Source organism: Corvus moneduloides, chromosome 6 (assembly GCF_009650955.1).
Source record: "Corvus moneduloides isolate bCorMon1 chromosome 6, bCorMon1.pri, whole genome shotgun sequence".
Classification (NCBI taxonomy): Eukaryota; Metazoa; Chordata; class Aves; order Passeriformes; family Corvidae; genus Corvus; species Corvus moneduloides.
Window position 1 is genome coordinate 32,814,912 of NC_045481.1, and position 121,896 is coordinate 32,936,807.

At 37.3% G+C, this 121,896-nt stretch overlaps 2 protein-coding genes across 2 annotated transcripts; one reads left to right on the forward strand and one right to left on the reverse strand.

Annotated features, from left to right (window-relative positions):
- The first annotated feature begins 28,921 nt into the window (after positions 1-28,921).
- On the forward strand, positions 28,922-44,790 carry THBS1 (thrombospondin 1). Its single transcript, XM_032110889.1, has 22 exons — positions 28,922-29,062; positions 29,226-29,320; positions 30,060-30,637; positions 31,119-31,194; positions 31,442-31,638; positions 31,813-31,938; positions 33,462-33,555; positions 33,906-34,079; positions 34,458-34,634; positions 34,956-35,129; positions 35,303-35,430; positions 35,548-35,700; positions 36,170-36,388; positions 36,893-37,000; positions 37,386-37,545; positions 37,930-38,048; positions 39,689-39,923; positions 40,306-40,533; positions 40,735-41,006; positions 41,467-41,564; positions 41,674-41,813; positions 42,452-44,790. Exons 2-22 carry the CDS (start codon positions 29,251-29,253, stop codon positions 42,457-42,459), a joined length of 3,534 nt encoding a protein of 1,177 aa, XP_031966780.1. The 5' UTR covers positions 28,922-29,062; positions 29,226-29,250; the 3' UTR covers positions 42,460-44,790.
- A 6,830-nt stretch (positions 44,791-51,620) lies between these two features.
- Positions 51,621-121,000, reverse strand: FSIP1 (fibrous sheath interacting protein 1). Its single transcript, XM_032110890.1, has 11 exons — positions 120,875-121,000; positions 119,362-119,551; positions 118,453-118,536; positions 116,919-117,091; positions 115,955-116,039; positions 114,391-114,489; positions 111,487-111,578; positions 110,661-110,768; positions 107,105-107,269; positions 103,145-103,282; positions 51,621-55,351 (listed from the first exon to the last, which is right to left on the reverse strand). Exons 1-11 carry the CDS (start codon positions 120,908-120,910, stop codon positions 54,776-54,778), a joined length of 1,746 nt encoding a protein of 581 aa, XP_031966781.1. The 5' UTR covers positions 120,911-121,000; the 3' UTR covers positions 51,621-54,775.
- Positions 121,001-121,896: the final 896 nt, after the last annotated feature.

Consider the following 121,896-nt stretch of genomic DNA (forward strand, 5'->3'; position numbering starts at 1 on the left):
CTAAAGGAATGTCTCTTTGCTCAAAGTTATATTAAAAAATTAGTCCTGAGTTTTTAGAAAATATCTATTACATGTGCAGCAATATGCTGCATGCTGCTTCAAAAGACTAAAAATACAGAAAATTTGAGTAAAAACTTTGAAAGCAAAATATCTGTGCAACACTAAGATTCTGAAGTGGAACGATGACCATTTTCATCATCAGAAGTCCCTTCTCATGAAACAAATAAGGAATCTCTTTTTAGCTTTTGCCACTGGCAATGAAAAAACAGCATTTTTCAAATAAATATGCACAAAATGGCCACACTGTGGTTTTACCCAAAATCTGAGGCAGATTCAAATCTACATTTTTGAAAAACTTCCGGCTACATCTGAATTGATGCTCCTAAAATATCCAGTTTGTTAAAAAAACTGGATATTTCCAGTTTCCAAGGACGTGTTGTGTAACTTGACAAATCATATTTCTGAAGTTATTTCTTTTGCATATAGGTACTACAATGTTTTACAGAAATAGTGGGCTTCCGACACTCTACAAAAGCTTGAAGACAGCCAATATATTAGGCGCCTTCATAACTATAAAAAGTTACCTAATATTTTAAAGCAGCTAAACAGTTCCAGGGAATCAGCCATAAGGCCCTGCCCCTATGACATTAGGTCAAAGTTTCTGAATTAAGTAGACAGAAACCTCAGCTGGAAAGATTAAATGAACTTTAACTAACCTCTCACGTTATACAAATTTTTACTACTTCTAATATTATTATTATTATTATTGCAATATTAAACCTATATTTAGCTCCCATAGGTGAGGCTAAAACATATCTATAGAGGTACTTAGCATTTGTTGAGCTAAGAAACAGGAGAGAAAAAGAGGAAAAGGGAGAGAGAATCTGAGAGAGGGAAAAATAAAAAGCAGGAATAGAAAATAGGAAGGGAAGAGAGAGAGAAAGACTGAAAGAGACCACATGAATTCTGCAAGAGAGCAAAGCACTTCAGAAAGGGAAAGAGTGAGATGTTATTTACAACAAGAAATTTTCATAGATAAGAAAAAATACATGAGTCAGAGTGATGCAATATGATGGAATTTAATCCAGCTGTTTGTGTCCTATGGCAACCCCAGATAAGCAGTATCAGAAAAACAGATGGCAATAAATATTATCTTGATCAATAAAGAACAGATGCCAAGAGAACTTTTGACACATAAATAGTATTTTAATGTGTTCCTATCCTTTGGCTATTCTCTTTCAAGGTTGGACAAGAAAATACTGATCTCTTTTTTAAATTACTTCAGATGCTACTTGGTGTTAATCTCCTCCTGCAGATTAAGTAACATATGTAGATATATTCTTAATATATAATAAAGCCCCAAATCTAGTGGCTTGAAAACACTACACAGGAGTAATTTTCAACAAATATCTTTTTGTGAAGTGGCAATAGCATAGTAATTGTGTAGCACCATTCTGGAATCCAAACACTTTAATGGACACTTTGGTCATATTTTGATCTCTTTGGAGCCCTCAAAATATAAGTCTGGAAAAGATAATTTTCCTGAAAATTAAGTAAGAAACTAAAGAAATATTTTCTACTGTGAAAGCTAAAAAGTGTGAACTAAATTAAGAAAAAAATGGCTACCATTTAATCAAAATCAGAATTTGTTGTTTTATAAAATTATATTTAATAATCTTTTTAATACAAAAATAAAAAATAGCTCTGACTAAATTCAGGACTAATAATGATGTTTTCCATTACAGAAAGGACGAAAATTCCTTTCTTTATCAGCTACTGAAAAAGTATACCCTATTCACATTTGTTTCAGAAACAGCATTGGATATTTTCTCCTCTGCAATGTTATTCAAGAACATTTTATTTATTATTTTCTTAGCAGTAAAATTAAAGGATAATTATCAATTAAGTAAAGCTTTGGAAGTGCATATGCTGAAAAAAAGCAGATATGAAGACTAAAGAGCCGCCTAAGCTATGGGGTTCCCTAACAGGTACTCCATTTTATAAATCTAACAGTGTCAATATATGGGCAAAAGGGAGTTATACATAAAAATCAGCTAACCTGTGGATGAGTCATGTTCTTACAGACATGAAAATAAATCACTTACATCCTTCCCTCACTTTTCCGTCATTTAAATCTTTATCATAAGCCCTCTTTCGAAAGTCAAATAGGCATGAAGAGACACTTTGTTTCAGCACCAAATGTAAACATTCAGTGTAGAGAGAAATAGCTGCCTGTAACATCTATGCCACTAAAGGGAAAAGAACTGCTTTTTCTAAATTCCAGCTCCTAGAGGAGACATAGGTGTGTCTCTCTGGTAGGTATGGCAAAATATTACTGCAGAAAGCCAAAAGATTTTCAGTGGAAGCTACCAAAGCTAGCATGTTGTACAAGTTAAAATGAAACAAAGCACCTCACTGCGCACAGTGGCAATGTGCTGGCATTCTTATTTAAAGGCAAGTGAAATAATAAATTGTAGACTGAGAAATTACATCTGCATCAGAAACACTTGTGTAAATAGTAAAACATAACAGAAATAATTGTAGGCTTGTTTTTGCTTTCCTACTGGAAATTCTCTAAAGGGAAATAGCTACCTCTGAAATAGGTATGTCAGACTGAGAACTCTCCAGTGACAGCAAGCAGAGCATTACTGTCTTTCCTCAGACATTGGCATGTAATTCTTTCTGCCTTGAAATTCTGCCTACCCACCACATAGCTAAGATATAACATTTGAGACATGTACAGAGATGTACTGCTGAGGAGGCAGTCCAGACCCAGCTACAGAACATGCAACATGCTAGTATTTACCAAGTCCTAGTCTCTGCAGGAGAAACATTAAGAAATTATATGAGGGGGAAGTGCACAAAACTCATACTAGTCTATAGTAAAGTGCTGAGTGATAAACATAAAGTTCTGTATGGTTCCTGAAATGCAAGAGCTCTTTAGATAACCTACAACATTTTGATCCAGCATTTAGGCTTCTGGATAAAAGCAAGTGGAACTAATGGACATTCTAGAGAATAGGCCACATCTGCTGTTGTTATGACGTCCGATGAGGACAGCTATAGCGTGCTGAATATATTAACAGAGGAAAATTTGGTTAGATCCAGTCTGAGGAGTCTGCCATATCAGTATTTTCTTCATACACACAAAACTGGTGTACAAAAGCAATCTCCTTGGTGAAGGCCAAGATATTGGCCTCCTAACAACTTGATAGGGGGAAATGCAAAATATTTTCTAGGATTAAAAATGGTAATATGACAATGTATCACTGTCATTTCATACCTTTCCCAGCAGGATATTTTATATCTGGAAACTTTCCCTTGACACTGGTGAGTTATCTAATTGCACTTAGACTAATCTACTCCTTTTAAATCAGGACATATTTACCTCTCAGTTTTAATATTGGCCATCTGGATATAACAAGCTCTGTATGTGTGGTACCTCCTGCAGTGCTTGCAAAGGAACTTTAAAGCATTCACCACAGTTGTTCCTAGTTTTAACTGAGAAATTTTAATTTCTATCTCAAATTCCTGCCTTTGCCGGCAGGAAACTTTACCTGCCTAAACAGAGCACAGAGTATTCAATTCCTATATGCCAGTGGCAGCAGGATGTGTGGCCAGAATTCTGTACACACAGAAATCTAAATGCCAAATTATCAGTGCATATTTATCCACTGCCTTTCAAACCCTGTCCTAAAAATAGACACAATCAATATGACCAAAAAAATGGTTTCCTTGGCTTAAACATAGCATAAAATTTGAAACCAGAAACATATAAGAGACCTATACACACACCATAGCACTCCTTTGCTGAATTTAGAGGGTTATCTAGAATATTTGGCAGCAAAGGAAGTATCAATTAGAGCCAGGTCACTGTAGCATGAGTAAAGTTGGCTCTGGCCAAAAAGGAACTGTTCCAATATCTCTTCTTTTTAATTGCTTCTGACATGTCATGAAGGAAATAGAACAACAAAGAAAAGCATTCTGAAAAGAATATTAAAAAAAGAAAAAAAGTAGAATCTGTTTATATTTCAAATTCTCTGGGGAGAAAAGAAGGGATGAATTCTCACCTGTTACTTATTACCAAGAAACACAAAACAGTTAAGAAAATCAGTCTCTTCAGTAGCCATCTTTTCTTGTTGCTTACAGTCCAAAGCTGCAGAAAGGCCCAGCACAAAGGCCTGAGCTCTACATCAATGCCCTGTTTATTGAGACAGCATTGTGTATAGGCCCTAAAGTTTTGACTTATGACAGTGTCCACCAAGGGGACATGGGTGAAAATATTACAAGTTTAACAAAAAAAAAACCCAAACATCAAAAGCATAATACACAAGTATTGTAGGTAGGTTTAGAAATTAAGATATATAAACCTGTTTGTTAGTCTTCAATTGCATGACTTTTAATCACTACACTTGTAACGGCTGTACAGCTCTGAGGAATTTTAGCTGTCAGATAAAGTTCCTGTTGCTCAGACAGGTGTGTGTTTCATACTAGGGCACTGTTTGCTTACCTATTGTGACTTTTTAAGTGGAATATACAAGGTTACAGACTTTGTTGCACAAACACTTAACTACCACTCTTGACCAACTTGGGTCAACTTAATACCTTCCACAGCACTGTTATTGAGGCACTGCCTCTTCACACCACAATGGGAAGAAATACAGGCAGGGATTCAGGTCATCTGAAACCTAGGTGTCTAGCCCATATTAGTTTCCCATGTTACTTCCATTACCACTGGAAAGTGACAGAACCACCCAGAAAGTGTATTCCTCCAGCTCTTTTAGGCACCATACTTGCAGAGATGAAACACTTGTTGGAGAAGTGTCCATTTCTCTCTACTCAATAGATTTAGATGTTCAGGCAGCTAGATTAGATTCCAAGTAACTATCAGAAAGAACTTGTCTGAACTGAAGTCTGATCTTTCATATTACTGTACTAAGAATCTTTAATAAGACTGCATTTTTGTCCTAGTAATGCTATCCCTTCAGAAATTCCTGAGATATAGAAAAGGACTTCATAGTTTGGTAGCATTCGCTGGGGAAAATTATGTTTGTGTCTCTGCTCTTCCTCAAAAGAGACTTTTTCATGATCCACAAATGTCTATACATCTAACATGTCCTTAACCTTTAGGAGGTTCCAAATAATTGCCGTTCTCCAGACATGGAGATTTCTGCACAGAATACCATTATTATTCAGACTTCTTCTGCTTTTTTCTGCCTTACACTACAGCAGGAACTCTCATGCCTCTAAAAACTCCAAGAGAAGAAAAAAGGAGAGCAAATGTCACATATTTGCTATATCAACTCATAAAACCACAACAGAGACATGAAATGGGCTTAAGCCAGAGAGACTGGAACCACATCCCAATCTGCACCCTCCCACAGAATGAGCAGACTGAGATCTTCTGTTCTGGTCTGGATTAAATTCTGCTGTAGATGGAAATCGTTTAGACTGTTGAAAAAAAGACTTGCCAGGAAAACACAACAATGCAGTGAGTTCAAATTCACTATCTTAATGTCTCTTCAAGTTCCTAATGTGTCTAAGAACATGCAGAGCTGCCCATATGCCTTGCAAGTAAATCTCTGGGGCAGAAGGCAGGAACAGGCAGATTTCCCTGTAGAACTCCTTAGCGATCCATTGAGTTGACAAATAAACTCATTGACACCACCCAACACACTCCTGCCCTAAGCTTTTCCTTCTTGACCTTGTGCTACATCTGGTTCACAAACTGGAATTCTGACTGTTGATGTTTTGATGGTGCTGATATTACTGAGGGGTCTGAAGGCTCCTTCTTGGGTGAAATCCAATACTTTAGAAAACACCTAAGTTAAAAGTTTTGGTTTTCTCCAGATGCTTTCCCTTCTGGCATCAACTGCTTGCCTTAGGGCAAGAAAAAGAGATGGGTCAGGATTCCTGAGGGAGCCCAGAATGTGTACCCTGAATACTCTCACACCATCAGGTAAAATTCCACCTCTGACAGGGAGGTACATTCCCATGGCATCAAGGAATTAGTAATGCTAAGGTCTGTGATACAGCAAACATCAAAACTCCTGGACTCCAAGTCTTTGGCTTAAAACAGGCAAAATAAATCAATGAGAACAAATGCAGTGGAATTTTCCTTCATCAAGTGCTTAATCACATGCTAAAACCAATGTTGTTTCTACCATTGTCTAGGTTGTCACTCTTTTATTTTCTAAATTATTTGTACAGCTTTTTTACAGTTTTTAGTTTGTGAGTGGAAGTATTTAATTAATATAGAGCCAGACCATCAGATCTCATTGGACCCCTTAAAACATCTAGCATCATTATGAGCAACATTCACAGCAGATGAAGAGAAAACTAAGAGCCTCCAGCATAAGCTAATATTAATTTTTAAACTACTTTAATGTTTAAAAATTTGAGAATCACAGTGTGCTTGGTTTAGTCCTACAATTACTACTGCAAGGAATACAAAAGGTAGCTCCTGCTTTAATTAAGTTACCAATTCAGAAAAGACTGAACAGTCACATCACTCATCTTCTATATTAAGCCAAAAAATTAAATCCATATGCAAAATTGTAGTATTGCCAGTGAATGTTTTACTCTAAACTGACTCAAGGGGTGTCTCAGTGAAAACTGCAGTAGCCTAGATCCACTGCAAGGAAAAGAGTGTTTTGGCTTATTGGCTTATATGAATGTCTTCTGATTAAAATAGTGAGGAAAATATTGACTCACCCGATGCCATAGCCTGATTTAATGGAGGAAATGGTGACAAGTATAGAAAAATATATCTGCACTTTTTTTTTCTATGCACCAATGAAAAAATTACAACATGGTTACTGCAGCTATAAGTGGATCTAAAGGTCTTACATCTCGGCTGGAATCATGTGGCTTTCTGGTGTTAATATACTCTGTGAAAGGCACTGGGATACCATCAGCCATCCTTCTGCTTTAGACATGGGATGTATATGGGGAGGCCATAAAGCAACAAACAAGTTCTTTACAGAAAATGGGCACTGGTGCAAGCAGAAATAGTTCATTGATAACTTTTCCAGAAATATGAGGCCTTACAAAAAATTGGGTTGACTCAAGAGCAAGTAGGTATTTACTGGGCTAGAAAAGTGTCGGGTTTTCCTGAAATTCCTGTCTGAACTTTAAATGAGCTTCTTGACGTTGAACGTCTTCAAGGAGATCTGTAACTTTACCTACTTTTTCATGATAGTATAGATATTCATGTCTTGGAAGTGTAAGCTGACACAGGGCTGAGGTTGAACTGCAAATGTCAAAGCATTACATGGAAAGATTTACATACCCTATTAGTACTTATTTTTTATTTCAAACAATGTATTATTTTAAAAATATTCTTCCAAAGAAAGGACACAACTAACCCAAACCTTTTACCATTAAAAAAAGCAGGTACTATGGCAATTGGATTGCACCAAAATTTGGATTGGGGTTGTTTGTTCTTATCTTCTGGCCTCCAACAAAAACAGCCTTGCAACCTCTTAACACTGTAAAGGCTGGAAGTAAAATGCAAAATGGGAAGTTCATCAACATGCTGGCTACAGTTTTGCACTGCCACATCAGGATTCAAACACAGTTTGACCAGACAGAGCTCCAATAGTCAGTCTGCTGCTACATTTTGCTTCCCTAAGGACTCTGAATCATCCTATTCTTTTGTGTACTCCTCCCACATGCAAGATCCCATATGAGGCAGCTTATCCTTCCCAGCAAGAAAGACTGCACAGAGGTTCCCTCATGAGTATGTGTAATGTTGCTGCTGAATTGGCCAAAGATGTAATGCAGAGCACCAAGAGACTGAGCACAAAGCCAGCCTAGGAGCAAAGAGCAGAGCCTTGGACTGCAGTTCCACCAAGCTCTATAGCGTACCATGGGACAAGGTCAGCTGCTTAACAGATTACTGACAGGCTCTGCAGATGATGGGATGCTAAGCAGGCAAAAAGCATGACTGTCTTGCATTAGGTTTTCTCTGTCCTTTAGATGGAAAAAGTTCTCCATTATCACTTACCATGCTGATTTTAGTGATTCTTCCTTTGTTCAGGATTATTCTGGATCACTTTTAAAAATTACATGTGACCTGAGTAGTAAGAAAAATCCAAAACTGGTGTTTTATTTCAATTTTCTAAAAGTAAGTTTGAGCATATATCAACCAATTAACACAAAATAACTTTTGATATTATCAACTTACATTTTTTCTAAGATGGCTCAGACTTTTCTATAAAGTATCTTTGAACCATTCAGGAATTGGTTCATTAGGCTGGGGGAAGCAGACAGATGGTATGGAAGATGGTACCACTGTCTATCATTGCACAATAAGGACATTTGCCATGATACAATCGCATTAAATAATGCATTCTACTGAGCTAACTTAACATTTCATGCAGAGATTGTGCTCATGAGTTAGTCATGGTAAACTGTTGAAAAAAAACAACAAAAATCCACCAGAATCATTACTCTCTTCTTCTTAAGTGCAGAATAACATCTTTAAGGACTTGCCAAATAATTGAGATCATGCTTTTGTTTAAAATCAGAGGAAAAATTATTTTAACACTGAGGGAAAAACATGTGTTAGCCCTACAAAAAGCACTGTTTTAAGACAGTGTGGAAGGATAGGGAAGCACCCACTGGATTCCTACTCCATTTTAGTTTCATACCTGTGGTCTCCAAAGTTATTAAGTGAATCAGTCATCTCAGAGGTCATAACTGATTTTCAGAGTGCAAAGCAAATTCTTTTTAGAACATTTGCTTTAAACCATGCTGCATTAAAATGTGAAGTGATACCTATGCATTTTCAGTCCCAGGCATATAATAAAAATTTGACTTGAATTTTCATGTTTTAGAGGATTAAGAAGTTTAAAAGTAAAACCAGAAGTAAGTAAGGCTTTGCATCATGCTGGGAAGCAGGCCCAACAATCCATTTAGTGTGGATCTTAATAGAAAATATTTTTACATGTCCCTTCATTTGTATTGGAAGAGTATTTGGTTCTGCAACATTTAAGTAAATCAGTAAAGTTTCTTACAGATAACAAATATTTAATCATTTTCTACTTTAAGTTTGTGGCAATCTAAGGTAGGAGGATTTTTGGCAGGCAGAAGGATTTTTGGGGGTTAAAGGAAAGTTCTTGTACTCATCAGACTTGTTGAAAAATTCCTGATTTAAGAAAGCTCAAGTTTTGTGGTGTTCATTTGGTTTCACAAAGACTTGTCCCTACTTAAGGGAGTACCTGAATTCAGGGACACCTGTTGAGCTTTAGGGAATTCATTGCCTGACTTTTCATAAATATATATGAAATATATATATATATGTCTTAGTATCCTAAGACAGAGCAAATTAATAATCTTAGCATTATGGTGATGTTGAAAGATGACCTTGTGCCATGAAATTCAAATGTTGCTGTCATACAGAGAGAATGTAATCCAGAAACAGGTTTATTAGTTCTTTGAGGAGCAAGGATTCATGAATACATATTGAAGACTTATATTAATCCATTCTAAAGATTTGCATTAATGCATTCTAGGAGCCCTTTTTTATGACACCAAAAGAAAAACCTTCTTTCCTCCAGGATATTAAAAATATAAGTTAAATTTTATATATCAGAATGGGATAGCATTAATTAATCTTTTATAATATTTTATAAATTTCTTCTACCTTTTATAATTGCAGGGATTCTGCAATGAGTTTATCATTTCCCAATAATCCTTTCTGCTACAGCAGAGGCATACGATCGCTTCAGTTCTGGATATGACAATCCCATTTCCTATATATCAATGTATACACATTTAACCTTAACAAGCCAAGGAACCAATTAACTTCAAAACAGCTTCCATCTAAAACCCTGTCAGGACACCATTTCTTCTGAGCCTCACTCAACACAGCTGAATGCATTTAGGCTTTTAAAGTTTCACTGAGAAACAGCAGTAACAAACTATAGACTTCCTCAGTCCACTTACAGTGACAATAGACAGAGAAGAAGAAATTAACATTTCAGGACTTGAACTTTTGCACTGGTGTCTGACTGATCATTAACAGCTTTAGCATTTGTTTAAAAGTAAGCAGACACATACCATAGATTGGGAAACAGAAAAAATATCCTGAGTGAGTAATCTAACCTGAAAGTTACCACAAAACTGCAAAAGAAAGAAAACTATGATAAGCAACATTTCAGAGCAATGTGCTTATTTATTTAAACCTTCGGCCTGTGTAGACACTGAGTTACTGATGATTTGCAAAGGATTTGTCCTGTATATATCTGGCATTGCATAAATGAAAGAAAATGAAAAAATAAATTTTATCACATGCTATTTTCAATTGCAACATTTCTTCTCCCTATACCACCTCAGCAACTAAATTACCAATGGACTATTTTCATGGTTTAGAAATGGTACCCTCCAATTTAATGCTACCACTGAGCCTCTCCAAACCATGCTGCTGCTTGCTCACTTCCTCTTCCCCTCTGCCCTGTGGTGGGATGGAGAGGAGAGTTAGAAGCACAGAAGGTAAAGATCATGGGTTGAGATAATAATAACTTACTGGAAGCAGCAATGGGATAAGAAAATGAATGGTAAGAGCAGCAATATTAATAATAAAATCGTACAAAAGTGCTAGAGTGATTCACATACAAAATGCTCACTGTGGAGCCCGACCTGACCACAGCCACACCACCTCGACCTCTCCCTCCAGCTCAGAACCAGCACCACATAACTGCTCCCTCTGCTATGCTTTCTTGACTGGAAGAAACCCCTTCTCCTCATAAGACACTCCCCACCCCTGGCAGTGATGTGAGGTGGTACAGAATCACCTTTGGCTCCTGACCATGCCCCTCTTGGCTACAGCAAAAATTAACACTGTCCTGGATGGAACCAGGACAACCAGACTGTGCAAATGCTTTCTCCCAGCCCCACTTTCAAGGAGTGTGCAAGTTTGACTTTTTGAAGGATCAGTGGAGTCTGATGAGTTGATAAGCAAGGAAAAAGAGAAATGCCTGAAGTGAGAAGCACTGGTTCCCTTCGGAGTCTGACTGAAGTGCCTTAGAGATGCCAGGGCCTCACTAGAGGTTAATGAGATGCTGTCTGTAGAAAGTTTTCTTCAGTTTTTTTGGAAATCAAGCTCTTGCTTTGACTTTGGTACATGCACGCAAAATTGGCACAGGAGATGTGTTGGTGCAAATGGGCCAGATTATATTTCTGCCACTGGTAGGTAGACTTGGCTAAAAGGGACAATGTGCCCTGATCCTGTCACACAAATATTTTATCTCTTCCAGCTCTTCACAAATTCTAAGGCAAATTTTCTGTTACTTTGGCAAGAAGCAGAATTAGCAGATTCACTGAAATAAAATACATGATCCAGTTACTAGCATGAAATCACAAATGAACAAGAAATGAATCAAGCCAGCTATATGTAAGGTCAGAAAAGTGCAAGAAGAGACAGGTCTGTCAAACCTTTTGTAAAAGTTTAATACCAATCTAAGGTTTGTTCATGTATCTAAGGTTTTTTCGTGCCATATACTATAGCAGTTGCTTAACAAAGGACAATACTGGAAGCATGCTATTTATTACTATACACTTGGTAACTTTTTCTTCTCCTTCTTTCATAAACACATTGGCTGAGAATCATTGTTTTGCAGCTGCCAGATGCAATAAATTTCCAGCACACTCACATTCCTAGTTTTAGCTTGTTCTCAAAGAAAAGACAAAGACTGTAAAATTTAGTAAACAACTAGCATACAAACTGAAAACGCCCCAAAGTCCTGCCTGATAATGTCCTTCATAAAGGATTGAAATCAATTTGAGACAGCAATTCATTATTAGATTTTTTGGCCAGGGAAGGAAGGGGTAAAGTGTGGTTTACATTTTCTTGGGAAAAAATGAAGACTTTTTAAAATGAGTTTTGAATTTGTTAGCTTTCTCTTTGATAGGCACAATGGCAGTGCTAGTCAAGAGCATCACTTTTCCAGAGACAGAGAGGGACAGGTACTGGTTATGGCATAAAGGAAGTGGTTTGGTGCATCGATCAGAGAGGAACACCACTGAACTTTAGGAAAGGCTGAATTTGAATGTGGCATTTAGTGTTTAGGCTCATTTCTGGAACAAACAGTTTTGCTGTGCATGCTGCAAAAAATGGAAGAGTGATTCACTACAATGTGCTTGCCTAAAACAAAGCCTCCTATTCTGTTCAGAAGTGGACATTCACTCAGAAGCCTGCAGTAGGGCTGGATCCTGATTAAAACCTCATAAAAATGAGTGGGAGATTTCAAGTGGCTGGGAGTGGCTTTGAATCCAGATGAATTCCACTCTGTGCTTTAAATATTCCTCATCCTTCCTCCACACCTGCATATCAGCAAAGAGTCATCTTGAAGAAATCCAGAGGAGCAGGCTGGGACTGGAAGGGCTCAGCAAAAGCTCTCTAAGAGTCCAGTCCTCTTCCTCATCTTGATAACAGTTTTCCTTCCCTCCTCAGTGTTGGTTTTCCCCCTTGTTTTCCAGACTTTTCTTTGTTAATGTAATTTGGATTTAAAACATTCTGGAATTGTAATCCTTCCACATTCTTGCCTTGAAGACAATTATAAACAAAGATATGTTAATAAGATTCATACTCAAATGGACTAAATGGGGAAATCATGGGAGAAAATATGACAGTGATGCAAGACCCACTGTGTGAAAATCTACTGGGTTAGATGACTTTCAGAATTTCCTATGAATACCCTGAAACTATTCTTTAAACTAATGCTTTCATCCAACAGCCGCTCACAACTGGAGAGTTTATAGGTCTGTTATAAGCTTGCCAAGAGTACTGTGGTCAAAGGCAAGTCCAAATAGCCTCTCTGAAAAAATCCACATTGGGACAAAATGAAATAAGTTTGGTTTGTTTGACATTTGGACAGAAAAAAGCAAAAGAAAATTCAGCGCATAACTAACAATTGCCATCTGCCATGCTAGAAATCGGTATTTTCACTTCCCAAGATAAAAAACAATGGCTGATATGAGTTTCTTACTCATGACTGCAAGTCATTTTGAGGGGAAAGTTGGTTCTGAGTTTAAACATTACAATCTAACTTCAAATAAGCTGACAAATCACAACACTCAGAGTAGGCATTCAAAGACAGGAATGAGGAAAGATGAAAGATCATGACTGAGCAGCAGGCCTTTTGCACATTTCCCAGCAAAGAAGAAAAAAGATAAAAGGAAAAAAGATCCACACTATGAATACAGGCAATGATTCAGCCCAAAAATTTAAACAGCAGCCCAGAAAAGAAATGGGATAAATGTGCCAAATAAACACATATATTTCTGCAGTAACTGTCGAAACTTAAAATACACCTCTCTCCATATTGAGGTCTCCACATTGAAAACTGTCCATGATATAAATTTTCAGTGAGGTCCTCCAGGCCCAGGAGCAAGGATCTGGCAGATCAGGAGGGGATTTGCCTAAGAGTTTTACATTGATCTCAGTTGTGCTGAAGACCATATCTCCCACCATCCAGGTTCAACAACTGGACAGTGCATCTTGGAAAGCAATTTTCTTGTGCTTTTCAAAACCACTTGGAGTAGACTTCGGGATTACTCCCAGTATCTAGCACAGGAGAGATGGATACAGCAGTTTCCTCAGGAAGGCCATTCTGATTTTTTTCAGAAATCGGTCTCTGCAGGGTTTTTGGCAGCAGCTCTCAATCTCTTGCCAGCTCAAATAACCTGCCTTTGACCATTGCCATTCCCTATGCCAGGCTAATAGTCCTGAGTTTTTGTGCCCACTGCTCATTCCAGGCCATTGTGCTCTGTGACATTGTTATGGGACTCAGATCAGGCTCAATGATTCTTGCAAGGTAAACAAGGCCATAGACAATATGCTAAAGAGCTCAACTAATCCAGAAATAATCCCACTATTAAAGCTGTCTCTTCACAATGAATATTAAAGGAGAGGAGGTGGGTAAACGTCAGGAGCAAAAATGAACATCTAATGAACGTAATCCTGCCAGACTGACGTGACATGCTGTGTTGATTCTTCTAGAGGGTGAGTAGGCAGTTGTGCATATGTGCGTGTTTGAGAACACACACATCCTGAAAAATTCTGGAATACAGAAACTTTATGGCTCCAGAAATGTCACCATAAATTATATATACACTGACAACAGAAAAAAAAATGCCACAGGACTGAATTTCACCTTTTTCTGGAAATCTCAGCCATGACATCTTCGGCACCTCACCAAGAAAACCTTTACTTCAACACGGCATTTTGTGATCCTAATTATTTAAATTTAATTTTGACCAGAGTAAGGTCCTGCGTCAGTCTTCCCTCCCTGTCTAAATACCTAGTTGAAGTTGTTTTACTTCTGAGTCTATCACCATAATATATCAGTTCATTTAATAGGGATAAAAGCCAAGTTTCCTTGCTATCCAACGTCAAAAGCTACATGTAATATTCACACACTTAATGCACAAATGCTCAGCTGGTTCAGACTGTCACATTGGGCCTCTCCTCTAAAATCCAGTCTAGGAAAGACATCAAGACATCTTGTCTTAATCCACATACAGAAGATACTTATAAGAAGCATTTGCTGGTGTTAACACATTACTTCTAAGTGAGCAGCAGTTAGGAAGGGCTTTTACTGCAAGGAGGTTTTCCAGTGGCAATATGATGACTTAACTGAAGGATGGCATGTTGTCCATTGATTATCCCATCAAAAGGTTATCAAAAACAACACACTAGAGAAAAAAAATAAAAGACCATTTCTCTTGACATATGGAGTGATAAATCAAATTATTTGAAATAATTACGAGTGTCAGTGTGTATTTGTCAGTTTGCTTCTAGCTAACCAAGGTCAATGACCTTGTAAGACACAGCGAAGGCTTCCCTTTATTATCCAGGACATACAGATAACATGTAGATAAGTGTGGCACTCTAGACCACAGAGAATATTTGCCAAAACTACATAGAAGAACTTCAGAGCCAAAATTTTCATCTCCAGAAAATATGTTGACCTTCAGCTTCTTATGCTTTTGAAAGTCATTGGATTACAGCTGTAAATCACATTAGACCATCAATGCTACAGCAAAATGCCACCAAAAAAGCCAAGGTCGACCAATGTTTGAAGTCTTCTTTTACTAAAAGATACAGATGAAAAAATCAGAGAAAGTTTCTCTTAGACAAACCCCTTGTCAACCTAAGATGCTTCAAGCATTTTAGAGATTTTTACTCTTACAATCTTTGCTCATTTTATGTGTTCCCATCTCCTTTGAATGGTTACCAACTTCTGACCCAAATAGAACTTCAAAACAGACTTTTATTTGGAACAATAACCCTGCCTCAAAAAGCATAATACTATCTTGCTCAATTTACTAACGACAACAAAACCCAATTAATGATTGAATTTGTGCCAAAATGAAAATCTGGGTTGGTTGAAGGTTTTTGTAGAAAAACCTGTTAATAATTTCATTTGACTGCAGAGTCTTGATCTTTGCAGATACATTTACCCCTCAAACAAATTATCAGCGATAGTGTCATATTCTAAACCAGATGGCGGGGGGGGGGGGGGGGGGGGGCGAAGAATTTAAAAAGACCACCATCAGAGGAAAAATTACCAGTATTGTTCTCCAGCAACATAGCAACTGTTCGTTTTTCTGGCCATTGCAACACACAAGTAACCACTACTCTTCATATGATATGACACACTCATACTAACAGTGATTCTCCTCCCATCTCAAGAGGATTATTTAGTATTTCTTTCTGAGGTCTTTTACAAACCAAATATTTGTTCCCATTCTGCACATCCTGAGTGCTGATCCCAAACTCTTTTGCTAGAAAAGTTTGTTGTAGTGTATGTTCTTTTGTATGAATAATTTGTACTGTAATCTACTTTCCTTTCCCCACATGACTGGATTAAAGTTTTATGGGGCACAGGGTAAAACCAAACAAGAATAATCTTACTGTCATCGTCACCAAGTTTCACAGCAATTCTGTTTTCATGTTTTCCTCATTCCATCCTTTTCCTCCTCCCTTTTTAGACAATTAATTTCTCAACTTGCTGTCCCTCCGTCTGAAGTCTTCCCTGCTGCTCACATGAAACAGTGTAAGTTACTGACTGTTGAAAACTTCAGCTGAAATGCAGCCAGGTCAAGATGAGGTTATATAAAAGTTTAAAGGCAACATTTTTAGGTCACATTCTCAGCAGCACAGATTCCAAATGTTTCAGTAAGCAGACTGCACTTAACACTCTAGTTGACAGTACTCATTAAATTAATACTGTGCCTATACACAGTTCATAAAGTGCATTTTTACCATGCACACCCTATAAGCACATGCTGCACTTGTATCATTCCCAGACTACTCATACAGCCAAGCACTTATTTGTACTCCAGCACAGAAAGGAAGAAAGTTTAAAGTAGTTGTTTTTCCCCAGATAATTTAATAAAAAAACTATGGCTTTTCTTTTCTTTTCCTCTCTGTGTGAAGATTAGCTAATCTTGGAAATTACAAACAAAATTAAAAGCCTAGTCATTCTAAATACTTTATACTTTGCATGCTTATTTTCCTTTCCTAATACCATTGCCAACTCTCACCACTGTGAAGAATCTCCACTACATAAAACTTCAGTTTTGATTTTTTCCCTTAGTAAAATGGCCTTTACAGTATTTTGGTTATGCATTCTTATGACTGGAGATTTATTTGAACATTTCAGATGTGAAACCTCCTTGTAACTCTTGGGAATGTATTCCATTTGGTTGCAAATCCTGAGAAAACATGTATTTCTTCATAGTTTCAATAAATTGAGTCTATGACTGTAGGCATGAATGGACCAGAAAAGGGAAAAAATATAGCTCTAACAGCAGGGCAAAACATATCCTCCAGAAAAAAAATCACTTTCCTTGTGCATTTTCTTAAATTATTTTTGAAGCAGTTTTCTAGTGAACTAGTACAACACATTACCTTCTATTTCCTAATGGCTTCTGACTGAAATGGATAAATCAAAGTCTGGTGGAATCTATCTAAGCAATGTATTATTTGACAGATATATAATTTTTTGAAAGGCTTTCAATTCATAACAGTATTGTACCTTTGATATGCTGTATGTTTTTCATGGCTATCCTACCATTTGTGCTATGGTCCTCATTGATGGGTGATCTGAGGAACGGAAATTGATTGATTTGGCTTGCCACATGGCAACCAAAGCAAGTGAAGGGCATGGCCCAGATAGGTAGGCTGTTCATCCTTTGTACTCCCACCAAGTGTACTTATAAGTGTTCTCTTTCTTTCCTTTTTCCCTCCCAAGTTCAAATTTTTCACTTCCTACTTGACTCTACAGTTACTCATCTTTATGTGGAAATCTCTGTGGTTGCTTTGTTGCTAGACCAGTTTACATTTTAATAATTGCTTATGCAGAATTATACAAGCTGGGAAGGCAAAGAATCAAGAACAAAACCAACATTCCACAACAGGGTGAGCTTCCCTCTGTAGAAATAACAATGGTAATTAAAAAGGAGTTTTGCAATTATAAAATTGCTTTAGCTATAAAAAGGAAATAAATGAAAATACTCTTGGTGTCGCTAACATCCTTGCATGAAGAAACAACTACAAGCTAAATCCTAAAAGCATCATTTACAGGAGAAAGAGATAAGCCAACAAGCTCTAAAAGCAGTTAGATTAACATACATTAGCTAGCCTTCCCTCCATATACATATCAATACATGTATTATAAACCCTGTCAGAATTTCCTTTTTGTGGTTAGAATTGATATGCCAATTAAAAACCCCATCACCTTTATATACATACTTTCTGCATTTTGTTTTTATGCATTCAGTTACACAACCCTCTTTAACCTATTAATATACTATTATCTTTTTTACATATGAAGTTGTTCAAGACATAGAATGTCTTTTTAGAAAACTCATGCTTCTTTCCATCAAAACATGATGTGGCTGCCAATATATTCCCCTTACTGAGGATGTCATTAAAGAAGAACAAGAGTGTTTTGACTGACAATCTACTACGCATTAAAAACATGTGGATCATAATGCAGTCAACAGCAGCTAGCTCATTCAGGGCTAGGTCCCAAAATCATGGTCATAACTTGTACAGCAACCTTTGACTACTGGCACATTCCAATCTGTTAAAGCTAACCCTCTCTCACAACCTTATGGTCAGGCATGTTGGGGTGCAGAAAACTGTGCAGAATGTCTTGTTTCCAGTTTAAGTTCATATATTTAGATGCTTGCTTCCAAAATCAAGACCTAAGCTGCCCAAAGAATTTCTCCACAAACATCCCATTCCTTAACGTATTATAGGCAATGGGGTTTGGATTTATGCTTTTTTTTCTCTTTTCCCCTTCAGCCTACATGAGCTACCTGACCTCAAATAACATCTTCCAACAAAAAAAAAAAGGAAGTCACCTACTTTTTCATGCCAATCCACATCCCACATTCCACTGCGTTTTTAGTTTCTAACTCCTAAAAGCTCTGATTAAACATGTCTTCCTACTTGTTCATAGAATGGCTATTTTGTGTGGAGTACCAACAGCTCAGAAATGAAACCTTAAACACAAAGCAACACAGAGTGATTTATTCAACAACACAGGGGCAGTTTCCAGCATACGATGAACTGAAAAGTTACATGCAGAGTTATGAACTCCAGAAACTAAACATCTTCCTGATTTTAATCTCTTTTTTTGTCTATTTTTATCTAAAAGCAGAAACACTGTTTATCTCTCTATGAGGATACAGACATTATTAAATGCAATAATACACATACTTTATCCGCTTGTGTTTCTGCAAGCGAATTGGAGGCTGAACTTTTTACCTGGCTTGTGCCTATTGGTCATACTCTGAAACATGTTCTAGCAGTTCATTTTCTTGCATCTGTATGTCGAATACGGTTCTGTCTAGCATGATAAAAAAATTGTTCAGAGCTACATTTGGGTTTTTAGGCCTCTTTAGCATATGGAGTACATATGTTGGAAGGGCCATAAAAGGAGAATACACTGAAATTCACAGTTTCTCAGAAAGAAACTTTGTAAAGTTTGAGAGTTGTTTCTCAATCAGTAATTCAGTGATGAAAGAGAAAAGCAGAAAGATAGAATCCAGAGTGTCCAGAAAGGACAGGCACTTTGGATTAAGAATGGTATCGTTTAAATCTCTACATGCCTGAGAATGTGTGCAAAGATACTGGATGTGCACAATTGTATTCAGCAGTTAGCAATCTAAAGGAGATTTTGCACTGATGAAGCATGCTTTTAACAAGTACATTTAGCACTACTCTCACTGGAAAACTACAGGTAGTTAGAAGTTTCTGAGAGAAAATTGCAGCTGGTATCCTCAAATCTTGACTTTCATCACTTGCAAAAAATGTTAGGCTGCCAGTGTGAGGCTGTACAGTGCTTTGTCTACCTGTTGAGGAAAAGACTGAAAGCAAAGATTCCGTGTTTGTTTAAATGAGCAGTGGAGATAGTCTTGTATTAAATCCACTCCTAGACTGAGCCAGCTAGACATGCACAGCTGTGGTATAGAGACACTGCCAGTTAGTGCTGTGCCGGATTTAATAAGCATAGCTGCAAGACTGTATATTTTACTTCAGACCTGTTGCCAAGACATAAGATAGTATGTACTCCTAGATACAGACACTCAAATTACATTCCAGTTTATGCCTTGTTTATGCCTTGGCTTGATGTTTTCAGATAGGTTCCTTTGGTCAAAATTTTCTAAATGGCCTTCAAGTTTGGATGCCTTCACCATTACAGGAAACCAGGCTTATTCTTAGGAAGGAAATCGTTTACATTTGGCCAGAACATCCAAGGCTCTTCTGCAGGGGCAAAAATTTTGCACTGGCAGTTTTTGAAAATCTTGTCAAGACCTTCCTTCATGCCTCTATGTTCCACCCCTGCAATTGAATAATATAACTCTACAAATATTTAAAGAATATTCTTGAGTACTTCTGTAATAAATGCTCTAATATTTACAGTAACTTCCAAGACTTTCTGGCTTGCTCTGTGCAGTTATATCAGATTCTTGGTCTCCACTTACTTTAGCAAAGTTGGCTAAAACCATGTTGAAATGCAAACTGCTCTACCTTATAAACAGTCTTGTATACAAAAAACTAAGTTAAAATTCATCACAGTGAAGATCAACTCCTGTATATATGAACAAGAAATTAAATACAATGCAAAAATAACTGGCAAGACAACAAAAAACATTGACAGGACTAGAGGCCTGTATTAAACCACAGGCAGCATAAAAATTAATGATGACACTGTTGCAAAACTAAAATTCAAGAAAAGAAAGAGGAGACCACTGTCATGCCAGTACACATGACCAGAAATATTCTACATACAAGACAGTAAATTATTTTTTCCCCTAAGTCTTATTAAAGCTTTAGATGGAGAATTGCATTGCATAAGAGTTTTCACTACCATGCTTTTCAAAAAAGCAAAAGAAAAGCTGGAAAAAGTCCAAAGTGGAAATGAAGAGGTTCAGAAAATATGAACTATGAAGAGAGATTGGAGAAATTGGCTTTGTTTATTCCAGAAGGCTGAGGAAAGACATGATAGGAGGCTTTCGTGCATACAAAATTGCTTGTGAGGGGACAGCAACCAATCTTTCTCTACGTCTACTGAAGGAAGGACAAGAAGAAATCATAGTCATTTCCAATACAGAAAACTGTACTGTGAAAGCAGTTCTACAAGAAGAGAGGTGTAAGTAAGCTGCATGGGGAAGCTGTGGAAATAAACTGAACAAAAGGTTCACAAAAAAAGGTTGAGCAATTGGAAATGGTTTGCTGTACTTAAGCCTGGTTTACTGTAAAAGACTAGATTAAACAATCATTTGAGATCTCAATCCTTCTTTTCTATTATTTTTCCTCATATTGCTGCTATTATTCTAGATTACTGTCTACAACAAAGAATTTGTACAAAACCAAGTAGTAGTTTGGGTTCCTCTGTACTTGCACGCCACATTGCATATCTTCTCGGCTCATCTAACTCTCTCTGCTCTGAGCTACCACTTGACAGCCCCAGTTCCTTCTCATACTGACAGCCTTATCTATATGCTCTGTGCCCTCAGTTCTGTGCTTACTTCAGCTGCGTATTGTCTGAGGATAAAGAAGCAAACACAGGAGTTGGTTAAGAGTGCTTGAAAATAAAAAGCATAGATGAAGTGGCTTCCTCGTCATCCACCACTTGCCTGGTTCATACAAGCAATTGAAATACCTTTACCTCTAGTTCCAACCTCCCTGCCATGGACAGGGACACCTTTCACCAGACCATATTGCTCAGAGCCCCATCCAACCAGGCCTTAACACTTCAAGGGATGGAGTCTGAGAAAGCTGGTCCAGTGCCTCACCACCCTCACAGTAGAGAATTTCATCCTAACATCTTATCTAAACCTACCCTCTCTCAGTTGGAAGCCATCACTCTTTGTTCTATCACCACAAACCCTTGTTAAACATCCCTATCTCTCTTAAAGTACTGGCAGGTGTTACAAGGTCTGCTTGGAGCCTTCTCTTCTTAAGGATGAACATCCCAGCTCTCAGCCAGTTTACATAGGAGAGGTGCTTCAGCCCTCGGATCATCTTCACGGACCTCCTCTGGGCTTGCTCCAGGAGGTCCACAAACTACTTATGTTGGAAGTCCCAGAGCTGGATGCAGTACTTTGGTGGGGTCTCACAAGGGCAGAACAGAGAGGCAGAATCCCTTCCCTTAACCTGCTGACCACGTGTCTTTTGATGAAGCCCAGGACATGACTGGGTCTCTGGGTTGCAAGAGCACACTGCTGGGTCATGCTGAGCTTCTCCACAATCAACACCCCCAAGTCCTTCTCCTCAGGGCTGCTTTCAATCCATTCTCCAATTCAATCCAATCATTGCCCAACCTGTATTCATGTTTGGGATTGCCTCAAAACCAGTGCAGGACCTTGCACTTGGCCTTGTTGAACTTCATGAGGGTTGCATAGGCCAACCTCCCAAGTTTGTCAAGACTCCTCTGAGCCGAGCATCCAATTTGGGTTGTCTTTATTCAGCTGCCAATTTTCATGGGACCTGTTAGAACTTCCTTTAAAATGCTGCTCCTCTGCTGAATTTGTGTTTGACTGTGCTTGAAAACAGTTTTAAAGTTATCAGGGGGGTAGGAAGAGAGCAATTTGTTACACAGACATATCCAAACACACACACAGCATGACCACCGATGTCTCATCTCCTTACAAAATTTGGCTAAAATAAAAATCTACCCCTACTAACTCCACTGAAATCATAGACAAAGTAATTTTGATGTATACATTTTCAGTTTCTAGGAACTATTTTCACTGTCATGTTTGTTAGATTGAAGTGCTTGCTAACAAAGCACGGCTACTAAAAGAATATGCTAGCTGTAACTTCAAGGCCCATGTGTCCCAGAGTCATTTCCTAGAGAGCTTCCTAATATTGAGTGAAAGTATCCCTAGGCAGACCTGTTGCAGAGCACTGCTTGTGCTTTCGTTCTATTTTGCAGGCCAAGTCTGGAGCCTCAAAAGGGCCACAAGAATTATTCCTCACTAAGGATCAAATTATTTGATGTCTCTAAGGTTACTGGAGTTGTGAGACTGTCCTATTTCACATATTATAAGAGGTTTTATTTCAGAGAATGAAGAGGTGGTGGGATAGTGGAAAACATTAGGTTTATTTTTTTCAGGGGAGAGAGGGAGGTATGTGCTACATGTCAGACTTTTTTAGCTCCTGCATGACTCTCTCCAGAACTGCTTACTCTACTACATGTGCTGTGCAGCTCAGCAATGCTACGGTATCAAGCAAACTGCTAAGACAACTTTCTCAAAATTTCCTCCCATTCCCAACAATCGAAGTAACTAAAGTGACATAATTTGGGAGAAAACTGTAATTAATAAAGATATAATGCTATATGTGATTTGAATTTAGAAAGCATGAGTCACAGCAGGCTGCACTTCCGTCACGGATTAATCCAGCAGGCACCTTAACACCACACAGCCACTCACTCCCCCCACCAGGGGGATGGGGTAGAGAATCAGAAAAAAAGTAAAATCTGTGGGTTAAGATAAAGATTAAAAGGACAGAAAAAGAAAGGAAAAATAATAACAGGAACACTGCAATTTGTTATTATTGTTACAAGAATTAAAATATACAAGTGATGCCCAATGTAATTGCTCACCCTCACCAACCAATGCCCAGCCAGTTCCCGAGCAGTGGGCCACCTCCCCAGTTTTATTGTATGGAATGATGCCACATAGCATAGAATATTCCTCTGGCCAGTTTGTGTCAGCTGTCCTGGCTGTATCCCTTTCCAGCTCCTTGTGCCCCCCCCCCCAGACTACTCACTGGTGCAGAGGGGTGACAAGCTGAAAAGTCCTTGGCTCAGTATAAACACTACCTAGCAACAACTAAAACAGCAGTGTGTTATCAACATTATTCTCATCCTAATTCCAAAACACAGCACTGTACCAGCTAATAGGAAGAAAATTAACTGTATCCCAGATAAAATCAGGATAACTTCTAATAAAGCCGTGTAAGAACCTGATCATGAAGAATTTTTTTCATGTCGCTATTCCTTATTTGTGTAAGCAGGTCAACAGGGCTAATGATGTATCTAAAATCTCCAGGAATGGGAAAGGCTTTGCAGTATTCAACACTATTAGGACCTCTGGGATAAAGAAAAGCCTAGACATAATATATACCCATATTTTCTACGCACTTTTCACCTCATGTATATACATTATGTGGCTTGCAGTTCCATTAAGTAGCAGACTGCTTGGGAGTTTCAGCTGGGGTGTGTCAAGGATTCTTAGTCATAAATTTCATAGATCATTTTATTTGCTCAAAATAATCTCTTGGCAAGACATCTTACTTCCCTGCCCCCAAGGCATTGTTTGTAATAAAAGCCTGAAAATAACTATACCAGGCAATTTTGTTATTCAGTCTCCTTCTTCAACACAAAATGGAATCTCTTCCAGTCTGTGTTCTTCCTAAAGTGGTTATTGTTACTCTGTATGTCCACGTTGTGCAATCGCCACTGCATCAAACTGCTGCAGAAACTTGTGCAGAATATGGGAATGACTTAATGCCAGTATTCTTTATTTTACAGCTCAACAGTGAAGTTCATCCTTTGTCTAATCTTGTTAAATCTAGACCAAGTTCATAAGACAGATAGACTGTAATACAGATAGATTGCACTAACAGTTTTTGTGCAAGTGGAAAAAAAGCAGAGAGCTACACATATTGTGATAACACAGAGAGGACATTGGAAATTACAAACCAGGCTTTTTATTTCATATTTCTGTCCCTTCTAGACACTCCATTTTAAGCAACTGGCCTTTAAGAAACTCCAGGCACATCACTTCCTAGCACAAAGTTAATCTTCCCTCTCATGAGCACATTACTGTTTATTCATCAATTCTCTCAGTTATTTTAAACACATATCTTTCAAGTTGTGTAATGACAGAACAGCCCTTTTTTAATATACAAGTTATTCATTTTTTCTACCACATGACTGCCAGCAACACCCAGCAATGTATTGCACAGATCTTTCAATGCCTTTTTTCCTGATGATTGGAAGATATTATGCAATATTAAGTAATTAATAGCATTTTTAAGAGTGTTCTATCAGATCTGTGAATAATTGATTGCTCCTACCTAATTAAAAGAAGAAAAGAACAGGGTAAAGATTTGTATATGATATGGTATTTTGCTCAAGCGTGGTTTCATGTCGTGGCAATATGTTCTGTCTTGTGCATAATCAATCCTACCTGCAATATGAAGTTAATGGAGATGAAAGATGCTCTGATAGGTGAACAAAAAGTTAAATCTCTTTTCACTTCATCTGCGATTATGTTGTGAGGAATATAAGCTCTGCAGCTGCTTGTTTACAACTCACAAAAACACACTGGGACACAGATTGCTAACGGATGTAAATGAACAGCTTTCTTTCACTTCACAGGATCAAAGGTCCCAGTATATAAATGTACAAACATGTACTTATGGTCACCTCTGCTGAATAAAACATCTGAAAATGCATGTCCACAAGTATGTCCACAAGAATTCTAATGAAAACCAAGGAAACTCTACCATGTGCTTAAATTTGAATACATTCTCTAATGATTCACTGACTAGAAATACTTCATTGAGGCAGAGACTAGATGCCTATATCTAAGGTTACTTTTGATCTGCTACTGACAAAGGAAGTACATGAAAAAGCCTTTTGATAGAGAATACTAGGGTTTTCCTCTTTATTCCTTCACAGACAAAGGAAACCAACTAGAAGTCTGAAGTACAAGTTAACATTTTAGTTTCAGGAATAGAGTTGGGGGGTATTTTTTGCTTCATGATGCAAATTCTAAATATTTCTTTAAAAGAAATGCTTTTCCCTTCTAGGGGAGAAAACGGCTTAAAAATTATTGCATGACTTCACTTTTTCTGGTGAGAAAAATGCTACTGGTATTACAGTGGTACAAAACTATATGCAACTCTGTAAGAAAATTCTATCACTCAGTTAATCCCTTTAAAGAATATTCTTCTCATTAAACTGTAGTACATTTTGCAAACCCCAAAATCTGACTCCTAATAAACAAATGTGCTGCACACCCATTACAATTTAGAAGAAATTAAAACATTTCTGGTTTTTAAGGGGTAAGGGCTCAGCTCAATGAGTTAGCGATCCGTTAATCAGACACTGCAACTTCCCACAGTTTATTTGGTATGGAAGAAGGTCTAATTTTGATGGAAGAACTTCGAAGACAAAAAATATCCAATCTGATTTGTGCATGCAGAGAGATTACAGCTGTGATTAGCACACAGAATAAGCCTGCAAGAAAAGAACACCGATAAACAAGGCATTCTTGTCAAGAACATATGCACCAACATATTTTTTTACTCCAAATTATGTAGAATGATTCTTTCATACACATGACACAGATTTGCCAAACAGCAACGTCCTGGATTCCACCCCAGAGGGGAAGGGTTATGCCCTGCATTGAAATCTGCACTCCTCCAACCTCCCCTGGAAGCCAAGCATTAGCTTCCTTACTGTTAGGACAATAAACACTGAGAGATGACCTGCCACAGAAAGTCATAAATGGTGAGATCCTTCTCATCTGACTTTAGCCACTGTTCCACTGTCCTAGTTTCAGCCAGGACAGGGTTAATTTTTTTACAGTAACCGGGAAGGGGGCATGGGCAGGCCCTAATGTTATTCAATACAATCTCATTTCACTTTCCAGGGACCAGATTCCCATCAGATGGAGAAAGCGTAGTGGGCAAAACACTCCAGTATTGCTTTAAGTTCCCTCTGTCATGGGCAGGTGCACCTTCCACTAGACCAGGTTGCTCAGAGCCCCATCCAGCCTGGCCTTCCAGAGATGGAAAATAGAATTTCATCCTAGTAGCTAATCTAAATCTCCTCTCAGTGTGAAGGCATTACCTGTTTTCCCACCCCTACAGGTCCTTGTAAAAAGTTCCTCTCCAGCTCTCTTGTAGGCTCCCTTCAGGTAGTGGAAGGCTGCAATAAAGTCAACCCACAGCCTTCTACAGGCGGAACAATCCCAATTCTTTAAGCCTTTCCTTGTAGGAGAGGTGCTCCATCCCTTTAATCTTTGTGGTCCTCCTCTGGGCTCACTCCAAAAGGTCCATGTCCTCCCTGTGCTGGGACCCCAGAGCTGGATGCAGCACTGCAGGTGGGGTCTCACCAGAGCAGAGCAGAGGGGCAGAATCCCCTCCCTCTCCCTGCTGCCCACGCTGCTCTGGATGCAGCCCAGGACACCACTGGCTCCCTGGGCTGGGAGTGCACACGGCTGGGTCGTGTCCAGCTTCTCACCCAGCAGCCCCCCAAGTCCTTCTGGGCAGGGCTGCTCTCGATGTGTTCATCCCCAGCCTGTGTTGATGCTGGGGGCTGGCCAACCTGGGTGCAGCACAAGCACCTTGCACTTGGCCTTGTTAAATCTCATGAGATTTCCATGGACTTGTTCCCAAGCTTGTCCAGATCTCTACTGGATGGTATTCCATCCTTCAGACGTGTCAACTCCACCACTCAGCTTGGTGTCATCTGCCAACTTGCTGATCCCTTTATCTACGTAATTGAGAAAGACATTAAATAGAACTGGTCCCAGTACAGACCCCTGAGGGACTGATGTCCATCAGGACTCTGAGCCCTTAACCACTATCCACTGGATGTGACTGTCCAACCAATTCCTTACCCAGCAAACAGTGAACAGATAAGCTGCTCTTTCTTGTACTTTACCATTATACTTACAGAAGCAAAATACTCTGTGATACGACATGATATATGATACCACATTCATTGTACTCTTCAGCTTTCTGCTGAGAATACTGACTGTGAGAAGGGAGAAAAATGATCTCAACTAGCATAAAATGTTAAACCTGTGCAGGTTAGAGCAGTCCATATACCTTGCTTGCTCTCTCTCTTGCTGATCTTGTTGGGTTTTTTTTAATGACAGGGCTCTCATCATTACCATCATTTCTCTTCTCTCTCAGTTTTTTATCTTGAGATGCTTGAGGTTTCTCTTCTACGAATCACTGCACAGTAAAAAGGCCTACTTCAGATGGTATACTCCATCTTCTAAGTTAAAAGGGCAGACAATAATTTTGGCTTTGCCCTGATATACACAATTCTGCAGCTATCTCATTCTTTGGGTCAAGAATTTCCCAGAGCATTTCCTGGGATAATCTGTAGTGCAGTAATTTTTCCTCATACATTAGCCAGTCAGATTGTCTGATGCATTTTACACAGTTCAGAGTCCAACTCAGTCACTGCTCACTCCAATTTTCCCTCACCACACACGCAATCGCCTGACTAGGTCCTTCTCGTTCACTGACACTCTACTTTCCACAGGAGCACATGCCAAGCATACAAAGGCCGGGGAATGCAGAGGAATTAACCATTTTTGGAATTCGATTACTTCAAAGCCATTTCACACGCTCAAGTCACTTTTAGTCATTCAGAATATGACAAGATGTAGGCAACCTACTTTTTAACCTTTAGAAGATTTCCTATTACCTGGAATTCATATTATGTGGGAAATTATTAGCTGAAGTAGTGCTAGTCATTTTGTTCATTGAACAAAGCTGCTATGGGAGATTCTCAGCTGCAGTACAGCTACAATCATTTCATTCCTAAGGCCAGGTTGTTTGAGGGTCATCCCCACACACCTTTCTCCAGTGACAAGGAGAGGTGGAGTGGAAAGGAGGAGACGGCAGGTCCTCTCTCCTCTCTTCCCCCACGGGGCCCGGCTCTTCCAAGGCCAGGCAGGAAGAGCTAACGAGAATTCACGTTATTCCCCTTAAGTGAACCCAGTGTCCTGTGTGCTGTTTATTGGAACCAGTGGGCAGGCAGAGAAGGTCTCATTAAGTGAATTGGGTTAATTAAGTGAAGGATGCTGTGACCAGCGCTTCAGGACACACTGAGGCACTGGCGTCTGGGCGCACCTCTCCTCCAGAGCCCCGCCAGCTGCCGGCGGCGGGACGAGCCCCCAGCGCCCCCGCCCCGCGCCGGTGTGCGCGGCCGGGAGTCCCGGGGCCGGAGGGCAGGGCCGGGACGCCGAGCGGGCGGCGGGACAGGCGGGAGCGGGTGCCAGGCGGGGTTCACGGCCGGCTCGGGGAGCGAGGGCCCCCGGCGGCCTCGCCGCGGCTCCCGCTGCCGGCGGGGAAGGCGATGGGAGCCGAGCGGCGCGCGGGGCCGCGGCGCGGGCGGGAGGCCCCAAGGGCCCAGCGCCCCCTCGCGGCACGGCCGGGCGGGAGCGGCTCCGCGTCCGCCCGCTCCCCCGGCCCGCGGGGCGCGCCCGCCCCCGCCCCCCGGCCCCTGCGGAAAGTTGTCCCTGGCCCCGGAGCCACCCGGCTCCCGCCTCCCGCTTCCTGCCCCGCCGCCGCCGATTGGCCCGCCGTGCGCCCAGGAATGCGAGCCATCCCTTTAAAGCCGCGCGCGGCGGCCGGCGCCCGCAGTGTCCCGGCAGCGCCGCCACAGCTGCCTCCAGCTGCTCGCCCTTCCGCGCCGGGACAGTCGGGACCGCCCGTGGATATTGGTCGCCGGTAGCCGGAGGCCGGCGCTGACCGCCCGGATCGCTCTTCCCGCAGGTAAGTGCTGAAGCGGCTTCCGCTGCGCTCGCTGTCCCGTCCGAGGGCGGCCGGGGACACCTGCGCCGTCCCCGCTGCGCAGCCTCCCTGCCTGCGGGAGTCTCGCTGGCGCCGGTCGTGGGTGCGACGGCAGCGCGGTGACCTTCCTCGTATGTGTCCCCAGACTGATTCAGAGACAGACCTTTGCCATGGGACCGGCGACTGCTCTCTGCCTCCTTCTCCTCGTGCTCGGCGGCTCAGAGACCAAGCGCACTGCAGGTAAGACCAGCTCTGTGCTGATATCCGGGGCAATCAAGGAAGGGGGGAACAAAAATAAAACACTTTGGTGCCTGTGTAGGCAGATGAAGATGTGCTCGGTGGTAAAGAGCTCCAAAGCTTTCAATGAACAAAAACGTTTTAACCTGAGCATCAGCTAGGTGGGAACAGGAAACTTTTCTCCGGTGTGGAATTTGTGTAACCTTCAGAAACAGGAGTGCAGAGTCTCCAGCACTTGAGTGTGTAGCTTGTCTACCTCTGCACTGAGCAGAGGAAAGGAGGAACATGATGTAGGAACTGACTGAAGAAGGAATGGTGTAGTAGGCTGCCATCTTGGTGCCATAGAGAAGCTGGTACTGTGCTGCTGTCACTCAGTTGGATTAAGCAAACTCACTTTGCCATGTCCTAGCATAGGAATATTGCAGTCTGGGCTTTGCTGTCTATTTCTGCGCTGCTAGAGTGTAATGAGGTGCCAGAATGGCTGCTACCTTTGTGTGTCAGCGGGTACCTGGCACTCCTGTGCCGACTGGCTCCTGTACAAGAATGCACATGTACTGCTGCACAGCAGCTCCTGGTGGGACTGCCGCACCATCGGAGCTACTGTCTGTGCCCTGATGCGAGGCACTGTGCCTCGCACGATGTGCACCAGGAGCCAAAATGTTAAGCAATCCTGGGAGATAAGCACCTACTCAGCCTCTTCTTGTCCTTTTCTCATGATGCTTGTCCTGATCTCTCTCTGCAGAGTCCAGGAGTGATGATAACAGTGTCTTCGATCTCTTTGAACTCATTGGCTTCATGCGGAAGGGAGCTGGGCGCCGGGCCCCCGGGGTGTACCTGGTGAAGGGACCAGAATCCTCCAGCCCTGCTTACCGCATTGAAGATGCCAGTCGCATCCCTGCTGTCCCTGACTCAAAGTTCCAAGACTTATTAGATGCCATCCATGCTGAGAAGGGCTTCATTCTCCTGGCCACTCTTCGGCAAGCCAAGAAAAGCAGAGGCACACTGCTCTCCGTGGAACAGAAAGATGGCTCTGGTCATGTCTTCAGTCTAGTATCAAATGGCAAGGCAGGCTCCCTGGACCTGAGCCTTTCTGGTGATGGCAAGCAGCAGTTAGTGTCAGTAGAGGATGTCTTGCTAGCTACAGGACACTGGAAGAATATCACCCTGTTTGTGCAGGAGGACCGAGCTCAGCTCTATGTGGGGTGTGAGAAAATGGAGAATGCTGAACTGGACATCCCCATCCAGAACATCTTCACTAGGGACCTGGCCAGCAGTGCCAGGCTCCGTATTGCCAAAGGGGGAGTCAATGACAACTTCCAGGTAAGACTTTCACTTATGTTTTTGCCTAGAATTGTCAGTCATCTGCTTTGAAGGTGCATTAGCTACTCAACAAGCCTAAAGAGCGACAAAGACCTCTAAATCTACTAAACTTTACTAATGGAGTTTGAAGGGTAAAGCATTAGATTTTCAGGGATGGTACTTTCTGCAGCAGTAAGAAGGCACTGAAGCTTCCAGACAGGTAGTTGCAGCTTCATTGCTCAGCTTCTTATATGAGGTTCAGAAATCCATGAGTTTTTTCCTTCCTGCCTGGAGAGCTGCCAAGTCCTTATGCTCAAGAATAAGACTGTTAGGAAGCGGGGCTCTTTTTTTATTAAGGAGAATAGAGCAATGTGTTTCACTTTCCCGTCTGTCTGTCATGAAATTACTCTGTAATATCTTACATGACCTTCAGTCTCTCCATGCAAGTGGTTCTTTCTGTTGTAGTTGCTGCAAGTAGCTGTAATTCTTCCTCTGTCCACAGGGTCTGCTGCAGAATGTGCGGTTTGTCTTTGGAACAACTCTGGAAACTATCCTGCGGAACAAAGGCTGCTCCAGCTGTAAGTTTACAATCTTCTGCATCCAATGACCTATTAAAAATAAGATTTCTCATTACGTTAGAAAGACAAGTTGAAACAGAAGTCAGAAGTATGCTGACATGCAAATCCACATTGCATAAGAAATAAGATTATATTTCTGCAGGCACCCTAATGAATTGGGTGGCAGCTGTTTAGCAGGTGTTAGCCTGGAATGATTAATGCATGTGGTATAAAATGCATTTACTTTATGTCTGGTTATTTCTCTTAGCCACTAGTGCAATCATTACTTTGGACAACCCCATCAATGGTTCCAGCCCAGCTATCCGCACTAACTACATTGGCCATAAAACAAAGGACATCCAAGCAGTCTGTGGATTTTCCTGTGATGAACTAACAAATATGTTTGTGGAACTGCAAGGGCTGCGGTCCATGGTCACAACACTTCAAGACAGAGTTCGCAAAGTGGTGAGTGTTGGTTATAACTTCGTGGTACCTTTCATTAGCTAGCACTTAGTGAATTAATTATAACCTGAGTTTTGAGAGCTTGTGTAAACAGCAATAAATTCACTTTGACTTTTGTGGAAAAGGGTATTTCCGTATTAGATTGTAAATATCTTCTTTTTGCTTCTCACCCCCAAGACTGAAGAAAATGAAATCATTGCCAAAGTAGTCCAGATCACTCCTGGGGCATGCATTCATAATGGAATCTTGCACAAAAATAAAGAGGAGTGGACTATTGACAGCTGCACTGAATGTACTTGCCAGGTAAGATTCCTCACATTCACAAATCACCCGAATATAAATTCGTAAGTTGGAATTAACAGATATTTCTAAACAGCATTGTTTGTTAGATTGAATCATACACAGAACTGGGCATACTAGAGAAGCCATAGAGTTACTCAGTTTATTTCATTCTACTAGATCTCTGGTATGTGGGCAGCTTCCATACCTTGTCTCAACAGCTGTATTCTAGAAAATTATACGAAACATCACTGTGATATACCTATTAACACTTGTAGTTCCTTAATTTGGGGAATGCCTGTATTCTTTACATAAGTCCATCAGTAAACTAAAACTCAGCATCAATAGAACAAACATATAGTACTATCAGCTTTGCTAGATCGACCTTCTGTCCTCACTGAACCTCCTGCTGACCTAGTAGGAGAAGACATTCTGGTACTCAGTAGAAGCTCTTAAACTTGTGGTGTTCTTCTTTCCCTAGGAAATGCTTGTAGGTGTGTCCTGTTAGCTTTTACAGATTATATGGAACAGCAATCCCTTTCGGATTTCAGTTTAGCTGTTTAAATCCCTGGATCACCTGGCAAGATACTTATGTTTTGTGTTTCACTTCTGCTGCCTGTTGTAAATATACACAAAACATACAGTTTCAGGGTTTCTTTAAACTATTTGCTTGTTCCATTTAAGTATACTTTAGCAAAAGCATTTTGCGGTACCAATCTACCAAAGAGTGGGTTAACTCTAAGCATGCCACTCTCTAGAAACTAAAAGCTGAGTATTTCTGTATGTGCAATACAAGGCAACTCAAATTCTGCATCTGCTTCTTTAGCTCTCTACATCTTTTGTCTTGTACTCAGCAAATGATACTTTGACTTCTGCATTCGCCTCGTTCCTACCATCCTTCTTACTCAATGTTAGCTGTAATTGCCTTAATCTAGTAATTTGCTTGGTGAGATTAAAATAGTAATCATGAGAGCATTCTTCTGACCAAGCTGCTACCTTCAAGAAGCAAAACTACAGACTGCCCTTTAGATCTTATTGAGATTGGAGGTGGGTGTTCTTACCCTGCCTGTTTGGCTTACAGATCAAAAACCTCTAAGTATAAGTTGTAGATTTCATGGCTCTTGAGCAGAGTCCACTAAACTCATTTTATCTTTACCATATAATCATCTTAAATCCATATTAACTGAAAAGAAAGTTGACTTCTCATTGTTTCATTTCTTTGAAATCTGACCTTATACTTTGAGTATCACATAATAGTCATTTACTCTAGCCAGCATCTGCTAGCTACTCTTGATAAAACTTCACCAGAACCAAAATATTTCTGCTTTTGACTAAAAAGTAATGGGTGAGAATGGAAACAAGATGAAGTTTGACTGAAAATACCTGTGACTACCCCTTGGGTTGTATTCGCTCTAAATACAAGGGTCTCTGCTTTAGATATGCTATTGAATCTTAAAGTTCTGCAGAAAAGGTCTCTATTATTTACCCAGACTCCAGATATTGTTTATATTCCACTTGGTAACTGTAATTCTCACAACTCTTTATAGAACTCTGCCACCATATGCCGGAAAGTGTCCTGTCCTCTCATGCCTTGTTCCAATGCCACCGTGCCTGATGGCGAGTGCTGCCCTCGGTGCTGGCGTAAGTACTGAATATTTTCACAGTTCTATAGCAGTTGGCCACATCTAACTAGACACATGCTGCTCTGCAATATACCAGAACTGGATATCCAAGGGAAACCTTGCACTACTGAAGTAAGGTTAATCTGATGCCTCTTTGAGGCTAATCACTTACATGATACATGTTCAAATATTTTCTACAATATGCAATATACTGACGTGTTTGAGTTCATGGCCTTTATCTCATACAAGAAAGGAAGATGCATGTGGCCTCTGAGGACAGTTGTGTCCTTTTCGCTGAGAGAGGGGTGGGAGAAAAGCTATGGAAAATCATGTACCTGGAGTCTTATTCAGAACTGTATCCCTCTGCAGCTAGCGACTATGCAGATGATGGATGGTCTCCTTGGTCTGAGTGGACCTCATGTTCTGTGACCTGTGGTAACGGGATTCAGCAGAGAGGGCGTTCCTGTGACAGTCTCAATAACCGCTGTGAAGGCTCCTCTGTACAGACTCGGACTTGCCACCTTCAAGAGTGTGATAAGAGATGTAAGTACTTAATCTGGTCATGCTGGTAGTAAAACAGAGGCTGCATTTATTGGCTAAATGTTGAAAGCAAAGATTACCATGTAGCTCTGTCACTGGCATGGATCCATGGCTTCTAGCTTTTTAAGGACTTGTATTAATCAGGTAGAGAGGAGCAGAGAGTTAATGCAGTAAACAGGCATGTTTGGGCACTGCTCCCAGGACAAAATTTGATGCCAGTTTAAGTATGAAATCTCTCTAGTTGCAAAACTTGATCTGTGACAGTGAGGAGGCTATCCATTACACATGGAGTCTTTGGTACAGTCCTGGTACTGGCTATGTCCTAGGTGCTGTACAGCTGAAGTCTTCAGAAACTATGAATAACAGAAATCTCTCTTGTAGTTAAACAGGATGGTGGCTGGAGTCACTGGTCCCCATGGTCATCATGTTCTGTCACTTGTGGCACGGGCATCATCACTAGAATTCGTCTCTGCAACTCTCCAGTACCACAGCTGAATGGCAAACCTTGTGAGGGTGAAGCAAGAGAAAACAAAGCCTGTCAGAAAGATCCTTGCCCAAGTAAGTGTGTCGTGGTGGTAACTAGTAGTTGGTAAATAATGGTGAACTTCCTGAGTAGTTACTAAATAAACTTGTTCTAGTAGTATTCTCTCTTTAAACTTAGAGGTGGGCTACGTAAAACCTCACAAGTTAGTTTCAGATGAAACTATTTTTATGCCTCTTCTTTATGCCTCTTTAATCGAGTCCATTAATTCTGTGATTTATGTCAGAACAATGCCCCAAGTGCTCTCACTACAAAAGTAATAGTCCTAAGTCAGGTAGAAACTTGTTGTAGCACTGAATTTAAAGCTATACATGTCTTCCAACTTCTTCTCCCTTTAGTTAATGGCAACTGGGGACCATGGTCTCCATGGGATGCTTGCACAGTGACATGTGGAGGAGGACTTCAGAAACGTAGCCGTCTCTGCAATAATCCCGAGCCTCAGTATGGTGGGAAGACTTGCGTAGGTGAAGCTAGAGGGACTCAGGTCTGCAACAAACAGGACTGTCCGATTGGTGAGCATCCATTTTCCCATAAACATCTGAAGGTTGTTGACAATCTTGAAAATACCAGTGTAAAGTCCGTAAACCTCAAGGGCTAGAATTTTAAACCATGATATCAGCCAAATACAGTACTGTAGCAGCATGGTAAGCATCCTTTATCTAACACTTTCTCACTTGTTTCACAGATGGGTGTCTGTCTAATCCCTGCTTTGCGGGGGCTACATGTACCAGCGCCCCTGATGGTTCCTGGAAGTGTGGTGCCTGTCCTGCTGGCTACCATGGTGATGGTATTCACTGCCAAGATATTGATGAGGTAAGAAGACTATAGTTTGCTCCTTGAAAGGGAATGAAAGAAAACAGGAAGGGAGAATGGAATCACTGTTTTATAATGCTAACTGTTGTTCTCCTTTATCTCAAACAATTCTTTCAGTGCAGAGAGGTTCCTGATGCCTGCTTTGTCTTCAATGGAGTGCACAGGTGTGAGAATACTGAACCTGGGTACAACTGTCTGCCTTGTCCACCACGTTTCACTGGAACACAGCCCTTTGGCCGCAGTGTTGAGGATGCCATGAGTAACAAACAGGTATTGTCAATTTGAGAATTGTCCTGGGTTACGAAATCTCACGAAGTTTCTAAAAAACAGAAAACACCTATGTGTTTTAGGCAAAAAGGACTTGGAGCATTTAATAAAACACCATCTTCTGTGAGAAGAAGCATTAACCAATTTCTTTTGGAGATCAAAATGAGTTTTAAATATCAGCCATGGAGGATTCAGAGTTTACACATAATTTTAGGAGTAAATCAGTATTCACTAATGATACAACAGTATGTGCCTCAGCGATATCTTAGTGCTTGGTTCCATTTGATAATACAGAAGGTTTGAACAAGAAAAATAATTAGTGCAAAGATTGGTACTGGAGTTGAGGACTGGAAGAAAGCCATGTATGAAGCTTCTTTTTTTCCTGATTGATTAGGATTTTTTGAATCTCTGGGGAAAAAGTGAGGGATGAAAAAATGTTTTCAGTGGGTTTAATTTCTGTGTGGTCTTCTAGGTCTGCAAGCCACGTAACCCATGCACAGATGGAACACATGATTGCAACAAGAATGCCAAATGCAATTACCTTGGCCACTTCAGTGACCCCATGTATCGCTGTGAATGTAAACCAGGCTATGCTGGCAATGGTATAATCTGTGGAGAAGACACTGACTTAGATGGATGGCCAAATGAGAACCTGGTTTGTGTTGCCAATGCCACTTACCACTGTAAAAAAGTAAGTTTATCCTCTTTTACCATCTACCATTATAACAGCCTAAGCTATTAAAATATTCTCTCTGCAAATAACCTTCTAGAGATAGAGGAGGTTTAGGGATACTCTTGTCAAGGCATTGCTAGGAGGATCTTGCTGTTGCTGTATTGCTTTATATATTCCTGTGATATGGGAAAAAATTAAGCCAGATCATTGTAGATGTTCTGGGAAGATTCTAGTTTAGGCCATACCTGTATCAGCTTTGCTCTGACAGATAGCTGTCTCCAGGGGAAGAAAAGCAGGGTAAGATTCTCAAAAGCAAACCAGCCTTTATTTTAAAAATTATTTAACTGTGGCTTTCTAAGACTTATTACTGTAATCACTAGATTAAATGGAGAGAATTACAGTAAGGCAACTCCTGCCTGGTTGAGGTGTTATGATTTTGCCTAATGATTAGATTTTACCTGCTCAAATCCATATTGTAATCATACCAGAACTGAACACCTCTGTGTACTTCCTCCTTTCTAGGATAACTGCCCTAATCTGCCTAACTCAGGGCAGGAAGACTATGATAAGGATGGGATTGGTGATGCCTGTGACAATGATGATGATGATGATGGCATTCCTGATGACCGGGTAAGAAAACAGAAAAGATTAGCCTTTGAGTATGTGGCTTTCCCATTCCCCTTCCTAAAGCTGGGGTCTAGCTTCTAACCTTAATCTTAAAAGAGGACCATAGGAAATTGCTGGCACTGACAGCTATCCTGGAAACCTTAGATATGCATAACTATGCAGACAAACCTTCTGCAGCTGTTTAAACTTGGGAAGTGAGTTTTCCTTTTTCAATCAGCCATTCATACACTCATGCCAGCAACAGGGTGTTTTGAGATAGTAGCATTTGAGTTTTAACTATTTCCCCACCTTTCATTTCTTCTTTCATATAGCAGTACAAGCACAAGCAGAATCTTGTTAGAGCTTTAATTTGACTGTTTTGAAAACTTGACTTTTCTTGCTTTTGCAGGACAACTGTCCATTCATCTACAACCCACAGCAGTATGACTACGACAGGGATGATGTTGGTGACCGCTGCGACAACTGTCCCTACAATCACAACCCTGATCAAACTGACACTGACAACAATGGAGAAGGAGATGCATGTGCAATAGATATTGATGGAGATGGTAGGTGGCCTCTAATCATTCCTTTATATGGTCTTCTAATCAGCCATTAATCCAACGTAATTCTGATTTCGTACCAAAATTTCATCCCTGAACACACAGAAGTTCTCTTGTGGTGGTTTCAGGACGTGAAGGTTACTGAAGGAACAGTTAGGGCTAATGGAAATTCCCTTTGGAATATATACACTTTGCCACAGTTCAGCTCTAGCTCCACTCTCACAAGGCAGTAGGAGCAGAAGTGTGTGGCAGAGCTGTTGATGAGTCATCATTCAAGGCTTTTAAATGCTGCTCAAAATGCTTTAAAAAATGTATCAAGAAGTGTGTGGTGGCTTTATCCAGTCCTTTGCAGAATTTAGATGTCTGACTTTCATTCATGAACTTTTACAGGGGTGCTTAATGAAAGGGACAACTGCCAGTATGTCTACAATGTAGACCAGAGGGATACAGACTTGGATGGTGTTGGAGATCAGTGTGATAACTGTCCACTGGAACACAACCCTGACCAGGTAAGGGATTTGAATTGTGTAAGTAGAGGACTGGTGGGCTAAAAAATGTAGTATGTTGTGTGTTGTAGAAAATATTTGAACAAGTTACACCTGAAATTTGACTTGTCACAAATCATTCTTACTACTTTCCCCAATGGTGCCTTTATCCAATAACATGCTCTCAGAGTTTGAACAGCTGGTAGGTATTTTCTGAAAAGTAGCTGTAGTGAAGATCTGTGAGACTACTTGTTTCCTAAACATTTCTTAGGTTTGTCAGTTGTGGTGATCCTCACACTGAGAATATTAAATACTTTGGGAATATTGTGTAAAATCTGGGTAGTGGAACAACACAAAGTCATTCTTTAAACTTTGTCCCTAAGCTTGAAGCCAACTGCATTTCAGAAGATAACTTCTACTTCCAGTAAGTGGAAGGCAGCACAAGTTGCTTTTCCCTAAGAAAAAGGCATATTCTGACACTTCTAAAATTCATCTGCATAAAAATCTAGGGGGATCCAGACTCTCAGACAACTTACTGATTCAAAAATCGAAGGCAGAAGTAGATAAAGCCTGTGACATCCTGTCAATTAAAAGACTGTAAGTTTAATAGCTTCAGGGACATATCTGGAATGTTTGAAGGGTTAGAAAAGCTGTTGCAAATCAGTGGAATGTAGTGTAGTGTAGTGTGGCCATGTAGCCTAAAAGCAGTGTTACTTGAAGGGTTTAAACAGATAATACAAAATTTCTTAGTCATTGTCACTTGCTTTACTATTTCCCCACTTGAGGGAGGGAATCACCTGAAGATTCTTTGAGGCAGCTCCTTTCAGGAAGATCTTTCTCTTATGACTTTGAAATCTTAATATAAGACTAATGGCTTTCCAAACACTATCCCAATCAAGTTCTAGAAGTGGAGATACTAGATTTCAAGTACCAGAGTTAGTAGCTAATCCAACAGTGTATGGTATGCCTTGTGTCTGCACCAGGGTCATCCACCTGTGTTAACAAGACTACCAGACTCAACATGAGGCAGTCTCAGGGATGATGGGATTGTTTGTCTTAGTTCAGCAGCTGATTAAGCAAATGACTGGCTAAAATCTGTGATCAGCAAGTGCCCTAGTTAGTTAATGCAGTCTGTGACCACTATGGGAACCATTGTCTTGACTGATGAATCAAGGGGCATGAAGAGCATTAGAGGCTTTTATGATAGAGAAAGTTATGCTGTGGTGTAGAAGCTGTAATACCAAGAGTTGGTAGACTGTTTTAATGTTAGTCTCTACTGATAGGTACAGAGTAGTCCAACCCTGATTTGGCCCTTGAAACCCCCTTGCTGCCAGGGAAGGTAGGACATAAAGTACCCTGTTTCCAATATGGTAGATTAGTGACAGAAGAGGCATGTGGCAAAGGCACAAGATAGCTGATGATCACACTGCTTTCTGATGCTGTGGATTCAAACTGAAACCACAACAAGACTAAAGTAGCATAAAACCAGTTAGCACAGGCAGTTTTAAGTGTGTGTTAAACCACTCACTATATCCATCTTAGCTCTTGATAAAGCAAGCAGAAATCCCAATTAATTCTACGTATTAAGACTCCTATTTCAGAGACTCCTATCTTAGCCTTCTTTGGGTGGCTTTTTAAAATGTTATATTTTTCTCCTCTGATAGGAAGACAGTGATTCTGATCGCATAGGTGATCAGTGTGACAACAACCAGGACATAGATGAAGATGGCCATCAAAATAACCTCGATAACTGCCCCTATGTGCCCAATGCCAATCAAGCTGACCATGATAAGGATGGAAAAGGTGATGCCTGTGACCATGATGATGACAATGATGGTATCCCTGATGACAAAGATAACTGCAGATTGGTTGCCAACCCAGATCAAGCTGATTCTGATGGTAAGATAGCCAGTATCATAATAACATTTTAAGAGTATCTTCCAATAGTTTTATGCTATTTTTTTTTCATACTATTTAATGTTGGACAAAACTAAGTAACAAAAAACCCGAATGTCTTTACCAGAAAAAAACTGAATGTTGTTACAGTGCTTCTCAGGGTAAAGACTGATGTAAAAATGACCACATATCCAACTTTCTCCTAAGTCACTATCAGGCTGGAGTGAAGGGGCATTTATACAGTAGCTGTTGTGGCTTCTGTCATGTGTCTGCCAAGTACCTGGGCAGTCAGAGATCTGCAATTCAGACTTCAACTCTCAAGCTGTAAGGCTCAGAAGCAAACAATGGTGGTGACATAATGGTAAAATTACTTTTTATTCTACAGGTGATGGACGTGGAGATGCTTGCAAAGATGATTTTGACCAAGACAGTGTGCCAGACATTGATGATATCTGCCCTGAAAATGTGGAAATTAGTGAGACTGATTTCCGAAGATTTCAGATGATTCCCCTGGATCCCAAGGGAACATCCCAAAATGATCCAAACTGGGTTGTTCGTCACCAGGGTAAAGAACTGGTTCAGACAGTCAACTGTGACCCCGGCCTTGCAGTCGGTAAGGGGAAAAATTTAATAGGCACTGTTGTTTGGGGTTGTTTGAGTTTTTTGTTTGTTGGGAGGGAGGGGCAGGGGGTTGCTTGGTTGTTTTTTTTAGTTGGGGTGGGGAAGAGGAAGAGAACCTGAGAAAGTATTAAGGAGTTTTTTAAGAATTGCAAAAATGTAGCACCTAAAACTTTATCCTTTAATCTCCCCATAGGTTTTGATGAATTCAATGCCGTGGACTTCAGTGGTACCTTCTTTATCAATACAGAAAGGGATGATGATTATGCTGGCTTTGTATTTGGCTACCAATCTAGCAGTCGTTTCTATGTTGTCATGTGGAAGCAGATCACCCAGTCTTACTGGGACTCCACACCAACCAAAGCTCAAGGATATTCAGGTCTCTCCATCAAAGTTGTGAATTCCACCACTGGTCCAGGAGAACACCTTCGTAATGCTCTGTGGCACACAGGAAACACTCCTGGCCAGGTAAGAGTGGCCACACAGAAGAGTGCTTACTACATGCTGAAGTACTCTTAACATGATAACATGAGTACTCCAGTGTAATAACATACTCTTCTGAGTAAGGCAGGCTGTTCTTCCAGCAACTTAGACACTTAGAGGGGGCTCACACATGCTGATCATGTAGGCTTCTTGGCAAAGACCAATAACTGTAATTTTTCCTAATCATGCAAAATACTGTAAACAATTAACAGGATTGCTTGCTGCAGACAGGCTTTCCAGCAGTAGTGAATCAATTGTTTCTGTAACTGTGCTGTAGCTTCCAATTTACATTTTTAGAAGTAAATTTAAATGCAGTTGATTTCAAAAGATCCTATTACAGAGCCTAATTACTTACTTGCAGCCTTTAAAAGTAAGGCACCTTCATGTCAAAATAACTGCTGTGTTATCTCTGGCCTTTGGTTAATAAAAAAATATTCTGTTGTAGGTGAGAACTTTGTGGCATGATCCTCGTCACATAGGCTGGAAAGACTTCACTGCATACAGATGGCGACTTAGCCATAGACCAAAGACTGGCTACATCAGGTGAGCATCATCCTTCTATCTGAAGTAAATGTCACAGGGAAAATGGATGTCTGTGAAGATTAACCTCATAGGACCTTGTCAAAGATGGCTGAGCTGTTGTCTCTTGTAGGGTTGTAATGTACGAAGGGAAGAAAATCATGGCAGACTCAGGACCAATCTATGATAAAACCTATGCTGGTGGTCGGCTAGGATTATTTGTCTTCTCTCAAGAAATGGTGTTCTTCTCAGACCTTAAATATGAATGCAGAGGTAAGGATGACATTGCATTTAAGAGATCCTATGTAAGTGAATTGGTTCAAGAAAGCTCCAGATGTAAGAGCCAAGAGGGAAAGTTTGGCTGTGATCTTTCATGGTTCAGTCTCAAACAAGTTCTGCAGGCAGAAACAGGACACCTTCTCAATAAATTCTTCATAGTCAAAAATTTAAATGTATAAAATCTAAGTATATTTCTATTGTGTTATTTCAAAGTATCAGGAATCCATTGAGTTCCAGAAATTAAGTACATCTTGAATCTCCTTTAAAGTGCTGACTAGAATGAATGAAAACATCTGACAAAATCTAAGGCAGAAATGCAAAATACTGACTTTAGTAAGTAAAAAACTGATTTGCTTAAAAGTAAGCAAAGTAGAAGGTTGTCCATATATTGCAGTCTTGAAGTTCAGTGGAGGTAAGCGTGTACAAGTAGTTCCAGCTGTCCTAGTCTTCTGAAATTGTGACTTCGTTATGTAATGGTTACATAGATTAGATTCTGAAGTCTAGCTTAAGGAAGTACCTAAATGAAAGTACACTTTCAGTTTTCTTTACAAATGTCCCTAGGCATTAATGACTTGGACATAATCATGCATAATACACAGAAATATTTAAATATATCTTTTCTTTTTTCACAGATCCATAATCACAAGGTTGTTGGATTCAGAGACAATTTAAAAATGCTGGTAATTGCACCTTCTGAAACATTTAGCCTTACAAATCCTGGGACCATTATATTATTCCTTCCTTTCTTCTTTCTGCGTAAGTGTGGACTCAAAACACATGACCTGCCTCAAGAGAATGCTTTTGAGAGAATGAAAGTGAGAACATACTTGGTATCTGACCTCTGCTGAAGTGGAAGGAAACAAACATGTCTTGCAAATGAGAATTGTTGTCACTGAACAAGCACTCTTCTTTCAGTAGGAAAGATATTTGTTTGCTGTTTATCACAGTGCAGTGTCACTGCCTCTCTAACTGGAGGTCCCATGGAGTAGCATTTTGTAAAAAGAACATCTTTGGATGTGCTGTGGACTACTTAAACTGAAGACCTTGTGTGGGGAAAAGGGGTTTGGGTGGGAGGGGGAACTCTAGGTCTTTCTTTTTTCTTAATGGGGTAGAGAATTTTTTTTAAGGAAGGCTGTGCTACTTCGGTTTACATCCATTTAACTTGGAGAAATTATTGTTTTCTATGTCATACCTTTCAGATGAAAACATAGCCTTACTCTGTTTGTGGTAAGCTAGATCAGCTGCTGTATACAGGACAAAACAGATATCCTAAAACTGATTTCTGTCATGGGAGGCGGGAAAGAGGATAAAAACTGGTACACTGGATCACACCAGCTTTGGGAGAACTGGGATTTACAATTAGATTCTGTTTTTTCCTGATTTAGATGCAGGTCTTGCTTATCTTTAAATGTGTTCTTTCAGCTATGGTGCCAGAAAGCACCACCATCTCAGCTGGTCCTTCAGGAGACTAGCACATGCTTCACTTTTTATGGTTAAAGAGGCACAAAAATAATGTAATGAAAACATTCCTTTTCTACATGCCATAGATGTTTTAAACCCCTCGCTTCTTTAGAGGGGAGGAAAAGGGGCCTGTAGATAAAATTGTAAAATATTTATTTTTGCCTATTCTTGATGTTATAAGGACTGAGGGATTATTGATTAAAACAAGAAATGCGTCAAGACTATCCACCTAATCATTGTTACAAGTCTTCATGACTGTAAGATTGTAAATACAGATTATTTATTATCTCTGTTCTATACTGAAACTAGAGAGGGTTTAGTTGAGAAAAAAAATCTTGTCTGGAGCAGGTAGTGGTGATGTATTTGTTACAAAGAGCAGTTTTCCCATAAAGGCTTTGAGGCGCAAGGAAAAGTGAGGGTGTGGACAATGGGATGTTTGTTTTTCTCAGTCTGAGCTCAATGTTGGCTTTTCCTTTCTTTGTGCAAGGCACTTGGTAGCCTGGCAGGCAACTGTTCTGCAGTGCTAAAATTCAAGTCTCTTTAGATGGTAGCAGTTTCTGTCCCATCCATTGCACTAGAGGTGAGGGAATGCCATTCACCATCTTAGTGTTCTCTAGTGCTGGGAAATGTCTGTGATGCTTTACCACTGGTCAGTGGGCCTAACCCAGAGCCAGGATAGCTGCCCTGAGGAGATTGCAGCGAGAGGCACAAGGACAGCCCTCAATAACCATTTAACGGGCTCTTTGGGCCACTGCACACTGAGTGTTGTAACTAGTGATGTGCAGCTACTAAAGAAGGAATTCATTACAGACTAGACAATTTCAGGAGCTCCTTGCAAAAGAGGGAGAGGCCTCGATGTACATTAAAAGACTGTTTTCCCCAACAGAAGGGGCAGCATCCTTATACCTATAATATTGCCTTGTCTTTTCAAAAAACGAAAAGAAATGAACATGGTGAAAGTTTTACGTACAAATATTACCTCATTGTTGTGTGACTGAGAAAAACCTTTGGAGTAAGCAGAGTTCAAATCTCTAACAAACTTTAAAGCTACTGTAGTACTAAAAAGTTAATGCTGTACATAGTCAAAATTTCTTTGCAGAAAATGTATTCCCAGTAAGGAAATGGCATTGGAAAAAAAAAAGTCAAATACAATTTCTAATGTTGTATTATATTTTTTCCTGTCATCTTGTATACCATTGCTTATATTTTTATAAATTATTTTTCTCATTGCCATTGTAATAGTTAATCACATAATTGTGTAGATAGGCTATTTAAATAATTTATCATGAAATGCTACCTGTAGAGTTAGTATTTCTATTTTTATAAAAAGTTTGCACACTGAAGATTTTTTTGCTTCCCTCCTCCCGATGTTTTTGCTAGCATAATTTTCTAAGACCATGCTTTTTTTGTAAACATTTTTAACCATTTTTCCATTCTAAAGTTTTGTAAGTTGTACAATAAAGCTTCTTACATACAAAGAACAATAAACCACCAAGGACATTTATATTTATACCTTTGTGCTCTGGTTTTATTAATGTTTTGTAATACATCTCTGGATCACTGATGTGTTATTTGTGTCAAATTTGGCTTCAATGCAAGATTTTCTCTGTACTTTTTACATTACAACTACACTAAGGGGGTGCACCTGAGCTGTTACCCTACATTAACAGCTGGTCTGCCTGAAGGCACTGCTGCAGTTATACAGCACGGGCAGCTGGCGCATTTGGTTCTGAAGGCTTCACACGAAGACTCCTAAGCTGTGCTGCCCTTGATGCAGCCACAAGGCAAAACAGTTTTTGAGAGACTGCAATCATCCCCAGCCAGGCCAGCCCTTTCACATGAAAAGAGGCAGCATATTGGTTCTTTGCAGGGGCAGGTGCATTAGACTCTCCAGACTGAAACTGCTAGTATGATCAAAGAGCTCATGCCAGAGCACTCAATCAACTTCTAGAACCTGCTGCTAAAATGAAGAACAGTTAAGACTGGTTCCTTGATATTTACTTGCAGCAGCAGCTTGTCCTGTGTACCCCTTAGCAAAGGCAGATGCTAGATACCTACCTGAGAAGTGTAGTTAGGGGGTCCTGCAGTTACAGAAAATTACTCTTTACATCTCCTTTTTCTGAGGATGAAGAGTCCTGCTCAAAGTCATTACACTTTTGAGGGCAGTCCTGTATATTTAATTTTTTCCCTGAGAGCAAGGAGAGCAAAGAAAGAACTCCTGGCCTGTTAAAAGGGGCCAGGAATTTCTGCCCTCATCAGTTCCAAGCTTGTCTGCTTGACTTCTCTGCAATGAGAGGGGATAGTGGGAGTGCACTGTCAGTGTAACCCATCTGATCTTATCTGGGCCTGCAATATCATATGTCCTGCACTTTTGGTCTCTAACTCTCTTCAGGCCTCCCAAGGACACTGAGAAGACTGAGAACTACAAAAAACAAGGACAGTTCTAAACTGGAGAAATCTCTTCATTTACTTGCAGGAAAAAGGATATAACCTTTAAGCCAAGCAGTTTTCTGAACATATATCTGTATCTGAACATATCTATACATGGATATATGTAAGTTTAACCGAAAGTTTGAAACAGAGAACTGCTGCTGCTGCTGGGGAAGATAGCCTTGGCAGCCCATTCCAGTGATCTTGTCTGAGCCATGCCAAACTTTCATGCTAACTTATCACATGCATTTATGTAGCTTTTCTTGCCATTAGAACAAAAAAGGCAAGCCATATGCTTTGTGTTAACTCATAGCTTAACTAAGTCCCCCCTCTTTTTGCTTGGTGGGTGTGCATACAGTAGGACACAAGAAGGAGTTATAGTCGAGGTAAGTTAGCCCTTGTCCAAAGACACAACTACTTAAGAACAACTAAACAGCAAGGACATGGAAGATGGCCACACTACACAGGGCAGAGAAGCCTATGGGAAATTGGCTGTTCCCAGCTCCCTGAAGGCTCATCGGTGGAACACGTAGGTGTACCAACCAATGCATGCCACTTCTAGTGTTACTTGGTATGGGCCAACTATTTTTGCATAAGTAATATTTTAATTTCATGCTACTGTAGAGAACACTATGTTTTTCTTCCACAACACGCTCTTCTCAGAGCCCATGCTAATGCAGCACCTTAAGTTTTAAAGTGGTCATCTGCATCAAACCTATATTCAACAGGTGTAGTAGTTTAACCTGTAGGTATTCATAAGCTATGGAGATAAAGACTGAGATAAGTGTAGAAAGATCTGCATCTTAATGACAACAGTGCATTTTTTAGTGATATTGGCATGATTTTTGCAGGGAAGTCCACAATAATTAGTAGATTTTCAATAAATTAATTTTGGAAAGATTGTTGAGATTGCAGAAGTAAGCATCTTAAAGTATCCACAAGGCGAGTTCTAGTTCTTATTTCTCATCTTTTCAAAAGAGAAAACACAGGTGCATAAAGTTATACAGATATTTATCTGCATGAAGCAGAGTAATGACAAGAGGAAGAGAATTCATTTAAAAAAGTGTTTGGCAAGCAGAAGTCTTAAAGATAAAATCTTCCACAGGAAATCCATAAAATTAGAGAAGTATCATAGAGAAACTTGGATTTTCAAATTTAAACAAATCCCAGGAAGCCCAGACACCATTTGTCTTTCATTTTTCAACTGCTTTCAAAGTCAAGAACTGCTAGCCTAGGCAAAACATACAGGGCTAAACTGAGGGCTGCTTAGACTCTGGGTCCATCTCCCTTGATGACTCTGCTCACAAAACACATATGGAGAGACCATTTTAGTGTTATTGTAAAATTAGGGTAGAATGCCTCTGGCAATGCCCTTCCCACCAAAACTATGCATACCAAATACACAAAGCAAACAATAAGAAAACAATGGCACAGATCAGTATTTCCACAAGAAAACAGCAGATTTTTAAGGGAAAAAAGTTCTAAATACAGAATACCTGCCTATAAAGCGAAATTGTTCATGCACTTTAGCACTCCACAAGTTACTACATGCTCCAGAATATTCTAGTTTACTGGATTTTTTTTTTTTTAAGCATAAGAGATAAGGTATTGCAGATTCAGCTGCAAGCAGTGAACTATTTCACATAGACATAAATGACAGGGAGCCTTTTATTCTAACTACTGCATTTGGATTCTAGCCAATCCCTCAATGAAACGTGTAATTGGATAAATGTAGGTTATGGCATTAGTAGTATTCAAGCACCTCTATTCTATTTGAAAAGGAAACAGTTTTTCTGACCTTTAAATCTCACTACAAATAAAGGAGCAATTATTTCTCAATAAGAGCATCTGTTGAAAATTAAATTAAATTGAAGAAAAAAATCAGTTATTATTTTTCCTTGCTTTCATAAACCCTCCTTACTTGTCAGTTTCCTGAGGGTCTGCCAAACCACCTTGTCTTCTGTGTCTATCCTTCACACTGTGAGATTGCCAGAGGTGAGGCTCGCTCTTCATAAGTGGGGGAGGAAACACTCTTGGAAGTGTAAACTCTGGCAAATTTTGCATGTAAAAAGCAAGAGAGGGGGGATCTTTTTCAGAGCTGTGCTTAGAAAGCCTTTTTAAGAAGCATAACAAAAAGGTGCATTCTCATATCATTTGCTGAAATTTTATCTAGCAAGTAGGGGGTTTAATAAAATATAATAATTCTTGTAGTTACTGAAATCACAGAAATTGTGCTGCAAACAACTGTCTCTCACTTATCCGTCCCTGACATGGAGGTAAAAAGGCACCCTTTCCAGCACATGAATTTACTGGCATACCTTTTCACATTTCTAGACTAGTTGTTGTTACTCTGATGACATGTTTAAGCAGCCCTTTCCTCTCTGATCTATGCAGCAGATGATTTTTGCACAGCCTGTTTTCACTCTGTGCTCAGCATGCCCACTGGCTCTGCAGGAGTTCTGCTCGAGAAGTGAGAAGGAAAGCATGCACTACAGATCCACTAAGCAGATACCAGCCCACGTCTCTCTTGGAAAAAGGCATTAGGCTGAGAATTTTTGTGGGGTATTTTCCTATTTTTTTTTTTTTAATGATGAAACTGAAAGTTTTTCACCCCTTGGTAGAACTACTTTAATTTAAACTTGAATTCTGAACATACAAGAATGATTTCACTCATTTTATTGTCATCTAGGTTCAAGAAACTTTTTAACTTTTTTTTTAAATCAGGATATTTAGTTTGTCACTTCTCTTTGAAATTAAAGTCCCTCGACCACTCTAAGTCTGCACAGTAACAGTAAAGCTGGAGTGAACTTCTCACACTATTACATTATACTGAAATCAATGCTGTAGTCCTTTAAAATATCCCCCTCAAGTTCTATATTTTCTATATTACATATTCAATTGATACACATAATTCATATATATATATACACACACATAATGTTTATGAAAATGATTGAATCACCTTAATTTTCCACTTTCAGAAGAAAACAATATGCAGTTTGTCATTTAAACGGGCAAACCACGGTGGGATCAAAATATACCCACTGGAGAAAACCAGTATCAACAGCTGAGCACTGGCCACCACGAACACCAGCACTGTATGTTTATCACTGAGGGGTCTCAGTGACAAAGACAGAATGGTTTGGTCACATACTGCTCAGCAATTAGATGCAAGCACACCAGAAATTTTTCTTCATGGCTATGTTGCTTTCACCAATATTAAATTTTTGGAACAAGGCATCTATCTGTGCTGAAAAACAATTGTGTGAAAAAAGGTAAGGAGAACAAACAGCATAAATTTACATGCACACGTGAAACTTCTTGTCCCTCAACCATTTCAAAGCCCAAAAGTCAGAAGGATAACTTTAAAAATCAGTCTCCTGTGCTCTGCTATGTTTTGGATTAAAGGAGCTAGAAAGGACAGTAAAGAAGCTTTTGACAAATACAACTTATGCTGAATGAAGGTATGTTATTTCAGAAAACCTGTTTCCAAATCCCAAGTTAGGCTGCAAAAGAAAATTCATTTAAATATCTTAATCATCACTGCTGCATCACTCCCTGAGGAGAAGCTGCCACATTCCAGTGCAGCTGGAATTCAAGTGGCGGGCCCCAATGGAGGGGTTATTGCAGGTCACAACACAGAGTCACTGGAAAAACAAAGAAAAACCCATGAATCCTCCTGGGCTCAACTTTCTTTTTACACTGGTATTGGTGATGTTTCAGCAAATGACCTTGTCACTATATTTTATATAATATCTCTGTTATTGTCCACCTTTTACCAGTACTTTATTTTTCCAAATAATTTATTTCCTACAGCTTTACTTAATACTGAAAATACAAAAAGAAAGGAAGGCTTGAATTGATATTTCACCTGCAACATCAAGCAAGAAATAAAATATTCCCAAACAACCTGTTGTTTAATATAATACAGTAGAAGCTAAGCACAGATAAATATTAGGCCACTAATTTTTTACACTTTCTGAGCTTTGGGTACTGACCCAACAAACCTCTGGAATAGCAAGCCATGAGCGCTGTGTCCCTGTGGCTTGCAGTGACTACAACTGGTGCAGGGTCCTCAGCACTTCCCAAGGCTAAAAGTTAAGCTACAGACCTCCTGTTGGAATATACCCTTCAAGTCAATAGCCATTCAAACTTACCTGCTCCTCCCTGAAATGCCAGATGTGAATAAAAATATGTATGGCTTCAGGAATGTTGTAAGTCTTTGTTAGCAACAGCAACCCTTCCTTGAGGGTGCTAGGAAAAGATTTTCTATAGCTGCGAGTTTCAAGATAAGAAAATAAACCAAGAAAATAAACCAAGAAAATAAGAATTATATAGTATTTTTCTTAATGTTCTCTAGATATTATACATATAATCTTTAAGCACAATTTAGGTTACTTTAAAAACTGCCCAAGCACTTGGAACACTGCTTTTGAGAAGATCTCTATAAAACACAACCTCCATGTGAAAATAACTGGACTGTGGCAAGATTACAGCCAGCAGACAGTCCTAAACGAATATCATACAGGCACAGAAAATACTCTTGAAAACACTTGCCAGTATTGCTTTAATTACGTTTAAAATAGCAAAATTATGACACCGGTTTAATATTTTTAAGATAAGAAACATATCTAGGTGAGATTTGAAAAGTTCCTTGAAATGTGCTTTAAGCAATCCTATGCAGAACATCCACTATCAAAAGGTTTGTTACTGCTGTTGAAGAACAAGTAAAAATATCAGAAAGTAAAAAAAAAGAAATATCAATAGCTTATTTGAAATATAATGTCCCATTCAGGTTTTTAACTCAAAGCAAGTAGATTCTATTCTGATCTCTTTTATATCCACACAATTACATCTTTACCAGGAGTGTGCAACCACTTCTACAGGCAACTCTGTAAATTAGACTAAAATCTGGGCCAATATGTGCATTAATTTAAGTGTTCATATTAGATCAAGTAAACCCTATGCAGTAACAGCCCATGTATAGTTAATATTCTATCCATACATCTCTTCTTGATGAATTTTAAATGACTGTAGGTATAGGATCTGAGAAATAATTTGTCCTTTTTGTTCAAGTCACAGGAGAGCTTGTCCATGGGATAAATCTGCTGAATCTCCTTTGCTAGAGTATCTATCCCCACTTAAAAAAACTTTAAAAAAACCCCATGTTTTTTTAATAATGTCTTCTTATTCTGACATTGCAGCACATGAAATGGAAAACTGACCATCAGCTGAGTAAATAAGGCGAAAGTCAGGAAAAAATACTAGTTAAAGACTAGACAATCAAAAACCTGTAATGAATTGTTACTATTATCTCAAACCCAAACCAGCTGCATTACCCTCCCCCTCCCCCCCATTACTATAAGGTTACACAATCCAGTAGCTGCTGCTGGGGCAAACTTCTGAATGCCTCCACCTTTACTCTCACCAAGCCTTCACCAGGGGCTGCCATCCTTCCTCATTTAATTACATTTCTTAACTAGAAGATATGAATGTTTGCTGTGTGGTTACCCTTTTCTCAGACAAGAATCAGGCAGACCTGAGCAGACTAGTGCTGATGTTCTGATCCAGCAGAGGACTTGTGCAAGTCGAGCCTTCAACCAAACCAGGGGTCCAGCCAACAGACAGCCCTGGGGCAAAAAACTGGGTATTTGGATGTTTCATTGAGTCAGGACTCTGAGTCAGACAGGCTACAAGCTCCAGCAAACTGTAGTGAGATAACAGAAGACATGTTTTAGCTAACTTTATGCAAAAACTAGACTCTGTGTGTGTGCAAAGAAAATTATTTCACACCCTCTCTAATAAAGCCCCATCAGTACATACTAAACAATTCAAGTTTGGTTGGTTTTTTGCATTATTTTTTCACAAAGAATGACATGCATGTCTTATCAGACACACAGCTACATAATATCTGTGTACATTTCTTTATTAGGCAGAACACCCCCAGGAAATTTAATGAAATGCAATAGTTTATTTTGAAATCTGCAACAATATAAGATGACATGAATAATTATCTCTAAAGAAAAAAGCAGCTCATGGAACATTTTCAATTACGGTAATTTTTTCCCTTCAGGTTGCTTGATATGGTACTGTATCAGTGTAGTATCACTGATTGAGGTTTAGCTACACTTTCAGAAAAACAGTTGTGCAGAAAAGCATATAGCTGCTCTCCCCTCAAATTTCAATGTTCATATGATCTGAAAAAAAGAAAAGAAAAAGGTGCTGAACTGCCGTAAACGCAACATTACTGGCAAGAGGAAAACGTAACAACGGTTTGTGATACAACTTCTACTTACAACTTAATATAGCCCCCAAAATAGAGCTGGAAATAATTCTTTATTGGCTCATACAACTATGAGAAATAACAGCCTTTTCGTGTCTGCATGTGGGTAAGTCTGGAGTCTGTTAACCTCAGGAAACAACATCTATACCTACATATATAAGAGCTAGATATAGATTAGTGCTTCTTTCAAGAAACAGGCATTACTTATCTTTGAAGGCACATGAGAGTTTCCTTCATATATATATATATTCATATATCTATATGTATATGCATTATGTTAATAATTATGCTTTTCTTAGAATATATAGAATTTAATGTATTACAGTAAATCTATATCACAGACTACAGTACCATAAGGAATGCAAAACTGAAATTGTGCTAAACCAGTTTCACACAATTTTATTTGCTTAACCAGCACTACACAAAACTTAAACCATATCTAAGTGGGCAAGAAAATCAAACTACTTACAGAAGATAATGCAGACGTGTTTAAATGTCCTTTAGAATTAAGACCATAACAAAACTCAAGTATGTGAATATCTCTTAAAAATGAAAACAATACCTGGCACTTCTCATACCTTCATCTGAAGACGTATTTGCCTTAAACTGGATTGCACTGGGATCTCCATTTCTCAATACAATTAGCACATTTAATCGTGTCTGAACTAACAAGCAAATTATCTACAGAATACGTTAAGCAAGTTTACAAATTTGATAAATAACACACCATTTGGCGTATGTCCAGGACTAATTGCTTCAGACAGAACTGAGTCACCTTTGTAGAAAACAAATTAATTAGCTTCTTAGTAAAAAATGAAAAAAAAAAAATAAAAATCAGGGACTGAAAATTCAGAACACTTCCCCCCTCAAAAAACGAATTCATAAGCAAAAAGATCATAAAATCAAGATGCTTATTAAACATACAGATTTGAGTTCTACATGATTAAATATTACTCAGTCACTCCTGCAAAGAGATAATCTAATTACCCCATTACATTACTCTGACACATATGATTTTGACTCAGAGATATTTAAATTATTATGTGATAAATGTCAACACATTTACCTTACAGACTTCTACAAGGAGATGTCCCATATGGAAATTTACTTAATAGTGAAAATCTCCTTCCTCTCTTGTGCAATAAAACTACCTCACAGTGACTATATCTACAGTTACCAGCTCACTTCACTACCCAGTGGTCACAGTGCATGGTGTTTTCCTCAATTTAACACATTCCATCTTAAAACACACTCACAATGGGAGGTGGTAGTTGGGGCTGAGTCACACATGGCTCTGATCACGCTACATCTGTTCGGACTAAAGGAGAACTTTAACTCAAGTGAAGGCAGCAAGTTACTGAGTTTTTCTCGCTGTTGGTTGCCAAAGAAGCCTGGTCATGTAGTATGCAATCATGTTACTCCTGCATGAGATCAAGTAGCCCCTGGCAGAGGTGGTTCTCTGTGGTGTTCCCCATGACCACCACTGCCACCCTGCTCTCCTCTGGGCAGAGCACTCTCTACCCTTGCTCTGCTCTTCTGATGCCCGCATCTACATGAAGAGCAAAACCAGCCTGTAAAGGTAGCTGATAAGTAACCTACTGGGAAAAAAAAGCACCAAAACCACCCAACCTTTTCTACATGTACTATTTCTATTTTCTTCATGTAGAAGCTATGGCCTAAATCTCCTAAGGGACAAATAGTTCAGGTAAGTATGGATATACACTTTGTCTGGCAGTGTAAAAACAGCAGTGACATGACTTCCTGCTTTCTGACAGGTGGAATCGCTTTGAAAAAATATTAACATTCCCTTCACTGTAGAAAGATTAAATACAATCAAAGAAAGTGTTGTGATCGTAATTACAAAATTATAACATAGCAGAGGAATATTAGAATCTTCATCTAAATTACTAATGTATGTGAAGAAAACAGTTTCTCTAAATCCAGAACAGATTTCCAGTATAACAAAGATCAATCTTGACAAGCATAGCAAAATGTATTGATTTCTAGTAAGATTAGACTGTAATCACAAACTTCATACTGTCACAACTTTTACGTAAAAAAATGAAAGGTTTACCTGCCTAAGATCTGGCTTATTTGAACAGTTGGCTTTCCAGGAAGAGAACTAGGCTAAAAATCTAAATACAGATTTAGATTACAATATCACTATGTAATTATATGTAAGTAAAGAAAAGAAAAACAAGAGACATTTCCACAATCTTTTTATCATACCAGACAGAGAGAAATTTAATTTTTTGCTGGTTAAAGTCTATTTTTTCTTTTATCAAACTAAAAGTAATTTATAGAAATTGTTCAGTATTATTAATCTTGGTATCTTATGTGTGTAAATTTGAACTCCCTAAAAGCAGTTTATTATCTTTAATATAGCTATGTTTGTTTCTATACTGCAGAGTTTACCTTATTAAAAACTCCCATGAAACACTTGGATTTTCGTGTGAATTTTTGTACCAGCTACTGGGAGAATATTTGCTCTCCACAGAACAGTGAACATGACTTTCTACTACCAAAAAGATAATCCATATGTATTTTCAACACTGTTTTCCAGTTGACAGAATTAATCAACATCAGTGATACATTTCATAAAACTCCTAGTCAATTATTTCAGGGTAAGAATTTTAATAAACATTCTGTTATTTTGTGTGTATTATTTTTGGCAGTTTTATGTTTTCTAAAAGAACATTCTCGCCCCACCATAATAATCAGTGTGTATTGGTGCATACCTTTGGTGAGAACCTGCTTAGGTTTTTTCAATTTCATCAAAAGCCTATTCTAAAGGGTTGTTAAGAGTCTCACCTCCTTTGGTTTGCAGTGGTATGCTGAGAATGTCAGCCTCTGTGGATGGCTCATTGTTCATGCTGATGCAATATAATGGTTCACCCAAGAAAGAGGGTTTCTTCAATCTTTTTGTGTTGAGTGCTCTTGACATAAAGTAACCTTCAGTAATACTCTTATCTTCCATCTTCTGTAAAACTTCTAGGTCATCAGGTTCCTCTGTTTGGGCCAGTGAATCCTTTGATAAGTGACTACCAGCCAATGCTTTGCTGATATAGTAGCCAGGGATTTTGCTCTCTGCATTAACACATAAGCTTTTGTCTCCGAGTCCAGCCTCTTCCTGAGCCATTAACATCCCTACAATATGGTCTTCAACTAACATTTTGGAAAGACTAGATGTGGAGTGAAGAGTGGAGTCTTGACTTGTGTAACAAGGGGGACTTAATCCAAAAGAAAGAGATTCCTGAGACTGTGGCATGGTAACGTTACTTATTGTTCTCTGAGGCTGCATACATTCTTCCAGAAGGGTCTTAAGCTGCTCTTCAGAGAGGCTCGTTTGTTCTTCAGTCTGAAAAAAAAGGCGAGAATTTCTTCTGTCAAGATATAATTAATGAAAAGCAGCGCCATAAAACAGCTTGAGAGATACACTGGCAGAATCCATAAACAAATATCAATGTTTTTCAATTCAAACTGAATTTAAATATGCATTTCCATAATTACAAATTTTATGCAGCATCCTCACTAGGTTCTAGATGGATTCTGTGATGAAAGTTAGGACGGAAGTCTGATGTCCACAAGGCACTGAGGGGCCTTTGATTTTTTATAGTCTTCCATGATATCTGACTGGTTTTTTAATGACCAGAGCATGTACTTTTTCATGTATCTTGGTTTGTTGTGAATACATACAGACACATACATACACACACTTTAAGATTTTAGTTATTGAAAGCAAAATAGTACATTGCTAAAAGACTGTTGGGGCAATGCAGCTGGGATCAGAAATGGTTTTGGACAGCACCAGCCCACAAAGATTGTCACATACTGACTGAAATATTCCCAGCCTCTCATGGTAGAAATACCACATAGTGGCATTTCTCAACCATGTGACACAAAGCACATCAGTTACCTACCATGGCAAGCATGACCCATGGCATGTGACAGAAGAAAGCTCCATCTTCTGTAGAACAGTTTTAGTGCTTCCTTCAAGCTGTCACTGCTTGCATAGTTCAAAGATGTATCTTTTCAGTTAATTTCTTATTCAGAGAGCAGCACACTCCCATGATTTTTATCACACAGGTCTCCTTTACTGGAAGTTTCTTAAAATTTGTTATTAAAGATAATGACTGATATTAGCTGGTTATGGTGAAGAATAGCAAAGGATATTTTGCTTAAAGAGATTAGCAAGAGGGACTTACTTCCAGCTTTTACAATCTTTAATGCTCCTAAAAACAGAGAAGCACAATATTCCCTGACAATTTAAAGATTATAATGATAAGTACAAGACTATTTTTAGATATGTATAATACATTTGCCTATTAAATAGGAGCTGTAAAAGATATCGTAATATATATTAAAAATGTTGGAACACTATGCAACATTTAATAGAAAAAAATGCTTTCTACAATCAAAATCTCAGTTTTACCCAGCCGCCAAGACATAAAGGATCAGCTGACACACTAGTGAACTCTTAGGCTATAGTGATTTATGTAAAACAAAAATTGTATTCATTGTGTAATGACCTCTACAGAGAATTTACTTTACATTGTGCTAGAGGATGGAGCTACTGTCATTTCAGAGGATCAGTATCAGATGTTTAGCTGATATTTTTTTCCCTGAAGGTCTCTGATCCAACTATTGGAGTCATATTATCCTGTTTGACACTTATGAAATGACTTGGCTACAGACAAAGTACCACAGGGTGTATGGATTACACCTGAAAACTGATTATTCTTGTTCATCAGTGGGGACGGTTTTCAGTCAGCAAGGAAAGAGTATTTCTTTGAAAAACTCGTGGCTATTAAAACTTACAAGATGACACTACAAAGTGAAAAAGAATGACATTTTAGGTTACCTTCAGTCACCATTCTGTACTCACATATTCAAACATTAATAATAGCTAATAATCACTGCTACAGACTGAATACTGTACAGTTCAGGCACTAACTAATGTGTATAAACTCTATAGAGTTATTTAACCCAGTAGTCTTTTCCTGCAGATATCAATTTCCTTCCCGAAGATACTCCAAGTTTCCTTCTTACACATAAAACAAAAGGCAACTGCATTAAAGAAATCAAGATGTTCAGGGCTTTTAAACGTGCAAAAAAAAAGGTGGGGGAGGGGAAAAAAGAGCATCAACAGACTATCATTATGGGTAGAGATCTTTATTTAGATGAATACAGAATCAGGCAATTATACTGAGATTCATCTAATCTTGTTATCAATCAATGTATTTTTGATAATATAACTGAAATCAAACCATGAGCTTAAGCACTTACATAGATAACGTGCAAAATATTATGACATCTTCAAACTTTACTCATGCTTCTAAATTTTAATCCTAGTTCGGAAAGTACTCAGTGATGAAAAATAACTCAGACAGTGGAAAACAATTAGTATGAAAACACTATGATGACTCAAACATGAAACATGAAATTTTTCAAATTTTCACTTTCAATGTAATCTACTGGCCCATGCTAAAGTCCTTCCATGTCTTGAAAAAGTATTTTAATTTGCAGGACAACATTTGTTTCCAAGTAGTGACTATCAGAATGGACTCACTGTAAGAAACACAACACATTCACACAGGAAGACCCTAACATAAGAGACCACTACTGGAAGCACAGCTGCATCGAGAGTATATCCACAGAGCAGATTATGCTATGTAAACATAACTATATTTGTAACACAGAAGATTCTCACATCTGGAAATCCACACGGATTCCCACATGGTTTTGAGTGTGTGGTTCTATACTAATTTATTTCAAAGCTCTTGGCCAAGATCATTTAGAGCTAATTTTATGTTAATGACAGGGCAATTCACTCACTGCAGAAAGAAATTATGTATATGGAGCAAATGAATGATCAGTACAGGATTAACACCGTGAGGAAGATCATCTTGTCCAGCCTTTCTTTGGTCCTTTCATTTCCCCCATCCCCACCCCATTTATCTACAGTCCATTTTCCTTCATCCAAAATTTTTTTCTTCTTTTTTTTTTTTCTTTCAGGAAAATCATACGGCTTGTATTCATAGATTACCTTGATTATTACCAGAGGGGTAAGTGGGAAGATTTAGAGCCTAAGACATATGGGGAGGGAAATGAGTAAAACAACTACAGAGTTAAAAAGTTTGGGAGCTAGTGGGCTTGTTTTTCTCCAGAGTGGCAGGCCTGCAGCCAAAGCAGACAGTGTAAAACATTCCTTTGTTCCTTCTATTTTCTTTTTTTCTTTCTTTCTCTCTTTCTCTTTCTCTCTTTCTCCCTTTGGATTTTTTGTAAGACATGCATGTGAAGATAAGGACAGTATTTAATAAACCTCTCCAAAAATTACATTTCAGAATACTAAAGGCGCACTGCTATTTTCTTTCACCAAACTCAGGAGATGACTATAGGCTTCAGGAAAAATACACAGTGGAGAAGATAAATAGCCATCAGTCATTCACTCAGCAGCCAGGAATTTACATTGAAATGAAAGCAGAAATGCTGCTGTTGAAATGAGGAAACAGAGTTTAAGGAAACACTGTAGGGAAAGTCATCTCACAGCAAAAAAGGCTGTGCATTTGCAACCAAATGAGCATTTGAACTCATGGAATTGCATAATACAACTGTATTAGGAGTCTGCAGAGTATATATTTGCACACACCAGAAGCAATCCAGTCACAACTAACTGTAATAGTTCAGAGTCATGACACTTGGATCAGTAACAGTCTTAGGGAGACACTGGATTCTCTATCTCCCAAGCTTTCACTGCCCTCATTGTAAATAATTTACAACTCCTATACAGAATAAATACTTCAAGATATTTCTTTAAAAATACAAGGACATAAAATTAATGTCATTCAAAATGCAGAAACAGCCCACTAGACAAGGGAAAATGAGGTATCAGGTCTGGTTCCCATTAAAAACTAGAAAACCTTTTAATTGTTCTGGCTAATTTTTAATAGGACACTGAGTCCTATTCATTTCCTAGGCTTTTTTACCGTTAATGATCCAAAAAACTAATTCCTAGCCAGGAGTTTAGGAGCCTGCTAATGACCTTTACTGTTTATGTGTGGTTAGCTTCTCACACATTTGTGGCCCTCCTCTGACTGAAGATTTCTTGTTCCTTGCTGAATTCCTCCGTGACAGGAGTCTATAGAGAAAACCTTACTGCATGTGGTAGGAATGCAAACTTGTAGCTCGCTGTGGACAGCCCTGCTGTGACTACAAGTTTTAAAGTTCAAATCTTTAGGCTTTCTTTCTACACCTACACAGTAACAAAAACAGACTAACACTGAAAGCCCTTATCAGATTTTACCATAGGGAGAAAGCTAACATGTCAGGATTATTTCTAATTATAGTAAATAATCATAAAATGACACGGTAAATGAGCAAGCACTAGAAAGTCAGGATATTTAAGGACTCATGTTGCTGGCACATCTATAAATGTGGAAATTTTTTCCCTAGCCTGAAGGTGCTGCAATCAATAGTTCTCATAACACTTTATTTGCTTGAAATAATTTACTTTGATGCTCTAATTTGCTGATGTTTTTACTGGTGTAAAAACAGTCAATTCTAAGGTAACTGCTTTCTTCCTGATGAACTCCTCAATTTTAAGAGAATACTGATCTATTGAGACAGAGTTCAGGTTTTTGACAGATCAGCACAGGGAAGTTTTGTAAGTTTTAGTTATTTAATAACCTATTGACAATTTCTCAAACAGCTCTGTTCTGTTTTGAAAAGGCAGTCCTTGCCTTCTGTCTCTATATTACTCAACTCAACATGCACCATCAACTCCAAGTTCTCACCTTTCTGCATCACACCCAAGCATCATGCACTTGTCTATGAACAGTACTGGGCAGTGCAACTGTGGAATATTATTAATATGCTGCATAAAAACCACATGCATCATGTCACTGTGGAAGAGCTTCTTACAATTTCCAGAAATGTTGAAAGCCCGAAATTCTCTTGCACCACAGAAGTCAGCTTGGTGTCCATAACTTGTAAACTGATTCAAATTAATGTAATATGTCCATTGCGGATTAACCCCAGCAGACAGCTAAGCACCACACAGCTGCTTGCCTACTCCCCACCCTCTCACCCCAAAAAGGTAAGAGGAAAGGAAGAGAAAAAGAGTGAAGGAAAGAGTAAAAACAGTAAAATTTTTGGATCGAGATAAAAATTGTTTAATAAGCAAAGAGAGGGAAAGATAACAAAACAAGCAATGCAAAGGCAATCACTCAGCATCTCCCATGGGTAGACCAACACCCAGCCAGTTCTGAGCAAAAAATGATTAACTTTGTAGAACCCTCTCTTTTCCCTTTTTATTACTATGCATAAGGTTATATTCATTGGCATGGAATATCTCTTTGGTTAGTCTGGGTCATCTGTCTTGTATCCCAGCCTACTGTACACCCCCAATCTATTCACTGGGAGGGCCGAGTGAGAACCAGAGAAGGCGCTGATGCTGTGCAAATGCTGTTCAGCAATAGCTAGAACATAGGTGAGTTATCAGCATTGTTTGGTCACAAATCCAAAACACAGCACCCTATAGGCTGCTATGAAAAACATTAAAATCCCAGCCAAACCCCGTACAGAGACCCACACATCCACTTTCACAAAGAAATTAAGTGCTCAGCATGTTATTTTACTACTTCTAAAGGTTGCTGGTTTGTTTTACAAACACTATGTTAAGAGAAAAATCTTAATGAATGTAGAAGAAAAAAGTTAATCTTTCCTCTCTAAGGCTGTTTCAGAAGGGTTAGCTCAGAATGTCATGACAGAAAATATTACAGGGAGTAGGCCAGAAACATGCTCACAACTCAATGAGCATGGTTTGGAGAGGCCAGTAATGTGTATGGATTTGACGGTGTTAAAAATTGAGGCTGAAAGCTGAATAATGTATTCAGTAATTAAGAGCTCCTTGTGCTACAATCATGATTCGCCATCTGGTGGTTCTGTACTTATGTCTAGTGGGCTTGGGGACTTCTGTAGTGTTACAGGAAAGGCATAAATCTTCAAGAGTGAACAGGACTCCTAAGCCATAGGAGAAAATCTCCTGCTTCTGCTTCTCCCTCCTTCTGCTGTCTTTCCTTCTGTTAGTTAAATTTTCCCTTCTCTTATTTTTTCCACTGTTTCTGTTTGTGCAAGGGAAGAATGAAAAGGTCTACTAGTCAACTTTTGGTATCTGCTTCTGCTAAGAGCCAAAAAGCAGAAAGAACAGAAGTATCTTGGTAAGAAAATAGATGCACCAGACAAAAAGAGGAGGAGATTAGTGAGCATCTGGTAACATCACTGTCTGAAAAGAAAATTCAACTTGTAACATTATGAGCCATCAGAACCTCAACATCAAAGTGATTATCAGCCTCATGCAAAAATATAAAATCTCCACTAAAAAACCACTTTAAGAATTTTAGAAGAGAAAATGAACTTCACTAAGAAATTGAAAATAAAAACCCAAAAAAATTTTTCCCCCCTTTCTCTGACAAAGAGAAATTTTAATAGAAATCAAAAGGAGACATGAGTTTATACAGTTTTGTCTTACTTAGAGTAGCAAAGTAGGTGAAAACTGTGGAGATGAGACATGATAATTGCAGCAGTTTTTTAACAGCAGCCTATAGGTTATACAGGTAAAAACAATTAAATCAGTTTTGCCTCCAAGAACTTGTCATAAACATGCCTCTTTTCATCATTACAAAGAGGCATAACACTTGTTTTAATTTTATCTTTCTCAAAAATATCAAGTAAATTGCTTGTGGTTTGAATGCAAATAAAGGAAAACTGTGTTTCATCAGCTATGCCACACTGTAAACTTTAGAAAGTGAAAGCAACTGGTTGCCAGAGGTAAGAGAAGTAGGGGGGGAAAAAAAGAAGCCAAAAGATCTTTTGCAGTTATTTACTTTTCATTTGACACCATAGACACTAAGCTACATTGCTCACAGCTGCGGCGTTTACATGGTACTATACTACGATATAAGAGGTTTGTAAGTGGGATGGCTGTAAGTGGGAATTATTTCTTGGAAGTCTATGGAAATAATTCCATAATTTTTAAAGACCCAAAAAGCTTTATTTCTGAATTTCTGCTACAAGTTGTACTTTTTACCCTTATTTTCAATTTTAACTTCATTTCATGGTAGCTTTTGATCTACAGGTTGTATAACATTTTCTAGGTGCTTACATATTATCAAGTTCTCACCCATGTGCTCTAAAATCTAAATTTGTATGTCCTAAACAAGTGTTAAGAAGGTATCTTTAGGAAACAGAATTTGAAAATGTCACAAAGGCTTAAGGTTTCTAACATTTCTATCAGGCATGTATTGTAATAAAAAATAAGTATTTTTCAAGTAACTGAAAATTGCATCATCATTTTTCTCAACTGAGTATATATACATCAGAGGAAGATTATGACTTTGAAGCTCTGTTTCCATTAACTGAACCAAATACGGTACTTGTAGTCTTTAGGCCCTAAGCAGTATTGTATTCAACATAAAGCATTAAAATATCACATATATCTCATTAAAATATTTATTGCTATTAGCATGACGGCTTTTTCTGTCATTTTAGGAGCTAATATAACATAAGACTTATGCATCATGTTATATTGTACCATTTCCCCTAAGGTCCAAACACTGGTTATAATTGTATAGCATATTTGACTTTCGTATATATTGTTTAATAAAAATTTACTTTCATTACGTTTCAACATTGTCCTGTTACTCATTTTCACTCCAGCTTTCATCATTAGCATCAGGACACAAATTTCAACTAAGCAGGAATTAACAAAGGAAGCAATTTTATTCAGTACCTTTAATCGAAGAAAAAGATAAGAACTACAATTCTAAATAAATATATATTAAATTGTCTAATTGAATGTGCATAGAGTATATTTTCCTGGCTAGGGCAAAGAGGTACTGACTTGATGTAAAGAGCCTCTACAACTGGATATCCTACTAGTCCCTAAACAGTAAGAGTTCAGTGCTCCTTAGAGAATGTAATTTCAAAGTTTAAGAATTTTAAAAGCTGCATAAATCATAATGTAAATCCCCCTCCATTTAAATACTAAACTATGAGAAAAGTCTCTGATTTAAATCACTTTGAATTTGAAAATCCATCTGCTCCAAGGCTGTCAACAGATGTTTTGCAAGCTCTTCTAACTTCAGATTAGTTCAAAATTAGCTCTTCTAATCTACTGTGTTTGTAGATAGAAAAAACCTAAGCATTTTTCCCTATATGATCCACTGTAAAAATTTTCTCTCAGTTCTAAAATCTTTCTTAACAAATGGATATCTCCCTGGTTTTAGAACACTTGATTCCATACATTTCCAAGAGTTCTTATAAGAGTTCTTATGATAGAAGCAAGCTGGCTTTAACTAAACACACTGACGGTGTGTGAAAATATAAGACACGAATTCCTGAACTGGTATTTACAGTCCATTCTTCAGAATAAGACTCATTTTCTAGCCTCTACTGAAGAAGCAGAACTTCTGCAATCTAGGCTATTTAGCATTCAAAAACAGTTTCCTAAACATCCCATTTTGTGTTTTTAACTGTTTGTTATTAAGCATTTAACAGATTTCATTCCATAGAAATCTCTTCCTTGAATATTAAGTTGTGGCTTTAATTTTAAGCAAAGCCACAAAAATGCCTTGATGTGGTTGCAGCTGTTTTCTGTTACAAAACCCCATTTCTTTTTTTTTTTTTTTTTTTTTTTTTTTTTAGTCATACTGGCTTAATATTTTTTTCCAAGAAGTAGATCATGTAGCATAAGGGATCACCCTCTCATGCAGCAATTTTAAAACTGCAACAAACTATCTAGAGAGTTTAAGAATGCTTACAGGTCTATAATCTACTGGAGAAACAGAAAATGTTCAAGAACAGAAGTGTTCAAGGCCATGTTAGATGTGGCTCTGAGCAACCCGGTCTAGTGGAAGTCATCCCTAGCCACAGCAGGGCAGTTGGAACTAGATGATGCTCAAATCCCTTCCAACCCAAACCATTCTATCCTTCTATAATTCTATGAAAACAGAGAAGCCACAAACACATGATTTAGGTGACCTATGCAGTTAAGTGTACTTTAGTCTTACTAAATATGAAAAGGACTGGCCCAAGGAGCAGCAGGGCATAAAGACTCATCTAAAGCAACTACAGACAGAAGCTTCAGACTCAATTTTCTTACACTCTTTAGAGATCTCTTTTAAAGTGACTCTTAATTGGCCTTGTGTATCAATAGCAACAGGCATCTCTAAATATTTACTTTTTCTCAATAACATATTAACCTATATGGTAAACCTGACCTGCAGTACATATTTTGAAGGCATAAATACTCTCTTCTGATAGGAGAAGTATTACATGAAGGAAGGTCTGCTATATGCGAAACCCACAGGGTTCTCCAGTGAAGTAATACAGGTAGGGCGCCATCTCAGTTATCCAAGTTAAGGTAAAGCAAAGTCTCTTTGATGAACATGGTTTTCTAACAGAGTTTTTGACATCCTCTCTCTGTTTCACACTCAGACCACCTAAATCAAGAGCCTCAGAAAAGTGCTAATGTCAACTGTAGCTCCCCACGGTCCTCACAGGCAGCAGAGAAACACCAGTACCGTGGATTGTAATTCAACCCAGCTAAAATTTAAAGACAGAACACTTAGAATTTTGCTTACTAATTACTGTTTTAAAATTTAAGCCTTTCTGACAACACAATTAAAAGGGTACTCAGCCAAAAGAGAATAAATGGGAAGAAGTAGAAATCAGTATTACAAAAGAAATTCGGCATGTCACAGAAAAAGCTATAAAATATACTACTTTTCAGAAGCTTATTGTGAAGAAATATATTGAAATATGGAATTCCAAAGACATGTAGCTTTAAATAACAAGACCCATAATGTATCACAGAGATTTAGCATTTCATTGTCTTGCTCCCACAAGGTCAATATAACAGCATGTACAGTATTGCCATGTATCGGCAAATGCAAGAATTCAAACACTGAGAGACAGCATACCTCTCCAAAAATATCAGGTCTAGTACAGTTGAAACTATATTTTTTTTCTTGTTTTAATACTTTAATTTTTACAGTTTTAAAGAAAGGCTTGGGTTTTAATAGGAGCAAAAATTCTAGTGCAATTATGGCACTGCTAAAATCTAGAGCACTAACAGTACTAAAAATTACACAATTTATGGGAATAAGAAAGAGAAGTTGTCAATATTTGTAGTTGTGTGAATTGCAATTACAGAATCCTACCTCACAGTCTCAGGACTATTAAGTCTCTTAAAAAAAAAAAAAAATCAGCTTCCCATTTACTGCTTCTGAAATGCTTCTGACCTTTTCAATTCATGGCATGGATAATTACACTCATAAAGGAAGACCCCATCTAAAATCTATGAAACTGTCATTGTTTTTAAGGGAAAGATCCATGTACATAAGTATAGACAAATGAGTAAGGGTATGGATAGTTGTGCCACATCTCTGTCTCTGCTTGTGAGAGCCCAGAGAAAGGAAATTCTTTATCAGTTCTACTTGGTGGGGCCTGTTGCCACAAGGCAAGTGCAAAGCTTCTACAGGGAACGTCAGGTTGTAGCTGTGTTTGTCAATGTGGGCATATATTTTATGAAGTGCTGAAATAACATTTTTTAAATAGAAAGAGAAAAATATGAAGCTTTTTCTTTACTGAAGAATGGAAGGGTATTTTGAAATGAGGTAACTGCATCTGGCTCTTGTATTTCCATTCAAAAGGAAAACCCAAAAGCCTTTAGGAAGAATGTGATGAACAATATTGCCCCAGGCAAAACATTTTATTTGGAGTTCAAGCCTTCCTGCACCCGTTCTTGATTTTGGATAGGGGGCGGGGCACAAAACCTTTCAGTAAGTACAAGAACAGGAGTTAAAGCTTGAAACATTCAAATATATATTACCACAAAATTCTCATTTACCACATAACAGTAACAATAAAATGCTGAGACTAAGATAATACAAATGCTAATCTATTGTTACCACTTAATGTCTGGCAGCTGTTTTTACAAAGACACAAAAAAGTGCAAAATTATAACATTATTCCTTTTCTTTTCTAACTACAGAAGGCACCGCTCAGAAAGTCTAGTTGTTAAAGTAAACTTCAGTTTTGTTTATTAAAACACACTTTTTCCTCAGGCTTGTCTAACAAAGTAAATGTGCAACAGTACTAATGACTACATTCCTGCTGGCATGATAAATTTCATATATTATTATAACCAAAACCCATGTATTTTATGTCTTTGCCAAAATAGAAACAGCATAATCATTTTAAGAACAGGTAAGAGAGCAACCTTCTCTTTTTCTTCTGAGGCAATGAGGGAAAACCTCAGCTACTTTCTGCCACTAACTTTATAATAGTTTTCAATTCCCTAGGCGTTAGCAATACAAACCACTTTCAGCATCTTCAGCTGTTCTTTTCCTCATGTCCTGTAGAAGGACAACTAAAAAAGTACATGCATTCAAAGTGTTGCAGTTCGTTATTGTTATTATCCTGGTTCATGTAATCAGAAGCACAGGTATCTGCATACAGCTAAAAAGCAAGAAAGCCTTTACTCAGTTTAGAGAGACAGTAAGTTGATCTGACTGTGGAAACTATAGACCGAAAGGAACACAACACATTGCTGTAGTACACTTTCCATTCTCTCCACTTACTTGCTTCCTGGTAAATCCATGCCTGATAGATAAGAGATGGCTGCATGTTTGTAACTAGAAACAACAATGGCATTCAACAGGTCACACAATCACAGTGGGCAGGTTCCTGTACTTCTTCCTCATCACCGAGGAGCACGCCACAAGCCAAGTGACAGATGTACAGGAAATCAGATAGCCCAAACAGCGTATACTAAGCATAAGCATACCAGCTTTCCTGCACCAGGGACAAAAAATAATTACACTCATGCAGAAGGCTTTATAGTAAAAAGACTCATAGTTTACAAAATAATGTCTTGATGATAGGAGACTATTCCAGTGTTTGAATTTTTCAACCATTTTCTGCAGAATGTGCTCATATGTAAAATGCAATTCAAAACAGCTGAGTAAATATTGATTCTAAGAAATTTTGCTTTTAGAGAAATTAAAACAATGCTAGAAACAACAAACAAATTACAAAAATGTAAAATGATACAGCTGCATGTAACTCAGGGAAAAGTTAATATTTTGCAGTTTGAAATGTATACTTGCAATAGAAATAGCTAAAATATATTTTTAAATGAAGCTTGTGATAATCCCATTTATACTCAGTGATGTACACCATTGCACAAAAAGGAAAAAAAGTCTAATATTTCCCCTAGTAAGAGACTTGAAAGCATCAAAAGTTCATGTTTTTTAAAAGAAAGTTATGTAAATTTATCATGCATTTGGGATACAGGTGACTGCTGAAGCTGGAGTCTGTCTTTTGCCCATGAAGTCAAAGTTCACGTGTCACTCATAAGATCTGAAAGATTAATTTACAAAAAGTCTGTGTGATCACATTACAAGGTCAATGGCTTAAACACAAAGCACTGTGCACCCCAGTTGCTTGGAACTTTCTTTACTGCACATTGGAATGTTTTTGCCCAGTTGCTTTGGTAAAAAAGAACAACCAAAGTTCACAGCTGTGTTTCTGATGAATTAATGATGACATTGTTGGTTTTAGAGGACACTACACTACTCTCAGTTGTGTGGAATTACAGCTACTGAATCACTAGGCAGTGAGAGAGTCAAGTGTTTTATGTGCTTCCTCCAGGCAGTTAGGAGAAACCTACTTACTCATTAGGTTAATTCAGATAGAGAGATCCTTTTGAAATACATTGAGAAAAGAACTGATCATGTTTTTTGAAACGAAACATAGGAGCTTAGGGTGAATGATAAATATTTAAAAATCATAACTTCTTTAACCAAGGATACTCACTGCTTAGGCTAACATGTTTTTCCAATAGGCTTATTAATATTTCAAACTTCTAAAAGACTTCCAGGATAGATGGGAAAATTATTCAAATGAACTGTACCAAGGACCAGATTGAAAAATTTGTATATCAAACTAAGACAAGTATAACATATGTTCATAGAAAGATATACATCTGTGAAAACACATAGAGCAACAGCAGTTTCCAGCACTATTATGCTGCATAAGACAAAATAAAAGGAAACTAGAAGAGATGGAAGTTCCACATACCTGATTTTTTTATGCTAATGACAATAATAAAAACAGACATAAACATCTAACCTGTTGTTACAGACATAAAATGTATGTAAATATCAAGGCTGGATACAGCTACAGTCTGGAAGGATGATGCTTTGTAGTAGTATAACCTTTACAATGTCACTGCACGTATGCATACCAGCCTGGCTGGCACAATTTGAGAGTTATATTTAATTCCTAAGATGAATGAGTTTTAATTAAGAAAGAAACATAATGGATCTGAGCCACACAATGATATTGTATCTTTTCCAGAGACATCAGAAATTCATTCCTTCTGGAATTTTAAGAATTAATTGTTGTGGATCTGACTGGTCTGCCTGGCAGGACACACAATTGACTTGCTCTTGCCTTATGGAATCTATTCACACATGTATCCCCTTACAGTGCTAAGCACCACTTCATACAGGAATTATTTAAATGCTCTTGATGCATTTGACAGTGTCTATGTTTTATTTTATGCATTATTGGAATATTCCTTACATGGGTGAGTCATTTGTAGCTTTATGTGAGCCAGTTTATATTGGCTACTGGGAGCTATAGGCTGTCAGGCACCATAGTAGAAAGCCATAAAATGGAATACAGAGAAAACAACAAGGCGAGGGACATGACATAAGTACTTTTGTATTTTATCCTCAAGTCACTCTTGGGAAAGAGCATTAAGGCACTTCAGTCTTGCTACTCAGAGCTGGAAGTGCTAAGCACTGTGTCACAACATCTTGCACCTTTTTAGGCATGCTCTCATTGGCTTGGCTTTCTCCACATAACAGAGCACAGTTTCATCGACAGCCATGAACAAGACTGCACCGAATCTATTCTGCATCTTATCAAGGATGGATAGGTTTCTCTTAGAAGACCACACTTTTAGTTTGAAACAGCAGGCTTACAAAGAACTAAATTTAGTTCCCCCATTGCCAAGTGAATGTTTGAACCAGGAGATATATTGAGTCATTAGAAGAGCTCTTCCTTGTTTGAAACAAAAATGTTTTAAAAGTGCCTAGCTTTACAAAATTCCTCTAGGTTTTGGATCTTAAGAAGACAAAGGCACCTGACTGGAGCCCACATAAAAAAACCCCAAACTCCAGAAAGGGTGAGTCCACAGACATTTGGGTTCTGAGTTTGGGTTTTTTCCCCTCTTATAAGTTAGCCTTAGGCTGTTCCCAGCTCAGTAAACTGGATGCTCTGAATATTATTCTAAACCCACATAATCCTCACCCTGAACTGCAGAGAAAGCCCAGGAATTAACATACATTCACTCAACACAACTTTTACTGCCTTGCCCAAGGTGGGAGGGCAGAATGTGCTAAGGCACTGTACCTACCTTTCTTTCATGATGTTTCTAGGGTAGAAATTCACATCTTGCTTTAAAAAAAAAAAAAAAACACCAAAAAAACCTCAGTAATGAAAAGATGAAAAGGAATCAGTGATTTAAGTCTCTCTCTCTCTCTTGCTTGATTTATGTCTCTGTATGTGCAGTGGGGTAAGGGTGTGCAAGTATGTATGCATATACCCACTACACACCCTAATGAGTTAGTTAAATCATTTACTGGCTTATTCACAAAACCAGAAATATTGGAAGGCGCACAGGAAAAGGCTGCAAATGAAACCAGTACAAAATAATAAAGTATTAAGAAAAAATAAGTAAGTGAAGTAGAATGCAAATTCCTACTCTGCAGTATGTAATTACAGAATTTTGTAAAGTCCCAATATTTGACTCTAGGACATGCAAAAAAAATCTGGATCACAGTATCTTCCAAAACCACAAACCAGACCCATATGTTCATGAAACAAACCATATGGAAAAAAAATCAATCTTTTAAAAATATTCAGGAATAATAACAAGACTCATCAAAGAATTCTAATAATTTCTATAACGAGAAACTTAAGATTTATTCTTCTCATGGCACAGCAAAAAAGTTATGCTGAAATCTTTAAAAGGCTACTCTGGGAAAAAAAAAAAAAAGGTGGATATTTGGTAATAAAAACAAATATAATGAGATAAGAAATAAAAGGAAAGCTTCCCTTCTCCAAATGAGGCCTCTTTGTAACAGATGAGCAGTACTTGGTTGAGAGTTTTACTGGGAGGGAATCTTTTGGGTTTTGGGCAGCTGTGAGGGGCAAATGCTGTATTGCCCATGCAAAAAGGGGAATAGTGGGACACAGAGGAGGAGTAAAAGCCTTGCCATGCTCCTAGTGCTTACATCTGGTTACAGCTACAGTATAAAGACACGCCTGCCTGAAGTTAGAGCACTGCAGAAAAGGTGCCAACAGATCCTGAGACACGAACAGTTACACTGTCAAAGAACTAACAATACATCTTATTCAATCCCTCATCCTAATACAAAAGTGAACCTGATCCTAAATTTAAAAAACACCTGTGGCTATTCTGAAGCTGCTGCAAATTAAACAAGAGGAGTTTAACCCGCTAAACTTCAATTGCTGCTAGAAGTTCTATATACAGTTTCTATCATGCAGGAAATAAAGAGCAAAGATACTGTACCCATAAAAGGGTAAACTATGTTTTTAATCCAATTTCTATTCCGGCTTTTCTACAGAATTGTTTTCTGTTCAGCTACTTAACCATATCTCAGTTTAATCTATTTGAAAAAAATTACTATTAAAGGGACAAAATGATTCAGTCAAAAGACTGATGGAGAACTCTGAGTTCCTTGAATAAAATATATTATATGATACAAGAAAGAATACTAATATGGGCAAATTATGCGATATTGTATATGCTAAAAATGAGAACTCAGATCCACAAATCTTTTTGCACAATGCTGTTTTTATTCATACAGGTGATCAGAAAACTGAGATTACAGCAAAAAAAATTTAGAATTTGAGAAAGGTAAGCACAAAAAAAAAGTCAAACAATGAAGAGAAAATTGAATTCTATATTTCTTCTGAAATTAGACACAGTATGACACTTCAAGAGATTAAATTTTACATTATTTGAACAGTAAAGCAAAGTATTTTATTGACAACCATGTAACAGTAAGATTACTACAAAATTTTGGAAAGAGGAAAACACTGATGAACAGAGCTAAAAACAAGAGGTGACATACCTCACAAAACTGAAGGAACATTTAATTCAACCTCCTCTATTATTACTGCCTTCATTACATATTTCATGTAATTTAGGACCATACTCTTAATACTACCATTTTCTCTTCACTTACCTCACACAAAGAAAAAAAACATAAGCAGAAAGTCTATGGTCTATTCATCAGCACACATCTTCTAATCTCTGCATATGCATTGACACAGACTGTAATCAGATCTGATTTATTAGTGCAGTTCAGTGACTCCTTTATCGCTATCTAATCCTGACTGCTATATATCCTACAATTGCCAACTATCTACACAGCACCTATTGCACAGTATGTCTGGCACTATAAAAGTACTGAACTGTAATTAAAATTACAGCATTACTAAACTTACTAAAACCATTGCTAAAGATGAGTGCAAAAGGTAGCTTTCTGAAGGGGATTAGCTTGGACATTCTACAGTACTACCTGATGAGAACATTACATTTCAAGCATATGAACATTTCAGACAATAGAAAATATCACAAGGTAAAGCCAAGGCACTCTGGTATGCTCTTTGCACCTGCATATTTCAGTGTTCCTGTCATATAACTACAAGGAGTTTGAGTAGAGCCACAGACAATATCCAGATGTGAGATTATCTGATGCATCTTTGAATAGCACCAAGTAACTCATAGCCTATGGAAGGTAAAGGGCAAAAGGATTCAAAAAAAATTCTTTTCCTTTTTAATTTTGGCTTGTTCAAAGGGTTGCTCGGGGGCAAGGTGCTTCAAAACCACTTCAGGGTGGTCCACTGTAGTTGAATTCTCCTGCTCATCACTCTCCTTGGCATCTAAATATAAGAGCAATTCTTGTAAAGCAGCATTAAATACTTGTTTGTATTTCCCTGCCTCAGAGGATTTTCTTCCTGTAAATCACAAGACCTTTAGAGTTCATCTATAGTCTCTAGCACCTTTACCCACCGTATTTTCCAAAAACAAGATAAATATATCTAAACAAAATTCCACTCTTTAAATTTTCAGACATGTACCTTATCCCAACCTTGCCAAAAGTCAAGGGTTACTATCGTGTAATTTGTAATTATAACATGTGAAGCATAGTATTCATACACATGGGTAGCCAAAAACCTCATATTTATGCTTTTAATGTATTTCCTCCCTTCTTCATAAACATTAAGAATACTGGGTTTGTCTGCTTTGTTCAGTGTAAAACAGTCAACCAATGCAGTATATCCAATAAAATAATAAATAGAAAAATCATTTGGTTGAAAGAAGTTAGTACAAGTAGGTATCAAATACTTAGTCAGATTTCTTCAAAGATACAAACTCATTTTATCATATATAGAATCACAGGACCATAGCATAGCTGAGGTTGGAAGAGACCTCTGGAGATTGCCTGGTCCAAATACTCTCCTTAAGTCAGAATCAACTAGAGTAAGTTGATTGGGCTGTGTCCAGTCAGGTTCCAGCTCTCTCTGGGAATGAAGACTCCACAACCTCTTAGTCACCTGTCCTAGTGTTCAACCACTTTTAAAGGTTTGAGTTTTTTCTCCCTTATGTTTAAAAGGAACATCTTGTGCTTCAGTTTGCACCCATCTCTTTTTTTTTTTCTGAAGGAAAAGATACGAAAGCAATGCTTATGAAGCACAATTTGTAAGCTAGTTTCCACCAATTGAATTCTGAGTCTAGTTAAACTTCAATAACCCCGAAATACTTACAAAGGAGTGTCTGAAAAACATTCACACAATGCCAGGAATTTAATACTCTTAACCAACACAAGATTTTAAAGTTCTTTCTTAAAAAACTCAAACAATATGTGCCCTCATCAATAAGCACAAGGAAGACTGTCTATCTCACATTTCATCTTCTAACACCAAGTTAATTAATTTTCCTTTAACAGTCTCGGTAAATCATCATAACAGTTTGACAACACATTGTTCATGAACATCATCTGCTGGGCTTGCTACAGTCACTATTTGCCTGACTGTTCTAAAAAAGCTAAAAATGTTCTAAAAAAGCTAAAATCATCAGCCAGTTGCTGGGTTTCATAAGATGGCTAACAACACAAAGATTCAAAAAAACCAGACACACATGAAAGAATGGATAAAATTCATCTAGTTTTACACTGGAATTTGTTGTCAAGTCAAACATTTACCAAGAACTTTTTAGTACAGAACTGCTCTTTGTCAAATATATAAAGTAAATGTCTGAGTCTAAGGCTGTGCATGGACTGCCATCCAATGTGATGGCTGCTGTTTGTGAAACCTTACATAAACTGTCTTGGAAACAGCTGTTAGAAGGAAAACCATGGCAACAGAGAACTCAACGTAGGCCAGGTATCGTGGAATCTACTCCTGATCTCCAGAGAGTTTGTGCAGCGTGTGGTGAATCCATTCTAACGATGGCTCTACTACCAGTGCTAGCACCACTGCCACGGTCATAGTTCCCGATGTCGACTGAGAGATGGCAGAGGGTGATACAATACTCGTATTCTTAATGCTGTATTAACCCCTACACAAATTGCATACTTCTGCTTTATCTCTCCACCCTCTTGGGACAAGGAGTCCTCTCTGCCAGTCTTGTTGATCACTACCCTCAAATATCCTTTTTTTTCCAGATTGTTTTAGGGGCAGCTGAATTGCCAAGCGCTTACTGGACTTGCGCTAAATATCATGTCTGTTCCCACAGCATATGGGCAAGTGACTTAAGAGCCACAACCTCCTCCAGTTCACAGCATTTCTTTCTTCAACCACAAAGAAAAAGCCCCAGGTTTCAAGTTAGGAAAAATTCCAGAGACTTCTAGTAAGAGAGTCTAGACATACAACATCTGCGCAATAAAACTAAATTGATGCTTGCTATATTCCATCATGAAATCCAAGTGAATCATAGAGTTCAAAGATTATTTTAGGCCTCTCAGTCTTAGCTAAAAACTATTACTTTATTCACAAAACTATAAATTAATACTAATACTCAATCAACTCCTTCATTGTCCCTTTTGCTTTTCTTCCTATCTCCTTTTTCAAATATTAGTACAAAAATGAAAAGTTTGCTTCACTGATTACTAAGTCTATGAGCTCTGTGAGTTTTCTTTGACAATGAGAAATTTACTAGATGTACCTTAGCAGACCAACAATTGGATTTAAAATTGAATTTAATGCTTGGGGAAATACTCTTCTGTACCAGAATTACATTTTTTCCTAAGTGATTCTCTCTATAACAATAAGGTATTCACATTACAAAAACAATTCCAGGTCTCAGCTTAAGTTAATACTGCATAACCTGAGATGCGAAGCATTTTTAACTTTTATTGAGGCTTCATGACTGCTCGAATCCATACTTAATGCTTTCAAATGAACAGAATTAAAAATGGAATAAAAGATAAAATACATCAAAGAAAAAATTTACTTGGCAATGTTATATACACTGTTAATATACAATGAAAAATAAATTACACTACACAGTACCTGTTGATGTACCTTCTTCTCATGAATGAATGGTTATCTCAATTTTCTTCTTTACTAACTGAGGATGTTTTACAGGCACTTCACAGATGACTGTTACTGGAGTGCCTTCAGATATAATTTGTATTCAACATTTCACGGTATAGATTTATTGATAATCTAGGGAAACTGTACCCTCCCCATAATGTCTTATTCAACATATCCACTCTAGATCTTGCAACAACCAATTCTTTTGAGGATTGTAGTTTCCCTATTACTGCTGTCTGTCACTGCATCTAGCTCTAACTTTTATGAAATTCTGTGACATCTCCTCTTGCCTTTAAAAAAAATCAGACATTTTGAAAAGAAACATGAAAAATCACCTAGAAGAGACTATGAAAGATCTCCTATTCCAAGCCCTCTAGAAATATTTAACTATCCTCATGCCATTTCCAATTCAGCTTTTGTCTAATGTCTTTTCAGGCCCCTAGTGAATACAGGTTACTTAAAAACCCAAGCTATTTACTGTTTTCTTAATATCTAATCTGGATTTTTTGTTGTTGTTGTTCTTAAAATGAAGCACAATTTCTCTTTTGTCTTTTCACTATGGAAACCATTTCCTTCATTCCACTTTGCAGAAGTGCATATTTGAAGACTGCTACCACATCCTCCCAAGAGTTCTCTCATTCATTCCTACTCATCCCAGGTCTTTCCATATTGGTGTAGTTATTTTCTAGGTCTGATTTAGGCATCTAGACATTGTTTGATGGTCTCCTTTGCTCCCGCACAACCCAGTCCACTGCTTTTTCACTAAGGTTTGCATAACAGAATACGGAATTCTGAGACCTAACAAACCTGCACAGAACAGAAATCTATCTTTTTTATGCATCACAGTATGATAGTTCACAGATTTTGCTTGACTCAGGCAGTTCAGAATCTACTATAAACCTGAGAAACTTTCCACCTAAACAGGTGTATTTGTGCTGTTATTTCTAATTACAGCACCTTGATGAATTGTATTCTAACTAATTTTGGACCATTTTTATACAATACTCATTTTTTTTAAGATACTGACACATCTGTCAACATCATGCTACCAAAAAAATTAATAAGCATACTGTTCATTTCGATTTCCAGGTCATAAATGAAATTTCATAATAAAATTGAGCCAAGGAAAAATCCCTTCACAGTGATGTTTCACTGGCTTTTCCACAACGAACATTTGAATATTTAATATTTCTAGCCTGCATGTGTAAATTGATTTGAACCCAACATCGAGCTACTGCTTCTATCTAAATGGCCTCTGCTACACTGCCATAGGAAGAAGTCCTTTTTCATTATACTATTTTTCTTGACAAATCTGTTTGCTCTTTCATCCTTGTTATTTTTTCCTTATTTTTAAAAAATAAGCACTTCTTTCCCATTTGCTATCTCTCAGTAACCACTCTTGTGGCCGTTTCTAATTGTGACTAAGAATATTTCTAAGATTTCTTCTTGCAGTAATTTACGTCTCATGAAGACCATCAACCAGATAATTTGAAAACATCCAGTCTATGCAGAGAATCTACCTCAGTTTGGGGGGATTTTTTGCTATGGATAGAGATGCTAGTTCACTGATACTAGAAATAGTAAGGTTAGCACTTGTATACAATTTTTTAGCAAAGTATGATGTAAAAAGAAAAAAAAAATTACAAACTTTGTCCTTACTCAGCATGACTTAAAACAGGTTTGGTCCTCCTTTTAGTAGAAGAATTTTCTAACATTCAGTGTTGCTTTCTTTGACATATCGCGCTCATTTCAGCATCTATGAGCCTTAGCCTTTATGAAAATTCTCTCTCTAAACTGGTATTTTTCTTTTATATTTATCTGTATTACCTTACTAATGCAAGATTATTTTCCCTTTTCATATAATGTCTTGGTGTGTTTGAAATCAACAAATGAGCTCCAAGCCTTCTTTTGCAACTGGATTACCTTCACTTCTGACCTCTCATGTTTAAAATGAGTTTGAAAGTTGGGGGGGGGGGAGGGTTGTTGTTTTTTAAAAAGCTTTCCTTTCAATCCTTATTCCTTTGAGAAGTTTAGTTCTATTAGTTCTCAGAGTCTGCTTCTTGACATCCACTGTTTCTATTTTGTTTTCTTTACTAAACATTGTGAGTACCATCATTTCACTGTCACATCAATCAAGTTGCCTTTCACTTAGCTGTTCCTAGCTGGTTTCTCACTATTTAAAACTACATCTATAGAAACTTTCCAGCAAGTTGCTTTCATTTTCCTTCTAAAAAAAGAAAAACCAAAACACTGTGACATTACTAAAAGGAAAAAAAGTCGCCAGTGAATGCTTGTTAAACTTACTCTATTATACCTTTCTCAAAGGATATCTGGGTAATTAAACATTTTGTCACACCACCAAATCCTAAATTGCTTTGTTAACTGCTTACAAAATTCTGCATACATTTATTGATCTTCTGTGGTGATCTGCTCATTTTGACTTTATCTTATTTTCCCTTCAGACTTTAATAATTCATTCAGTAACTCTAGATTCCATTAAATTTTTGATACGTATGCTTTTCCCTTCTGATTCTTTGGCCTGACTTGGAAAGGGCTATACTCCATTATAGTATCTCATCTCTTCACTGCCCTTTCTTGGACACACTTTAGCACCTCAATGTCCTCCCTGAATTGTAAGGCCCGGAACTAGACACAGCACTCAAGGTGTGGCCTCAACAGCGCTGAGTACAGTGGAAGAATCATTTCCCTGGTCCTGCTGGCCACACTGTTTTTGATACAGGCCAGAAAGCCATTGGTCTTCCTGCCACCTGGGCACATCCTGGAAGCCGGCTGTTGACTAACATCCCCAGATTGTTTCCCACTGGGCAGCTTTCCAGCCACTCTTCCTGCAACACTGCATGGGTTAATGTGGCCAAAGTGCAGGACCTGGCACTTGGTTTTGTTGAACCTTATGCTGTTGGTCTCAGCCCATCTGTCCAGCTTCCTCTGCAGAGTCCTACTACCCTCCAGTAGATCAATACTTCAACTCAACTTGGTGTCATCTGCAAATTTGTTAATAGTAGACCCAACCCCCTCATCCAGATCATCAATGAAGATATTAAACAGGTCTCGGCCCAACACTGATCCCTGAGGGACACCACTAGTGACTGGCTGTGAGCTGGATGCAGTACCATTCACCCCCACTCTCTGGCCCTGTCTGTTCAGCCAGTTCTTAACTCAGCCAAGAGTGCGCCTATCCTAGCCGTGGACTGCCAGCTTCTCCAGGAGAAGGCCATGGGAGGCAGTATCAAAGGCTTTACTGAAGTCAGATAGGCTACATCCACAGCCTTTCCTTCATCCACCAGGGCAGTCACCTGGTCATAAAAGGAGATCAGGTTGACCAGCAGAACCCACCTCTCCTCAACCCCTACTGGCTGGGTCTGATCCCTTGACTGTCCTGTATATGCTGTGTGATCACACACAACATGACCTGCTCCTTAGCCTTGCTAGGCACCAATCTTGCATGCTATAAAAACAGAATCAGATTCCACTCAGAATTTGTACAAGAGAGACCTGATTAACTTCTACTTCACAACTCAGACGGCTTTTTGAATTGAAAGGCCCTCCTTTCCTCCTGTCCTACAGACATATGGGGGTTCTATAACACAACCAGCCTCATCAGGAATTAGATCTAAAACTGGGGGGCTTAATAACTGTGCTAGAGAGATCCCTCAGCACTTTAAGCATATAGGTTTTTAATTTACCACCTAAAATGCCCAAATATTCTTTCTCTTTAAATTCTTCCCATATTTTCCACTGGAAGAGATATTTGCCCTCATTTCCTGCAACAAAGCTGTTACTATGCTTTATTAAAACAACTGTGCTATAACCCTGCTAACATCTGTGAAGGGTTACATTTACTGGTTGGTTTGGGTTTTTTGTTAAATGTGGTTAAGTGACAGTAAAACCAATTTAAAAGTGCCAAGGCATTAAGCCTAAGCAAGATAGAGGTCAGTAGAGCTTATAAGTATTAAAAATTGAAAGGAGGGAGTAAATCTTTATATTTAAAAGACATTGACAAACATACAAATGCAGTAATGTGAGGAAAGCCAGTCCTATCTAACTTGGCTCCCATTTGCTAGATAAGTTTTCACCTTCACAATGCTTCAGGCTGATACTCACTAGCTGGGCAACTAGCAAGTTTGATTTGAGTTTAAATAAAGTAGAAGTTGATCATAATTGGAGAATACCCACTACAGATTTTAAATACCTGTATAATCCTTCTTTTTAAAAAGCACTGGCACAGCCTTGCAGCATTCCTCAGCAACTACTTATTAAGAGATGGACAAGAATCCAAACATGAAGCTTTTTCCTTTCAAAACACAAAACATCCACTACAATGGACTAACACCATGTAAACACATCTTTTTTCCTTCATCTAAGATGTAGACATTTAGAATAATAGGAATTATTTCTGTGAGAAAGGCAATAATTTCATGTGAAGTATTCCCAACTTCCAGTCAACGTGCCGAAATTGAGCAACACATTTCACACATATACAAGTTTGCCCTCAAAAAGAAAGGAAATTTGCCCAAAGTTGAAGAAGCAAAAATCTGTAAAATGGACAGTAACATAAATGGTAGCAGACAATCCTCTCATTGATTATAAATAATACAATAAATAATACTAAATAATAAAATATTAAGTAATCATATGACTGCTCCTGTAAATACCATCCAGGATGCTGCTGGCTTTCTCTGCTGCCAAGGTATAATGCTGGCTCCCATGCAGCTAGACCCCCCCATCCACCAGGAACCCCAGGTAATTTTCAGTGGAGCTGTTTCCCAGCCTGTAAGTCCCCAGAACTGTTGTTGGCAGTTCTTCTTTCCCAAGTGAAGGACTTCACTTTTACCCTCACTGAATTTCCTGAAGTTTCTGTTGGCCCATTCCCCCAGCTTGCTGAAGTTTCTCTGGACAGCAGCCCTGCTCTCAAGTGTATTGAGCTAAGAGTTGCATCACCCTCTCTGCCCTCCCTCAATCTGATATCACCTTCAAACTTGAACAAGAACACTTTTTATACTGTACTTTATAAACACCTATGTAAATAATGTTTCACATTTTCATTCTATTCTATGGAAATTATCCAAGCTATGAATCCCATGACTAGGTAAAATCTAGACTCTCAAGAAATCATCCATATCCCCTCCCATCTTCAGTCAGTAGCTAAAGTATGTTTAATTTTCCAAAGTGATGGGATTTTATGCACTAATCAAAGCTTTGTATCCAACCAACCAACTCTGAATATTACAACAAAAGAACCTGAAGTTACATGCCTCCTCCGACCGGCTGGATTTCTGCCATTCATGCCTACTATACAACACAATACCATTAACTGATGTCACAGTAGAAGAATTTTCCTCCCCTGGAGTCATATATTCCAGAGAGGCGAGCATTCAGGACAAATACTAAATTCAGTACCCAATTACATGCTCATGGCAATAAAGACTGAAGAGAACAAGAAAAAAATACACCTATATTAATAATCATAGCGGTACTCCAAACACAAATACATATCTCTGTAGTTCACACTCTCAACACTTCCCCACAATATGAAGTTAGAAGAAAAAATGGATCAACCCTTTCTCATTGAAGGGAACTTGGGCAGAAATAACAATGTGTGGTGCATTGAGAGCAATAATGCAAGAAACAACAGGGGTTGAAGGATTAAAAACAGTTTGAATTTAGACAACAAAGAGACAGACAAAGATACCAAAACAATAGCTTTATTTTTTTTAATATTTCTTAAAGCATTATCCAGTGATCCACTGTGCACTACTTAAATTCTTATTTCAGTATGAAGAAAAGAATCTCATCAGGGTAGGTATTGTGATGTAGAATTCAACAAAGCACTCATAAGAGGCATTGCCTATTCATCTCTGCCACCTGGTTTTGAATCCAGTCTTACTTATGGCAACTAAAAGCTTCCCGAATTTAAAAGCTTTACAGACCTTCCCTAGTAGGGAAAAAAGTGCTTCCAAGAAGATACTGAGAGCAGAGAAAATAATTTCCCATTCTATCTTCTTCTTCTCAACAAAAGGAGAAAAAGATCTTAAAAGAGATTCTCACACTCCCCTCTCTATCTTCTCGACAAAGAGTAGTTTCTACTGTGACTAAAAATCAGAAATTTCTTGCAGGAGACACAAAAGAGAAGGAACACACAGGGATCAAAGAAGGAAGCTACATAAACTAAAGGAGAAAACACAAAGCATGAGACAGCACTAATGACAGAAATATTTTGTAAGAAATGAAGGGATGAGTGGGTTACAATGATCATAATGGCTCAGTAACAACTCAAAAGAGGCCATCTCTATTATGGGGAAAACAGGGAAAGAAAGGAAGAGGAAAAGAATATGATACCAGAATAGGCAAACAGAAGTTGATGTGGGAAATACTAAGAAATATAACACAATTAAAATTTGAGAAACAAGAACCAAGGAAAAAAGACAATTTTCTGTTTCATCAAAACAGTTGATTTGCCTCAAAATTCTATCAACAGCAATGAATCAGCCACACCTCCAATCATCTTATCAACTGCCATGACACATTGCCACCTGAAATCACCTAGGGGAAAAAAGCACACAAGAAACCACCCTGCACTAAAAAGGCAACTCATGCTAAAAACAAACAGGAAAACCCAAACTTTCAGAAAGCACTACGAATGCTGAATGTTCCCTTAAGAATATCATCTCCTCCAAATTAATGCTTTGCACCTCTTGTTACTGGTGTGCTCTACATAGAATAAGAAGTAACATGACAAGTGAATAGAGATGTATTTGTATCCCATTTGACTCTGGCTAGTATAACAATGCTTTTAACATGATAAAGTTATATTTTATAAGCAGAGTCAGTAGTATAACTATATTTATTATTTCTTCCTTTATGGCACATTGTTTCTCAGATGACTTCCAACCAGAATATTCTCATAGAGATTTCATACCTAGAATGACTTCTAAAATGTTTAGTAAGAGTGTGCTCTCAGCCACCGAGAACTCGTCAAGGGAAAATGTGGTGGATTGTTTGGGGGTTTTTCCCTGCCAATATGACAGCATTCTCTTCAAAAGTCTTGTTCTTTATTTAAGGGAACCTACACTCCTCCTTCTGGACTTAAAGCACATTAATTTACTGAGCATGAGTTACAGACATGGTAATATACTCATTGTTTAAAGGCAGAAATAAAATAGCAAAATAAACTTACTTCCTTGAAATAGTCTAAAAAGCCAAACCCCAAAATCTATGGAAGCGATCAAAAGAGGATAAATCCAACTAGAAAAAGGAGGAAGACTGGTAAACAGGCAGGTACCCATGTTCTGACCTGTGTATAGGGGTTGAAATAACCCAGTCAGTCCAAAAGAAACATCATTATCAATTACACAAAAAAACAGGTCAAGAAACCAAGTATTTTAACTCTATATAATGAGATTTATAAAACCTAATTAGGAGACTGAATTCCAATTACTTCAGCATGAGCTCTGTGCTTTCATTACCCCAAAAAAATCTCCAGCCCCAGAAATCGTATTTCTCCCTTTTAAACAGTGCATACATCTCATTGCTACTTCTTCAGAGGCATGAAGCGTTTGACTTTAGACATACAATTGGCACAACTTAAATACTGTTCTCCCACACTTCTACTCTGGATGTTTGTAAAAATTAGTTCTCTCAACATGAAAAAAAAAAAGGAGTTGTTAATTCTATTTCCTAGAGACATGGAATTTTTTCCAACTGCTAGATGTCCGTAATAGGTTAACACGGTGATTTCTACAACCAAAAGGTTGTAGAAAAAATGAGAGTGAAGATCCTTGTGCTTATCCAAATTCTAAGTTAGTTTGACAAGTTCTTTCTAAGTTAAAAAAATGCCTTTATGAATTGTATATTTATATGGTGCACATCTGAAGAGTAGTCAACAACACAATTTGCCAGTCTTTTTTTTTGCCTCTATTTGTCAAAAACAAGTGCTCAAATGTCTTTATGTAGGACTTCAAATTTAAAATTGGGTATGTTAAAATAAAAATTATATTCAATTAAATATTTTTAATGTTAGTAACACAGAAACTGGTCATATCTCTTCGCCTACAAACATAAGCATTTTATTGAAGAAGAAAATTAAGAGTTAATTATTATAAAAATAACAATGATTTGCTAAAATCTTCAAATCTGGGGGATGTAGTCACAGAGTTCATATTATTCAAAATCCACACACGTAAAGAAACAGGGTAATTGCTATTTCACCACAGCATATCTGCTTCAAGCTGAGTAATGGCTTGAGGTTCTTTACATTTATTATTTCTAACGTCTTCATCGTATTACAATATTTTTCCTCAGAAAGAAGGCTGATAACTAGAAAATAATTACAAAGTGTCATCAATGAAAGAAATGTCAGGAATTTTTCTGGGTAAATACAAATTATCATCTCCTTAAAATAACAATACATGTCCAGCCCATGAAAGAAGATTATATATGCACTGCTTATCTGTATTACAGTTATTGATGGAAGTGAAGCAACATTTTGGTTCATTGCTGTTTACAGAAGTGGATAATATTTAAGTCTTAAGAATAATGTATTTAAATTTCTTAATAATATATAAAGCTAAACTTGGTAAAGTTGTAGGAAGCACACATGCATGCAACAAATGCTTATAAACAGCAACAAACACATGAAATAAAAAATACAAGTAATATGAACAACTGAAATATTTAAATCTATTACTTTTTTTCCTTTAAGAAATATATTTCTTCAACAAAAGATTAAGCTACCTCTCTTGAAATTAATCCTGCAGCCAGATATACTTCTTATAGCTATGTAATTTAAGAAACAATATTAAATCTTAACAGTAAATCACCTTCAATATTTTGCATGCCTTTGGGTATTGAATTTTACATCTGCAGTTAGGAAAAAAAGACAACCGTCTTGCTATTACTCAGCAGGAAACAGATTCCTTTTTGTAAGTGGAATTCCAGACATTCCATCTGTTTCCCATAAAAGTAGAAAATAGTTGGTCTTAAAGTAGATCAGTAATAGTACATGTAAATAGTGTAGGTAGAAACCACATCCAGCCAAACAATAATAGCAAAAAAGTTTTATTCCTTTATACAAAATTCATGCATATGAACCATTGCTTAAACAATTATATGATTTACATATTAGAAGATTGATATTTCCTGACCAGTAAAGAGACAAAACAAAGTTTTTAAAACCAATTCTACAAAATGATTAAATATAAGTGACAACTACCAAAATGGAAAAAAGGAATATCTACCCTGTTTTCACTGGCTCTTTTCACAGCCAGCCGTCTCAAGGCGTAATAGCTACTTTGCGATGTCTCATCTGGTCATGCAAAAAACTCTTTTCACATGATTAGAGTTATGCATCTAATTTATTATGTACACACAATAGGCACTTCCCTATTGTGAAAGCAAATCTCCACGTTACTATGGTAAAAGCAGTAACTAGATATGCAAAGAATAATTTGCATGAGAAAATGACTCTGCACACAGCCTATGTGCACTGTGCACAGTTTACTGATACCACAGTGTTTTGAAAATTTAGCCCTGGTTTCGACTGCCTGACTTGGCAAGAGAGAGCATCTAAGCAAGCATACACATCTAAACACACAAGTACAAAGCTCATCTAATGATAATTTAAAAACCACATAGAAGTCAAACTTCACAGATAGGACTATCATAATATTTCTGTCCACCTTTCAGCATAACTGGAGGAAGTTCATAGTTGCTACTGCCATAAAGAAAATGCAAAAAAGTATTCCACTTACCAGACAATTGCATTTTTATCCTAGAAGCATGCATTTTTGCTATGTTAAGAAATCTCTGAAATGGTCTTGACATTTTGTTGAATTATTTTCTAAAACCATCTCATAGGGATAGGCCACAATAACGAGTTATGTTACTTTTCTGCCACTTTCATAATTTCCAGTAATGCAAATTACAGGCCTCATCCTAAATAAACACAGGACAAAATGAAATGCTAGGTAATTCTTTTAACTCATATTACAAGCATAGACCTGCAGGATCAGACCTTTATAATATGAATTGAAGTAGTGAAGACAGATTGACAAGATCATAAAATATTAAATAAGTAGACCCTTCTTTTTTTACTTGAACAACCTTAAGCATGTACACCTATTTATGACAAAGCCACTCAATTTACCCCTTCTCAGTAAATGCAACTATATAATTAAAATGTCTATGAAACTTCACCACCATAGAAATAATCTAAATGGACAAATACTGACAACATATTTTAAACAGAACTATTATGTTGGTTCTGGAGAAGGAAAACAATTGAAAACAAAAGTGAGGAAATGGTTATGTCTAGAAATATTATATGTCCTTCATATATGATATGAGAGAGAACTCAATAGCATGTCTCTGAAGTAAAACACTTTGAAATCCAATCTGAATTCTTGACACTTAATCACCTTCGCTGTTTAGTCTACTTGTCACACCAACAAAACCCCACTTACAGCAAGGTTTCCCATTTTATTAAAGACTGTTGTGCAGGTATATGTCAATAAAGCACGGTCATAATTAAAGGATGCCAAAAGCTAGAAGTGAGCTACTGACATTTTGCACACCCTAAGCCAAACTGTCATCCTGCTGTTATAAACAATAATATAAGAGTAACACATTTGTTATGTGTATACATTCCACTTTCACAGAAAATAAGCCTAGGACATTTACTACTACTTTATTTTTTTATATGAATGATAAATCTGTCAGAATGAAAAAATAAACATGGTAACTAAAGATGAAAACGATTTCTAATGCCATCTATATAATAACAGCTTTAACAGTTCTTTGATGAATATTCCCTTTTTCCAACAAACCCAGTAACCTACATTTTAATTCTGAAAAAATGAAAATATACAGAACAGATATTGTACTGAGCTAAGGCTAAAGATGTCATTCATTGTGTTCTGTCCTGTACTGCTGTTTCAGCCTAAGTACTATATTTTGACTGGCTAGTTCTTTTTTCTTACTGCTTTGCACAACTGATGTATTACTAAAGCTCAAACACTAAATACACTTTTTAACTTGCCACAGCACTTTATTTTATTGATATTGGAGAAGGATCTGGAGCACAAGTCCTACGAGGAGCTGCTGAGAGAGCTGGGGTTGTTTAGCCTGGAGAAGAGGAGGCTCAGGGGGGACTTCATTGTTCCCTACAACTACCTGAAAGGAGATTCCAAGCAGGTGGACATTCTCCTATGTAGTGAGTGATAGGACAGAGGAAAAGGCTTCAAGTTGCACCAGAGGAGGATTAGAGTGGTTATTTCTTCGAAAGGGCGGTCAGGCATTGGAACAGGCTGCCCAGGGAAGTGGTTGAGTCACCACCCCTGGAGGTGTTTAAATGATGTGTAGATGTGACACTCAGGGACATGGTTCAGTGGTGGACTTGGCAGCGCTGGATTGGACTCAATGACATTAAAGGTCTCTTCTAACCTAAATGATTCTATGCAAACCTTCTTAGTCAAAACCATACTATACATGGAAGAAAAAACAATTATTTTTTAAAATTTATTTCCATTTATTTCAGAACTATGTATCCAATACTCTCTAGGTTGAATGAAAATATTTGTGATGTTTGAACAAATGTTTTGAACCACTTGTACACTATCAGTTCACTACAGAAGTCTGAGATAACAAGATCACTGTTTCTATTATCACTACTTTTCTATTCCAGAATTCCTTGTTAAGGCTACTGCTCTCAAACACAAAATATCTACAAAGAGGAAGAGAGTAATGTTTTAAAGAAAATTTGGAAAATTCTTCTTTAAATATGTATTCTGCTCTTCTCCCGTCCCATTACAAAAACATAACAAAGAATATGGCTCTTGATTCTCCAGCTTGAATATTTACGATAAACTCTGTTCCAAAACCCATAAATGTTATGGCTCATTAAACAACTGGCTAGTTTACCTGTAAAGACTATTATGCATGTATATTCATATCTAAATAAACTGTTCAAAAGAAGCAGTAATTCTGAATGACTAATTTACAAACTTGTATGAAAGCCTAAGAAGCAGCAGAGTATCAGGCTATTCTCCCTCCTTGCAAAGATACAATCAAGATGATACTGTTTTAAAATCTATGCCACAGGTAATACACTCCGTTTGATTCATTCAAGATTTAGGACAGGAAATAAATGCTGAAGGAAATTACCACATAAATAACATTCCTTGATACTAGATGGGTCTGAGAATGAAAGAGTTCTTATTTTAGCCAAGCTATAATACTCATCCTGTACTCAAAATACAGAATAATACAGAATAACAGTATTCTGCTCAAAACGAGAGGACATCTCTCTACTTTCTAGTTCTCCAGAAGGTAAATTAGACTTTTCAATTTTACTAAAGGCAATCATGAGCATGGATTATGGCTAGTTTTAGTTTAGAACCTTGAACTGACTTAAGACTTCAGCAGACTCCTTAAAAATTTCAAGTACAAACTAAGAAACTGCATGAGGGGCTTTTTTTAATATGTTTTAGGCAACCTGACGCCCAAGCACAAATAGTGTTCACAGAGAGCACATAAATGCACATGCAGGATTAAGTGGATTTCATTTAGTTGAATGCAGCCTTTCTTGCACTGTACACTTGTTTATATAATATCAAGAGTTTCTAAAGTGACTGGTCTTGCAATGACTTAAGCACTTACACATATCTTATCTGAAAGAGATGCAGTATTTTAATAGAGTACATATTAGCAGATTATTCAGGGGGGAAAAAAATCTTAATTACCTAGGGAAAAAAAATAATATTGGACTTACAAATGACCTTATACAAGTAATCTCCCTCTCTGAACTTACCTGACACCTACCTAACTACAGTTAAAACCTTCAGACTAGAGCAATCTGCATAAGCTACTCTGTTTTCTGTGCATAGGTATTCTGTGAAGGATTTGGCAGTACACAGAACTTTAGGCAGGGTTCCCCTTTCTTAATGAAAAGAAACTCAAAAGGCTGAAGTAACACCAGCTTCTAAGATTATGATGTCAGTACTAAGAGAAATAGAGCATATTTGTGTTTTAAATACTGTTTCTTTATTTGCATTTTTGGGGCCAAAGTAATACTTACTAGTCCATAAAGTTGAAACACATGTTAATTGTCTTCAGGCATTTTGCACTAGACAGCTATGCAAGAATGATTCAGAGTACTTTCATACAATTTCACTTCAAATCAAGTGTACCTTTATTTTTTTTTCTGCATGTTTTCTTGCAATAACGATTATCCAAAAACTGTATACTTTTCTTCAGAGCAGAAACCATCTGCAATTTTTGACTGTGGCTGACAACTGGTTGCTATGCAGATAAAGTGAACTCATTGCAGGGGGCATTAATTTCAAAAAATTGTATTGATTAATTAGACTATACTTTAAATGTTGTCCTATAGAGAATGTTTAGCTAGTTCAAGCCAGACAGATTTTTAAAATCACTAAATTCAAAATTTAGCTTGCTATACCATAAATCCCTCAAAAATGGGATTTTTTAATCTTGTACATTATATTGTTCTTATACTATATTACTTTATTAGCTTTTACACTCTTTTAAAACTTGTAATAATGACATTAGCAGTTTTGTTGTATCAAAGAGCTGAAAGTCATTCCCATCTTTACTTTGTTTAGTTTGTTTCCTTTTGTCCACATCACATTTGGACACCTTTAGAAGAAAAGTATAGGCTTTATTCAGGCAACAATTTTTCTGTTTTAGTGAAAAAAACATGCTATTAAGGCCTAATGATATATGGAGATTAATTAAGACAACTTGATTGTTCTCCCTAGCTTTCACCAGAACATTTCTTCATGAGATTCTGGTATCCTGTACCAAAACGACACCTTACACTACTTAATTTAACCTTACTTAAACTTGATATTTATCTGCAGTTAGCAAATCTGTACATTACCTGGCAGTTTATAGTTTCAAATACATAATTGTGAGGTAAACCACAGAAATGGTTTTAAATTGAGAAGATTAAGAACAAATTGAATTAGAAAGTGTTTGCTGCATGCTGTGTTCCAGAAACAAAAGGAGAGAAAATTATAAATTGGAATTAAAATTGCACATTAAAATCTGTTGTCCTCACAGTGCGTTTTGTATTCTGCTATTTGCCTGCTCAATGGAATTTATAAAAGTAAACTCCACATTCAAAACTAACTAAACATTAGAGGAACAGTTGTGATCTACATTGCTCTGCTTAATATGGTTAGCCCACTAACACTATGAAACTCAAAGAAAAGCCCTACAAATAATAATAAACAGAATACAAACAGAAAGTCTGAAAGACAGTAGAGAAGGAAAAGCTAAAGAGTCAAGAACCCTTTCCAAAAACATAATCCAGTATGTGGAGTTAATAGGTTCTACCAATGTCTTAGATACTTACATCAAAGAAATATTTTACTTTTATTTAATAGTATTTTTTGCAATGGAATGACAAGTAAAGTTGTGAATGAGTAACTTTAAGAGTGAAGGACAGAAGTTGAATTCAATTTTTCTACAAGCATATTTAATTTGACAACACTTAAACACATTTTTTCCCCACAAAATATTACTTCCCATGGGTTTTGGTTGAGTTTTGGGTTTGTTTTTTTGGGTTTTTCTCCTCCTCTGTGGGATTACTGGGAGGTCAACTGTGAAAGTACAAGTAAGATTTGGCCTAATCATTTTCCACCTGGCAAAAATCCAGATAATAAGTCAAGTAGTATAATATAATTAGTAGCTTGGAGTTGTTTTGTTTTATGTATTTGCTTATGAAGCAAGATCAAGTTTATAAAACTTTAACTGTAACACATATCTATTGATTAACCAAGGCTTTTCCTTCCCATACTCTCAACACCAATTATTGTTTTTATCCACTATTACCTGTGTTCTCAGATGACATCTGTCAAGCACAGAAAATACTCTCATGAAGGTCTTACCAAACCAGGCATTCCAAGCTTGGCTGCTAAACTAAGCATTTACTGAAAGGTCTGAGTATCAAAACCCAGTAGTAACTTCAGCATTCAATATTAAAATTATTCTGCCCATTCAGATCTCTATGGCCAGTCATACTACTCTGTGACTTCTCAAAAGTTTGTGTGGGATTATGGCAGGTCTTAATGGATTTAAACTCTTAAGAAAAGGCAAGTAGCAGAAGAGCCCTAATGAAGGTAATTATATAGCAATAATTTAAAACAATGCATAGAGTAGATATACATACAGAAAATAATTGTTTCAATAGTTTATTTAATACTACCTTCAGAAAAGGTTTAAAAAAATGAGAAAAAAATAGAATTCTTCAAAAGAGAAAAAGTCATTTAACGTCATATACCATCCATCTGGTAGACTGGAGGTGCCTCTTCTCCTTCTTTAACTGTATCAAAATGTATTCAGTATGGTCATAGAAAGATCACCCCAGTATTTAACAGTACAAATACTCAGTAATTCAAAATCAAGCCATTCAAATAAAAGCTTATTTTTATGTAGCACCTTTGTTTCTAAAGGCCACTGCAGTGCTGCATGGAACTACCTAAATTGCCAGTTAGAAAAATAAGTCAATCACCTGTTGAGCAAAGCCTATTGAAGGACAGGGGAAAAGAGGAACAGGATCCCAACCAAACAACATACCAGAGCAGAAAAAAGAAATACTTTACATCAAAGAGGAGTTTAAGCAGGAATAATAAAATTAGCTGAGCTGGAATTGGTTCTGACTCTAGTGTTTATTTCTACAGTAGTAAAATACAATTCTGATATTTAAAGATCAAAATTCCTATTATTTCAGTTTTGTTTCACTGTTTACACTGCCAGTCTCATGTATGTAAAAGGAAACCCATCTGCTCTACTTGAAGAAAATCAACAAAACAGGGAAAACAGTTTTTATTCCAAAAGTACTTGTAAATTGAGAAGATCGGAATTTTAGTATCTTTTGATTACAAAGACACTTCTTATACATTTAATAACTTAAATACCTTGCACATTATCCCTCAGAGGTAAAAAGTAAGCAAATTTTACTTTCCATTTTATTAAAAGATCAGAAATTGTCTCTAATGCAGCAGTTTTATGGATTCACATTTTAATATAGAAAAAATAGTCTAGTAAAGCAAAAGGGAATTAACTGTAGTCTAACACTGATGGCAAATTTCTGCTCTTGTTCTTTCCATGACACTGAATTTAAAAGAAGAATTTAAATCAAAAGATTCCAGTTACATCACCAGCTTTGTCACTTGCCCACTGAAACCCTGGCCATGTTTCTTTGTGTCCACTACACCATTCATAACATATCCAGTTCTCTAAAATGCTTTGACTTCTGTAATACAACACCAGAAAGGAAAAAAAAAAATTATGTAATAGACTATTTTTCTTTTGAGGCTTTTATTTTCCAACACAATTTTTCTGATTTTTAAAAGCATCAGTCGCTCACATCATCTTTATTTTCTTTGCCCAGTCTTGACACATGTGGTTACTTATCACATGCAAAAAAAATATCTGGTTTACCACTATCATCTGAGAAATTTGCATTTGGACTCTTGATTTAGCAATTTCCAAAGCTTCCCAAATGAGCAGAATTAATTGTATTAGGGGGAAAAAAAGAACAAAACAAAATAAAACAAAACCACTAATTTCAGCTTACTTTCCTAGATTTTCCATAGTAGCTTAATCCCATAAAATCCAAAGTAAAGCCTGTTAGATATAAAAGAAAAGTGCAAAGCTCCCCATTTAAGGACTAGTTACAACTCATTAAAGTAGGGACACATATAATTTGAATCATTAGAATGCATGCTGAAATATAATTACTGGCTATGAATCAAACTGGGATGGATTGAACTGATTCCTGGAATGCTATTATGGAGAGTACCTTGTGGAGAAAGAATGATCCTTCTGCTTGCACAGCAACTAAACGGCTTCAATTTACTTTTAAAATTGACTCGAATTGAGATAAAGGTCCAGGATTTCAAAATGTGGCCTTCTAAATCTAATCAGCCTGAATTATGCCTGTTTCACACTGTGATACTTGCAACCTGGTTACAGGCAGCAGGGATAAGGCTGCACTCAGCTTATTTCACTGCTTAATTTATATGGTAATTACCACACCACAGCCAGAATGGAGAGCATCTGCCAAAACTGGAGGCCCCAGAATAATAAAACTGACATGTGCTGTGATATTGTTGAAGTGCTGACTAAGAAACTTCTTTTATCTCCTCTTGAAGCTATAAAATGGTATTCGTGTTATTACTAGCAGGGAATTTTAACAGCCTTGCACTGACAGCAATTATGTAACACATGCACAAAACAATAGAGTTTCACATCACTTAATAAATCCTTGAGCTCTCTTAGCTCCACATCTCTCACTGGCTGGATTTTATGGTCTGGTAGTTCTATCCGACCTTCAGAACACTGAAGTATACAAACCACAAAAGCACTAGAAAATTATTAGAAACAACTGGCTTTTCTCCCTGTTACATCTATTTAATGAAGAGGGCATGATGTATCATGACGGAGGTTAATTAAAAGATTTGTCCACTCACTTTACTCTGTAGCTAAATGCTGTTATGAACCCCTGGTATTAAAACAAGCAAGATACAGATATTGCTTCTCATACTATGATCATCCTCTTATTAAGCAACACTTGCATTTAGAAAAAAAAAAAACAGGCAACAATAAAACAAATTTAATCTATCTTTATTCATTTTTATGAAAATAAAAACATGTCGTAAACATAAGGAATCTAAATTTGCAGCTGATTTTCCTGCTAACTTTACCAATTCTGTTTCCAATACTATGCTTTAGTTTTTTAGCTTTCATATCTTGCACCTGAAACTCCTAACGACAGTACCAAAGTTTTATAAAAGAATTAAAACCATTGCACTATAAATGTTTAAAAAGCAAACTGTCAGGTAAGGAAGGACGAATAGGTGAAAAATAAAAACACAAAGAAAAGTTAAAAGGCCATTTCTGTATTGGAACTTGCATTACAGGATAGTGTTCACACAACACAAATACTCCCTTCTCCAATCAAGTGTTTGATAGGTGGATCGACTAAAAAGGGAGAAACACTATTTCACCTTGAGAAAACTACACAGTGACTGGAAGTCACTTGGTAATGAGACAGAGACTGAAAAACCAATGACTCATACAATAATTTCGAACACTGATAATTCAGTTTTTGTACCATTCAGAAGTGGAAAGGCACTTGTTTGCTTAATGACTGTTGGCATGAATTCACCATGCACCCCTAATTTATCTCCAACCTTCATACCCATACTAAGTACAGGTTATGATCTAAGTGTATCATTCGTAAAGAGTCTGAATAATGTATGTATGATGACTATTTCTAAACTTTCTCCACAAATAAGTCCATACTCTACATTCTATAGAATACTTACTTCTGTCATTCCTTGAATTAACATAATTCAAGTTTATTATTATTGTTATATAAGTTCAAGTTAAAGACATGCCTCTCTGAGAAGGACCATCATCCCACTATACTTGAAATTTCTCTTTCCAATACAGGTTACAATGCCTTCCTTTGAATACAATACCAAAAAGATCACCATTCTTTTGCTGCTTTACTAAATTAAAAATTCTTAGCTGATTTATTGCTATCACTTTGAAGTCACTTACTTCATTACTGTTCTAGCTTTGGCTCTAAAAATAGTAGTAATAAAAACACTTTTTGGTACTTAAAATGGATTTTATTTCATGAATAAATTATCTTAAACAAAAAATAAGTACAAGATACTGCATACAAGTGACAATTCGAACCATAAACAACTCTAATTACTTTCTGAATTACACACATATACCTGTTAAATATATAATAAATCAAAAACCTGTAAACATGTGTTATATTTATATGCAATTACACTGAGAAAGTAACATACATGGCTTCAACAAAAAAGGCTCTGTACACTGCTCCTCACAAACCAGAAGCTTCCAGTACACTCTTAATAGGCTTCTATTACATTTAAGCCAATAGTAGAGGACAGGCACAAAATGTTTGTTTCCTGAAGAATGAAGACTCCCTGCTGAGAGACATCACTCTTCCTTGATATTTCTTTGAAGGAAGGCTTTGATTTACAGAAAGAAAAGCAGCTAGGGAGAAAAAAGATCTGCTACAACCACATGTTCATGTTTGTAGAAGCAGTTATTCAGTTTTAATCTTCTTTTCCATGAACATCCCAGAAAGTGAAACCATTCAGAACATTTAGAGTTAAATACTCTTCTTAGCAAGAAATATTGTTTAGTGTTCAATACATACACATCTATACATGCAGACCACAGTATAATTACGTTTTGTATTGAGGCACTAGAGAAGATAAATGCAATCAAAAGAAAAATACATACCTTTAAACAAAGGCCACCAGTAGTCCAGGCAGAAAACAGTATATGACATGAAAAACAACTAGACCCCACCAGAATGGGATGGGGAGTTCCCTGCATGTCAGAAAATTAAGACAACTACATAAGGAATAGGGAAGTGCTCTAAAAAAAGGGCAATGACAGAGTGCATAAAAAGGGACATTATTAGTATGGAGGAGTGTTTAATTTTGACTGGGTTTTGCATTTGGGAAAAATAACTAACTACACAATTGGTTTACTCTTTAAATTATAATGAAGGGGGGGAAAAAAGAGCCTATGAACATAGAGTGCAAATACTCTTGAACGAATAATTTAGAAATGTGAAACTTCTACAGAAGAAATTCAAATAAAACTATTCACTTCTAAACATAATTGGCAGAATAGAAAAATAAAAATGGGTCAAATTAAGAGGATTTCTTACAAAGTCCATTCGGTATCTTCTGTTTTCCAATGTCAACTTAGTATAATGGGCTTCTTTTTTGGTACTACTTGAATAGTTGAAACTAAAGGTAATACACTATATAGAAAGCAATTCTCCATAAATCAGTAGTACATATAAAAAGTAGTCATTATCATCTAGTATTACGTACCAGTGAACACTTCTCAGAATCTGTAAACAGAATGGTGCCAAAACAATGAAATAAGGAGGTGAATCACGCAGAATATTCTGAGTTGGAAGGGACCCACAAGGATAATCAAGTCCAACTCTGAAGTGAATGGCCCATATGGGGATTGAATCTGTGCCCTTGGTGTTAATTCGCACCCTGCTCTAAGGGGAAATCAAACCCAAAACCAAACCAGACAAAAGAAAAAAGACCCAAAGAGGAGATCCTACAACCCCGCTTCTTTAAGAATTGAAGGACTGCGTTAAAGATTAGGATTTATCACAAAGTATGTGGCCATGCTTCTTACATGGACACAATCAATTTGTGTGATGACAGCTACACTTGCCCTGCATAGTTACAAAAGTACATGCCCAGACTCAATTTTTAAGTCTCAGCCTAATTCGTCTTTTTATGAGGGGAGACCTTGATGGCAAGGACATAGGCAAGTCTGAATAAAAACTTTTCACCACAGCCCTGAAACAAAGCACTAGAAGGAAAAAAAATCATGGTGTTAGAAGCCATTAACCTAGATTAGATTAATGAGATTAGATTAACAATGAGACTGTCATCAGAAAAAGGAAGTTCCAAGTCTCCACACAACAATCTGTTCATGCATTTTGCATGAGAGATACAACCAGTGCTCAATATTCCACCCATCACCAGGCCAGAGGAATATCATCCTTCTAATTTATGCTGGTTTGCCCCTGAATACTTTGTTCCTGGATGAATATCATAACTTCACCATGGGAAAGATGATGTCCTTCCTCCTCTAAATCTTAGAAAAATAATTATGTAGGGTTTGGTCACTCTCTTGCCTGAAGCACAATGGAGATAAAGCTACTGAGATGAAATTGTTGAGGTTGACTAAAGTGGGGACGTACTCTAAGACAGGTTGTGTTCCTGAAAGAAAAGAGGCATAATTTTGATCATGCCTGATAACATGATTTGTACCTATGGCTGCTTGAGTGTATTGGCATGCTCTGAGCATGTGTTGCAAACAGAGGCCATAGACAAAGGAATGCTCAGTCCAGCATCAAAAAACAGACTTAACCATGAGACAGGCCACGAGGTGCCCAACCCTGCCAAACTGGCAACCAGTACAAATACTCAGTAGCAGAATACTGGGCATCTACATATTTTTTCCATCAGTTTATATGCCCCTAGCTCTTCAGATTCCTAATGAGAGGGCCTATTTTAAGTGAAGATTTTCTGGAAAGGAGATATCCCAGCCTCCTAAGTATTTTTGGATACTGACCTGTGCTGTGCAGCACAACTAAAAAATATGCATAATCAGACTACTTAGATATACGAGAAAAAACTTCCAAAGCTTTTCTCCAACCAACTTTGTTTGACACTGTAAACAGGATTATCCTGTTTCTGAAAATAAAATTACTACATTCATGCTAGAAATACTGCTGTTGTCACCCCAGGAAGCTGTTTCTAGAAGACAAAATTCCATCAGAAATGCTTCAAGCTTTCAACTGAGCTTTGTCATAAAACTCTGATTATCACATTTATCACAGTATGCTATCAGTTTGCTATAAAACATTAATTGCAGTATCCCTCTTATCTATAAATTCAATGGGATTTTTATATTCTTAGGGATCATACTGAAAATAACTTTTTGTTTACCGCTACTGTCTTTCATAGGTGAAAATACATAAACTATTATATAGCTTAAACTGAAATAAACAACATGCCAACAGCAATATTACAAATATTTATAGAACTCACACCTTGCTAGGACATTTAAGAGGGTTTTCGCCTAGGAACCCCATGCAGCTGTCAAATAGTTTGATGTAGTTTACAGGAGTTTCTCCAACCTGTGCATCTGCTATGTGCTTTACATGTTTCACTACTAGAGATGCCGTATGATTACACTTCCATCCTGGCCTAGTGAGCTAAAGTGTTGCAAGAAAAAAATCAAAGCTTGACTACACAGTTAGTACACGCAGACATACGGACACACACAGGTATAAGATAAATTTACAGCCAAAATTTTCTATGTTGACATTTATCACAGACTCAAAATCACACAGCCACCAACCATAAGATGGAGAGATGCATTTATATGCTGATTATCAAAAGATTAAGATGCTAATACTCAACCAAAAAGGATAAATTACACCTAAATATGCATTGCAGAAGGTTTCTTCCACAGCAGCCCTGTTGTTTTTAGTTTCTCATTTTGAATGGGACATCCTAGGGCAAAGCAGAAACAGCCTTCCCCAACAACATTTGCATAGAAACAGGGACTTTTTCCTGACTATTTCACTTAGAGTACAGAGTGCAAGCAGGCCAACAACAATAACACTTCTTTCCTACAGAGATTAAGAACAGTGCAAACTTGCAGCAAGGAATGAGGAAGTCTTGCATTTGCCAGGAGAGATGTGTGACAACAGGTAAATACTTTCTCCTTGCCTCAGAGGGACATGCAAACTTCAACGATGAAAATTTTCTGCTGTTGACACCTACTAACCAGAGAATTGTTAAGCATTACTTTAGTATTACTGCAGCTAGAAACCATAGTTATTGCACTGAAATGTGATGCTACATGTTGTACAAACAGGGAAGAGAAAGGAGAAATGAAAAGCCCAAATAAACTGTTAAGTATACATACAAAAGGTACAAGTACACAGATAGTGAAGTACCTGGAAAACAACGAAACTCCACTGATCTGTAAGACTTGACTGTCTTTAACCAGAAAGCTTTAGGCATGAGCAGACCAATTGTTTAAAAATATAACCATTAGATGAAGTGCACCATCCTGCTTTGAAGCCATGTATTTATCTCAACCATGAACTAAAGATGACAGATTGAAAGGAGAGTTAAGAAGGAATGAAAAAGAGCCTTACAAGTAGATATATAAAACCCAGGTTGGACATGATGAGAGAGGTCAGTAGGCAGAAAAATGGATGACACAGTGCAAAAAAGTAATAGGCAAATACAACAACACTGTTGAGGTCAGAGAGGACAGCAGAGTGACTAAGATACACTGAACAAATAACACAAGAGCACAGAAGAAAGTCTGTTTCCATGGACTCTTTCACCATCTAAGCAAAAGCATGTTTCCAATAATAATCTGTCTGATGGTGTTAAATGCCATTTATAAATAAACAAAATTAAGAAAGCAGTGCAGTTACAGATAAATTTAAGCCATGTTAGAGACGTAAAATGGGAGGAGATCAAATGATGACTATAAGTAGCAGTACATGAATTTAGAGATGGGTGGGTAGTCAAAGATGCTTTGTTATTTTATGATGGCAAACACCATAATATAGCAGAGTTGTAAACCAGCAGAGTTGTTATCTTAACTAGAAATTGCATTTTGGGAGAAGGAGGATCAGTACATTGAATTGACAGAAAATTTGACCATTCTTACCTAGAAACCCATTATGTTTAAAACAGGTCCCACTGCAGGTATCAAATTCCAGCAATGATTTCTCATATGCAGTATCAACACATAACTAATATTTATGATGCAACTGGCAATATTACTTATCACCATCACATGGATGCAGTTTAATTTAATAGGCATTTACGTGAATATTATCTTAATTTTCCATATAAACTAGAAGCATCATTAAGACTTTAACTGGTCAATATTTTAATCCAATTTAGTTTTTAAAATTTAACATTTATACAAAAATTATTTAATTATATTGAATCTTAATGCAACATGTAGCTTTTAAATTTTTTTTCTAAATACTTTTAGCAGCCACTTCATTCTTATCCACAGTAGAGTGAAAAACAATCAATATGCAGTAAATTTATCTAAATCATGAGTGAAATATTTACATTTTGTCAATCTACTATTAGTCTTATTGCTCTCTTCATGTGTGTAGTAGCTGTTAAATGAAGAAAATAAGATTTTCATACTGGTATTTTCCCAGGTGGAAATGCTACCGCATTTCATTCTGAAACAACTCTGTACAATCACATAATTAGAATGAAGTCTTGTAAAACCTAAATAAAGATGTGTTTGAAGCTTGACAACAGCTTGACAAGCAACTTTAGCACCTGGTAGATACTTTTTGAAGAAATAATATAGGAAGTGGCATATCTTTATTTAGATAGGTTGTCCTTTTTCCCTTTATTTGTTGCAATGAAATATGTGTTATGAAAATTTTTTATTAAACAATTTCTATCTTTACGGACAAACACATGCTTATTTAGAAACCAGACACCACATGATACCATATGAATTAAAATAAAGATGTTTGCTATTTATCTGCTTCTGCAAAGCATATCAGAAGAACCAATGACTACCAATGCACAGAGTAGTTAAAAATATGGCTGTGTTTCTGTGTTCAAAAGCTGTAGTTGTTAATTTCTGGAGAGACTGTGATACAACAACATATTACAGTATTGTCTAGTTGACAAATTACTTTCCGGATATGTGGTAGGACTTAATGTTACTGTCCTCTTCTCTTTAAAAGGGAAGAAAGGAACTATGGCAGAGGACAGGAAGAAATTATTCTTCTTTTCTGGAAGTTGCCTAATACAGACTCAGGATCAGGTACACTGAATTCAATCAGTATCAGGGAAAAAACTGGAACAAGACTATGAGTAACAAGAAACCTCCTCACCACCCTGATGAAGAGTAAGTGAGGTAAGTGATCTGAGACTTTCTCTAGGATCAAACAATACGTAATTTTATCCTGAGGTTTCCCCACAGATATACTGTATTTTGCATCAAAAAGATCGGAGTAAGCTCCTGCAGGTAATCAAAGCTCTTGACAGCATTGTCACATTTATTATTTTTGTTCTTCATCATCCTGTCCAATTGCTCACATTTCTGCAAATTTCAGCTATTCCAATAACAGAATGTGTATTTTCCTAATACTACTTGATATAAAAAACCCTTTATAATTAACAATCACACAATGCATTTGGCCACTAGATTGAACTTGTGAAAAAAATAATTCCTAGAGATGTACAGACATCTGATAAATTTAAATTTAACACTAGGGTAACTATATTTAGCTTCTGTTTTAAAAGCACTTACTAGAAGTAAGAGGACACCTTTGTTTTTCAAGCAGGTATCAGTGTCTCTGTCATGCTGAGAGGTAATTGGCATTTATACTTACGTGTGTGTTTACACACTATTACATGCATATATATTCAATAAGCATTTGAAATATTTTTGATTGTACATATTTAACCAAAACCCCAAAAGAGACATGTGTAGGTAGATTTTTGGCAGGAATTAATCAGCTTCCAGTGTGACAGATTAGAAATCAACACACATATAGCCAGGAAAGGTGAAGCTATCTTACTTAATAGCTTGCTTTGATGTGCATTTAAACCTACTGTCTGCCATGAAGAAACCCAACACATCATCAAACCTGCCACTGGATTATCACAAACGGCCAACTAGACAAAGCCACAATTGAAAAATAATTACATTTATTATTCTTTCTATATAAAATTCTTTTCATTAATGCTCAGCAACACGCATTTGGCAGCTGAACTGGGTTTTTTTTGAAGCAGCAGTGAACAATGCAATTCACAAAACAAAGATAAGCTCAGTGGTTTCCAGGAAACTGAAAGATGAAAGAATGCAGAGAGAGTCGGACATGGTTTCAAATGAAGAACAAGGGAACTAAGGTCAAAGTGAAACCTAAAAGAAATTCAGCAAGGGCCCAGAAACCGTGGTACAGATACATTTCAGTTGGATTGAAATTTCACAATGCATTTCAACAATGCATACAATACATTCTTGGGCATATTAATTCACTAGGGACTATTTTTTCAAACTATAGGAGGAGCTCAGATTCCAAAGCCCTTAGTTTCACTAATTCAAGTGTAATATTTAGCAGATTTTATGCGTTTATGTCAAATGTAAATTAGATTAAAGTTTTATCTTCCATCTTTGTTTTGTGAGTTGACTCCCAGATTTAGCTAAGACCATGAAGTCTTACGCGTACATGAGGTTGATTGTAGTGAAGGAATCTGTAAATGTTATAATTTCAGAAGCCAGCACCTAATAAATAGCCTCCTATAGAAATATGATCAATGTATTCATTCACCTTGAAGAGAAGGTCATTACCATTATACAAATAAATTTAAAGAACCCATTTTGCAGTAGTGAAAAAATACAACATTCTACCATACACACCAAAAAAGGCTAATAGAGTTACCTTTATACCTACTGCAAGTAATGCCCTAACACACAGAGCTAAATTCTGCTCAGTTAAACTATTAATTATTTCCACCTAGGAAGCAAAAACAAAAAATACTTTGTCCAACGGACTTTTTAAAATACATTTTAACATAAGTTCTCTCAGACACTAAATTTGTAAAATACTGTCTTTTACAACTATCAGGTATAACCATGCATTCAGAAATAACATTCCTAACTGCTGGAAAATCACCTCCTCTACTCACAGCACAGAATTTATTCATAATTTTACATATCAAATTACATAGTGGTTTAGGAAAGAGTAAAGGAGAAATTGAAATGTAATGTGAATTTTAAAAACATGAATTTTAAATACACAATTTTAAAGAAAGCCAGAAAAATAACAATGCTAAAAGCTGCACACACGGACTCTTGCCACAAGTGAGAGGCAAATCTCTCACAACCTGCATTTTATAAAGCAGAAACGATAACTTTATCACCAGTCAAAGAAGCCCCCAGAACCATGCCTAGGCATTCCTCTTCTGACATACAGTGAAGAGTGCCACCTACTGAATAAAAACCAGTATTCCAGAAACCATTAAATTATTCTGGAAACGTCCCGTCTATGTACTTACTCCCTTCCTCAACCCAAGCTTTCAGTTTAGTTTTTCATCATGCAGTGTCCTGGCAGAGACCAGATTTGTCAAAATATGACTTTGATATAGAAACAAGGTCCAATGAAAACCGCATATAAGTCACCTGATTTAAGAAAAAAAATTATTCAATTATGTTGCATTAAAAAGAAAAAAAAAAAGCACTCTTTTTCTAAGGCTGTTCTTTTTTCACACAAGAAAGTGTATCTTTTTTATATATTTTACTGTACTGTTAGAAGGAAATAACTACTTGCATTCAGACCTGAACACTTCTTTACTTTCACTGGCAACTGAAGTACCTCACAAAGGACCACATACATATTTCACATCCACATGCCATGATCTCAGTCATGCTACAGAGCAGCAACTGATAAGAAGACACAGTGTGTCCCCCTAAAGAAGCCCTACCAGGTACTGCATAGCAGGCAGCAATGCTACACATTGGTGCATGTGACATTCTGTATTCATAAACACTGTAAATTGGCATTACAGTCTATCAATTTAGAGTTTTAAATACACACAATCTAGTCAAGGAAAAATGTGTGGTATATTGCAAGAGTCTGCATGTAATGTGATACCAAACAAAACTGCTGTAACCCAACCAAGATTTGGAACTGATCCATTTATACACAAAATATTTGAATGAGTCAGCAACCCACTGCATTTCCCAGGCCCGCTGCAGACTATCAGACAATTCCCAGACATACTTCCTCAGATTGTGCTTGCCTCATGAACAAGGTCAGTAGTGACAAAAAGTGATATAAAGGTCAATGAATAGAAAAATATGACAATATGCAGACTTACTTTATCTGATTACCCATTAACGTACTCAATATACTGAAGTTCACAGATTTCCCCTATTTATTTGTCTCTCTCTTTTAACTGTTTAATATAACAGAGTAGTGTATTAAAATGAAGTACTACTATTTTTTGGTACTATGAATAAATAAGAATTAAATATGCTGCCTTACTGTAGTCACACACACAAGTGAACAGCCTCTAAAACAATCATTGTTTCCTTGTCTGAAGTCTTTGTTCCCATACTCCATATATACTCCAGCACTGCCAGAATAAACCTTGTTTATGTAGAGAGTGGCTGAAGTTTTGCAACTATAGCAATGGTGCTATAAGCAATTGAGATTACACCACTGTGGTTATGCTGCCACCTAAATCTCAAAGCTTTTGATCTGCACTGGAGATCCCTTTCTGAGGGGGATAAAAGATAACAGGAACAGTATTTTGATTATCTCTGATTATTGTGGAGAGTAATCCTACTGCTGAATAAAGACCTCCAAGAGAAAAAGGTAGGCTACATGGATTTTTGGTCTGTCACAACAAACTTATACATTTATGTTTTTCTTACTACGTGAAAAACTCTAAAATCAGCTACACACAATGTAGTGATAATAAAGAAAGATTACCACAATAACTTAGTGTATATAACATTCCCATCAGACCTGGTCCTTTAAGGGACACTGAAGTACATGAGCCATTAAGAAATCCTTCTAGGATATATTTATATATTATTGTTTATGCTATGCCCCTCTGGGGAGGAAGAAAGAAGGATAATGTCTTTGACTTTGAAAGACCCTATATTAAAGGTAAGCATGCATCACAACTGAAAAAAAACATTTCCCAGATTAAGAATAATTATTTGAGACTCTTGCCTGCAAAGTTTCCAGACCAAGGGAAGAAAAATACCATAAAAATAGGAAACTTACAAGATTTCTCTCTAGGGATTCCAGCTGATAATCTATTTCTTTCAGACGATTCTGTTGATCACGTTTTTCCTTATTGTCTCGCAGAACTTTTTCACCTGGAACTGTTTCTAGGCTTCTGTTTGCATAAACCAGAGACTCCTGAGAAATGAACAGATAGAAGTTAAACACATGACTTTATATTGCTTCATAGACAGATGAGGGTTCTTTTGATTTCTATTAAGAGAACACTGAAATGCTTAGAATAATATGGCAGTGTCAAATTCTGTAAATGCATAGTTTTCATTATGTACATTTTCAAATACAATAGCTAACCATCAGGCTAGACGTATTTCAGCAGAAGAATTTTCACCCTTTGCATTTTAAGACAAATTTCTTAGTCTCCAGAGCTAACACTTGGATGCTGAATTTCAACTACAACAATTAAAAAGCTCTGAGAATAGGGGTGAGTGAATGACTGGTTCAAAGCTTGCTCCTATTAACCACACTGGGATCAGAATTAAGCCAGAAGGAAAAGTAAGAACTGAGCTGAAATGACAATAGCTTTTGTTTTGATTCTGAAGTTTGTATCAGTCCCACGTACATTCAGGTATTGGCAAAACTGCAAAGCTATGTTGCAATCAGAAAAAAACAGAGCTTTCTCTTGCAAACCAAAGATCCTATAGAAAAATCCAACAGTGGCAGAGGTAAAAAATCCTAAGCAAAAAACCTTCTCCCATCTTGATAATCAATTTAACCCAAAGGGACATAAGCAGCCATAGAATAAAAAAATACTCTATTCATTCTTACTTTCAGAAGCAGCTCAAGAAATTTTAATAGGCACACAAGGAAAATAATTCCAAGTAGCATGTCTAACTGGAAAGAAAAACAACCTTCGCAATTCAACATCCAACAGAAAATTTCTCAGCTACAATATACAAAAAAACTGTATCTATAAACAACTTTTTCTAACCACCAAGCATATCTATGAGTTCTGACATTTAAATGAAACTATTAGTTGCCTGAAAATAAACTTATTTTAATACAGTAAAAATTTTTGAATATATATTTACAATCAGCAATAGTTGGCAGTACCACAATGACAGTAAATTTTCCTGTAACAGACGATCATATTTTCTGCTTCTTTTTGCATTGCTTTCAAAATTATTCATAACTATCTATTTGATATTTGACCACTCTGGAGCATTAAGCTACTGCTTTCTCTAAGTAGTTCTTACAGCCTCACTTCTCTCATCCCTGAATAGTAACTGACAGAAACTCACATAATATGAGTAAAGTCAAAGCTTTCCCCACTTACTAATTTTTTAACATTTTTCTCAAGATATCATGAAATAAATGTAGAAAGTATTATATCAAGGAAAACTTTTTATTGTCAATGTTTCACATACTTCAGAATATATTTCAATTATATAGCACATGTACATAGTAGAAGTCCTTTTGAGATTACATCATCTTTCATCTCTTTAGATCTGTAGAAAATAAGACTGTTAAACATTTTACATAAGGGAAAATACAAATACTTAGCAACAGCCAAAGCTGTAACAAACATAATGCCAAACAGAAATATGCAGTATTTGAAATATCTATAGTTATTTGTTGCACTCCCTTTTCTCCAAATTTTATAAATAAATAATAACAAAATCCCACCTAATGAATCTTCTTAAGGGATAAAACTGGCTGATCAGCTCATTAACCTGCTTCTAACCATGCTCTTGAAACAGAGATATCTGTGAAATTCATCTGTTTTGGTGAAGCGCAGGCATAGAGCATAGGCTATCAAGGAGCTCATTGATTGAAAAACTAGTGTATCTTGTGAATTTTGAGCATTTATTTAGTCTTAAACTGTTAACTATAGTCTACTTCTATAATAGGAAAAGGGAATATTTTCCTGATAAAAATCCCCAATCCATTATGAAAGAACTCCTCACGGTAATACACAATAATATCTGTAGGCTTGGTTGTCTTAAAAGATAAGTAATGTTGTGTATTACCGTGAGGAGTTCTTTAAATACCATCTTCATTTGCTTTAGTTTTCAGGTAGCTTCCCAGTTTTTCAAGCTGGTAACTGTACTCATCACACACAGTCTTACACTTCATATTCTCCAGTCTATCGTTTTCCTGTTTCTTTCAGGATTACATTCAACTTAATTTATTCTTCCTCAAAAATATTAAGTAAGACAGAAGCATTTTTAAATATTTAGTTTATTTGGCACCAGAGCAAAGAAATTTTTCAGAGAGAAACACAGTTCTGATGAGAGACATTTCCATGTAAAAGAGAACATTAGTCATGGAAAAGCATTCTTAATCCAGCTGGACTCCTTGTACAAAAAGAGGAACACGTCTGCTCCCCTGTTACAGCTCAGCTATGGTACTGCAGGACAATTAAAGCCCACTATTAAATATTTCAGAGTGAAAGAATAGTTCCTATATCCTGTCAAAGTATCCATCAGTGGCAAAAAGCACATCTCCCACTGAGACAACAGTGACTAGGTATCTGCATTTTCAAAGTTATATCTAATGCAATTCTTAGAAGAAAAAGAATTTGCAGCTTCATAATATGCTACCCTAAGCTAATTCTAAATTAAAATCACAGAACTACAAAGCCTTTTATATGCTGCAAAACAAAAGGCAACTGCTTTTCACTAATGAAAGGTAACAAGGAATTAACTACCTCTTTTTGGTTGTTAGGTTTAATATTACTCAAAAAAGATAATATGTTACTCTTCAATTAGCATACACCTAAATGCAAGTTTCTATTCAAATACTTCTGGGCTATTACCTGAAAGGAAGCAACAAAGATAACTTGGACAAACACTTCCAAACAGAACATTCATTATCACAGGCAAGTCACGTTAACTTCAAGCTGATGCCTTGTAACATTGAACACAAGCTCAGGCAATCATTGGCAAGCTCAGAGTAACAACTGCATTTGTTAGGTGACTACCAGCGAGGGGGAGGTGCTTTTTCACACATTAGATCCCAGCTGGTAAATGATCAACATCAAAATGTGACTCCTCTGGAACTGAGCTACAGAAAATACTACTAGAGGTAAAACAGAACCTCACATTCAGAAAGAAGCCAGCAAAAAAAATGACATAAAAGTGCCCTTATAAAAGCGAAAAAGAACAAACCCACAGGTATTTTAGCCTTTCAAAGAGATGTTTCTCATACCCTGGTAACTGAAAACAGTTTTGCCAATGAATATTTTTACAGATATTCTCCAATATACCAGTTCTGGCCATAAAATGAAAATATTACAGAAGAAAACAAGCTTTGTGCAAATAAGTGCAAAATAAGAAGTAGGGTTTTTTAATTTAAACCCCATTATAGTAGAGGCAACAGTACCAGGGCAGGGGATAAATATGAGTCTTCTAAGTACAATATTCAAACAATCATTTCTCAAGGCTGAGACCTTGATTCTTAATCTTCAAGTCTCAATATTGCTGGCAAGGCAAAAAGACAAAGGCCATTAAAAACAAGGGACATAAAATTTCAATCTATCTTCTAGAGTCTTTAACACTGCTTATCGGTCATTGCTTTATCCTTCAGATCGTAAGTGAACAGGCACTTTTGGAAACCTGAGACAAGAAGAAACTTAATTCTAATTCCCAAAGGTAAACTGTCATAAATAATTTGTTTCTATGCTGAAAAAACCACCCCCATGCAGTTAAAAATGTGAGTTACCAATTTCTGAACACGAAGTATCTTGGAAGTATGGAATCAACAACTGCTAAAAACAAGACAGTTCTTGAATTAAGTATGACTCAAAATAGCAACAAATTATTTTTCCGTTGTTTTCTATAGCTAAAATTTCTCACTTCATTCCTTAATACATATACTTTAGGAATAAATAGAAGATTCTAAAGAAAAATGCAAAAGATACAAATACAGACATATGCTATATTGATCTCAACACACACTTGAAACAAAATATCTGCAGATGAGCCCTGTTCTTTAACCTACCTGGTAAGTCCGGCTTGGTGATTTTGAGCTAGAGCTGGAAAGTGCAGAAAACTCCCCATCAGATAGTAGTACTTGGAGCTTATTGTCTATCTCATTCAGGACATGAAATTCCATTGTTTCAGGTGTGTACCCTTCTCCTGGTGCCAGCCAGCCAGATACACTCCCCTGTTGAAAGACACAGAAAATACTTAAGCCTCATTTGCAAAGGAAACCTTAAGGGTAGTTACATAACAAGTTTATTTATTTTTCAGATAAACCATACTTAATAATAAAATGTACATTTTCATCCATCTCAGCATATAGCTAAAATCCCCCAATATTCATGTATCTGGCACACTTGAGAGCAGCTATGGGCAAAATAAGTAGAGATATTCATACAGTCATCATTTTTAAACATAACCAAGGAGCAACTTAAATGGACAACCACTTTCCATCTGATAAAGGAATCAAAAAGTGAGAAAGCCTAACCAAAACTAGGCTTGGAATGAAACTGCAGAGGTTCATGCTACAGCAGAAACCACCTGGAGCCAAATCTCAAATGGAAGGTATGAGATGTAATATGACATTTGCAAGGTACCACCAAAGAAGAAAACAAAGCATTCACAGGAAATCAAAGGAACTGCTCTGAGGTCAGTAGCTGGCATCCTTCTAGAGCCCCTATATGTTATCACAGAAACTCTGGGAGAGACAGAAAGCTGAGTTCTTTTCCTGATCATGATTTACATGACTTTTTCCTCTTGATAGCAGTTAACACCTGAATAACACATACAAATAATATACCCCCACTACATACAGTTGCATATTATGAGTGAGCTAGGCCACTTAACCCAAGCAAATGAGCTCATACCCACAGACAGATGCAGGTTCTCCACAGCAACTTGGCACTCCTGCCTCACACTCAGGGAAGCAAGTCTGCACAACTCCCATTCACTGGGTATGAGAGTAGCAGATTACATCTCTGTCCTGACCACAATGAAACACCAGATAGGACCTTAGAAGAGCAAGGATATGTGGAAGGACATGAGTGTATTGCTGATTTCCTTTCTTTTTCCTACCAGAATAGGACCAGCACCTTGCCCTAAGACTCTAACATCTGTCTTGCAAGAAATTCATGTCCACCATTTGTTTCCAGCTTCCAGATTAGTCCTCTGGCTATTCAAGCAGTTGCATCCATCCAAGAGGAGGAAGTATCAGCTTTCAATTACAATACCACTGCTGTGAGGTAATTCGTGGTTCCTCCCCATTACCATAAAGCACACTAGTTGCAAAAATGTAAAAGATTTTTACCCCAAACACCTGTCATAAATTATCTTCATAATAAATGCAAAAAAAAAAAAAAAAAACCAAGAGGAAGAAAAAAAGAGAATGAGAATCCAGAGTAAATCATCCTTTTTGTGAAACAAAATCACAAAGTTCTAATGCTTTCTCATACAAGTATGATGAGACACAACTAATGAGCCTGATCAGACCTGAGCTGACTCCAAAAGAGCCACTCACAAATGTCTTAGATGCTTGCCAGCTTTGTGGAAACATCTCTTCAGGTGAGACAGTGACCACCAAAACGTAAGTACTCAGCATGGTACTACATTTGTGGCAGGTGAACCATCCCCTAATCAGAGAATGAAGATCACAGTGCAAAAACACAGAAATGCCACTACAGGAGTCCAGTAAGATGTAACCAGGCTCATTAGCTACAGCTCAGTGTCTCTACCCCATACTCCAAATACCCAAATTACCCCAGTAGTCGTTTTACTCCAGGGTGAAATGGACTCACACATTCTCTTTTGTATTTTCAAGATGGCTTTGCTTGGAAAATAAGCTTCTGTCCTGTCAATGTTTCCTGTGTGTTAACTCAGAACAATACTTCTATAACAGCATAGTGCTTTCTGTGGAACATCTGAAACAAATTATAGCCCTGCAGCTTCGGCTTTGACAATTAGATTAGCATGAATATGTGAACTTCTAAAATATTTTAAACACTCATAAAACATTCTTTCAAAAAGTGAGAAGTGCTGTTTGGATATTTGGCATATATAGTAGTACAAGTCAAATGAAGCTATTTAATCCACATTACTGCATACAGAGGAATTCATACAGTATAACCAGATCTGCCTTGATTGACAGCCTCCAAAATATTACTTCAGCCAATGTGATTGCACCAGCTTTTTAAGAATAAAATAAGATGAAAGAGGCCATCAAGTGGATAGTTACCTGGGCCAGCTTGAAGCTGTCTAGATTATTCATTAGCTGATAATTTCCTCATGATCTTTGTTATGAAGCAGCCACAGGAAATGCCTTACCCATAATAAAATTCAAATGTGGGAGAGGAAGAATCCATCACCAGACTAGACAGGTCCAAGTAACTATTATCCTTTCTTTTACTCTACTTTGATAGCAGAATTAGGAGCTTTTTTCTTTAAAGAAATTATCTAGTACAGACTAGAGTACTAGATGCAAGCATAAACTACCATTCTTGTCCACGTTATCAAGAACATACAGCAACACACATGTCCTGTGAGATGATCTACTTCGTATCTAATAATAACAGTAAAATCTCTATGGACGTAGAGACACGACAACATGATAGTGACATGTGCCAAATACAAAATGTGGACAAATGTTACACTTTTCCATTGCCTTGATGCCTTGAGAATTGGTGCAAAAAAAGGTACATGTGGTTAGTTGGAATTTGCATTAGCTATTCTGCATAAATGCCTCTAAATTTTGTGACAGACACTAGCTTAAAGAGAAAGAAAACCTAGCAACTACAAATTTTGAGAGACTACTTTTGCAATCAGTAAAACAATTTTTTTTAAAAAGCCACTATTCCCTAGGTTGGAAAGCTATGCTTACTAACAGAAGGTTGTTTAAAACATCTTCAGATCTTTAAATGATGACATTTATCAAATTGAAGACCATTTCCTGGGAACAATGATTGGTGGGACACTCAAATACACTTTGTTACCCTCCATGAGGATTACTTTTACCCACTTCAGCTCCTGCTATTCACTGAAGTATGCAGACAGTACACTGTTTAACAATATTATGTTAAAGCATAGATGTCTAATGCTAAGCAAACTTTATATATTTTTAAGAGAGAGTGAGATGGAAGCCACAGAAAGATGTCACGTTATCTTTCTAAATGGACACATAAGCTTCATAATTCCCCAATTGCTGCAATTTGAAGTCCATTTATCAGTCGTCAAAAACCTGTTGTTGGGAGTTTTTTGCAAGTAGTTGCTGGCCTTTCTCCCTGAGACTACAGCACTAACCACTCAGATTGATACTTCACAACTTCACATTTTATGCAAAGAAAATAGGTGATTTTCTCCAAGTGTAGTTCTAAGGTTCCTTCCTTCTCTTTTAGGTTCTGCTGTTAGTAAAATTAGCAAAGAAACCAATGAGAATTCTTTTTTGGAGACAAATCCAACAGGATTTGTCCATCTTCTCTCTCATATCTCAGTAGGGTACTTCATGGTAGGACTAAGATCAAATTTAGATTTACTGTAAAAATAAGCCAAATACAACAGGACGGTACAGATTAAATTTGTCATACCTCAAAATCTTGCAATTCAGTTCCATCTTCTGTATCTTTCAGTAGTTCAATTAGCCTTCTCCTTTCTCCCTCAAGCATAACAAACTGGTTTCCTGAATCCTTTGCTAGCTGAAATATTTACAAAAAGAAAAAAACCCATACTTCAGAACTCCACTAGCTCAAACAGCACCAAAACAAAGTTTTTAAATTCTATGAAATTAACACCCAAATCTTGTTTATTTCCATGATACAAATTATCACTCTGACAGAAAAATACAGCAGCCTACATACAATAAATTTATAATCTTATCTTATTCTTTGATATAGTGGGGAGGCAAATATTGTTCACTGGATGAAAAATCGTGATAGCAACTATGTCCTCACATGAAAAAGAAAGCAGGAAAATCAAGGGATGTATTTTCTGACAAAGAGCACTCCCATGCAGGCTACACATGAACAACCTGTATATCTATCCCTTATTTATGCAAAAAAGGACATAAACATCCTTTAACTTAACAGTAAATACTTTTTTTTAAAGTCTTAGGATATTGCCCTTAAAACAAGCTATGCACAAGCACAAACAGAACAATTCAGTTTCCAGTACTCTTCAGCAAGTACACAGAAACAGTATTATCCCAACCAATATGAGCACCCAAGTTGAGAACTACCTAATTCAGCACTCTGCCATAAATAAGTTTTAACAGAAAGATAATTTTTTTAATTTATGCCTAATTAGTTTTAAATCTCCTGATTTAAAAAAAAAAAAGCCTGTCTTCAAAAGTATTTATAGATTAATTTTCAGCTAATATTTAAAAATATGTTACTGGTTTTATGCTTTAATGCTTACCTCAATGTTCTTTTTAATGAAATGCTGGCTGGTTTTGGTTTTGCTATGCGTTTTTTCTGCTGTTTTTTCTGTTTCTAATTCACTCGGACAATCTGATGTTTGAGGAAGAAAAGTTGCTACATTATAATCATTCATATTCTGATTCAACAAGAGCTGTAATAACATCAATCCCATTCAAATCTTTAGCAAACATATAAAGTCAATAGACAAACTTTTTGTATGGTGTTTTCATTATTTATGTAAATAATATTGTTATATTTAAAACATACTATTGCCAAAATCTAATTTCATTTTCAACTTTTTATGAGATCACTCATTGTTACAAAGGCTAAAATACTTTTGGATTTCTGACCTCAAAAATGTTAAACATGGTGGCCTTAAAAGCCACGGCATTCCTTCAAACCCTATCATCGTTGCAGTTTTCTCATCATTACAAAACCAGACAATAATTTTTTTGAAAACCACAGAACTATCTGGAGACATATCAAGTACATTTTTCTAAATAAAACAGCTGAAAAACAGATGATATAGTTGATATTATTATAACACAGCTTATAAAACAAATTTCATCAAAAAATGAAACTCATCATAGAGCTGTAAATCTATTAAACAGAAACATGATATTCTAATAACAATGGATTTCTATCCATGACAGAAAAAAGGGCTTGTATTCTGTTTTTCAGAGACTTCTACCATGCTTAAAATAACAATTCCTTTATGAACAGCAAATATTTGTCACATTAAATAATCAGTCTAAGAAAATATAATCAACTTCTAAATCTCAATAACTACTTCAAAACCAGGCATGGTAGTTTTTGCTTTTCTGGAAAGCAAATGAATTTGACATGTTAGAAGAAAGGCTGTGAAAGTTTATAGGGAAGTAACTCTTTATCAGAGTGAATAGAATGAAAGCAAACTACCAACGATATGATATAAATTCCATGGACACTCAAACCTTAAAGGACTGAGGTGTTAGATCTGACCAAGAAACCCCCTCACAGTTCAAATGCACAACTGTTCACTGAAAGCATCCTAAGCTTTCTTTACCAGGCAACATCATGAATATGTCAAGGAACTGGATCATACAGGAATTTAACAATATAAAATGACAAGTTGCATCCTGAAATGAGAAGAACTCACCAAACACCAACATAATACACATATTACTTTTAAGCTATATCTTTCACTTGACTGTAGAATAGCATTTTTGAGAGGGAGCTATCATAGAGAACATCTCAGAACATTTAAGTAAAGAAGGGACAGACATGGATCATTGACACAAAGAACACACTGAAGATTGCCATGGGTAATTAAAAAAGAGATTCCACCTCAAAAAATTTTGCATATGCATTTTGGTAGATTTGGCACATATTTCAAAGATTTGGTACAAATTTTGATGAGACTGATAAAGTAATAGCATAAAACTAGTGCATACATTCTTCTTCACAAGCTCCTCTTGTTCAGGGTCTGCCTTTATGACAGCTGTGACACAGAAAAGCAACTGAAACAGTAAGTCTTAGCTTACTGACACGACATCAAAAGCCTCCAGCAGAAATAGTAAAAGTAATTTAAAGCAATATATTGCTCAGAAGCTGTAAGCGATATCTACTTCATTCCCAAAGTAGGAACATGCAGAACATCTCAAAATAGTGCAAGTGATAGCAGCTCCCAACCATGCCTGTATTGGAAACTCCAGAAGGCAGTGCTGTACTGAATACTGGTATGAATGAAATGAAACCTGCCATTGCTACTCAAGGGCACTCCAGCACAACTCAGAAATTTTGAACGAGGAAGCTGAGGGTCAAGCTTCGTTTTAAGGGAGGAATAAAAACACATGGTAGAAAGACAGAAATGAAAAGCTCCAGCCCACAAAGTTAAGGTCACATACTGGTGAACAAAGACAAGTGGTAAGATGATAAAGGAGCTGAGGTCCATGTTTAAAATGAAAACATGCAGTCACATTCTACAAACTGCAGAGATATTGCTGCCATCTATGCTTCAGCCTTGAAGAATGCACTTTTATTTTGTCTTTGTCATCTTAGCCAGTCACCAGGAAGATCGATTCCTTCTGTTTACATAGAATGCTAGTTGACAAAGAAATAAACAATTGCAGCTGATAGCAGTGGCATCTGAAGCTGTTATTCTTATATCACAACACATGTGAAAAGTTACTCAACCACACAAACTTGAATTTCAAATAGGGAAAGAACAGAGGCATACAAGCACAGTTCCATTTATTTTGATATGTTGGACACACTACACCACTAACAGCATTTGAAATGTCTATACAGTGCATGATAACACACAGTCTCTAAAAGAATCAGCAGGTGTTTGAGTTTTGCCAGAAAGTACTTATTTCATAAAAGCAATGCAGACTTTACAATAATCAGCATAGCAAAATATAAAATACAAGTTGTCTGAAGATTTTTTTGACACAAATCCATACAATTTCTGCTGAAAACAAAAAAAATTATAGAACAGTTGCAGTTAGATTCAGCACCACTTGTCATTTCTAAATAGTGTCTTGAATATAAGCCTATTAATAAAAGCTACGATATCTTAGAGTAATAGCAAAGACAGGTTTTAAAAGAATTTCCATGAAGAATCAATTACACATTTTACAATATCTGTTACACACCTCTTCCTTTTGAAATGAAAGAAAAATGGTTTTATAAACCCAAAAGTAAAAATGTTCTTAGCATGTTGAGTAAAATGTTTTAGATAAGTCACAAAACTATTCTATTCTTTCATTTGCGAAAAAGGTAAGAACTGTCACCGTTAAGTAACCTTGCTTTTTCCCATTTCACTGGCCTTGCCACAAAGGCTGAGTCTTCATTACCCACCCATTCTACATGTTGTTTTGCCATTTCTAAAAATACAAACTATACCATTAATAAAGCTTACCCTGGTTTTCTTGGGCTTTATGGCAATCATAATCTTCAGGATTCATGTGTGTGTGAAATACTGAAGTACATATTTCATCTTCTTTAGCATGGGAGGGATCTGCAAGGAATTTTTTCAGGTAAAATTTAATTGAAATGTATTTAAAGAAGATCTACCATCATGTGTATCATGCTATAAGACCTCACACTTGGAAAGCAAAGAAATTCACTTGGATAAATTATACAAGCACCGTATTTCTCAAAATAAAGAAGCAGGAAAGTGTCAAGTGTTAATCGTAAGTATGCTGTTTCTTATGGCTGTGTTCTTGGTTTTTAACAACTACTGCCCACAGAGGAGACAATTCATCACATTCTCAAAGACATAGCCCAAGGCCCTAAAGTTCAAATGCCTCTGCAGACACCATGTGGCAAGTCATCTAAAACTTTGAATGAGAATAAAGCATCCAGGTTTTCACAGCTGGTGTCTGCTTGTGCATGAATTATTAGACTTCCAAGCAGCTTAGGTCAAGGGCATAGTCTAGAAAAACAGTGTTCAAGCATCCTAGTTGTTTCAGTTACTCAAAGAAAAAAATATATCAATTGAAGTATTCATATGTGTCAACTGGAAATAGAAGTTAGAGCAGTAAGTTGCAGTCTATACACTTAGCACTTACAGAAAAGGAATCATATTGCAAAGAACCATATGAATTACATGTGATTTTCACAATGAAAAAAACCACACAATAAACAGTAATAATGAAGTGTAATGGACTCAACTGAACAAATGATGTCGTTAAACAGAGCACGGGGTAAGGAATTTAAGGCTGTTTAATTCCTGATTTACATTTCTGCTGTGAGTGTGAGGTTTTGTTGGGCCTGAAATTAGTAACATTTAAGTTGCTAATGATTTTGTACTCAAACCTGTGCTTGATTTCACAGCTACATTAAAAGCTATAATAGCTCTCATATATAATTTATTTAATATAGCTCTATCAAATTCAAGTTCTGAAAAGCAAAATATATGAAATGTATTCTGTTTAAATATCAACCAGGGCAGCCACCAAGATGCTCATTTAATTAAATAAATACTTAAGTAAATAAGTAAGACACTAGCATGTTACAGAAAAGATAAAGATCAAGCTGGAGGAAAACTATAAATCTAAACCATACAGGTTTGTCAGTGCAGTACACCAGAAACCACATAATGCACATGGTCTCTACAGGAGTCCCTTTGAAATAAAGGAGCAGTCACATAAATGAAATAAAGGAGTTAGCAGTCCTATAGCCTTGCTTGTCTACTGTTATTTTAATATACCCTGACACCTACTGGAGACTGTCTAAATACCACCTATATGAAATTCTGTTTTCTTCCCTTAGCAACCCAAACTTTACCATAGAAATAAAAGCAGGTTACATCATAATAGTGAGTTTTGTTGAAATATTTTAACTACACATTGCTACCATTATTACGCACGTACTTCCAACATTCAAGCTGATAACAATAACCATTCAGATCTCAAATCCTTATTCTCTCCCCAACAAGAAAAAAGATAGGATATACCACAATTCTATTTCTCTTTACTTACCAACTGCATCATGCCACGATGAGAACAAAGCCAAAAACTGGTTTGTGTTTTCCACCTCCTCGTGGCTTCCTGTGGTTCTGATAGACTATTCAAAATAAATAAACTGTGTATGTATGGATACATGCATGTATTTAAAGTAAATTCTTTAAAGTGAAATACGTTGTCTGCTTATCAGATCTAATGAAATTCAGACCCTATCAAAAATTACTCTTCCCACTTTATTTTCTTCTTGAGGCTATCTGAATGTCTCCCAAAGTTATGATAAAAGCATGGTGAAACTTTAAAGCCTCTGTTACATACTGTCTCTTATTTGGAGACCCACTTCACAAGATAAAGTTCTGTAATGTGGTTGTGGCTCCAAACCCAAATCCAAACCCAATGAAATTATGAAACACAATCAAACCAATCATGGTTTTTTAGCAACTCATATTTCTTTTCATGTAAAACAGAGGAAATAGTAACTTGTTTCAAGGCATTTAACTGCTAGAGGCCAGGATAGGGATAGGATAAAGGAATTTGTGCCGTAGGATTCTTATGCCTTCTTAAGGGGGCATCTCTAATTTTTTCAATAACAGACAGTACTGAAATAGATGGGTGTAAGGAGGATCACACTCGAGCAGAATAAACCCTTTTTGGCCTGGGTTCCCAGACATTACCTCTTGACATACCTTACCCTCTCTGCAAATGGTGAACTCAGGCATAATACTATGCCACTAAACCACACCCAGACAGCTGTATATTTGGCAATCGGTCTTATCAACTTTTAAAGGCTATGTCCTTCTTTCAAAGCCTGCCTAGCCAATATATATTAAAAATTATCCAATCTTATTTTTTGAGATCCATGTCTTAATTTTAGTTGGCCAACTGTGAGTTATTTAATAACAAAGCTTCTGTGAGATATGGTAATTATGTAAGACAGTACTCTAAGATGCATCAGTCACAAAATAAGCAGAACACTTATAACCTGAAGTTCTTCCCAGAGCATTGCCTTCATTTCTTTGCCTTGTTTCTTAATTACTTTTTCCGTAATACGCTGTTTTTCAAGTATTGTGTCAAGTTCATTCATTTTCTTTATAGCAGCTTGAATCTGAGCATTTATATCTGTGTCTTCAGAACATTTCAAGTCGGAAGAGTCTGCTGTAGAATATATTTAAAACTAATGTTAGCTTGAAGCATGTCAGCTTAAAAAAACAAACAGTAAAAAGCAGTTCAAGTAATTTGGCAACAACCATAGACAAGAGTACGACATTCTCAAGCATATATTAATTTCTAAACCTGTTTGTAGCAGGGAAAAATACAGATGTCTCTGCAACAGAGAGCTGAATCATACTCTGAGCTGTAGCAGCTGGATATGGACGTGTGGAAGAGGAAGTCACCTAATTTGGGCAAGTGATTTGATTCAAATTTATAATGGAAAAGTGAAAAGATCTCCACAGTATCAGCAAAAATCACTAAGTTTAAAATTAAAAATAATTTCTTCAGCCTGACTAGTAGAATACATGTTGAAATGAATAATTCTGGGGTTAAGAGAGATTGTAATATTTCTGCCTTTAAACATTAGCGAAGTTTCAGTCTTGACTTATGTCTTCGCCAAACCAGATTCTGATACTGGTTCTAGAAAAATGTTGCTATAAAAAATAAAAATCTGTGAAACATGATGGAAGCTACTTCATCATTACTTAATTAAAGTATATTTCGATATTGTCTCCCTTTTTTTCCTTAAATATATATAGATTATAATTATAACTTTTACCTTATCCCCTTCCTATAGCATCCTCATACTCTGTCTTCTTTTATGGCTTCCAAACTAAGAGTAGAGGAAACACTTGTAGCACTGTCCCTATCCCACAGACTTCCAAGTTTTAGAGTCCTGCAACACTCTCTTTCATTTTCCAATCTTTTGAGGTCAAATGCTTTCAAGCATTTACTGTGATGCATTGGTCTACCTTATGCCATAAAAAAATGAGTGAGAAAACAAGGGGAGAGCTATAAAAATCTTAAGTGAGATACAGGGGACAGATGGACCCAAGGACAGATGGTAAAAAAAAGAGCACTTATTTCAACTGGCCTGAACTAGGCAGATTGATTTAAACCTAAAACTACTGAGTGAAGCTTTAGGTTGAGTTCTATACAATTTCTGTTCTGTAGATATTAATTTCATGTTTGGTGACCAGCATTGCTGCACTGGATAGGATCACCACTGAATTCTGCCTTATTAGACTGATCGAATCTATGGAAAACTCAAATTCTATTATAACATTAAAGAAAATGAATATCCATTAATAAAACAATCTCTAAATAAAGAATTCATCCTATGCCTCTTGAATAGCATAATTCATATATATGTTCAATTTCTGGTATTCTTTTGTAACTATATAATATACACACAAATACGCTACTGTTATAAACTCTCTTAGAAGCACTAATAAGAAAAGGAAAAGGTTTTATTGCACTGCTTGCTTTATACACCTGAAATGCACTATCTGATTTGGTGTTACCTGGTTTCCCTGCAGAAGGTTCACAGAATTTCGACGTCTGTGTTTCAGTGCCTTCATCTCCAGAATCTGAATTAGAGCTACATCCTGAAAAACACAGGGAAAAGCCTTTCACAGTAAACCAGATACATTTTTGTCAATTAGGGATCACCACAGAGCCCTTGCAGTGGATTAGTTTAAAAAATAGTACCTACTAGTACACCAGGACTCATGTTAAAAACAGGAGCAGGAATCAAGGGATTTCTTTTGACCCTAATTCTGTCATGAAATCTTAACTAAACTTCAAGATGGTATCCAAATATCTGCTTCATTTATTGGCATTTGCATCTCTACTTGTAAACAGTCAGACACTCCAGAACATTAATCCATTACCATTTACAGAATGACAGAAGAATGCCATGAAACACTTCTGCAAGTGTTTCAATTAAAGTTATACACTGCATACTTATATTTAAAGTATTTTATTAGTACTAATATTTTTTAGTTGTTAAATACTGTAACTTATAACCATAAATTCCAATCTTTTGGACAGGTGGACCATTATTAGGATACGTTTCTAACAAATGATCATGATTACTCTGAAAAGTTTAATAAAAACATCTTAATGAAAACACTTTCTAACATGATTCCATGGAACACAGACAGATTGGTTTTCCTGATCTTTTAAGCCAGCTCACAGCTTATGATGCCACAAGACATTTACTGTATTGTACTGGCAGTAATAATACATTTCTTTAAAGGGTGGATTCCAAATAGTGAAGAGAAGTGAAGATATGAAATTTGACATCTTCTTTTCTAGACTTCTACCTATTTGCAATCTCTTTTCCCTCCATCAATAGAATTTTACCCAAACTATAAAAATGTGATATTTGGTCTAGTTACAACACAAGAAGATATTAGTTATTCCCACACCTGACAACTCGTTGGGATTCCATAGACACTTCTGAATAAAGACGGTCATACTCTCCACTGAGGTTTGCTGATCTGTTCTTAATTCCTGGACATCAGATTTATCTCTGTCATCACCTTTGTTTTCTGCTGGACAGCAGTCTTCTAGACTGCCTCTCTGATAACCATCAGCCAAACTGACAGGTGAATCAACCTATGAAATGCAAATTGTTACCACCATGAAAACAGGGATGTTTTGGGTGAAGAAGAAGATAACCACAATACTCACAAAGGACAACAACAATTCTGTACAATATTGCAGTGTACTTCTTAAATAGAAGAACCATTTTCAGGTCTGATACACAGCTCTCTTTCTTAGATTTCACATTGATTCTCAAGCTCATCATTCCACACATTGTCAGATTTGGGACTGCGAGGCTAGGAAATTATTCCAAAGGTTTATGCCATTTCTGGTGCAGCAAAGAGTACGGATTACCCCTTAAGAGCCTGTGTGTACAACAGCCTCATCTTTTTCCTGACACTATGAGAACTCTGCAACACATAGCATCCTAATCTCTTGCTCACTCTACAGAGCTTTTTATAGTCTTTGAAGGGCTGAAAAGCTTATGATTATTTCATCAGTCCCAAGAGATTTCCATTTCTATTTTCATTCAGTAGCCAATAAAGTTCAGGTCAGAACTCGGGTTCAGAGTTAGCAGCTGTTAACCTCAATATCTGACTGTGAACCTATAAAAAAATACTTTAATACTTCTGTGAAGCATCCAGGTATGATCCCATTCTACAGACAAGAGAGCAGAGGTACAACACAATTGGAGTAAGATAAGAAAATCAATCTAAATGCCTAATTCCCAAGTCCTAGTTCCTACATCCCAACACATTTATCACATATCTGGTCCCCAAAATTAAGTTAATCCCCAATATTAATTTTCTCAGAGGATGAATGAACACCTGCTTCCAATAGACTTTGTTGAATCCCTGAAACTGACACTTCTTAGAGTACTCCAAATTGGTTTTTAAAACTGATTCAAACATAACTCAAAAGAGCCTTGTAGTCAAAAATTCAACGTTTAAGGATTGCTCACATGCTTTCTTTTAATAAGAAAAATAAGGTTTTTTCCAACTGAAATGTAAAAGCACAAATGGGATGAAAGTGAAATTATTCATATACCTCTCATCCACCAACAAACTACAGTTGTGCATTTACATATTAGTGAGAGAATTCAAATGTTTTTCCTTAAAATAGAATTTATTTAATAATCCAATTAAATATAAAGAGGAAGAAAACCAAGTTTTCCAGGTTGCAGTGCTGAATCATCCTTTTTGTGGCAAATATAAAAGCAACACAGATTCAAAAAAACTAAACTAAAAATCATTCTATTCCTGCATAAGGAGCAGACCACATTCATGAACTTTCACACAAGCCCTTAGCACACCTGCAGAGACCAAAACTACATGTGAAACTAAAAAAGCAGAATATTACTTCTTCAGCATTCTACAATGAAGAATTAAAAATCACCTTTTGCAAACACGGTTCTGGTGTTAATAACTCCATAGTTTTATTTAAAGATCTACAATTACATCTTGAGCTAGATGGAGGCCTTGAAATTTCATCCAAGCTCCCACTTTTAATATCCACTGTTACCTAAAATAGGGGGGGGGGGGAAATCACAAAATTCCAAATTAACAGTTTCATAATAAATCACTACAAGCCTTGCAGTATTTCAGATATAGATCATGTAAGTTTCAAATGCTTTCTAGCAACTCCATGTTTTTCCAGTTTAGACCAGCTTGCCACTCACGTATGTGCTTTTTAATATATGTACAACTATATAACATCAAGCCAACCAAAGTATTCAAACATGCTGGCTATAAAGACACTTCGAATGGTGTACATCTTACATGTAATGTTACAACAGAGGAATTATCATGGCTCTTCTTTTTTTTTTTAATCATTGGACTAACAAAGTTAGCACCAACAAAAGAATGAGGGCATTTTAGACACATCCTGAACACAACTCAAACAGCCAAAGGCTACTTATGTTCAAATGGGAAGTTCCTAAATCTAAGTGATCACCTTCCCAGTCTCAGTTCAATTTTGAGTTTAATCCCCAGATATGCACGTTTCTCTGCAAAAACTGTGTGAATTCCCAGGAATTAGACATGTCAGTGCACGACACGTGCTGGCAATTCTCAGAAGGCTCAAGTGAATACAAGTCTTTATTTCAGAACAAGGCAGGAAGGTAGGGACGCAGGCAGGGAGGAAAGGAGGGAGGGAGGCAGGAAGGGAGAAAAGTAGGGAGGCAGGCAAGGAGGAAAGCAGGCAGGGAGGGAGGAAAGCAGGCAGGGAGGGAGAGAGGAAAGTAGGGAGGCAGGCAGGGAGGGAGGAAGGTAGGCAGCAAGGGAATAAAGTAGGTAAGCAGGGAGGGAGGGAAGCAGGCAAGCAGGGAGGGAGGGAGGAAGGAAAGCAGGGAGGCACGCAGGCAAGCAGACAGGGAAGAAAGCAGGGAGGCAGGCAGGCAAGCAGGAAGGAAAGCAGGG

Coding starts and splice junctions, on each gene's coding strand:
- THBS1 (XM_032110889.1), top strand. CDS start 29,251: ATGGGACCGGCGACTGCTCTCTGCCTCCTTCTCCTCGTGCTCGGCGGC. Junction 35,130..35,302: donor CAAACAGGACTGTCCGATTG/GTGAGCATCCAT, acceptor CTTGTTTCACAG/ATGGGTGTCTGTCTAATCCC. Junction 39,924..40,305: donor AGATCAAGCTGATTCTGATG/GTAAGATAGCCA, acceptor TTTATTCTACAG/GTGATGGACGTGGAGATGCT.
- FSIP1 (XM_032110890.1), bottom strand. CDS start 120,910: ATGGAGTTATTAACACCAGAACCGTGTTTGCAAAAG. Junction 116,040..116,918: donor TGCTCTGGGAAGAACTTCAG/GTTATAAGTGTT, acceptor TATTTTGAATAG/TCTATCAGAACCACAGGAAG. Junction 103,283..107,104: donor CACCAAGCCGGACTTACCAG/GTAGGTTAAAGA, acceptor TTCATTTCTCAG/GAGTCTCTGGTTTATGCAAA.